Source organism: Oncorhynchus mykiss, chromosome 15, assembly GCF_057628025.1.
Source record: "Oncorhynchus mykiss isolate SJ-2025 chromosome 15, ASM5762802v1, whole genome shotgun sequence".
Lineage (NCBI taxonomy): Eukaryota > Metazoa > Chordata > Actinopteri > Salmoniformes > Salmonidae > Oncorhynchus > Oncorhynchus mykiss.
In genome coordinates this window covers 14,174,277-14,292,500 of record NC_143036.1, presented here as the reverse complement: position 1 = coordinate 14,292,500, position 118,224 = coordinate 14,174,277, and the positions used below count along the sequence as shown (strand labels likewise).

General features: G+C 46.0%; 2 protein-coding genes and 1 long non-coding RNA gene across 48 annotated transcripts in view; 2 read left to right on the top strand and 1 right to left on the bottom strand.

The window, feature by feature from the left end:
• LOC110489618 (tumor necrosis factor ligand superfamily member 10) overlaps positions 1 to 4,794 on the bottom strand; it is a 10,605-nt gene extending 5,811 nt beyond the window's left edge. Inside the window, exons 1-2 of one of the 2 annotated variants that reach the window (XM_036943758.2) lie at positions 4,220 to 4,794; positions 98 to 238 (exon numbers count right to left, since the gene is read on the bottom strand). In XM_036943758.2, the coding sequence (XP_036799653.2) occupies positions 98 to 238; positions 4,220 to 4,486 (408 nt within the window). In that variant the 5' untranslated portion in view covers positions 4,487 to 4,794. The remainder of the gene's footprint in view (positions 1 to 97; positions 239 to 4,219) is intronic. The other variant, XM_090199312.1, reaches the window with a different exon arrangement.
• LOC149977392 (uncharacterized) lies at positions 3,882 to 14,449 on the top strand. 2 transcript variants are annotated; one of them, XR_016486546.1, is made up of 2 exons: positions 3,882 to 4,037; positions 12,633 to 14,449. It is a non-coding gene; the product is annotated as an uncharacterized LOC149977392 (long non-coding RNA). The 2 variants fall into 2 exon arrangements; XR_016486547.1 differs by having other exon boundaries at positions 3,993 to 4,176.
• A 13,325-nt stretch (positions 14,450 to 27,774) lies between these two features.
• Positions 27,775 to 113,163, top strand: tnikb (TRAF2 and NCK interacting kinase b). Of its 44 annotated transcripts, XM_090199311.1 has the most exons (35): positions 50,539 to 51,010; positions 61,901 to 61,966; positions 69,533 to 69,589; positions 69,700 to 69,825; positions 69,905 to 70,015; positions 75,360 to 75,450; positions 75,560 to 75,690; positions 75,795 to 75,849; positions 75,985 to 76,063; positions 76,183 to 76,358; positions 76,590 to 76,656; positions 76,781 to 76,979; positions 77,134 to 77,262; positions 78,232 to 78,318; positions 81,080 to 81,271; positions 81,619 to 81,690; positions 81,900 to 82,148; positions 83,169 to 83,333; positions 83,677 to 83,922; positions 84,119 to 84,228; positions 84,318 to 84,421; positions 91,437 to 91,519; positions 91,682 to 91,705; positions 92,365 to 92,549; positions 92,635 to 92,737; positions 93,116 to 93,256; positions 97,781 to 97,892; positions 100,060 to 100,230; positions 100,309 to 100,452; positions 101,065 to 101,199; positions 101,367 to 101,467; positions 101,624 to 101,773; positions 102,238 to 102,397; positions 110,786 to 110,925; positions 111,057 to 113,163. In XM_090199311.1, the coding sequence occupies exons 1-35, from the start codon at positions 50,954 to 50,956 to the stop codon at positions 111,138 to 111,140; spliced, it is 4,302 nt and encodes a 1,433-aa protein (XP_090055437.1). In that variant the 5' UTR covers positions 50,539 to 50,953; the 3' UTR covers positions 111,141 to 113,163. The 44 variants fall into 44 exon arrangements, with proteins under 44 accessions (XP_090055401.1, XP_090055400.1, XP_090055409.1 ...); XM_090199275.1 differs by lacking the exons at positions 50,539 to 51,010; positions 81,619 to 81,690; positions 81,900 to 82,148 and adding an exon at positions 27,775 to 27,885 and having other exon boundaries at positions 77,134 to 77,250; XM_090199274.1 differs by lacking the exons at positions 50,539 to 51,010; positions 81,619 to 81,690; positions 81,900 to 82,148 and adding an exon at positions 27,775 to 27,885.
• The last annotated feature ends 5,061 nt before the right edge of the window (positions 113,164 to 118,224 follow it).

The window sequence follows — 118,224 nt, the reverse complement described above, 5'->3', positions numbered from 1 at the left end:
CCTTCTCTATGAGGGTGTGTGTTACCTTCTCTATGAGGGTGTGTGTTACCTTCTCTATGAGGATGTGTGTTACCTTCTCTATGAGGATGTGTGTTACCTTCTCTATGAGGGTGTGTAGTTGCTGTGTGACCTGCCAGCAGGGGTCTCCTCTCCCCTCGGTGGAGGAGTGTACGTGTCCCCCTCTGAGGTCGGCCCGTGTCAGACACGACACACTGCTCCTTGCAAACATCTCCTTCATCTGAACAACACACACAATTAAATACTACACACCTCCTTCCACTGAACAACAAAGAGTGTAGGCTAACGTTGTTAGGGATTCTTGGGGGACCAGAATTGAGAACACTGCATCATAAACAGTTGTTTACTTCACTTCCTCAAGTTACACTGTAATCAAAGGAATATTGCCATGTTCAAATGGAGTGTCTGTCTGTACACGTCTTCATAACATCTCTCTGTCGCTGTTCTTTAGGTTTCAGTTTCCTGTTGTATACAGGTTGGTAATGATTAACAGCCATAACCACTGATCCCACTCACTCACTCACTCACACAGACAGACAGACAGAAATAGAAGAGAGGAGGAGTATAGGGAAGCGGAGAGAGGAGGAGTATAGGGAAGCGGAGAGAGGAGGAGTATAGGGAAGCAGAGAGAGGGGGAGTATAGGGAAGCAGAGAGAGGGGGAGTATAGGGAAGCGGAGAGAGGAGGAGTATAGGGAAGCAGAGAGAGGGGGAGTATAGGGAAGCGGAGAGAGGAGGAGTATAGGGAAGCAGAGATAGGGGGAGTATAGGGAAGCGGAGAGAGGAGGAGTATAGGGAAGCGGAGAGAGGAGGAGTATAGGGAAGCAGAGAGAGGGGGAGTATAGGGATGCAGAGAGAGGGGGAGTATAGGGAAGCAGAGAGAGGGGGAGTATAGGGAAGCAGAGAGAGGGGGGGAGTATAGGGAAGCGGAGAGAGGAGGAGTATAGGGAAGCAGAGATAGGGGGAGTATAGGGAAGCAGAGATAGGGGGAGTATAGGGAAGCAGAGAGAGGGGGAGTATAGGGAAGCAGAGAGAGGGGGGGAGTATAGGGAAGCAGAGAGAGGGGGGGAGTATAGGGAAGCAGAGAGAGGGGGGAGTATAGGGAAGCAGAGAGAGGGGGGGAGTATAGGGAAGCAGAGAGAGGGGGGGAGTATAGGGAAGCAGAGATAGGGGGAGTATAGGGAAGCAGAGAGAGGGGGGGAGTATAGGGAAGCGGAGAGAGGAGGAGTATAGGGAAGCAGAGATAGGGGGAGTATAGGGAAGCAGAGAGAGGGGGAGTATAGGGAAGCAGAGAGAGGGGGGGAGTATAGGGAAGCAGAGAGAGGGGGGGAGTATAGGGAAGCAGAGAGAGGGGGGGAGTATAGGGAAGCAGAGAGAGGGGGGGAGTATAGGGAAGCAGAGAGAGGGGGGGAGTATAGGGAAGCAGAGAGAGGGGGGGAGTATAGGGAAGCAGAGATAGGGGGAGTACAGGGAAGCAGAGAGAGGGGGAGTATAGGGAAGCAGAGATAGGGGGAGTATAGGGAAGCAGAGAGAGGGGGGGAGTATAGGGAAGCGGAGAGAGGAGGAGTATAGGGAAGCAGAGATAGGGGGAGTATAGGGAAGCAGAGATAGGGGGAGTATAGGGAAGCAGAGAGAGGGGGAGTATAGGGAAGCAGAGAGAGGGGGGGAGTATAGGGAAGCAGAGAGAGGGGGGGAGTATAGGGAAGCAGAGAGAGGGGGGGAGTATAGGGAAGCAGAGAGAGGGGGGGAGTATAGGGAAGCAGAGATAGGGGGAGTACAGGGAAGCAGAGAGAGGGGGAGTATAGGGAAGCAGAGATAGGGGGAGTATAGGGAAGCAGAGAGAGGGGGAGTATAGGGAAGCAGAGAGAGGAGGAGTATAGGGAAGCAGAGAGAGGGGGAGTATAGGGAAGCAGAGAGAGGGGGAGTATAGGGAAGCAGAGAGAGGGTGGGTGTATAGGGAAGCAGAGAGAGGGGGAGTATAGGGAAGCAGAGAGAGGGGGGGAGTATAGGGAAGCGGAGAGAGGAGGAGTATAGGGAAGCAGAGATAGGGGGAGTATAGGGAAGCAGAGATAGGGGGTGTATAGGGAAGCAGAGAGAGGGGGAGTATAGGGAAGCAGAGAGAGGGGGGGAGTATAGGGAAGCAGAGAGAGGGGGGGAGTATAGGGAAGCAAAGAGAGGAGGGGAGTATAGGGAAGCAGAGAGGGGGGGAGTATAGGGAAGCAGAGAGAGGGGGAGTATAGGGAAGCAGAGAGAGGGGGGGAGTATAGGGAAGCAGAGATAGGGGGAGTATAGGGAAGCAGAGAGAGGGGGAGTATAGGGAAGCAGAGAGGGGGGGAGTATAGGGAAGCAGAGATAGGGGGAGTATAGGGAAGCAGAGAGAGGGGGAGTATAGGGAAGCAGAGAGAGGGGGGGGGTATAGGGAAGCAGAGATAGGGGGAGTATTGGGAAGCAGAGAGAGGGGGAGTATAGGGAAGCAGAGAGGGGGAGTATAGGGAAGCAGAGAGAGGGGGGGTATAGGGAAGCAGAGAGAGGGGGAGTATAGGGAAACAGGGAGAGGGAGAGTATAGGGAAGCAGAGAGATGGAGAGTATAGGGAAGCAGAGAGGGGGGGAGTATAGGGAAGCAGAGAGAGGGGGGGAGTATAGGGAAGCAGGGAGAGGGGGAGTATAAGGAAGCAGCGAGAGGGGGAGTATAGGGAAGCGGAGAGGGGGTGAGTATAGGGAAGCGGAGAGGGGGGGTGAGTATAGGGAAGCAGAGAGAGGGGGAGTATAGGGAAGCAGAGAGAGGGGGAATATAGGGAAGCAGAGAGAGGGAGTATAGGGAAGTGGAGAGAGGGGGAGTATATGGAAGCAGAGAGAGGGGGGGAGTATAGGGAAGCAGAGAGAGGGGGAGTATAGGGAAGCGGAGAGGGGGGGAGTATAGGGAAGCAGAGAGAGGGAGTATAGGGAAGCAGAGAGAGGGGGTGAGTATAGGGAAGCAGAGAGAGGGGGAGTATAGGGAAGCAGAGAGAGGGGGAATATAGGGAAGCAGAGAGAGGGAGTATAGGGAAGTGGAGAGAGGGGGAGTATAGGGAAGCAGAGAGAGGGGGGGAGTATAGGGAAGCAGAGCGAGGGGGAGTATAGGGAAGCGGAGAGGGGGGGAGTATAGGGAAGCAGAGAGAGGGAGTATAGGGAAGCAGAGAGAGGGGGAGTATAGGGAAGCAGAGAGAGGGAGTATAGGGAAGCGGAGAGGGGGGGAGTATAGGGAAGCAGAGAGAGGGAGTATAGGGAAGCAGAGAGAGGGAGTATAGGGAAGCAGAGAGAGGGGGAGTATAGGGAAGCAGAGAGAGGGGGAGTATAGGGAAGCCGAGAGGGGGGGAGTATAGGGAAGCAGAGAGAGGGAGTATAGGGAAGTGGAGAGAGGGAGAGTCAGCATTGTTGCTCAATCATTATGGAAATAATCCAGGTTACACAGCTGCATGAGAGAACACAAAGAGCCTAACAAAACATTTACAATTTCAACACCACTTGGACAATGCACTAAGAATACACTTAATGTTCCCTGCTAAAACAAGGTTAAACAATTAGAAAACAATACAATTTGATAATTGGCATATCAACAACGTTTTCTTGCAGTCAATCTTTTGCTCTCCGGGATCCGTGGGATGTCCTAACTAATGTTACCCCATTGAAGTTTAACTTTAAAATGTTTATATTTAGAGTAAGTTGAGGTGTAATGTAGGGGTTAGGGTTTAGGCTAGGGACATCCCAAGGATTCCAGACAGCACTAACCTTCTGCAGTTCTCTGCATAGAACTTCCTTATTCCCAGGGCACATCACTACAATACAAAACACTCCTTATTTTACCGAATGCACTGAGCGTTCGCTGCACACGTAGGCAATGTTTATTACAATCAACAAACAAGTCAGGGAAATAATTTGCAGAGCAACAAGTTTTCATGCAAAAGCTTTATTGGAACAGAACTACTTTCTCCGACTGTGTGCGATTTGGCACAGCACAGCACAACATCGCATAATCACAAGGTAAACAACCCGTATCAAGCCTGGATCAAATTAATTTTAAATACTTTCAACATACGTCATTTAGTTTGCCCGAAACAATGGAGCCAATGGAATAGTCACAAAAGTGCAATATCCAAGCTCCATCAAGCGACCTTGTATGGTAAGTGTATTTTTGCTACCCCTATTTTTCACCCGGTTCTTACCGTGTTGAGGACATTAGTGAAGTATAGCACGGTGACAGTAACGGCCACGGTCTGCACCAGAATCGCAGCGAGCAGCAGAACCCCGAGAAATGAGACGCCGCTTGAGCCTCCCGCCATACCGAACACCGCCTCACGCCCTTCTCTGTTCCGCTCCGGTTCCAGAACAAAAACGGAGTAGAGGGTAGCTAACTTCTGTCCCCCCTCCCTCCAGCAAAGAGTGAGAGGCAGAGGGAGGAGAGGGGAAGTCATTGTCAGGACAGCATGCATAGCCACGGTGAAGAAAAAGTATTGGAGGAACTTTCGGTTCTGGCTAAAAAATAAACCAAACCTGAAATGCAATTATTATTACGCTAGGAAGTCAGTTTTCTACATAGATATAGGCAACATATCTATGTTCGGCCTACCAACATCTGCACTTCTTTCTTTGTAGGCATAGACGTACCAATACGTGTCAATAAGTTACGTTTTTATTATTCCATTGTTCTATTCTAAAAGAGAAACAGGATTTTTGTGTCTGGTTAATAAATGGACCTTGTTTCTCAGTTCTGTATCTTAAACATCTGGCCTCAATATGTGCTCGGGCGTTTTTTTTGTTGGTCGGGGCCCCCATTTTTAGGAACTCCGTTGGGGTCTCAACTTACTGTTGAGAGTTAAAATAGTAGAATGCACAATGTGCAATTTCGACATTTGGTAGCGCATCAGCAGTTTTTTCTTGTTATGTCAGTCACTCAGTTATCCCATGTCAGATTTCTTCTTTAGATTGCTAGGTAAGCTAGTCTAGCTATAAACCTTGTAGTAGGCCTAATCAGCACTAATTGACCAACCGGGCACGCAGGGAATGTGCCCTGGGGCCCTGACCTCCAGGGGGGCCTTATTGATTTAGTTAGTCACTCTCACTCAGATATCATATGAACATGGAATAAGTCATGGCAAAATGTGAATAGCAGGAAATTAGCTATAAAACTGCTGCAGTTTCTCTCACCCCAAAATGAGTAGGATTGCATGAAATTATAGAAAAAAGCTAGAGGCACTGGTGTGTGTGTGTCTGAGTCTGTCTCATCCAGGGGGCTTGGGGAGGTCTGGGTCTGTCTCATCCAGGGGGCTTGGGGAGGTCTGGGTCTGTCTCATCCAGGGGGCTTGGGGAGGTCTGGGTCTGTCGCATCCAGGGGGACATGGGGAGGTGTGGGTCTGTCTCATCCAGGGGGACTTGGGGAGGTCTGGGTCTGTCTCATTCAGGGGGCTTGGGGGGGTCTGGGTCTGTCTCATCCAGGGGGACTTGGGGAGGTCTGGGTCTGTCTCATCCAGGGGGACTTGGGGAGGTCTGAGTCATAGCGTCATCATCACTATTATATGGGGCCCTCGAGTGGCGTAGTGGAGTCTCATAGGGCGGTGCACAATTGGCCCAGCATCGTCCGGGTTAGGGTTTGGCCCGGGGGAGGCCGTCATTGTCAATAATAATTTGTTCTTAACTGACTTGCCTAGTTAATCATTTTAAAAATTGCTATCCCTGCTGAGAGTGGCTAGTCTCAGTTTATCTATGATGTTACGTACACACACATACCACACACAATGTCCACCCCAAAATCACTTTTTTAAAGGAACTTGACTACTTGCTCTCTTCCCCTCTCTCCCACTTCACTCCCCCCTCTCTTCCCCTCTCTCTCTTCCCTTCCCACACCCCCTCTCTGCCTCTGTTCCTCTGCCTTTCTTCCCTTCCCATCTCTTCCCCTCTCTCTCTTCCCCTCTCTCTCTTCCCCTCTCGCTCTTCCCCTCCCATCTCTTCCCTTCCCATCTCTTCCCCTCCTTCTCTCCCCCTTCCTCTCTCCCCTCCTATCTCTTCCTCTCCCTCTCTTCACCTCCCCTCTCTTCCTCTCCCTCTCTTCCCTTCCCATCTCTCCCCCTGCCTCTCTCCACCTGCCTCTCTTCCCCTGCCTCTCTTCCCCTCCCCCTCTACCCGTCCCCTCTCTCAAACCTCTCATACTCCACCTCTTTCTTACCTCAGTCCTCTCTCCATCCATCCTACCTCTCTCCATCCATCCTACCTCTCTCCATCCATTCTACCCCTCTCCATCCATCCTACCCCTCTCCATCCATTCTGCCTCTCTCCATCCATCCTACTTCTCTCCATCCATCCTACCTCTCTCTATCCATCCTACCCCTCTCCATCCATTCTGCCTCTCTTCATCCATCCTACCCCTCTCCATCCATCCTACCCCTCTCCATCCATCCTACCCCTCTCCGTCCATCCTACCTCTCTCCATCCATCCTACCTCTCTCCATCCTACCTCTCTCCATCCTACCTCTCTCCATCCATCCTACCTCTCTCCATCTATTCTATCTCTCTCCATCTATTCTACCTCCATCCATCCATCCTCTCTCTCTCTCTCCCTTTCCCCTCTCTCCCTCTACACCTTGGTGTTGACATGACCTCCTCACAATTCAGCCAATCAAATGGCTCTATAACACACACACACACACACACTGACCATGACCATGGCAGTTTATCTGGCACATGCACACCCCAGGGGGGTGGGACGAGGGAGACAATATAATGGGCCAATTGAACGATTTGGAAAGCAGAGAACTGACCAATGGCCGAAGAGAAAATTTGGGGTTTTCCAGAGTTCTGTTTTTGGCATCGTTTATTGTCGCTGACGCCAGGAAAAGCCCCAACTGAGACACAATGTGCTCCTAAAGATGATCTACAGACTGTGTGTGTGTGCACAGTAAAAACCTATACTGAACAAAAATATAAACGCAACATACAACCATTTCTAAGATTTTGCTGGGTTAACAGTTCATGTAAGAAAATCTGTCAATTGAAATGAATTCATTAGTCCCTAATTTATGGATTTCACATGGGCAGGGGCGCAGCCATGGGTGGGTCTGGGAGGGCATAGGCTCAACCACTTGGCAGCCAGGTTCAGCCAATCAAAATTTGTTTTTCTCCACAAAATGGCTTTATTACAGACAGGAACGCTCCTCAACCACCCCCCCCCCCCCCTTCTCTAGAACGACATTGGAGGCAGCTTATGTTAGTGAATTGAACATAAAATTATCTGACAACAGCTCTGGTGGATCTTCCTGCAGTCAGCATGCCAATTGCACACTCCCTCAAAACTTGAGACATCTGTGCCATTGTGTTGTGTGACAAAACTGCCTTTTATTGTCCACAGCACAAGGTGCACCTATGTAATGATCATGCTGTTTAGTTAGCTTCTTGATATGCCACACCTGTCAGGTGAATGGATTATCTTATCTTATCTAAACAAATATGTCCACAACATTTGAGAGAAATTAGCTTTTTGTGTGTTTGGAACATTTCTGAGATCTTTTTTATTTCAGCTCATGAAAATGTACATGTTGTGTTTAGATTTTGCCAGTGTAGTTGTTTCATCTGATTATTATAAAGTAACTGGTACCACAGCTTTTTGTTGTTGTTTACTCTTCGTTCCAAGTATTGAATGAACATATGATCAAAAACATCATTTAAAATTGACTGAATTCTTCTAAAGATTTGGGACAATTTTTTTTTTGTTCAGTTAACGTTTGGACCGAAAAGTTGAGTAAACAAAACAATAATGTAATATAACAATAATAACAATAATACAACTAGATTTGTGTTACCGTGTGTGTGTGTGTGTGTGTGTGTGTGTGTGTGTGTGTGTGTGTGTGTGTGTGTGTGTGTGTTAACTAGCACTATTGTAATAGGAGCTGCTAACTCAATGCCTCATTTCACTTCAGGAATCAAGGAGAGAGGGGTAGAGAGGGGCGAGCTCTATGAGATACAATTACATACCATATGTGGGGGATGTCAGAGTGTGTGTGTGTCTGGGGGGGTCTGACTCAGTGTCTGAGCCCTTAGATACAGACTGTCTTTATGTTGATCCAGATCTTTTACTCACCCGAAGCCTTCGCTCTTTCTACCCCTTTTCCTCCCATTCTCTCCCTCAATCTCCCCCTCCCTCCCTCCCTCCTTCCATCTGTCAGAAAGCAGTGAACAATGTAACCTTTACTCAGAGATAATGTTCTCCTATCACATTCCCACACCATGCTCTCCCACACTTCTCTTTCCACATTCTCTCCGTTTTCTCTTTGTTTTCTTTTGAAATAAATCGTCCAGCAGCAAGTGATTAACGGGTTACTCCCCGGGGCACGGAGACTGACTCCCAACGCGAGGTCAGGGACACACACACACACACACACAAACTACACACTCAGATGTGTTGAGAGAGCATGTACCTCCTCATCCTCTACTGTCATGTGATGGGTCATGTGATGGTCTGGTTCCACTGTTCCTCAGGTCTTGAGAAAGAAAGGAGAGGAAGAGAGAGGAAAGGAGAGGTAGAAAGAGGAAAATAGAGGAAAGGAGAGGTAGAAAGAGGAAGAGACAGGAAAGGAGAGGTAGAAAGAGGAAGAGACAGGAAAGGAGAGGTAGAAAGAGGAAGAGACAGGAAAGGAGAGGTAGAAAGAGGAAGAGACAGGAAAGGAGAGGTAGAAAGAGGAAGAGAGAGGTAGAAAGAGGAAAGGAGAGGTAGAAAGAGGAAGAGACAGGAAAGGAGAGGTAGAAAGAGGAAGAGACAGGAAAGGAGAGGTAGAAAGAGGAAGAGAGAGGAACGGAGAGGTAGAAAGAGGAAAGGAGAGGTAGAAAGAGGAAGAGAGAGGAAAGGAGAGGTAGGAAGAGACAGGAAAGGAGAGGTAGAAAGAGGAAGTGAGAGGAAAGGAGAGCGTGAGAGACAGAAAATGAGAACAGGTTCCCCAAGAATCAACCTGAGAGGCCATCTCCTGCCTGAAGGCTTCAGCTACGATTCAACACACACATTCACATAGCTGACATGTCTGAGTGTAAGTGTGTGTGTGTGTGTGTGATTTTACTCTCTATCAATAGAGAGGTGTGTCACTCTCAGTTCAGCTACAAATATCCTGGAGATTCAAACTGCATTCTTTAAAACAGAACAGCCCACACGCACGTACGTGTGCACACACACATTTTTCCTTTAAAACCGGAAGAACTCTTTTCACCTTGAAATACAGAACTATTACTAAGACAAAGTCCTATCTGAACCAACACAGACCACTGAAACTTTATCTAAGTCCAAGAGAAAAATTTGAAACAAGCACAGACACAGTCAGGCTAAATAACATATAAATCTACATTTTATAGTCAGGCTAAATAACATATAAATCTAAATTTTATAGTCAGGCTCAACAGATAAATCTATCTTTTATAGTCAGGCTCAACAGATAAATCTACATTTTATAGTCAGGCTCAACAGATAAATCTACATTTTATAGTCAGGCTCAACATATAAATCTACATTTTATAGTCAGGCTCAACAGATAAATCTATATTTTATAGTCAGGCTCAACAGATAAATCTATCTTTTATAGTCAGGCTCAACAGATAAATCTATATTTTATAGTCAGGCTCAACAGATAAATCTATCTTTTATAGTCAGGCTCAACAGATAAATCTATATTTTAGAGTCAGGCTCAACAGATAAATCTATCTTTTATAGTCAGGCTCAACAGATAAATATATCTTTTATAGTCAGGCTCAACAGATAAATCTACATTTTATAGTCAGGCTCAACAGATAAATCTATATTTTATAGTCAGGCTCAACAGATAAATCTACATTTTATAGTCAGGCTCAACAGATAAATCTACATTTTATAGTCAGGCTCAACAGATACATCTATCTTTTATAGTCAGGCTCAACAGATAAATCTACATTTTATAGTCAGGCTCAACAGATAAATCTACATTTCATAGTCAGGCTCAACAGATAAATCTACATTTTATAGTCAGGCTCAACAGATAAATCTACATTTTATAGTCAGGCTCAACAGATAAATCTATATTTTATAGTCAGGCTCAACAGATTAATATATATTTTATAGTCAGGCTCAATAACAGATAAATACATATTTTATAGTCAGACTCAATAACAGATAAATACATATTTTATAGTCAGGCTCAACAGATTAATATATATTTTATAGTCAGGCTCAACAGATAAATCTATATTTTATAGTCAGGCTCAACAGATAAATCTATATTTTATAGTCAGGCTCAACAGATAAATCTACATTTTATAGTCAGGCTCAACAGATAAATCTACATTTCATAGTCAGGCTCAACAGATAAATCTACATTTTATAGTCAGGCTCAACAGATAAATCTACATTTTATAGTCAGGCTCAACAGATAAATCTATATTTTATAGTCAGGCTCAACAGATTAATATATATTTTATAGTCAGACTCAATAACAGATAAATACATATTTTATAGTCAGACTCAATAACAGATAAATACATATTTTATAGTCAGGCTCAACAGATTAATATATATTTTATAGTCAGACTCAATAACAGATAAATACATATTTTATAGTCAGACTCAATAACAGATAAATACATATTTTATAGTCAGACTCAATAACAGATTAATACATATTTTATAGTCAGGCTCAACAGATTAATATATATTTTATAGTCAGACTCAATAACAGATAAATACATATTTTATAGTCAGACTCAATAACAGATTAATACATATTTTATAGTCAGGCTCAACAGATTAATATATATTTTATAGTCAGACTCAATAACAGATAAATACATATTTTATAGTCAGGCTCAACAGATAAATCTATATTTTATAGTCAGACTCAATAACAGATAAATACATATTTTATAGTCAGGCTCAACAGATAAATCTATATTTTATAGTCAGACTCAATAACAGATAAATACATATTTTATAGTCAGACTCAATAACAGATTAATACATATTTTATAGTCAGACTCAATAACAGATAAATACATATTTTATAGTCAGACTCAATAACAGATAAATACATATTTTATAGTCAGGCTCAACAGATAAATCTATATTTTATAGTCAGACTCAATAACAGATAAATACATATTTTATAGTCAGACTCAATAACAGATTAATACATATTTTATAGTCAGACTCAATAACAGATTAATACATATTTTATAGTCAGACTCAATAACAGATAAATACATATTTTATAGTCAGACTCAATAACAGATTAATATATATTTTATAGTCAGACTCAATAACAGATAAATACATATTTTTTAGTCAGACTCAACAGATTAATACATATTTTATAGTCAGACTCAATAACAGATAAATACATATTTTATAGTCAGGCTCAACAGATACATATATATTTCATAGTCAGGCTTAATAACAGATACATACATATATATATATATATATAATAGTCGGACTCAAAAGATAAATATAGATTTTATAGTCAGGTTTAATAACAGATACATATATATTTTATAGTCAGGCTCAATAATAGATAAATATATATCCGGCTACCCGGATAAAGAACTAAATAAACTTCAGTTAGTGCTAAACACGGCTGCTAGAATCCTGACTAGAACCAATAAATGTGATCATATTACTCCAGTGCTAGCCTCCCTACACTGGCTTCCTGTTAAGGCAAGGGCTGATTTCAAGGTTTTTCTGCAAACCTACAAAGCATTACATGGGCTTGCTCCTATCCATCTTTCTGATTTGGTCTCCTGCCGTACATACCTACACGTACGCTACGGTCACAAGACGCAGGCCTCCTAATTGTCCCTAGAATTTCTAAGCAAACAGCTGGAGGCAGGGCTTTCTCCTATAGAGCACAATTTTTATGGAATGGTCTGCCTATCCATGTGAAAGACGCAGACTCAGTCTCAACCTTTAAGTCTTTATTGAAGACTCATCTCTTCAGTAGGTCCTATGATTGAGTGTAGTCTGGCCCAGGAGTGTGAAGGTGAATGGAAAGGCACTGGAGCAACGAACTGCCTTTGCTGTCTCTGCCTGGCCGGTTCCCCTCTCTCCACTGGGATTCTCTGCCTCTAATCCTATTGCAGGGGCTGAGTCACTGGCTTACTGGTGCTCTTCCATGCCGTCCCTAGGAGGGGTGCGTCACTTGAGTGGGTTGAGTCACTGACGTGATCTTCCTGTCTGGGTTGGCGCCCCCCTTGGGTTGTGCCGTGGCGGAGATCTTTGTGGGCTATACTCGGCCTTGTCTCAGGATGGTAAGTTGGTGGTTGAAGATATCCCTCTAGTGGTGTGGGGGCTGTGCATTGGCAATGTGGGTGGGGTTATATCCTGCCTGTTTGGCCCTGTCCGGGGGGTGGGGCCACAGTGTCTCCTCACCCCTCCTGTCTCAGCCTCCAGTATTTATGCTGCAGTAGTTTATGTGTCGGGGGCTAGGTTCAGTCTGTTATCTGGAGAATTTCCCCTGTCTTATCCGCTGTCCTGTGTGAATTTAAGTATGTTCTCTCTAATTCTCTCTCTCATTCTCTCTTTCTTTCTGTCTTTCTCTCTTTCTTTCTCTCTTTCTCTCTTTCTTTCTCTCTCTCTCTCAGAGGACCTGAGCCCTAGGACCATGCCCCAGGACTACCTGGCCTGATGACTCCTTGCTGTTCCCAGTCCACCTGGCCATGCTCCTGCTCCAGTTTCAACTGTTCTGCCTGCAGCTATGGAACCCTGACCTGTTCACCGGAAGTGCTACCTGTCCCAGACCTGCTGTTTTCAACTCTCTAGAGACAGCAGTAGCGGTAGAGATACTCTGAATGATTGGCTATGAAAAGCCAACTGACATTTACTCCTGAGGTGCTGACTAGCTGCACCCTCGACAACCACTGTGATTATTATTATTTGACCCTGCTGGTCATTTACAGTGCCTTGCGAAAGTATTCGGCCCCCTTGAACTTTGCGACCTTTTGCCACATTGCAGGCTCCAAACATAAAGATATCAAACTGTATTTTTTTGTGAAGAATCAACAACAAGTGGGACACAATCATGAACTGGAACGACATTTATTGGATATGTCAAACTTTTTTAACATATCAAAAACTGAAAAATTGGGCGTGCAAAATTATTCAGCCCGCTTAAGTTAATACTTTGTAGCGCCACCTTTTGTTGCGATTACAGCTGTAAGTCACTTGGGGTATGTCTCTATCAGTTTTGCACATCGAGAGACTGACATTTTTTCCCATTCCTCCTTGCAAAACAGCTCGAGCTCAGTGAGGTTGGATGGAGAGCATTTGTGAACAGCAGTTTTCAGTTCTTTCCAAAGATTCTCGATTAGATTCAGGTCTGGACTTTGACTTGGCCATTCTAACACCTGGATATGTTTATTTTTGAACCATTCCATTGTAGATTTTGCTTTATGTTTTGGATCATTGTCTTGTTGGAAGACAAATCTCCGTCCCAGTCTCAGGTCTTTTGCAGACTACATCAGGTTTTCTTCCAGAATGGTCCTGTATTTGGCTCCATCCATCTTCCCATCAATTTTAACCATCTTCCCTGTCCCTGCTGAAGAAAAGCAGGCCCAAACCATGATGCTGCCACCACCATGTTTGACAGTGGGGATGGTGTGTTCATGGTGATGAGCTGTGTTGCTTTTACGCCAAACATGACGTTTTGCATTGTTGCCAAAAAGTTCAATTTTGGTTTCATCTGACCAGAGCACCTTCTTCCACATGTTTGGTGTATCTCCCAGGTGGCTTGTGGCAAACTTTAAACAACACTTTTTATGGATATCTTTAAGAAATGGCTTTCTTCTTGCCACTCTTCCATAAAGGCCAGATTTGTGCAACATACGACTGACTGATTGTTGTCCTATGGACAGAGTCTCCCACCTCAGCTGTTGATCTCTGCAGTTCATCCAGAGTGATCATGGGCCTCTTGGCTGCATCTCTGATCAGTCTTCTCCTTGTATGAGCTGAAAGTTTAGAGGGACAGCCAGGTCTTGGTAGATTTGCAGTGGTCTGATACTCCTTCCATTTCAATATTATCGCTTGCACAGTGCTCCTTGGGATGTTTAAAGCTTGGGAAATCTTTTTGTATCCAAATCCGGCTTTAAACTTCTTCACAACAGTATCTCGGACCTGCCTGGTGTGTTCCTTGTTCTTCATGATGCTCTCTGCGCTTTTGACGGAACTCTGAGACTATCACAGTGCAGGTGCATTTATACGGAGACTTGATTACACACAGGTGGATTGTATTTATCATCATTAGTCATTTAGGTCAACATTGGATCATTCAGAGATCCTCACTGAACTTCTGGAGAGAGTTTGCTGCACTGAAAGTAAAGGGGCTGAATAATTTTGCACGCCCAATTTTTCCGTTTTTGATTTGTTAAAAAAGTTTGAAATATCCAATAAATGTCGTTCCACTTCATGATTGTGTCCCACTTGTTGTTGATGCTTCACAAAAAAATACAGTTTTATATCTTTATGTTTGAAGCCTGAAATGTGGCAAAAGGTCGCAAAGTTCAATGGGGCCGAATACTTTCGCAAGGCACTGTATGTTCATTTGAACATATTGGCCATGTTCTGTTATAGTCTCCACCTGGCACAGTCAGAAGAGGACTGGCCACCCCTCAGCCTGGTTCCTCTCTAGGTTTCTTCCTGGGTTCTGGCTTTGAGATATCAGCTGATGTAAGAAGGGCTTTATAAATAATACATTTGATATATATTTTATTGTCAGACTCAACAGATAAATATATATTTTATAGTCACACTCAAATAAATATATATTTCATAGTCAGGCTCAATAACAGATACATATATATATTATAGTCAGACTCAACAGAAAAATATATATTTTATAGTCAGACTCAAAAGATAAGTATATATTTTATAATCAGGCTCAATAACAGATACATGCATATTTTATAGTCAGGCTTAATAACAGATAAATATATATTTTATGTACATATATTCATAAGTTTACATTCTCAGTGATATTCTGACCGTTGTGAGGTGAAACTCAAACTGAGGCCTTTGCTCCCTACAAGTTTACTCCGTTCATTTTTTTTGGAAGAGTTTTATAATCCTGTGTAGAGTGCAACAGTGCCACCCTCTGTCTAAAAGTGGTATTACACCCAGGGTCATTAGCCAGGCCCAAAGCCATAGACCTAAATATGACTCTGGCCAAGCCTAATGCACATTCAACTGTCCCAGTAGCCAACAAACATCTGTCAAAAATATTTTTAAAAAACTGCATAATACATCAAACCATGAACAGCGTGTGAGTGTGAGAAAGTGTTTATATATTCTTAATTCGAGTCCTTTTATTTAGATTTGTATGTATAGAGTATTGTATTGTGTAATTGTTAGATATAACTTGTTAGATATTACTGCACTGTTGGGAACTAGAAACACAATAATTTTGCTACACCCGCAATAACATCTGCTAAACACATGTATGTGGCCAATAAAACTTGATTTGAAAGGAGGATAGACGTTTTAAAAAGAAAATAAGAGAATTTGGCCCTATATGGCTTTACTCTTTTTACACACCTGTTCCTGAATGAATCCTTTGATTACTTTATATCACACAAATATTCCTTATAATAAAAACACATGTTCGTTCTTTGGTCAATGTTTTCTGTCTCTCTGCACGTAGATCCTTTATATATACAATACTTTTTCTAAAAAAGCTTAAAGCTCAGAGGTCCTTTCAGCCTGTCTGGTCTCCTACTGTATCAGAATCTGTTCCACTGGTCCTATACCCTGGTAAAACCCTGTTTTAATGGTCCTATACCCTGGTAAAACCCTGTTTTAATGGTCCTATACCCTGGTAAAACCCTGTTTTAATGGTCCTATACTCTGGTAAAACCCTGTTCCAATAGCCCTATACCCTGGTAAAACCCTGTTCCAATAGCCCTATACCCTGGTAAAACCCTGTTCCAATAGCCCTGTACCCTGGTAAAACCCTGTTCCAATAGCCCTATACCCTGGTAAAACCCTGTTCCAATAGCCCTATACCCTGGTAAAACCCTGTTCCAATAGCCCTATACCCTGGTAAAACCCTGTTCCAATAGCCCTATACCCTGGTAAAACCCTGTTCCAATAGCCATATACCCTGGTAAAACCCTGTTCCAATAGCCCTATACCCTGGTAAAACCCTGTTCCAATAGCCCTATACCCTGGTAAAACCCTGTTCCAATAGCCCTATACCCTGGTAAAACCCTGTTCCAATAGCCCTATACCCTGGTAAAACCCTGTTCCAATAGCCCTATACCCTGGTAAAACCCTGTTCCTCGGGGGCTGTAGTTGGAACATGTAGTGAAGTCTGTTTTTTCTGCTGCCTGCTTCCCTAAACTTGGAATGATCCAATAAATAAATACAACATATTGCACAAGCCAGAGTCCACACATCTGTGCCTTGTTGGTCAGTCTTTCAGTGTATCATACTTATCACAGCTTTTAAAACCCTTTCCATTCACAGCTGTCAGTTCACTGTCTTTGCATTTAACAACCACAGGATCAGGTAGGTAGAAGGAAAGTGGAATGGGAGGTGTGGTTGCCTAGACTTTTTTGACCTAGAGGTGCTACAGGATCTGCTCTTATAGAGTTATAGATTGTTGTTTCTCAACATAACCAGGGTTCTATAGCGTTCTGTGGTGTTCTACAGGTTGAGGTCCAGTCAGTAGATGTAGTTGTCCAACAGAGGACCAAAACGGCCCAAAGGAGAACACCATGCAGCCGTGGAAACCGTCGTCATAGTGATCACTGGTAACCATGATGCCCTCCTCCTGTAGTCTCCTGTCGCACGTCAACCCATTGTCCCCCAGAATGTTGAAATCACACGTCACTACGTAATGCTCGTAGCGTTGTACCCAGAACCCCCGGGGTTCTGCGAGCAATGTCGCCGATCAGACGTCCACCAACCCGACACTTCCCCCGTGACCTCCCAGACGTCCACCAACCCCGACACTTCCCCCGTGACCTCCCAGACGTCCACCAACCCCGACACTTCCCCCGTGACCTCCCAGACGTCCACCAACCCCGACACTTCCCCCGTGACCTCCCAGACGTCCACCAACCCCGACACTTCCCCGTGACCTCCCAGACGTCCACCAACCCCGACACTTCCCCGTGACCTCCCAGACGTCCACCAACCCCGACACTTCCCCCGTGACCTCCCAGACGTCCACCAACCCCAACACTTCCCCCGTGACCTCCCAGACGTCCACCAACCCCGGCACTTCCCCCGTGACCTCCCAGACGTCCACCAACCCCGACACTTCCCCCGTGACCTCCCAGACGTCCACCAACCCCGACACTTCCCCCGTGACCTCCCAGACGTCCACCAACCCCGACACTTCCCCCGTGACCTCCCAGACGTCCACCAACCCGACACTTCCCCGTGACCTCCCAGACGTCCACCAACCCCGGCACTTCCCCCGTGACCTCCCAGACGTCCACCAACCCCGACACTTCCCCCGTGACCTCCCAGACGTCCACCAACCCCGACACTTCCCCCGTGACCTCCCAGACGTGCACCAACCCCGGCACTTCCCCCGTGACCTCCCAGACGTCCACCAACCCCGGCACTTCCCCCGTGACCTCCCAGACGTCCACCAACCCCGACACTTCCCCCGTGACCTCCCAGACGACCACCAACCCCGGCACTTCCCCCGTGACCTCCCAGACGTCCACCAACCCCGGCACTTCCCCCGTGACCTCCCAGACGTCCACCAACCCCGGCACTTCCCCCGTGACCTCCCAGACGTCCACCAACCCCGGCACTTCCCCCGTGACCTCCCAGACGTCCACCAACCCCGACACTTCCCCCGTGACCTCCCAGACGTCCACCAACCCCGACACTTCCCCCGTGACCTCCCAGACGTCCACCAACCCCGACACTTCCCCCGTGACCTCCCAGACGTCCACCAACCCCGACACTTCCCCCGTGACCTCCCAGACGTCCACCAACCCCGACACTTCCCCCGTGACCTCCCAGACGTCCACCAACCCCGACACTTCCCCCGTGACCTCCCAGACGTCCACCAACCCCGACACTTCCCCCGTGACCTCCCAGACGTCCACCAACCCCGACACTTCCCCCGTGACCTCCCAGACGTCCACCAACCCCGACACTTCCCCCGTGACCTCCCAGACGTCCACCAACCCCGGCACTTCCCCCGTGACCTCCCAGACGTCCACCAACCCCGACACTTCCCCCGTGACCTCCCAGACGTCCACCAACCCCGACACTTCCCCCGTGACCTCCCAGATGTCCACCAACCCCGACACTTCCCCCGTGACCTACCAGACGTCCACCAACCCCGACACTTCCCCCGTGACCTTCCAGACGTCCACCAACCCCGACACTTCCCCCGTGACCTCCCAGACGTCCACCAACCCCGACACTTCCCCCGTGACCTCTCATGATCCAGTCCACATGCCAAAGGGTCGATAGTGCAGTTGGAGTTTGGCCAGGAGCTGAGTGGTCCAAGTGAGATGGGAACGGACGGAGGGAGGAATGGAGGGATGAAATAGGGAGGAGGGGGAGGAGAGGAGATGAGTGTGAGTGTTCACACTCATACTGTTCACACTCAGACTGTTCACACTCACACTCATACTGTTCGTACTTAAACTGTTCACACACATACTGTTCACACTCATACTGTTCACACTCACACTCATACTGCTCACACTCACACTCATACTGTTCACACTCATACTGTTCACACACACACTCATACTGTTCACATTCATACTGTTCACATTCACACTGTTCACACTCATACTCACACTGTTCACACTCATACTGTTCACACTCACACTCATACTGTTCACACTCATACTGTTCACACTCACACTGTTCACACTCATACTGTTCACACTCACACTCATACTGTTCACACTCATACTGTTCACACTCATACTATTCACACTCACACTCATACTGTTCATACTCATACTGTTCACACTCATACTGTTCACACTCACACTCATACTGTTCACACTCATACTGTTCACACTCATACTGTTCACACTCATACTATTCACACTCACACTCATACTGTTCACACTCATACTGTTCACACTCATACTGTTCACACTCACAGTAATACTGTTCACACTCACACTGTTCACACTCATACTGTTCACACTCACACTCATACTGTTCACACTCATACTGTTCACACTCATACTATTCACACTCACACTCATACTGTTCACACTCATACTGTTCACACTCACACTCATACTGTTCACACTCATACTGTTCACACTCATACTATTCACACTCACACTCATACTGTTCACACGCATATTGTTCACACTCATACTGTTCACACTCACACTCATACTGTTCACACGCATATTGTTCACACTCATACTGTTCACACTCAGACTCATACTGTTCACACTCACATTGTTCACACTCATACTGTTCACACTCACACTCATACTGTTCACACTCATACTGTTCACACTCATACTGCTCTTTCCATGGCAGACTGACCAGGTGAATCCAGGTGAAAGCTATGATCCCTTATTGATGTCACTTGTTAAATCCACTACAATCCGTGTAGATGAAGGGGAGGAGACAGGCTAAATAAGGATTTTCAAGCCTGGAGACAATTGAGACATGGAAGACCTTACCTTTCACTACACCTGTTGTATTCGGCGAATGTGACAAATCAAATTTGATTTGTTTTTATGTGCCATTCAGAGGATGAATGGGCAAGACAAAATATTTCAATGTCTTTGAACAGGGTATGTTAGTAGGTGCCAGGCGCACCGGTTTGTGTCAAGAACTGTAACACTGCTGGGTTTTTCACCATCAACAGTTTCCCTTGTGTATCAAGAATGGTCCACCACCCAAAAGACATCCAGCCAACTTGACACAACTGTGGGAAGCATTGGGGTCAACATGTGCCAGCACCTTGTGGATCGCTTTCGATACCTTGTCGAGCAGATTGCTGTTGGAAAACCAAATCAGTGTCTGACTTTTGGCTGTTGCAGAGGCACCTCTCCCGACTTCACTCCTCGTTTCGTCAGCTGTTGGTTGGATCACTCTCACACTCCATCTTCATAGAAAATATGATATATATGTTGTATTTTAACAGGAACAGGAGACAGGGGAAAGGCAGTATTTTGATCAGAAATCTGTTGATCAAGAAAGATGTTCACTTTTCTCCTTCCTCCCACTCCGGTGGTCTAAACCAATGACTGTATATATCAGTGGACAAAGTCGTTGATCACCTGACACCATTCATTCCTATGGGAAGTCTCAATAGCGCATTAAAGTCAAATGAAGCCGGTTCAGATGGTGTCTCATTGGCGACATTCAGTGCCTTCTGAAAGTATTCATACCCCTTGACTTAGTTGTTTGTTCAAAATACCCCATAATGACAAAATGAAAACATGTTTTTAAACATTTTAGCAAATGTATTGAAATTAAATACAGAAATGTCTCATTTACATAAGTATTCACACCCAGAGTTAATACTTTGTAGAAGCACCTTTGGCGGTGACTACAGCTGTGAGTCTTTTTGGGTAAGTCTCTAAGAGTTTTGCACAACTGAATTGTACAATATTTTCCCATTACAATTTTTTGAGTTCTTCAAGCTCTGTCAAGATGATTGTTGATCATTGCTAGACAGCCATTTTCAAGTCTTGCCATGGATTATTAAGCAGATTTAAGACAAAATTGTAACTCGGCCATGCAGGAACATTCAATGTCATCTTGTCAAGCAACTCCAGTGTAGATTTGGCCTTGTGTTTTAAGTTATTGTCCTGCTGAAAGGTAAATCCATCTCCCAGTGTCTGTTGGAAAGCAGACTGAACCAGGTTTTCCTCTAGGATTTTGCCTGTGCTTATAGCTGTATTCCGTTTATTTTAATTCAGTTTCTTTCTCTAAAATAAATCTCCCTAGCCCTTGCCAATGAAAAGCATACCCATAACATGATGCAGCCACCACCATGCTTGAAAATATGAAGAGTGGTACTCAGTCAGTGGTACTGTAACGCTCGTCTGATGAAGAAGGATCGGACCAAAGCGCAGCATCGTAAGTGTTCATGATATTTATTAACACTGAACACTAGAACAAAATAACAAAGTGAGAAACAAAACCGAAACAGTCCTGTCAGGTGCCGAACACTAAACAGAAAATAACTACCCACCAAGCACAGGTGGGAAAAGGCTACCTAAGTATGGTTCCCAATCAGAGACAACGATAGACAGCTGTCCCTGATTGAGAACCATACCCGGCCAAAACAAAGAAATACCAAAACATAGAAAAATTAACATAGAATGCCCACCCAAATCACACCCTGACCAAACCAAAATAGAGACATAAAACGCTTTAAGTTCAGGGCGTGACAGGTTCATTTCTTTGCCACATTTTTTGCAGTATTACTTAAGTGCCTTATTGCAAACAGGATGCATGTTTTGAAATGTTTTTATTCTGCAGAAGCTTCCTTCTTTTCACTCTTTCAATTAGGTTAGTATTGTGGAGTAACTACAATGCTGTTGATCCTTCCTCAGTTTTCTCATATCACAGCCACACAACTCTGTAACTGTTTTCGACATCGGCCTCATGGTGAAATCCATGAACAGCTTCCTTCCTCTCCAGCAACTGAGTTAGGAAGGACGCCTGTATCTTTGTAGTGACTGGGTGCATTGATACACCATCCAAAGTGTAATTAATAACTTTACCACGCTCAAAGGGATATTCAATGTATGCTTTTTTATTTGTACACATCTACCAATCAGTGCCCTTCTGTGGCGCTGGAGGAGGCAAGCCCGCTTGCTACACCCTTTCCGGCACCCATGCCAATAAAACCCTTTGAATTGAGAGAGACAGAGAGAGCGAGCGAGAGAGAGACAGAGTTAGAGAGAGAGACAGTGAGAGACAGAGAGACAGAGTTAGAGAGACAGAGAGAGAGACAGAGAGAGAGAGAGAGAGAGAGAGAGAGATGCAGTCGGGGGGAGACTAAAGCCACCTCTGTGTGGGAGGTTAATGATTGTCATATATCAGTGATGCTTCAACACAACTGCTTTCTGATTACCAGGGAGAGAGAGAGAGGGAGGGAGTGAGAGAAACAGAGTTAGAGAGACAGAGAGAGAGACAGAGAGAGAGAAAGAGAGAGACAGAGAGAGAGATGGGGAGAGTAGGAGAGAAAGATGGGAGAGAGGGAGGGAGAGATGGGGAGAGAGGGAGGGAGAGAGGGAGGGCGAGATGGAGGGAGAGATGGGAAGAAAGGGAGGCAGAGATGGAGGGAGAGAGGGAGGGAGAGATGAGGAGAGAGGGAGGGAGAGAGGGAGGGCGAGATGGAGGGAGAGATGGGAAGAAAGGGAGGGAGAGATGGGGAGAGAGGGAGGGAGAGAAGGGAAGAACGGGAGGGAGAGATGGGGAGGGAGGGAGGGAGGGAGAGAATGGAAGAAAGGGGGGGGGTGAGGAGAGAGGGAGGGAGAGATGGGAAGAAAGGGAGGGAGAGAAGGGGAGGGAGAGAAGAGAAGAAAGGGAGGGAGAGATGAGGAGAGAGGGAGGGAGAGATGGAGGGAGAGATGGGAAGAAAGGGAGGCAGAGATGGAGGGAGAGAGGGAGGGAGAGATGAGGAGAGAGGGAGGGAGAGAGGGAGGGCGAGATGGAGGGAGAGATGGGAAGAAAGGGAGGGAGAGATGGGGAGAGAGGGAGGGAGAGAAGGGAAGAACGGGAGGGAGAGATGGGGAGGGAGGGAGGGAGGGAGGGAGGGAGGGAGGGAGGGAGGGAGGGAGGGAGGGAGGGAGGGAGGGAGGGAGGGAGGGAATGGAAGAAAGGGGGGGAGAGATGAGGAGAGAGGGAGGGAGAGATGGGAAGAAAGGGAGGGAGAGAAGGGGAGGGAGAGAAGAGAAGAAAGGGAGGGAGAGATGAGGAGAGAGGGAGGGAGAGATGGGAAGAAAGGGAGGGAGAGATGGAGGGAGAGAGGGAGGGAGAGAAGGGAAGAAAGGGAGGGAGAGATGGGGAGAGAGGGAGGGAGAGATGGGGAGAGAGGGAGGGAGAGAATGGAAGAAAGTGAGGGAGAGATGAGGAGAGAGGGAGGGAGAGAATGGAAGAAAGGGGGGGAGAGATGAGGAGAGAGGGAGGGAGAGATGTAGGGAGAGATGGGAAGAAAGGGAGGGAGAGATGGAGGGAGAGATGGGAAGAAAGGGAGGGAGAGATGGAGGGAGAGAGGGAGGGAGAGATGGAGGGAGAGATGGGAAGAAAGGGAGGTAGAGATGGAGGGAGGGATGGGAAGAAAGGGAGGGAGAGATGGAGGGAGAGAGGGAGGGAGGGAGAGATGGGGAGGGGGGAGACTAAAGCCACCTCTGTGTGGGAGGTTAATGATTGTCATATATCAGTGATGCTTCAACACAACTGCTTTCTGATTACCAGGGGGAGAGAGAGAGGGAGGGAGTGAGAGAAACAGAGTTAGAGAGACAGAGAGAGAGACAGAGAGAGAGAAAGAGAGAGACAGAGAGAGAGATGGGGAGAGTAGGAGAGAAAGATGGGAGAGAGGGAGGGAGAGATGGGGAGAGAGGGAGGGAGAGAGGGAGGGCGAGATGGAGGGAGAGATGGGAAGAAAGGGAGGCAGAGATGGGAAGAAAGGGAGGCAGAGATGGAGGGAGAGAGGGAGGGAGCGATGAGGAGAGAGGGAGGGAGAGAGGGAGGGCGAGATGGAGGGAGAGATGGGAAGAAAGGGAGGGAGAGATGGGGAGAGAGGGAGGGAGAGAAGGGAAGAACGGGAGGGAGAGATGGGGAGGGAGGGAGGGAGGGAGGGAGAGAATGGAAGAAAGGGGGGGGGTGAGGAGAGAGGGAGGGAGAGATGGGAAGAAAGGGAGGGAGAGAAGGGGAGGGAGAGAAGAGAAGAAAGGGAGGGAGAGATGAGGAGAGAGGGAGGGAGAGATGGGAAGAAAGGGAGGGAGAGATGGAGGGAGAGAGGGAGGGAGAGAAGGGAAGAAAGGGAGGGAGAGATGGGGAGAGAGGGAGGGAGAGATGGGGAGAGAGGGAGGGAGAGAATGGAAGAAAGTGAGGGAGAGATAAGGAGAGAGGGAGGGAGAGAATGGAAGAAAGGGGGGGAGAGATGAGGAGAGAGGGAGGGAGAGATGTAGGGAGAGATGGGAAGAAAGGGAGGGAGAGATGGAGGGAGAGATGGGAAGAAAGGGAGGGAGAGATGTAGGGAGAGAGGGAGGGAGGGAGAGATGGAGGGAGAGATGGGAAGAAAGGGAGGTAGAGATGGAGGGAGGGATGGGAAGAAAGGGAGGGAGAGATGGAGGGAGTGAGGGAGGGAGAGATGGGGAGGGAGGGAGGGAGAGAATGGAAGAAAGGGAGGGAGGGATGGAGGGAGAGATGGAGGGAGAGAGGGAGGGAGAGAAGGGAAGAAAGGGAGGGAGAGATGAGGAGAGAGGGAGGGAGAGATGGGAAGAAAGGGAGGGAGAGATGGGGAGGGAGAGAAGAGAAGAAAGAGAAGAAAGGGAGGGATAGATGGGAAGAAAGGGAGGGAGAGATGGAGGGAGAGAGGGAGGGAGAGAAGGGAAGAAAGGGAGGGAGAGATGAGGAGAGAGGGAGGGAGTGAAGAGAAGAAAGGTAGGGAGAGATGGGGAGGGAGGGAGTGAGAGAGGGAGGGAGAGAAGGGAAGAAAGGGAGGGAGAGATGGGGAGAGAGGGAGGGATAGATGGGGAGAGAGGGAGGGATAGATGGGGAGAGAGGGAGGGATAGATGGGGAGAGAGGGAGGGAGAGATGGGGAGAGAGGGAGGGAGAGATGGGGAGAGAGGGAGGGAGAGATGGGGAGAAAGAGAGGAAGAGATGGGAAGAACGAGAGTGTGTGTGTGTGTGTGTGTGTGTGTGTGTGTGTGTGTGTGTGTGTGTGTGTGTGTGTGTTGAGGAAACAGTGCTTATAGTGCTGAAACTCAACATACACACACCGGCTGAAACTCAACACACACACACCGGCTGAAACTCAACACACACACACCGAGTCACACCCAAAATTAAAGTGGAAAACCACACTACAGGCTGATCCAACTTTGATGTAATGTCCTTTAAAACAAGTCAAAATGAGGCTCAGTAGTGTGTGTGGCCTCCACGTGCCTGTATGACCTCCCTACAACGCCTGGGCATGCTCCTGATGAGGTGGCGGATGGTCTCCTGATGGATCTCCTCCCAGACCTGGACTAAAGCATCCGCCAACTCCTGGACAGTCTGTGGTGCAGATAGGCGTTTGTGGATGGAGCGAGACATGATGTCCCAGATGTGCTCAATTGGATTCAGGTCTGGGGAACGGGTGGGCCAGTCCATAGCATCAATGCCTTCCTCTTGCAGGAACTGCTGACACACTCCAGCCACATGAGGTCTAGCATTGTCTTGCATTAGGAGGAACCCAGGGCCAACCGCACCAGCATATGGTCTCACAAGGGGTCTGAGGATCTCATCTCGGTACCTAATGGCAGTCAGGCTACCTCTGGCGAGCACATGGAGGGCTGTGCGACCCCCCAAAGAAATGCCACCCCACACCATGACTGACCCACCGCCAAACCGGTAATGCTGGAGGATGTTGCAGGCAGTAGAACGTTCTCCACGGCGTCTCCAGACTATCACGTCTGTCACATGTGCTCAGTGTGAACCTGCTTTCATCTGTGAAGAGCACAGGGCGCCAGTGGCGAATTTGCCAATCTTGGTGTTCTCTGGCAAATGCCAAACGTCCTGCACGGTGTTGGGCTATAAGCACAACCCCCACCTGTGGACATTGGGCCCTCATACCACCCTCATGGAGTCTGACCGTTTGACCGTTTGAGCAGACACATGCACATTTGTGGCCTGCTGGAGGTCATTTTGCAGGGCTCTGGCAGTGCTCCTCCTGCTCCTCCTTGCACAAAGGCGGAGGTAGCGGTCCTGCTGCTGGGTTGTTGCCCTCCTACGGCCTCCTCCACGTCTCCTGATGTACTGGCCTGTCTCCTGGTAGCGCCTCCATGCTCTGGACACTACGCTGACAGACACAGCAAACCTTCTTGCCACAGCTCGCATTGATGTGCCATCCTGGATGAACTGCACTACCTGAGCCACTTGTGTGGGTTGCAGACTCCGTCTCATGCTACCACTAGAGTGAAAGCACCGCCAGCATTCAAAAGTGACCAAAACATCAGCCAGGAAGCATAGGAACTGAGAGGTGGTCTGTGGTCACCACCTGCAAGAACCACTCCTTTATTGGGGGTGTCTTGCTAATTGCCTATAATTTCCACCTGTTGTCTATTCCATTTGCACAGCAGCATGTGAAATTTATTGTCAATCAGTGTTGCTTCCTAAGTGGACAGTTTGATTTCACAGAAGTGTGATTGACTTGGAGTTACATTGTGTTGTTTAAGTGTTCCCTTTATTTTTTTGAGCAGTGTATATATACAAATGACCATGTGTGCTGTAGAGACCGATAAGAAACCAGCCTGCTGTACAGATTATTACCAAGCCACTGATGTCCGTTATAAGGTGTTGGCTATCTCTACCGTTTGAAGTGGCTTCCTCTCCTCCTCCTCCCCTTAAGCTGACCTGATATGAAAGGACTCTATAGGAGATAGCAGATTTCCATTAGGCACCATCCACTATATGACCTTTCACCCCCCCAGTCTATGGGCAAGTTATGATAGCAACCTATGTTTGGGTTTTGTTTACCTGTCCAATGTTTCAAATGAATTTTTTTAGCATTTGTGGCATAAATCCAATACAAGTTAATAATACCTATATTAACACTTTCTGGCTTCATATTCAAATCATCTATAAGTAACATCATTAAAATACGCAATAAATGTTTAGGTACTTCAGGATGGAGCGAGACAATGCTAATATAGATGCCAATGACTTGCATTGGATTTGTTCCATAAATGCTAAGAGTTTGAAACAGTGGATAACAAATTATTTCCAAATAAATCACCCGGAACAGCACCATCTAGTGGTCAGAACCTGGTAATAACAGGAAGGGACATAAACCTAACAACTTCAATTACTATATTGTCTGAACAGGGGAAAAACATCCCCAAATTCACTGGGAATACATTATACAGGATGAAGAAACAATATGCTCTGAGACACAGCTCCATACTACTGGTCAGACAGGACTGATGTTATATACGTGTTGTCGGGGTGGGACTGGCCTGGGGACTGGAGGGTTCATGGGTTGCTTTTGACAGTTTCTTTGGATTCCTCATTGGTCCAAATCGGATATTAGGTACTATATTTATTGACTATTATACAAATCCTATGAATTAAAATTGCCAATTTGGGTGCAATCAATTAAGTTAATGTCTCAGATCAAAAAAAAATTCAACAAAGTATTGTTGCAGAAATGCTCATCTTATCTGTTTCTAACAACATAAATGATTTCAGAACAAGCTGAGATGGTGTTTTTTGAGGTGGAACGACCCATGGGTGCGTGAGGCAGAATGTCAGGTCCAGACGTCACTGGAATGTCATCAATGTGTCACACGACCTTGTAAGCTAAGGCTAAGATGGATTCTATTGTCATAACCACACAGGCAAGGACACATGCACACACACTTACACAGCATGGGTGGAGTGTATGAGTTTGATTGAGACAGACAGGTGCCAGTAACGGGAGATTCTGGCCATGAATCTCACCCCCAGCTCCCCATTGTCTGTCTGCCAGTGATTGACATGTCTTTATCCAATGGTCCTACCCTAGTCTCTCCTTCCCACTCTTCGTCTCTCCCTCCCTTTGTCATTCTCTCACACTCACTCCAACTCGCAACTAGAGTACAGTTAGATCTGCCGTCTTCTGACAGAGAGAGAGAGAGAGACGCTCCGACATGATGGGGTTCTCACACCCTGAGTGGGTACAGGTCAGTGAAACACTGTCACCGTGTCTCTCACTCTTTCTCTCCCTGTCACTGTTTGTTTGTCTTTTAGCTCAGGAAAGGGTGTGTCTTGTTGCTGTTGCCATTATTTTATAATTGCAGATGGTGCGTGTCTGTGTGTGTGTCTTCTTGCATGAGTTTGTCTGTGTGTGTGTATTTGTGTGTGTGTGAGACACAACTCCACACGCTGCCACCTGGCTGGTAAGAGATCCAGAGTGGTGGTTGGTGGGTGGTCATTGTCCCTGGCCTCCCCAATGAAGGTGGGTGCTGGCTGGGCTGGGCTGGCACAGAGCCCCCCTGGGGACCTGACCTCCAGAGCAGAATGTACATCTGGTGTTGTCACTTAGACTAAAGCAGGCATCACTATTTCATAAGGAACTGTATCAGTCTACTCCTATTTTTTATTAGCCAGCCTCCTTCTCTCCTCATCAGGGGCTACTCCCTGCAGCAGCGGTCCTCTCTCTCAATTCGAAGGGCTTTATTGGCCTGGGAAACATGTTGACATTGCACATTGACAAAGCAAGTGGAATAAATCATAAACAAAAGTGAAATAAACAATACAAAATGAACAGTAAACATTACAGTCAAAATGTTACAAGGGAATAGAGACATTACAAATGTCATATTATGTATATATACAGTGTTGTAACGATGTGCAAATAGCTGAAGCACAAAAGGGGAAATAAATAAACATAAATCTGGGTTGTATTTACAATGGTGTTTGTTCTTCACTGGTTGCCCTTTTCTTGTGGCAACAGGTCACAAATCTTGCTGCTGTGGTGGCACACTGTGGTACAGTGCCTTGCGAAAGTATTCGGCCCCCTTGAACTTTGCGACCTTTTGCCACATTTCAGGCTTCAAACATAAAGATATAAAACTGTATTTTTTTGTGAAGAATCAACAACAAGTGGGACACAATCATTCAGTGAGGATCTCTGAATGATCCAATGTTGATCTAAATGACTAATGATGATAAATACAATCCACCTGTGTGTAATCAAGTCTCCGTATAAATGCACCTGCACTGTGATAGTCTCAGAGGTCCGTTAAAAGCGCAGAGAGCATCATGAAGAACAAGGAACACACCAGGCAGGTCCGAGATACTGTTGTGAAGAAGTTTAAAGCCGGATTTGGATACAAAAATATTTCCCAAGCTTTAAACATCCCAAGGAGCACTGTGCATGCGATAATATTGAAATGGAAGGAGTATCAGACCACTGCAAATCTACCAAGACCTGGCCGTCCCTCTAAACTTTCAGCTCATACAAGGAGAAGACTGATCAGAGATGCAGCCAAGAGGCCCATGATCACTCTGGATGAACTGCAGAGATCTACAGCTGAGGTGGGAGACTCTGTCCATAGGACAACAATCATTGTATATTGCACAAATCTGGCCTTTATGGAAGAGTGGCAAGAAGAAAGCCATTTATTAAAGATATCCATAAAAAGTGTTGTTTAAAGTTTGCCACAAGCCACCTGGGAGACACACCAAACATGTGGAAGAAGGTGCTCTGGTCAGATGAAACCAAAATTGAACTTTTTGGCAACAATGCAAAACGTTATGTTTGGCGTAAAAGCAACACAGCTGAACACACCATCCCCACTGTCAAACATGGGGGTGGCAGCATCATGGTTTGGGCCTGCTTTTCTTCAGCAGGGACAGGGAAGATGGTTAAAATTGATGGGAAGATGGATGGAGCCAAATACAGGACCATTCTGGAAGAAAACCTGATGTAGTCTGCAAAAGACCTGAGACTGGGACGGAGATTTGTCTTCCAACAAGACAATGATCCAAAACAAAATCTACAATGGAATGGTTCAAAAATAAACATATCCAGGTGTTAGAATGGCCAAGTCAAAGTCCAGACCTGAATCCAATCGAGAATCTGTGGAAAGAACTGAAAACTGCTGTTCACAAATGCTCTCCATCCAACCTCACTGAGCTCGAGCTGTTTTGCACCTCACTGAGCTCGAGCTGTTTTGCAGAGACATACCCCAAGCGACTTACAGCTGTAATCGCAGCAAAAGGTGGCGCTACAAAGTATTAACTTAAGGGGGCTGAATAATTTTGCACGCCCAATTTTTTAGTTTTTGATTTGTTAAAAAAGTTTGAAATATCCAATAAATGTCGTTCCACTTCATGATTGTGTCCCACTTGTTGTTGATTCTTCACAAAAAAATACAGTTTTATATCTTTATGTTTGAAGCCTGAAATGTGGCAAAAGGTCGCAAAGTTCAAGGGGGCCGAATACTTTCGCAAGGCACTGTATTTCACCCAGTAGATATGGGAGTTTATCAAAATTAGATTTGTTTTCTAATTATTTGTGGGTCTGTCTAATCTGAGGGAAATATGTGTCTCTAATATGGTCATACATTGGGCAGGAGGTTAGGAAGCGCATCTCAGTTTCCACCTCATTTTGTGGGCAGTGAGCACATAGCCTGTCTTCTCTTGAGGGCCAGGTCTGCCTACGGCTGCCTTTCTCAATAGCAAGGCTATGCTCACTGAGTCTGTACATAGTCAAAGCTTTCCTTAATTTTGGGTCAGTCACAGTGGTCAGGTATTCTGCCACTGTGTACTCTCTGTTTAGGGTCAAATAGCATTCTAGTTTGATTAATTTTTTCGTAAATTCTTTCCAATGTGTCAAGTAATTCTCTTTTGGTTTTCTCGTGATTTGGTTGGGTCAAACCATAGGTCCCAGAGTGGTCAGACTGGTGGCACCATAGGTCCCAGAGCGGTCAGACTGGTGGCACCATAGGTCCCAGAGCGGTGGGGCAATTTTTACCCCTTGGGGCCTGGAGTTTTTCCTTATATGTTAACCTAACTAGGAGAACTCTGGACCCAATAAGGTATGACAGTGATTAATCAGTTGTAAAAAGGTTTTATATGGTCTCTGATGGGACCAGGTTTTCCTAATCAGGTCACATGTTTGTTTTTTTTAATCCTGAAAGAAACTCCTAGCCCCAGGGGGATGAAAATCCTGTCAAACTGCAGCTACCATGTATTTATTCATATATATTTAGACTAGATTAGGAGGTGGGGTTTCCTCTACAACAACAGATAGACAGTAGAACGCACAGGGCTGAGCTGGCTTTATGCATGTTTACATCATGCAGGCCAATGCAACTGTAGGCTTTATAAAACATTTACTCACATCTGTCATCACTATTATGTTGATTGATTGATTCCAGTGAATCATTTTGGATTAAAAACATATAGGCAGCCTAGCCAGCCCAATGCTGAATATAAACCACATTTGATCAGGCACATTTTATCCTGACAAATAAATGGACTATAAATACATAACGTTACCAATGAGTTACCCTGACCAGATGGACTAGCCCATAGGCTGTAACTAGCCCATAGGATGTAACTAGCCCATAGGATGTAACTAGCCCATAGGATGTAACTAGCCCATAGGATGTAACATTATTAGTTTACCCTGACCAGATGGACTAGCCCATAGGATGTAACTAGCCCATAGGATGTAACTAGCCCATAGGATGTAACTAGCCCATAGGATGTAACATTATTAGTTTACCCTGACCAGATGGACTAGCCCATAGGATGTAACTAGCCCATAGGATGTAACTAGCCCATAGGATGCAACTAGCCCATAGGATGTAACTAGCCCATAGGATGTAACTAGCCCATAGGATGTAACATTATTAGTTTACCCTGACCAGATGGACTAGCCCATAGGATGTAACTAGCCCATAGGATGTAACTAGCCCATAGGATGTAACTAGCCCTTAGGATGTAACATTATTAGTTTACCCTGACCAGATGGACTAGCCCATAGGATGTAACTTGCCCATAGGATGTAACTAGCCCATAGGATGTAACTAGCCCATAGGATGCAACTAGCCCATAGGATGCAACTAGCCCATAGGATGCAACTAGCCCATATGATGCAACTAGCCCATAGGATGCAACTAGCCCATAGGATGCAACTAGCCCATAGGATGCAACTAGCCCATAGGATGCAACTAGCCCATATGATGCAACTAGCCCATAGGATGTAACTAGCCCATAGGATGTAACTAGCCCATAGGATGTAACTAGCCCATAGGATGTAACGTTATACAGCTGCTCTTATTAGTAGCCTACAGTTGATCGGACAGAAAAAATAGTACTGTTTTCATCCCATACAGCATGTCAGATTTCTAATGTTCAGGTGTAGCCTGCAACATTTATGTCATGAGTTTTTGCTTGTGTCTGTCCGGAGTGATTGTGTTATCATCTTTATTAAATAACTACCGGGGGGAATTGGAAAGCCTGGTTGAGCGCACGTTAAAAAAAAATGTGCCTCGTCAACCTCTTTCTTTAATCTATCTTGTAATGGATGAAAGATGGAAGCTATCAAATCGCTCAGAATTGTTTTCGACATCCCAGAAAAGACAGTCGAAAGTTCGATATGTTCAGCAAGTGAAACATCATAGCGTGTAGTGACCTCTGCAAGCTTCTTGTAGTTGCCCTTGTTGGCAGAATGTTCCCTCTCGTCGTGTCCTCTAAAAAGCTAATTCTTGCATGCCCAAAAATGTGGTGGTGTTGATATGCTTTTTCCCATGAAAGGGGTTCTTCAACAAAAATGTCACACAATTTTTGGCAGCGTTGGCCATTTTGGCAGAGAAAACTGCACAATTGCGCTGGTAGCTAGCTAGCTACTGAAGTTAGCAAGGCAAATTTAAATAAATTACACTAACTGAACACAAAAAAAAGTTCTAAAACCAAGAAAACAATTTATAATATACCTCCTCCGTCCACCTTCTCCTGTAATTAAAAAAAAAACTAACTTGAATTGAATAATATATAAAAAATGCTCAACTATCACTCTTTACTCTTAATCTCCATCCAACAATTTCACCAAGGTTCTCAACACATAGAACCCCCATAATGCTCTGTGGCACAATCCCAATACAACTCACTAGGTTCATTCTCTGATCCTAATTCTATGATTGGATGGATAACATGTCAGTTCATTCTGCAGAAGCTTTGATTGGTTGGAGGACGTCCTCCGTAAGTGTTCATAATTACCATGTATGTCTGTGGAAGGGGTTGAGGCCTACGAGCTTCGTAGGTTTTGTATTGAAGTCAATGTAGACAGAGGAGGACGGAAGTTGGCTGTCCTCCGGCAACACCATGGTGCTAGCCCAGACAGTGCTGTTGAAGTTACTGTAGACCTTCATTGCAAAACAGTGTATTTTAATCAATTATTTGGTGACATATAAATATATTTAGTATAGTTTTATCTAAAAAGGATAACTTTTTTAACGTTTCACTTATTTTTTGGGGCATTTCACTGATGAGGATGGTGCTCCCCTTCCTCCCCTGAGGAGCCTCCACTGATAGACATGCATACCACATATGCCATATCTACATACAAACATACCTGCAAAAACATAACAGAACACACACACACACACACACACACACACACACACACATACACACACACACTGGTGGAAGGTGAGTGTTCTTGGAGAGAAGAATTGAGATCAAACTCCAGGGTCAAGCTGAGGTTTTGCTTCCTGTATAAACCTGCAGAAACACTGGAGCAGGAAGTGATCTCACAGCGGTGCGGAAATTGTGGTGTCCACAGAATTACATATATAATAATTGAATAGTGTCTCTGTGGTGGTGCCTTGGTTCCCCATAAGAGGGGGTGCTGCTTCTTAATTCCAAATTCCCTCAGACCATATACAGTAGACCCTGAGCCCGTACCCCCTCCCTAGCCCCGGCCTGGCCTCAAGCCCTTAACCCTTAGGTATTTTGTGTAGATCTTTACACTCCCCCTCGCTAGCTCAGTGACTCCTGACCACAGTATTACCAGAGATGGAAGAGGAAGTGAGACGTCCAACTCCCTAATTTTTTCTGGTTCATATACAGTTGATGAACTAAGCAGACCAGACCCAGCTGCTATCAAATTGGTGTCTATGGGAGACCCACCCCCCAAGCAAACCCACCCCCCAAGACACATTTTTTTCAATACTAAACAGCCTGAGTATGACGTCATCTTTTGTCCACCATCTTTGGTGTTACTAAACACCACCAGATTCAAGGGTTAAAGGTCAGAGTCTCCTATTCTTTCCACTTTAACTATCCCCTGTTTCCTCTCCTACATGTTCCTCCCTCTTTTCGCCCAGCAAAGAAAGCTCTGCCAATGGTGTGTTGCAGTGGAGGCTGCTGAGGGGAGGAGGGCTCATAATAATGGCTGGAACGGATCTGTTGTGGTAGTGTTGATGTGGTAGTGTTGACGTGGTAGTGTTGATGTGGTAGTGTTGTTGTGATAGTGTTGTTGTGGTAGTGTTGACGTGGTAGTGTTGACGTGATAGTGTTGACGTGGTAGTGTTGACGTGGTAGTGTTGACGTGGTAGTGTTGATGTGGTAGTGTTGTTGTGGTAGTGTTGATGTGGTAGTGTTGTTGTGGTAGCGTTGTTGTGGTAGTCGAGCTGCTTACAATTATTCTATTCTCTGCTTGCTATTCAGTGAGTCAGTACATTTTCCCAGTACTCTCAGAACATGATCTTATTGAAAACAAGAGAGCGTTAAAAAAGAGAGAGGGACAGAGATGGGGTGTGAGGTAAGAAAGAGAGAGGAGAGGGACAGAGATGGGGTGTGAGGTAAGAAAGAGAGAGGATAGGGACAGAGATGGGGTGTGAGGTAAGAAAGAGAGAGGATAGGGACAGAGATGGGGTGTGAGGTAAGAAAGAGAGAGGATAGGGACAGAGAGGGGGTGTGAGGTAAGAAAGAGAGAGGATAGGGACAGAGAGGGGGTGTGAGGTAAGAAAGAGAGAGGATAGGGACAGAGAGGGGGTGTGAGGTAAGAAAGAGAGAAGATAGGGACAGAGAGGGGGTGTGATGTAAGAAAGAGAGAGGATAGGGACAGAGATGGGGTGTGAGGTAAGAAAGAGAGAGGAGAGGGACAGAGATGGGGTGTGAGGTAAGAAAGAGAGAGGATAGGGACAGAGATGGGGTGTGAGGTAAGAAAGAGAGAGGATAGGGACAGAGATGGGGTGTGAGGTAAGAAAGAGAGAGGAGAGGGACAGAGAGGGGGTGAGAGGTAAGAAAAAGAGAGAGGGACAGAGATGGGGTGTGAGGTAAGAAAGAGAGAGGAGAGGGACAGAGAGGGGGTGTGAGGTAAGAAAGAGAGAGGAGAGGGACAGAGATGGGGTGTGAGGTAAGAAAGAGAGAGGAGAGGGACAGAGAGGGGGTGAGAGGTAAGAAAAAGAGAGGATAGGGACAGAGAGGGGGTGTGAGGTAAGAAAGAGAGAGGATAGGGACAGAGAGGGGGTGTGAGGTAAGAAAGAGAGAGGAGAGGGACAGAGAGGGGGTGAGAGGTAAGAAAAAGAGAGGATAGGGACAGAGAGGGGGTGTGAGGTAAGAAAGAGAGAGGATAGGGACAGAGAGGGGGTGTGAGGTAAGAAAGAGAGAAGATAGGGACAGAGAGGGGGTGTGATGTAAGAAAGAGAGAGGATAGGGACAGAGAGGGGGTGTGAGGTAAGAAAGAGAGAGGATAGGGACAGAGAGGGGGTGTGAGGTAAGAAAGAGAGAGGATAGGGACAGAGAGGGGGTGAGAGGTAAGAAAGAGAGAGGAGAGGGACAGAGAGGGGGGAGAGAGGTAAGAAAGAGAGAGGAGAGGGACAGAGAGGGCGTGAGAGGTAAGAAAGAGAGAGGAGAGGGACAGAGAGGGGGTGAGAGGTAAGAAAGAGAGAGGATTGGGACAGAGAGGGGGGTGAGAGGTAAGAAAGAGAGAGGATAGGGACAGAGAGGGGGGAGAGAGGTAAGAAAGAGAGAGGAGAGGGAGAGATAGGGGGTGAGAGGTAAGAAAGAGGGAGGATAGGGACAGAGGGGGTGAGAGGTAAGAAAGAGAGAGGAGAGGGACAGAGAGGTAAGAAAGAGAGAGGAGAGAATGAGAGGAAGTCAGAAAGTGTGCTGTGTTAGCGAGGTAGTGAGGAGAGTGGTCTGTTTGTTGGAAGACAACTTTTCAGAAAAAGAGAGACCAGCTCTGCTGATGACATTGCAGAGCACATGCGCACACCTGTTACCATGGTGAAACCCCTTTCCCAAAACTGGGAGTAAGCTAGGAAACGCACATGCTCTCTCTCTCTAATCCCATCTTTCTCTCTATATATAGCACATATGGAATTATGTAGTAAAAAAAGTGTTAAACAAATCAAAATATATTCTATATTTGAGATTCTTCAAAGTAGCCACCCTTTGCCTTGATGACAGCTTTGCATTTCAGTTAACAGGTGGGCCTTGTTAAAAGTTCATTTGTGGAATTTATTTCCTTCTTAATGCGTTTGAGCCAAACAGTTGTGTTGTGACAAGGTAGGGTTGGTATACAGAAGATAGCCCTATTTGGTAAAAGACCAAGTCCATATTATGGCAAGAAAACCTCAAATAAGCAAAGAGAAACAACACTCCATCATTACTTTAAGACATGAAGGTCAGTCAATCCGGAAAATTTGAAGAACTTTGAAGGTTTCTTCATGTGCAGTCGCAAAAACCATCAAGCGCTACTGCAGCGCCAGCTGTGCCATCAGAGTCCCTGGGTTCGCGCCCAGGCTCTGTCGTAACCGGCCGCGACCGGGAGGTCCGTGGGGCGACGCACAATTGGCCTAGCGTCGCCCGGGTTAGGGAGGGCTTGGTCGGTAGGGGTGTCCTTGTCTCATCGCGCACCAGCGACTCCTGTGGCGGGCTGGGCGCAGTGTGCGCTAACTAAGGTGGCCAGGTGCACGGTGTTTCCTCCGGCGCATTGGTGCGGCTGGCTTCCGGGTTGGATGCGTGCTGTGTTAAAGAAGCAGCGGCTTGGTTGGTTGTGTATCGGAGGACGCATGACTTTCAACCTTCGTCTCTCCCGAGCCCGTACGGGAGTTGTAGCGATGAGACAAGATAGTAGCTACTACAACAATTGGATACCACGAAATTGGGGAGAAAAAGGGGTAAAATTCTAAAAAATAAAAAATAAAAACACCAAGCGCTATGATGAAACTGTCTCTCATGAGGACCACCACAGGAAAGGAAGACCCAGAGTTACCTCTGCTGCAGAGGATAAATTCATTAGAGTTTACTGGCTCTCATGAGGACCACCACAGGAAAGGAAGACCCAGAGTTACCTCTGCTGCAGAGGATAAGTTCATTAGAGTTAACTGGCTCTCATGAGGAACACCACAGGAAAGGAAGACCCAGAGTTACCTCTGCTGCAGAGGATAAGTTCATTAGAGGTAACTGGCTCTCATGAGGACCACCACAGGAAAGGAAGACCCAGAGTTACCTCTGCTGCAGAGGATAAGTTCATTAGAGTTAACTGGCTCTCATGAGGACCACCACAGGAAAGGAAGACCCAGAGTTACCTCTGCTGCAGAGGATAAGTTCATTAGAGGTAACTGGCTCTCATGAGGACCACCACAGGAAAGGAAGACCCAGAGTTACCTCTGCTGCAGAGGATAAGTTCATTAGAGTTAACTGGCTCTCATGAGGACCACCACAGGAAAGGAAGCCCCAGAGTTACCTCTGCTGCAGAGGATAAGTTCATTAGAGTTTACTGGCTCTCATGAGGACCACCACAGGAAAGGAAGCCCCAGAGTTACCTCTGCTGCAGAGGATAAGTTCATTAGAGTTAACTGGCTCTCATGAGGACCACCACAGGAAAGGAAGCCCCAGAGTTACCTCTGCTGCAGAGGATAAGTTCATTAGAGTTTACTGGCTCTCATGAGGACCGCCACAGGAAAGGAAGCCCCAGAGTTACCTCTGCTGCAGAGGATAAGTTCATTAGAGTTAACTGTCTCTCATGAGGACCACCACAGGAAAGGATGACCCAGAGTTACCTCTGCTGCAGAGGATAAGTTCATTAGAGTTAACTGTCTCTCATGAGGACCACCACAGGAAAGGATGACCCAGAGTTACCTCTGCTGCAGAGGATAAGTCTATTAGAGTTAACTGGCTCTCATGAGGACCGCCACAGGAAAGGAAGCCCCAGAGTTACCTCTGCTGCAGAGGATAAGTTCATTAGAGGTAACTGGCTCTCATGAGGACCACCACAGGAAAGGATGACCCAGAGTTACCTCTGCTGCAGAGGATAAGTCTATTAGAGTTAACTGGCTCTCATGAGGACCGCCACAGGAAAGGAAGCCCCAGAGTTACCTCTGCTGCAGAGGATAAGTTCATTAGAGTTTACTGCACCTCAGATTGCAGCCCAAATAATTGTTTCACAGAGTTCAAGTAACAGACACATCTCAACATCAACTGGGCAGAGGAGACTTTGTGAATCAGGCCTTCATGGTCAAATTGCTGCAAAGAAACCACTACTAAAGGACACCAATAAGAAGAAGAGACTTGCTTGGGCCAAGAAACACGAGCAATGGACATTAGACCAGTGGAAATCTGTCCTTTGGTCTGATGAGTCCTAATTTGAGATTTTTGGTTCCAACCACCGTGTCTTTGTGAGAACCAGAGTACTGTAGGTGAATGGATGATTTCTACATGTGTGGTTCCCACTGTGAAGCATGGAGGAGGAGGTGTGATGGTGTGGGGGTGCTTTGCAGGTGACACTGTCAGTGATTTATTTAGAATTCAAGACACACTTAACCAGCATGACTACCACAGCATTCTGCAGCGATACACCATCTAATCTGGTTCGCGCTTATTGGGACTATCATTTTGTTTTTCAACAGCAGAATGACCCAACACACCTCCAGGCTGTGTAAGGGCTATTTGACCAAGAAGGAGAGTGATGGAGTGCTGCATCAGATGACCTGGCCCCCACAATCACTCGACCTCAACCCAATTGAGATGGTTTGGGATGAGTTGGACCACAGAGTGAAGAAAAAGCAGCCAAGAAGTGCTCAGCATATGTGGGAACTCCTTCAAGACTGTTGGAAAGACACCCTAGGTGAAGCTTTTTGCGAGAATGCCAAGCGTGTGACCTAAACTTTTGACTGGTACTGTAATTCTGTAACATGCTCTGTTCTGTAACGGTTCTATACTGTATTCTACCACTATGCAACACTGCAAGGGCTGGAGAACTCAAACTCAGACTCAGACTACTTTGTGAGAGGTTTCAATGAAGACCGACTAAGGCCTGAGAACACTGTCAAACAGAAAAAGAGAGGGAGAAAAAGAGAAAGAGATATTGTTGGAACGGGGGAGGGTGAGAGGGAGTTCTGTGAGCTTGTAGTCACTTTGGTAAAGTTGATTTTAACACTCTGCCATTTATCTAACCTCTAACCCCTTACCTTAATGTCGATATGAAACTACATGAACTCAACACCATTATTGACACAGTAATGTTAATGCAGTATTCCTTATCTTCACATTCCTCATCCTCATTCTGTGGATTCCAGACTATTACCTTAATGAGCTGTTTCTATTAGTGGCCTCCAGAGGCCTGGACACCCTGGACAACAGCCAAACACAAAGGGCTTTTGTCTTCCATGTTGGTGTGTTCTGTATGATGGGGCGGCATGTAGCCTCGTGGTAAGAGCATTGGGCCAGTAACCGAAAGGTTGCTAGAACGAATCCCCGAGCTGACAAGGTATTAATATGTCATTCTGCCTCTAAACAAGGCAGTTAACCCACTGTTCCTAGGCTGTCATTAAAAATACAAATTTGTTTTTAACTGGCTTGCCTAGGTACATTTTCAAATGAAGCTGCTAGCATGCTAGCTAGTCACTGCATGTATCCACTAGCAAGTCAGTCTGCCGTGTGTGGATGGTAATGTTTCATGTTAGCAGTTGTGCAAAAAGTACCCAATGATCATACTTGAGTAAAAGTAAAGATACCTTAATAGAAAATGTCACGCCCTGTCCATAGAGAGCCCTTAGTTCTCTATGGTGTAGTAGGTCAGGGTGTGACTAGGGGGTGTTCTAGGTGATATAGTTCTATGTTGTTGCTCTTGGTATGGTTCCCAATTAGAGGCAGCTGATGTTCGTTGTCTCTAATTGGGGATCATACTTAAGGGTTCCCTTTTCCAACCTGCTTTGTGGGAGATTGTTTTTGAGAGAGTGCATGTAGCACCTCAGTACCGCACGGTCGTGCTTTGTGTCTTGGTTTGTTTTAAGTTTCACTAAAATAAAGATGTGGAACTCCATTCACGCTGCGCCTTGGTCCGTCTCTCCACACGATCGTGACAGAAAATGACTCAAGTTGAGGTGAAAGTCACCCAGTAAAATACTACTTGAGTAAAAGTCTTAAAGTATTTGGTTTTAAATATACTCAAGTATCAAAAGTAAAAGTACAAATAATTTAAAATGTCTTATATTAAGCAAACCAGACGGCACAATGTGTTTATTTTATATACGGATAGCCAGGATAGCCAAGCACTTGCGTTTAGTGGGTCTACCAGATCAGAGGCAGTAGAGATGACTATGGATGTTCTCTTGATAAGGGTGTGAATTTGACCATTTTCCTGTCTAAATGTAACGAGTACTTTTGGGTGTCAGGGAAAATGTATGGGGTAAAAAGTACATTATTTTCTTTAAGAATGGAGTGGAGTAAAAGTTGCCAAAAATATAAATAGTAAAGTACAGATACCCCAAAAAACAAGTTAAAAAAATAAATAATACTTGAGTAGTACTTCAAAGTATTCATACTTAGGCACTTTACACCACTGGTAGCAATTACAGCTGTGAGTCTTTCTGGGTAAGTCTCTAAGAGCTTTCCACACCTGGATTGTACAACATTTGCCCATTATTATTTTCAGAATAACTTCACCCTGCTCAAGGGGATAATCACATGTTTACCCATCTACCAATAGGGGCCCTTCTTTACGAGGCGTTGGAAAACCTCCCTGGTCTTTGTGGTTGAATCTGTGTTTGAAATTCACTGCTTAACTGAGGGACATTACAGATAACTGTATGTGTGGGGTACAGAGATGGGGTAGTCATTCAAAACTCATGTTAAACACTATTATTGCACACAGAGTGAGTCCATGCAACTTATGTGACTTGTTAAGCACATGTGTACTCCTGAACTTATGTAGGCTTGCCATAACAAAAGGGTTGAATACTTATTGACTCAAGACATTTCACCTTTTCACACACACAAACACACACACACACACACACACTCACTAACACCCATACACACTCACTAACACACACACACACACACACACACACTCACTAACACACACACTCACTAACACCCATACACACTCACTAACACCCACTCACACTCACTAACACACACACTCACTAACACACACACTCACTAACACCCACACACACTCACTAACACCCACACACACTCACTAACACCCACTCACACTCACTAACACACACACTCACTAACACACACACTCACTAACACCCACACACACTCACTAACACCCACACACACTCACTAACACCCACTCACACTCACTAACACCCACACACACTCACTAACACCCACTCACACTCACTAACACACACACTCACTAACACACACACTCACTAACACCCACACACACTCACTAACACCCACACACACTCACTAACACCCACACACACTCACTAACACCCACTCACACTCACTAACACCCACACACACTCACTAACACCCACTCACACTCACTAACACACACACTCACTAACACACACACTCACTAACACCCACACACACTCACTAACACCCACACACACTCACTAACACCCACTCACACTCACTAACACCCACACACACTCACTAACACACACTCACACTCACTAACACACACACTCACTAACACACACACTCACTAACACCCACACACACTCACTAACACCCACTCACACTCACTAACACACACACTCACTAACACCCACTCACACTCACTAACACACACACTCACTAACACACACACTCACTAACACCCACTCACACTCACTAACACCCACACACACTCACTAACACCCACTCACACTCACTAACACACACACTCACTAACACACACACTCACTAACACACACACTCACTAACACCCACTCACACTCACTAACACCCACACACACTCACTAACACCCACTCACACTCACTAACACCCACACACACTCACTAACACCCACTCACACTCACTAACACCCACTCACACTCACTAACACACACACTCACTAACACACACACTCACTAACACCCACACTCACATCCACCCACCACTTATGCTGCTGCCATACTGTTTATTATTATTATTATTGTTATTAATCCTGCTACCAGTCACTTTCTCCTAATCCCTGGCTACAGGTACATATCTACCTCTATACTCCAGTATCCCTGGCTACAGGTACATATCTACCTCTATACTCCAGTATCCCTGGCTACATGTACATATATACCTCTATACTCCAGTATCCCTGGCTACAGGTACATATATACCTCTATACTCCAGTATCCCTGGCTACAGGTACATATATACCTCTATACTCCAGTATCCCTGGCTACAGGTACATATCTACCTCTATACTCCAGTATCCCTGGCTACAGGTACATATATACCTCTATACTCCAGTATCCCTGGCTACAGGTACATATATACCTCTATACTCCAGTATCCCTGGCTACAGGTACATATCTACCTCTATACTCCAGTATCCCTGGCTACATGTACATATCTACCTCTATACTCCAGTATCCCTGGCTACAGGTACATATATACCTCTATACTCCAGTATCCCTGGCTACAGGTACATATATACCTCTATACTCCAGTATCCCTGGCTACATGTACATATCTACCTCTATACTCCAGTATCCCTGGCTACAGGTACATATCTACCTCTATACTCCAGTATCCCTGGCTACAGGTACATATCTACCTCTATACTCCAGTATCCCTGGCTACAGGTACATATCTACCTCTATACTCCAGTATCCCTGGCTACAGGTACATATCTACCTCTATACTCCAGTATCCCTGGCTACATGTACATATCTACCTCTATACTCCAGTATCCCTGGCTACAGGTACATATCTACCTCTATACTCCAGTATCCCTGGCTACAGGTACATATCTACCTCTATACTCCAGTATCCCTGGCTACAGGTACATATCTACCTCTATACTCCAGTATCCCTGGCTACAGGTACATATCTACCTCTATACTCCAGTATCCCTGGCTACAGGTACATATCTACCTCTATACTCCAGTATCCCTGGCTACAGGTACATATCTACCTCTATACTCCAGTATCCCTGGCTACAGGTACATATATACCTCTATACTCCAGTATCCCTGGCTACATGTACATATCTACCTCTATACTCCAGTATCCCTGGCTACAGGTACATATCTACCTCTATACTCCAGTATCCCTGGCTACAGGTACATATATACCTCTATACTCCAGTATCCCTGGCTACATGTACATATCTACCTCTATACTCCAGTATCCCTGGCAACATGTACATATCTACCTCTATACTCCAGTATCCCTGGCAACATGTACATATCTACCTCTATACTCCAGTATCCCTGGCTACAGGTACATATATACCTCTATACTCCAGTATCCCTGGCTACATGTACATATCTACCTCTATACTCCAGTATCCCTGGCTACAGGTACATATCTACCTCTATACTCCAGTATCCCTGGCAACATGTACATATCTACCTCTATACTCCAGTATCCCTGGCTACATGTACATATCTACCTCTATACTCCAGTATCCCTGGCAACATGTACATATCTACCTCTATACTCCAGTATCCCTGGCTACAGGTACATATCTACCTCTATACTCCAGTATCCCTGGCTACAGGTACATATCTACCTCTATACTCCAGTATCCCTGGCTACATGTACATATCTACCTCTATACTCCAGTATCCCTGGCAACATGTACATATCTACCTCTATACTCCAGTATCCCTGGCTACAGGTACATATCTACCTCTATACTCCAGTATCCCTGGCTACATGTACATATCTACCTCTATACTCCAGTATCCCTGGCTACAGGTACATATCTACCTCTATACTCCAGTATCCCTGGCTACAGGTACATATCTACCTCTATACTCCAGTATCCCTGGCTACAGGTACATATATACCTCTATACTCCAGTATCCCTGGCTACAGGTACATATCTACCTCTATACTCCAGTATCCCTGGCTACAGGTACATATATACCTCTATACTCCAGTATCCCTGGCTACAGGTACATATCTACCTCTATACTCCAGTATCCCTGGCTACATGTACATATCTACCTCTATACTCCAGTATCCCTGGCTACAGGTACATATCTACCTCTATACTCCAGTATCCCTGGCTACAGGTACATATCTACCTCTATACTCCAGTATCCCTGGCTACATGTACATATCTACCTCTATACTCCAGTATCCCTGGCTACAGGTACATATCTACCTCTATACTCCAGTATCCCTGGCTACATGTACATATCTACCTCTATACTCCAGTATCCCTGGCTACAGGTACATATCTACCTCTATACTCCAGTATCCCTGGCTACAGGTACATATCTACCTCTATACTCCAGTATCCATGGCTACAGGTACATATCTACCTCTATACTCCAGTATCCATGGCTACAGGTACATATCTACCTCTATACTCCAGTATCCCTGGCTACAGGTACATATCTACCTCTATACTCCAGTATCCCTGGCTACATGTACATATCTACCTCTATACTCCAGTATCCCTGGCTACATGTACATATCTACCTCTATACTCCAGTATCTCTGGCAACATGTACATATCTACCTCTATACTCCAGTATCCCTGGCTACAGGTACATATCTACCTCTATACTCCAGTATCCCTGGCTACATGTACATATCTACCTCTATACTCCAGTATCCCTGGCTACAGGTACATATCTACCTCTATACTCCAGTATCCCTGGCTACAGGTACATATATACCTCTATACTCCAGTATCCCTGGCTACAGGTACATATATACCTCTATACTCCAGTATCCCTGGCTACAGGTACATATATACCTCTATACTCCAGTATCCCTGGCAACATGTACATATCTACCTCTATACTCCAGTATCCCTGGCTACATGTACATATCTACCTCTATACTCCAGTATCCCTGGCTACATGTACATATCTACCTCTATAGTCCAGTATCCCTGCACATTGTACATTTGGTACTGGCACAGACCCTACTGTAGTGTCCTCTTTTATTTCTTATTTCTTGTGGTTTTAATTTTTATTAATTATACTATTTTGATATTGAGTACTGCATTGTTGGGTAGGGCAAGTTAAGCTTTTCACTGTACCTGTGCATGTAACAAATAAAACTCTGTCCCTTTCTCCTCACTGTTCCTTTCTCTCTGTCCCCCTCTCTCCTCATTGTTCCTTTCTCTCTGTCCCCCTCTCTCCTCATTGTTCCTTTCTCTCTGTGTCCCTCTCTCCTCATTGTTCCTTTCTCTCTGTGTCCCTCTCTCCTCATTATTCCTTTCTCTCTGTGTCCCTCTCTCCTCATTGTTCCTTTCTCTCTGTCTCCCTCTCTCCTCATTGTTCCTTTCTCTCTGTGTCCCTCTCTCCTCATTGTTCCTTTCTCTCTGTGTCCCTCTCTCCTCATTGTCTTTTTCTCTCTGTGTCCCTCTCTCTCACTGTTTTGCACAGACTGTTCATGCCTTATAAGAAATCCTGTCACGCCCTGACCATAGAAAGCCATTGTTTCTCTATGGTGTAGTAGGTCAGGGCATGACTAGGGGGTGATCTAGTATATCTATGTCTATGTTGTGTTCTAGTTTCTTTTTCTATGTTGGTGTTTTGTATGATTCCCAATTAGAGGCAGCTGGTAATCGTTGTCTCTAATTGGGGATCATATTTAAGTAGTTATTTCCCCACCTGTGTTTGTGGGATCTTGTTTATGTGTAGTTGCCTGTGAGCAGTCCATTGTCTTCACGTTTCGTTCATTCTTTATTGTTTTGTGCGTTTCCGTTAATAAACTGGTGGAAACCTTATCACTCTGCACCTAGGTCCGATAATTGGTACGATGAACGTGACAAATCCCAAATAAGGAACTATCATACACTTAATTGTATGTGCGTTGATGAGATGTTAACTATTAAACAGATTTGATTTACCTGTCTATTATTGATCTATTTCTTCTTTATTGAACCAAGTGAGTCAGTTGATGACCTGGCCAGTTATTCTTCCCAGAGGTGAACAGTTCAACAAGTATCCCCTCAAGACCTGTATAATCAGCCCTGATCTCTTTCCCTCTCCGCCTCTTGTCTGCCTGCCCAGTTCGACAGATGAATCATTACTATCTGAATGAATGCTCCAGATTACATAACTCTGACTGGGGACAAAACATTTTGAACACCTGCTCTTTCCATGGCAGACTGACCAGGTGAATCCAGGTGAAAGCTATGATCCCTCAATGATGTCACCTGTTAAATCTATTTCAATCAGTGTAGATGAAGGATGGGAGACAGGTTAATGAAGGATTTTTAAGCCTTGAGACATGGATTGTGTATGTGTGCCATTCAGAGGGTGAATAGGCAAGACAGAATATTTAAGTGCCTTTGAACGGGGTATGGTAGTAGGTGCCAGGCGCACCGGTTTGAGTGTGTCAAGAACCGCTGTGCTGCTGGGTTTTTCAACATGGGCCAGCATCCGTGTGGAACGCTTCCGACACCTTGTAGAGTCCATGTCCCGACGAATTGAGACTGTTCTGAGGGCAAAAGGGGGTGCAAGTCAATATTAGGAGGGTGTTCCTAATGTTTTGTACACTCAGTGTAAATGCATGACACACAGACGCATATGCCCAACCAGTGTGGACTGCAGATATTCACAGTGAACTAACACCAGTACTTCCTACCAGCTCTCACAGTCATATCAGAATCAGACATTCGCCCATGTTTCTCAAATGTCAAATTTCGGTGTGTTTAAGGTTAGGTTTAAGTTCAGGCATTAAGTCTAATTCTTAAGGTGAGGCATTAACTCTGCATGGTTATTTTAAGGGTTAAGGTTTGGGATCGGCTTAAAACCAAAATATCAAAAGCAACTTTCTATTACTGAATTCGAACTTGCAAACTTTGAAATCAGAGACCGATGTTTACGCCCATCCAAAACACCGAAACCTACGTGAAGATAAGAGCGCTCACTGTTGCTCCTAGTGGCCGGTTTCCACGTTATCTCGCGATGTCCTCAGACATGGATGGATGTGGAATACTGACTTGTATCACAGGTGACTTAGCTGAAATGGATGGATGTGGAATACTGACTTGTATCACAGGTGACCTAGCTGACATGGATGGATGTGGAATACTGACTTGTATCACAGGTGACCTAGCTGACATGGATGGATGTGGAATACTGACTTGTACCACAGGTGACCTAGCTGACATGGATGGATGTGGAATACTGACTTGTATCACAGGTGACCTAGCTGACATGGATGGATGTGGAATACTGACTTGTATCACAGGTGACCTAGCTGACATGGATGGATGTGGAATACTGACTTGTATCACAGGTGACCTAGCTGACATGGATGTGGAATACTGACTTGTATCACAGGTGACCTAGCTGACATGGATGGATGTGGAATACTGACTTGTATCACAGGTGACCTAGCTGACATGGATGTGGAATACTGACTTGTATCACAGGTGACCTAGCTGACATGGATGTGGAATACTGACTTGTACCACAGGTGACCTAGCAGCGTACTAGACTCTCCCCCCTACTAGCTCTGACTTTGCTGATAGCTACTTTACTGAAGAAAAATGTACTTACTGTGATATGTGGTTATGACTAAAATGTCAAATGTAAAAATGTAGTAGTTGACTTATTCACACACACTCCTGTTACAGTCACTCTTCCAGAATGCTGGAAATGTCCATCTCCTTGTGTGTGTGTATGACTAAAAACAGACTTTAAGTGTTCCTCCCTCTTTAACCCATAACATTCTAAGCCGTTGGGGAGGAGGGGGGCAGTTTCCTGATCTTTCCTGTGTCTCTCAGATATAGGGCAGACACTTCAGAACAAACATCTTTTTGATTCTTTTTTTTGGGGGGGGGCGGGACTATCTGTTGTTCCATGGTGTTTATCTGTTAGTCAGTGAGTTCGTCTGGGCTATTAGCAGTCAGGCCAGATTCATTGTTTCATCAAATAATATTTGTTATCTTATAAAAAAGCTATATCTAAATCAAATAGGTACATGGTCCTTGGTCTGACCTTGTTAAAACAATTCTATATGTCAGCAGGTTAATGCTGCTTCAATGATGCACAACAGTGAACACCAGTTTGTCATGTGCATATCACACACTCAAATCTTCACTAGAATTAGTTTTGCAGTCAGGAATACTCTTCAGCATACAAGACACACAGTTTTAAAAAGTTGAGCGATGATGATGGTGGTGATGTTGTTACTGCTGAGGATGATATTAATGATGACGAGGAGGATCTTGGTGGTGATGTTGTTGTTATTGCTGAGGATGATATTAATAATGAAGAGGAGGATCTTGGTGGTGATGTTACTGCTGAGGATGATATTAATGATGACGAGGAGGATCTTGGTGGTGATGTTGTTGTTACTGCTGAGGATGATATTAATGATGACGAGGAGGATCTTGGTGGTGATGTTGTTGTTATTGCTGAGGATGATATTAATGATGATGAGGAGGATCTTGGTGGTGATGTTGTTGTTATTGCTGAGGATGATATTAATGATGAGGAGGAGGATCTTGGTGGAGATGTTGTTGTTACTGCTGAGGATGATATTAATGATGATGATGAGGAGGATCTTGGTGGTGATGTTGTTACTGCTGAGGATGATATTAATGATGACGAGGAGGATCTTGGTGGTGATGTTGTTATTGCTGAGGATGATATTAATGATGACGAGGAGGATCTTGGTGGTGATGTTGTTGTTATTGCTGAGGATGATATTAATGATGAGCAGGAGGATCTTGGTGGTGATGTTGTTACTGCTGAGGATGATATTAATGATGAGCAGGAGGATCTTGGTGGTGATGTTGTTGTTACTGCTGAGGATGATATTAATGATGATGAGGAGGATCTTGGGGGTGATGTTGTTACTGCTGAGGATGATATTAATGATGACGAGGAGGATCTTGGTGGTGATGTTACTGCTTAGGATGATATTAATGATGACGAGGAGGATCTTGGTGGTGATGTTGTTACTGCTGAGGATGATATTAATGATGACGAGGAGGATCTTGGTGGTGATGTTGTTACTGCTGAGGATGATATTAATGATGACAAGGAGGATCTTGGTGGTGATGTTGTTGTTATTGCTGAGGATGATATTAATGATGATGAGGAGGATCTTGGTGGTGATGTTGTTACTGCTGAGGATGATATTAATGATGAGCAGGAGGATCTTGGTGGTGATGTTGTTGTTACTGCTGAGGATGATATTAATGATGAAGAGGAGGATCTTGGTGGTGATGTTGTTACTGCTGAGGATGATATTAATGATGACGAGGAGGATCTTGGTGGTGATGTTGTTGTTATTGCTGAGGATGATATTAATGATGAGCAGGAGGATCTTGGTGGTGATGTTGTTACTGCTGAGGATGATATTAATGATGATGAGGAGGATCTTGGTGGTGATGTTGTTACTGCTGAGGATGATATTAATGATGACGAGGAGGATCTTGGTGGTGATGTTGTTGTTATTGCTGAGGATGATATTAATGATGACGAGGAGGATCTTGGTGGTGATGTTGTTGTTATTGCTGAGGATGATATTAATGATGATGAGGAGGATCTTGGTGGTGATGTTGTTACTGCTGAGGATGATATTAATGATGGCGAGGAGGATCTTGATGGTGATGTTGTTACTGCTGAGGATGATATTAATGATGACGAGGAGGATCTTGGTGGTGATGTTGTTATTGCTGAGGATGATATTAATGATGACGAGGAGGATCTTGGTGGTGATGTTGTTACTGCTGAGGATGATATTAATGATGACGAGGAGGATCTTGGTGGTGATGTTGTTATTGCTGAGGATGATATTAATGATGACGAGGAGGATCTTGGTGGTGATGTTGTTACTGCTGAGGATGATATTAATGATGACGAGGAGGATCTTGGTGGTGATGTTGTTACTGCTGAGGATGATATTAATGATGACGAGGAGGATCTTGGTGGTGATGTTGTTGTTATTGCTGAGGATGATATTAATGATGATGAGGAGGATCTTGGTGGTGATGTTGTTACTGCTGAGGATGATATTAATGATGAGCAGGAGGATCTTGGTGGTGATGTTGTTGTTATTGCTGAGGATGATATTAATGATGATGAGGAGGATCTTAGTGGTGATGTTGTTGTTACTGCTGAGGATGATATTAATGATGAGCAGGAGGATCTTGGTGGTGATGTTGTTACTGCTGAGGATGATATTAATGATGACGAGGAGGATCTTGGTGGTGATGTTGTTACTGCTGAGGATGATATTAATGATGACGAGGAGGATCTTGGTGGTGATGTTGTTGTTACTGCTGAGGATGATATTAATGATGATGAGGAGGATCTTGATGATGAAATATATAAGCTACATGTGTGGAGATGCAGCAGGAGACACAAAGAGATAAGAAGACTAAGGAAATGATCCGTTTTATGGAACTTTAGACTGAAGATACAATAAACCTTTCATGTGGAGGAGGGGGCTTTTTCATAACTGTCCCACACACGCGTGCATGTGACATTGTGGGCGTCCCTGTTTTCAGGAGACCCGCCCGCTGCTCGTGCAGCCAGGCCACTCCCGTGAGCGCGAGACTAACCCTTTTCCGGGGCGCTTTGCATTCTCTCACTGTGTGTGGGTATACAGCGTGTACGCAGCTGTGCTCTCTTGCGGAGTGTGTTTTTTTCACCATCCTCCGGTGGAGGGGGCCCGTGCCACCGAATACAGCATGTAGGACCTGGATCACCTCGGTGTCTCGAGACGCGTTCCCCCGGGATCAAACGGAAAAACGGAATATATTACCCATTGTTTATGGACTATTATTAACGGACGCCAACAGGGATATAACGTGGGATTTTAACAGCTGGATAAGGGAGGGGAGAGGGGGTTTGTCCTCGGTAAATGAGCGGAGAGGAAGCTTCCATTTTGAGAGAATCATGGCGAGCGACTCCCCGGCCCGGAGTCTGGATGAGATAGACCTGTCAGCACTACGGGTAAAGCGCGTGTGTGTGTGTCTGATAAAACGGGCACTGTATGAATGAGACGTTTTCTCGAACACTTGCCCCATCCCCCGTTAACGACTGCCTCTTTGCACCGACTGTGTGGTTGTGGTTGGCGTCTTCGATCCGTCGTTACCTGCCATGCATCCGCTGATCAGATCATTGATTTAGATCAACCGATGTATGCTGGGGTTTCAGCTCCCTCCCACGCGCGTTACAACCTCAGAAAGCCTTTTTCTCGCAACAACTGGAACGTGATGTAATGGAACCCTGGGCCTGTGTTTGTCTAATATGTCCCTCTGTCTGTGTTGGTGTCTAATAGGCCCCTCTGTCTGTCTGTGTTTCTGTCTAATAGGCCCCTCTGTCTGTCTGTGTTTGTGTCTAATAGGCCCCTCTGTCCGTCTGTGTTTCTGTCTAATAGGCCCCTCTGTCTGTCTGTGTTTCTGTCTAATAGACCCCTCTGTCTGTCTGTGTTTCTGTCTAATAGGCCCCTCTGTCTGTCTGTGTTTCTGTCTAATAGGCCCCTCTGTCTGTCTGTGTTTGTCTAATAGGCCCCTCTGTCTGTATTTGTGTCTAATAGGCCCCTCTGTCTGTGTTTGTGTCTAATAGGCCCCTCTGTCTGTCTGTGTTTCTGTCTAATAGGCCCCTCTGTCTGTATTTGTGTCTAATAGGCCCCTCTGTCTGTCTGTGTTTCTGTCTAATAGGCCCCTCTGTCTGTCTGTATTTGTGTCTAATAGGCCCCTCTGTCTGTCTGTGTTTGTGTCTAATAGGCCCCTCTGTCTGTCTGTGTTTCTGTCTAATAGGCCCCTCTGTCTGTGTTTGTGGCAGATGTTAAGCTGTCTGTCGCGCAGCATCACACACAGTTGAATTATATTAGAGAACAGCAGAAACTGGTTATGTGATTTTTGTGAGGTCACTGACCTCACAGAACTCTGATGTGTGTGCGTCCTCTAGGACAGGTATACCCAACGAGGTCCGGAGCCTACTGCTTTTCTGTTCCACCTGATCATTAATTGCACCCATCTGGTGTCCCAGGTCTAAATCGGTCCCTGTTTAGACGGGAGCAACGAAAAGCAGTGGGATTGGCTTCGAGATCGAGTTCAGTTTGAGGGCTCTAAGACAGTTGTCACCCCCCCACAAGCAAAGGAAATGTAAGACCACTGTTCTTTGTGCTGTGTGTTTTGACAGCCTCTGTAGTCTTACATAGTCATTACAGGCAGGTCGTTATGCAACAGGATCTTACCAGCAGCAGCAGGCTCAAGCCCCAACATGACAGGCAGGAGCGGCTGTGTGTGTGTGTGTCTGTATGTATGTATGTATATATGTATGTGTGTTAGATTACATTCTTGTCACATGGCTGTGAATGATGCACGTGCTATGCAAACATACATACACATTTGCGGTATCTGGATTGTAGAAATCTGGCACGTCCATTCATCCTCTCAATGGAGTTAAACAATTTGCAGCTTCTCAGCTCTTCTCTCTCTCTCTAATAGATGTATGACAGTTATTACCTCCACTGCTGGCCTCTTGAGCTTTCGTCCAGATCTGTGGTGCGACTGGAAATTAGGTCACCTAGATGCAGAGAGCTGGGGAGCAGCACACTGCCCATGGGGGAGGATTTCGTTTTCCTGTCTCCCCTCACTTCCCCTAATCAAATCACATTTTATTGGTCACATACACATGGCTAGCAGATGTTAATGTGAGTGTATCGAAATGCTTGTGCTTCTAGTTCCGACCATGCGGTAATATCTAACAAGTAATCTAACCTAACAATTTCACAATAACTACCTTATACACACAAGTGTAAAGGAATGAATGAGAATATGTACATAGAAATATATGGATGAGCGATGGCCGAACGGCATAGGCAAGATGCAGTAGATGGTATAGAGTACAGTATATGAGATGAGTAATGTAGGGTATGTAAACATTATATAAAGTTGCATTGTTTAAAGTGGCTAGTGATACATTTATTACATAAATTTTTTCATTATTAAAGTGGCTGGAGTTGAGTCAGTATGTTGGCAGCAGCCATTCAATGTTAGTGGTGGCTGTTTAACAGTCTGATGGCCTTGAGATACAAGCTATTTTTCAGTCACTCGGTCCCAGCTTTGATGCACCTGTACTGACCTCGCCTTCTGGATGATAGCGTGGTGAACAAGCAGTGGCTCGGCTGGTTGTTGTCCTTGATGATCTTTTTGGCCTTCCTGTGACATCGGGTGGTGTAGGTGTCCTGGAGGGCAGGTAGTTTGCCCCCAGTGATGCCTTGTGCAGACCTCACTACCCTCTGGAGAGCCTTACGGTTGTGACCAGGGATGCTCAACTAGATCCAGCTGCGGGACCATTTAAAAAAAAAAAATCTTGAGCGGATGTTTGGGCTGGCGGGACATAATTACAAATAATTTTGTAGACTACAAATTGACCGCAAGAAGCCCAAACAGATATTTGACTAAAACATCATTTCAAACCTTACTTACATTTGTATACGATTAGGTCTCTCTATTATAGGTGGGAATACTTGTGAAAATATGACAAATAAAAATCACTTGGAGTTGATTTCCTGTTTTTTTTTATGTCCGACATTGAAATTCAACAAAAAACTTGGTGGCCAAATAAAAACATAACCACCCATGGCCCAAATTCACCCCGTGGTCCACCAGGTCTGGAACCCAGCTAGGGCTATACCGGTATTAATGCACGGACCAGTTTGAGTTTTACTTTACCTTCTATAAAGTTATTTGAATGTTTGGTTTGTTAAATGTGATAAGTTGTGTATAACGTACATTTTTAGAGTTTACTTGAGTCATCTCTCGCTCCATGCTGCTTTCCACACATAACTAGCCCCGCCCCTGTCACTCAAGGAGCTCACTTGTTTTTCCTCGACCAAGAGACACTTGCGGGGATGCACTGATATGACATTTTTGGCCGATATCCGATATTTTTCTTGCCAAAAAAAAGGATTCAGATAACCAATATTTAAAAAATGTAATTAACTATTTTAACTTAATATAAAACATAAATAAAATCAATTTAGCCTCAAATAAATAATGAAACATGTTCAATTTGGTTTAAATAATGCAATAACAAAGTGTTGGAGAAGAAAGTAAAAGTGCAATATGTGCCATGTAAAAAAGCTAACGTTTAAGTTTCTTGCTCAGAAAATGAGAACATATTAAAGCTGGTGGTTCATTTTAACATGAGACTTCAATATTCTAGGGTAAGATGTTTTAGGTTGTAGTTATTATAGGAATTATAGGACAATTTTTCTCTATACCATTTGTATTTCATATACCTTTGACTATTGGATGTTCTTATAGGCACTATAGTATTGCCAGTGTAACAGTATAGCTTCCGTCCCCCTCCTCGCCCCTACCTGGGCTCGAACCAGGAACACGTCGACAACAGCCACCATCGAAGCAGCGTTACCCATCGCTCCACAAAAGCCGCGGCCCTTGCGGCGCAAGGGGAATAACTACCAAATCTAAAAGCGAGTGATGTTTGAAACAATATTAGCGCACACCCAGCTAACTAGCTAGCCATTTCACATTGGTTACACCAGCCAATAGGCTGGTAGGCTTGAAGTCATAAACAGCGCTGTGCTTGCGAAGAGCTGCTGGCAAAATGCACTAAAGTGCTGTTTGAATGAATGATTACAGGCCTGCTGCTGCTCAGTCAGACTGCTCTATCAAATCAGACTTAATTATAACATAATAACACACAGAAATACGAGCCTTAGGTCATTAATATGGTCGAATCCGGAAACTATCATTTCGAAAACAAAACGTTTATTATTTCAGTGAAATACGGAACCATTCGGTATTTCATCTAACGGGTGGCATTTTCACCTTGGGTTCCAATCTTGCAACCGCACAGTTAACTAGTCCAATGCTCTAACCATTGCACTCCACGAGGAGACTGCCTGTTACGCGAATGCAGTAGAAGACAAGGTAAATTGCTAGCTAGCATTAAACTTATCTTATAAAAAACTATCATAATCACTAGTTATAACTACTAATCCAGTTTAGCAGGCAATATTAACCATCCCTAAGTCTAAATATTCTTGTTACATTGCACAACTTTCAATGTTATGTCATAATTACATAAAATTCTGGCAAATTAGTTCGCAATGAGCCAGGCAACCCAAACTTGCATATACCCTGATTCTGCGTGCAATGAACGCAAGAGAAATGACACAATTTCACCTGCTGACAAGGTGAAAATGTGTTGTTCTGCCCCTGAACAAGGCAGTTAACCCACAGTTCCTAGGCAGTCATTGAAAATAAGAATGTGTTCTTAACTGACTTGCCTAGTTAAATAAAAGGTATACATTATTATTATTTAAAAAAATGTAAAAAAAAGAATCGGAAATCGGCGCCCAAAAATACCGATTTCCGATTGTTATGAAAACTTGAAATCGGCCCTAATTAATCGGCCATTCCGATTAATCGGTCGACCTCTAGTAACGATGCTTCGTGGGAGGCAGTCATTGATGTGTGCAGAGGGTCCCTGGTTCGAGCGCGGAGAGGGACGGAAGCTATACTGTTACACTAACATTTCACGTAAACTCTGTTTCTTGTCTGCATCGAAGTAGCGGTCCTTGCACCTAGAATCGAGCATGTTGGCCACACAGTAAAGAGGCTCAGAGAGAATGCCACCAAATCTCTTGTACTAGAGAACTTTTCCAAGTTTACCACACTGTGTGGGCAGTTCTGTTGAGCTGGCGTTTCAATGCCATGACAGAGGGTATCATGTCTGCTGTTTTGTTGAGCAGGAGTTTCAATGCCATGACAGAGGGTATCATGTCTGCTGTTTTGTTGAGCAGGAGTGTCAATGCCATGACAGAGGGTATCATGTCTGCTGTTTTGTTGAGCAGGAGTTTCAATGCCATGACAGAGGGTATCATGTCTGCTGTTTTGTTGAGCAGGAGTTTTAATGCCATGACAGAGGGTATCACATCTGCTGTTTTGTTGAGCAGGAGTTTCAATGCCTTGACAGAGGGTATCACGTCTGCTGTTTTGTTGAGCAGGAGTTTCAATGCCATGACAGAGGGTATCACGTCTGCTGTTTTGTTGAGCAGGAGTTTCAATGCCATGACAGAGGGTATCACGTCTGCTGTTTTGTTGAGCAGGAGTGTCAATGCCATGACAGAGGGTATCACGTCTGCTGTTTTGTTGAGCAGGAGTTTCAATGCCATGACAGAGGGTATCACGTCTGCTGTTTTGTTGAGCAGGAGTGTCAATGCCATGACAGAGGGTATCACGTCTGCTGTTTTGTTGAGCAGGAGTGTCAATGCCATGACAGAGGGTATCACGTCTGCTGTTTTGTTGAGCAGGAGTTTCAATGCCATGACAGAGGGTATCACGTCTGCTGTTTTGTTGAGCAGGAGTGTCAATGCCATGACAGAGGGTATCATGTCTGCTGTTTTGTTGAGCAGGAGTTTCAATGCCATGACAGAGGGTATCATGTCTGCTGTTTTGTTGAGCAGGAGTGTCAATGCCATGACAGAGGGTATCATGTCTGCTGTTTTGTTGAGCAGGAGTTTCAATGCCATGACAGAGGGTATCATGTCTGCTGTTTTGTTGAGCAGGAGTTTCAATGCCATGACAGAGGGTATCATGTCTGCTGTTTTGTTGAGCAGGAGTGTCAATGCCATGACAGAGGGTATCACGTCTGCTGCAGACACAGTTGTCGAGCTTATTTCTCCAGTCAGTTGTTCGAATGGAGCTAGGAGTGTGTTCATGGTTTCAATGAGTCCACTGGTTTGTACTGATTGTTACAGGTAACTCATAGTCGGCTGCGTACACACCAAGCACTCGTTTTTGTTCCAGCAGGCTCTCCATCATATAAAAAGTACTGTTCCATCTGGTGGAAACGTCTTTTCGTTTTCACTCCAAGCTGCTCCTCTGTTGCTTGCAAGCGGCTGTATGCTAGCTGTGTGTTTTAAAATGACCCACTAACTTCCTACCTGTTGCCACTGTGTCAGATATGCATGGCAAACTGGTGACCCCGCATTCTTCCAAAGCCTTTGTCATGCTACGTGATAATGCACGTAACACAGCGTGTACTTTGTTCTTGGGGATTTTCCAAGTTTCAAACATTGAAATGGCAGCAGCGGTATGAGAACCAGCACATTCTTTTTATTTTATTTAAAAAAAATTGTACCCCCTTTTTCTCCCCAATTTCGCAGTATCCAATTGTTAGTAATTACGATCTTGCCTCATCGCTACAACTCCCATATGGGCTCGGGAGAGACGAAGGTCGAAAGCCATGCGTCCTCTGAAACACAACCCAACCAAGCCGCACTGCTTCTTAACACAGCACGCATCCAACCCGGAAGCCAGCCGCACCAATGTGTCGGAGGAAACACTGCGCACCTGGCAACCTTAGTTAGCGTGCACTGCGCCCGGCCCGCCACAGGAGTCGCTGGTGCGCGATGAGACAAGGATATCCCTACCGGCCAAACCCTCCCTAACCCGGACGACGCTGGGCCAATTGTGCGTCGCCCCACGGACCTCCCGGTCGGCTGCGACAGAGCCTGGGAGCGAACCCAGAGTCTCTGGTGGCACAGCTAGCGCTGCAGTGCCCTAGACCACTGCGCCACCCGTGAGGCCAAGAACCAGCACATTCTTGAGCATGCAATACGGCTTACCGAGATATTGTGCATCCCTAATGACAACGATGCTGTTTTCACTTTGCTTCTTAATATAAATCCATTTAGTGTTCTATAGTTACACAATTAGTTGGTTTCTTACATCTGCAAACAGCTAGGTTGTCTTTTCTAAGCAAGTTGGGCAGCAGCGGTATGAGTCAGATGAAATGTAATTAGCTATACAGCCTGATAATATCAGTGATGGTGTAGAACTAAATCAGCATGTTGTTTGTGCAACAGTACCTTCTAAATCAAAGAGGATTATGCAAAGCATGAATATGTTACCTACATGAAGTACACTAAAAAGTATGTGGACACCCCTTCAAATTAGTGGATTCTGCTATTTCGGCCACAAACGTTGCTGACAGGTGTATAAAATTGAGCACACAGCCATGCAAACTCCAAAGACAGTTGAATGGACTTACTGAAGAGCTCAGTGATTTTAAACGCGGCACCGTCATAGGATGCCACTTTTCCAACAAGTCAGTTCGTCAAATTTCTTCCCTGCTGGAGCTGCATGGTCTACTGCAAGTGCTGTAATTGTGAAGTGGAAACATCTAACAGCTCAGCCGCGAATGGGTAGCCCACACAAGCTCACAGAACAGAACCACCGAGTGCTGAAGCGCATACCTCACTACCGAGTACCAAACTGCCCCTGGAAGCAACGCCAACACAAGAACTGTTCGTCTGGAGCTTCATGAAATGGTCTGGGGTTGTTTTTCATGGTTTGGGCCCCAATTTTAACACTACCGCATCCAATTACTTTTTAGACAATTCTGTGCTTCTAAATTTGTGGGAACAGTTTGGGGAAGGCCCTTTCCTGTTTCAGCATGACAATGCCCCCATGCACAAAGCCAGGTCCATGCAGAAATTATTTGTTGAGATCGTTGTGGAAGAACTTAACTGGCCTGCACAGAGCCCTGACCTCAACCCCATTGAACACCTTTGGGATGAATTGGAATGCAGACTGCTAGCCTAAAGGCCTTTTCGCCCAACATCAGTGCCTGACCTCACTAATGCTCTTGTGGCTGAATGGAAGCAATGTTCCAACATCTAGTGGAAAGCCTTCCCAGGAGAGTGGAGGCTGTTATAGCAGCAAAAAGGGGACCAACTCCATATTAATGCCTATGGTTTTTGAAATGACATGTTCAATGAGCAGGTGTCCACATACGTTTAGTCATGGAGTGTAGCTAAGAGAAAACATTCAATGTAGGTAAAGTTTATAGGGTCACCTAGGAAACATTTATCAACACTTTGGTTCCTACCCTGTCACAATAACTTCTCTCTGGCATTTTAATGAATGCAACACTGTATTCAAAGTGCCCACTTATATATATTTTTAACCTATATTTAACTAGGCAAGTCAGTTAAGAACAAATTCTTATTTACAATGACGGCCTAGGAGCAGTGGGTTAACTGCCTTGTTCAGGGGCAGAACAACAGGTTTTTACCTTGTCAGCTTTGGGATTCGACCTAGCAACCTTTCGGTTACTGGCCCAACACTAGCCACTAGGCTACCTGCTGCCCCTAACTACAGAATTAGAATAATCATTCTATTTCCATGATTCCAACAGTTTTGCTGTCAAAATCAGAATTGCAACATTTGGTTAAATATAAGGCCTAGATTGTTTATCCATATCGTGCAGCCCTATGTGGCAGGGTGAAAATCATCTCAATGAGTGCAGGAAATGCAGAAATTGATGAAAATGCGGAAAATTGTTTTGGGTTGAAGTCTAATTAAACAGTATAAAACAATCAGAATGGAGAAAGACTCATTGAAATCACTTAGAATGGATGTGTTGCCACCCAGGGATCACTCACTACTCATAAAGTACCTTAGGATCACTCACTACTCATAAAGTACCTTAGGATCACTCACTACTCATAAAGTACCTTAGGATCACTCACTACTCAAAGTTCCTTAGGATCACTCAGTACTCATAAAGTACCTTAGTGGGAGTCCACACAAACTCACTACTCATAAAGTACCTTAGGGTCACTCACTACTCATAAAGTACCTTAGGGTCACTCACTACTCATAAAGTACCTTGGGATCACTCACTACTCATAAAGTACCTTAGGATCACTCACTACTCATAAAGTACCTTAGGATCACTCACTACTCATAAAGTACCTTAGGATCACTCACTACCCATAAAGTACCTTAGGATCACTCACTACTCATAAAGTACCTTAGGATCACTCACTACTCATAAAGTACCTTAGGATCACTCACTACTCATAAAGTACCTTAGGATCACTCACTACTCATAAAGTACCTTAGGATCACTCACTACTCATAAAGTACCTTAGGATCACTCACTACTCATAAAGTACCTTAGTGGGAGTCCACACAAACTCACTACTCATAAAGTACCTTAGGATCACTCACTACTCATAAAGTACCTTAGGGTCACTCACTACTCATAAAGTACCTTAGTGGGAGTCCACACAAACTCACTACTCAAAGTACCTTAGGATCACTCACTACCCATAAAGTACCTTAGGATCACTCACTACTCATAAAGTACCTTAGGATCACTCACTACTCATAAAGTACCTTAGGATCACTCACTACCCATAAAGTACCTTAGGATCACTCACTACTCATAAAGTACCTTAGGATCACTCACTACTCATAAAGTACCTTAGGGTCACTCACTACTCATAAAGTACCTTAGGGTCACTCACTACTCATAAAGTACCTTAGGATCACTCACTACTCATAAAGTACCTTAGGATCACTCACTACTCATACAGTACCTTAGTGGGAGTCCACACAAACTCACTACTCATGAAGTACCTTAGGATCACTCACTACTCATAAAGTACCTTAGGATCACTCACTACCCATAAAGTACCTTAGGATCACTCACTACTCATAAAGTACCTTAGGATCACTCACTACTCATAAAGTACCTTAGTGGGAGTCCACACAAACTCACTACTCATAAAGTACCTTAGGATCACTCACTACTCATAAAGTACCTTAGGATCACTCACTACTCATAAAGTACCTTAGGATCACTCACTACCCATAAAGTACCTTAGGATCACTCACTACTCATAAAGTACCTTAGGATCACTCACTACTCATAAAGTACCTTAGGATCACTCACTACTCATAAAGTACCTTAGGATCACTCACTACTCATAAAGTACCTTAGGATCACTCACTACTCATAAAGTACCTTAGGATCACTCACTACTCATAAAGTACCTTAGGATCACTCACTACTCATAAAGTACCTTAGGATCACTCACTACCCATAAAGTACCTTAGGATCACTCACTACCCATAAAGTACCTTAGGATCACTCACTACTCATAAAGTACCTTAGGATCACTCACTACTCATAAAGTACCTTAGGATCAGTCACTACCCATAAATGTAGAACCTTTATTATTCAAAAACATTAAATACAGTCAAATAACGTCACACTGTCCAATAAAACATTTAAAAAAGCTGATATGATATTTTGGCCATATTGCCCTGCCTACACACACACACACACACACACACACAGAGCGCTGAAGGGATCAATAAATGAGGGGGTCTATACATTCATCAACTTCGAGACACCATAACTTGAGTGGTATAGGACATGAAAATTAGCACAATATTCATATTGATATTTGCACAGACATACGCACACAAACCATGACTAATGCTTCCCCCTTTCTTTCTCACTCTCACACACACACACACACACGTTAAAAGATATGGATGTGCGTGGTGGTGCTAGTTGAAGGGGAGAGTGTGTGGTGGGTCTCCGCCTGTCTCTAGAGCAGTGTTCTAGGTTTAAAAGTGCTTCTGGTCGACCTTGAATAAAAAATAACTTAGATTTTTTTGCAATTACCCTATGGAAGCATGTGGCTTATTTCAACTCCAGTATTCCCTACTCACTCACTCACTCACTCACTCACTCACACATTCTATGGAGTCACAGTGTACCGCTATAGATCTCTGTCCTACTGTGCTGCTACTGTTTGCTCGTATACACTTGTGTGTGTAGAGGGGGATCAGATTCCAGAGGGTCTGAATTCTTGAGAAAATACTTTCAATGCTTGACTAACTGCTCTCTCTTTCTCCCCTCTCTCTATTTCTCTCCCTCTCTCCATTTCTTTCTTGCTCTCTCTCCCTTTCTCTCTCTCTATTGCTGTCTCCCTATTTGTATTTCTCTCTCTCCCTCTCTCTATTTCTCTCTCCCTATTTCTATTTCTCTCTCCAGGACCCAGCTGGTATATTTGAACTAGTGGAGTTGGTGGGAAATGGAACCTACGGTCAGGTCTACAAGGTAAGACACACCCCTCACCACACACTCAACCTATCAGACAGGAGTGTGCCTGATGACTCCTCCCACATGAAAACAGGCAGGTCAGCTCTGTCACCTTCCCTTGAACTGTAACGAGTTGCCAATGAGAGGAGAGAGTTGATTACTTTTTGACATGTATTTTTTAAACTTCAGGGCACAGCCCAGAAACAACCCCTAGCCCCTAAACCCAGGCACTTGTCAGCTAGTATTTCATACCTATTCAATATACATTAAGGGTAAGGCAATTCCACAGTAACAGAATGACGCTGAGACTTCTATTCCTCACATTAAAATGTATGCCAAACAAAACACATTGATTTCAAAGTTAAACAAGCCATATGAAGAAAGACTACTTTGAACAATTTCCACAAAGTTTTACAAAAAAAACGAATGTACTCGAAGAGCAGTGCAGATGTAAAGTTTGGTAACAGAATGATTGTAAAATCACCCTGAGCTTTTAATGTGACCAAGTTTTCCAAAAACGGTTAAATATCTACTCAGAATTAAGATCACAAGATTTTCGCAGAAAGAATGGGGTGTCGGCTACGACATGACACCTTGAGTTAGAAAAACATATATTCAGTAAGGGAAGTGGATTAACACTCTGTAAAATAATGACGCAGCGAATAACATCATGGCTCCCTGAACTGTACAGAAATGCATCATTATGTATGTCATCCTGTCTATCCTGACTAGCAAAGGTAGAAAAATGTAATATCCTTTTTTGCATGTTTGGGTATTATTCACACACAAATAATTATTCTAATGAGCTTCACTGCAAAACATAGAAGTAAGTCTATGTTTCACAAGTGTGGGCATCACAGTATAGTTTAGTAAAGTACAGTAGAGTTCATTACAATACAGTACATTGTACTGTAGTGTACTGAACTATACTCTACTGACCTATACTGTACTCAAATCAAATCAAATCAAATTTATTTATATAGCCCTTCGTACATCAGCTGATATCTCAAAGTGCTGTACAGAAACCCAGCTTAAAACCCCAAACAGCAAGCAATGCAGGTGTAGAAGCACGGTGGCTAGGAAGAACTCCCTAGAAAGGCCAAAACCTAGGAAGAAACCTAGAGAGGAACCAGGCTATGTGGGGTGGCCAGTCCTCTTCTGGCTGTGCCGGGTGGAGATTATAACAAAACATGGTCAAGATGTTCAAATGTTCATAAATGACCAGCATGGTCGAATAATAATAAGGCAGAATAGTTGAAACTGGAGCAGCAGCACAGTCAGGTGGACTGGGGACAGCAAGGAGTCATCATGTCAGGTATTCCTGGGGCATGGTCCTAGGGCTCAGGTCCTCCGAGAGAGAGAAAGAAAGAGAGAATTAGAGAGAGCATATGTGGGATGGCCAGTCCTCTTCTGGCTGTGCCGGGTGGAGATTATAACAGAACATGGCCAAGATGTTCAAATGTTCATAAATGACCAGCATGGTCGAATAATAATAAGGCAGAACAGTTGAAACTGGAGCAGCAGCACAGCCAGGTGGACTGGGGACAGCAAGGAGTCATCATGTCAGGTAGTCCTGGGGCATGGTCCTGTACTCCTACTTTCTGTACTGTAAATCTACTGTACTCTTCTGTACTGGGGAGTGTGCTTTCCAAACTTGTGAAACAGACGTCTATGATTGGTTCAGATTTGAACTGACGAAATTCTATGGACGTCCGGTGTTGTTCGGTGCTCAGTGGGTGATTGGGCGGCAGTGCTTAATTTGAGCCAGATACTGCCGGAACAGGATCCGGTAACTTTGTTTTCGAACTGTTTAGTTACGGAATCTATTTGGCCAGATCCGGTATCTGTCATGAACATTTTATTTTAACTTTTTGCAATGTAAAACTTCAAATGAAAGAGATCAAAGTTCATTCGAGTTGTCTCTAAATTGTTAATTATTCTCTCCCCGTAATGTGAAAAAAGTTGATTTCTAGCTTATGATTTGAGCAACATTGCAACCTATGTTTGAGACCAACGTGTGGCCATGTGAGAAGCGCGTGTCTCTCAAAGAACGAGAATGACATTCACTTTCTATGATCTCTCTCTGCTCTGATAGACATCAGCTTGCAAGGCAAAGGGGGGCTATTTGAAGAATCTCAAATATAAAATATAGTTTGATTTCTTTAACACTTTTTTGGGTTACTACACGATTCCATAGGTGTTATTTCATAGTGTGATGTTTTCACTATTATTCTACAATGTAGAAAATAGTAAAAATAAAGAAAACATTGAATGAGTAGGTGTTCTAAAACTTTAGACCGGTAGTGTATATCATTTATCCAGGATTCTGGAGTCTTACGTCAGAATTAGATGTTCAATATTTCATAAACTGACTGAGGGCAAATCAATTCTGAAAAACTAAATATGTTGTTATTAGTTGGCAGCCCCCCCCCCCCCCCCCTCCCGCTGCTATCACAGCCTCCACTCGTCAGGGAAATCTTTCCACTAGATGTTGGAACATTGCTGCCAGGACTTGCTTCCATTCAACCATGAGCATTAGTGAGTTCGGGCACTAATGATGGGTGATTCCAATTCATCCCAAAGGTGTTCGATGGGGTTGAGGTCAGGCCTCTGTGCAGGCCAGTCAAGTTCTTCCACACCGATGTCGACATATCATTGCTGTATGGACCTTGCTTTGTGCATGGGGGCATTGTCATGCTGAAACAGGAAAGGGCCTTCCCCAAACTTTTGCCACAAAGTTGGAAACACAGAATTATCTAGAATGTCATTGTATGCTGTAGTGTTAACATTTATCTTCACTGGAACTAAGGGGCCTGAACCATAAAAAATAGCCCCAGACCATTATTCCTCCTCCACCAAACTTTACAGTTGGCACTATGCATTGGGCAGGTAGCATTCTCCTGGCGTCTGCCAAACCCAGATTCATCAGTTGGACTGCCAGATGGTGAAGTGAAAACGGCATTTCCACTGCTCCAATGGCGGTGAGCTTTACACCACTCCAACCGACGCTTGCCATTGCACATGGTGATCTTAGGCTTGTGTGCGACTGCTCGGCCATGGAAACCCATTTCATGAATCTCCTACGAACAGTTATTGTGCTAATGTTCCTTCCAGGGGCAGTTTGGAACTCGGTAGTGAGTGTTGCAACCAAGGACAGAAGATTTTTACGCGCTGTGAGCTTGTGTGGCCTACCACTTTGTGGCTGAGCCATTGTTGCTCCTAGACATTTTCCCTTCTCAACAGCACTTACAGTTGACCGGGGCAGCTCTAACAGGACAGAAATTTGACGAACTGACTTGTTGGAAAGGTGGTATTGAAGGTATGAAGGTGCCACGTTGAAAGTCACTGAGCTCTTCAGTAAGCCCGTTCTACTGCCAATGTTTGTCTATGGAAATTGCATGGCTGTGTGCTCGATTGTCAGCAACCAGTGTGACTGAAATAGCCATATCCCCTCATTTGAAGGCGTGTCCACATACTTTTGTATATATAGTGTAGCTAGGTATGTAAGTTAGGCTAACCAACTAACAAGCCTATTGAAAACACCAGGGGTTGGAGTTAGGGGTTGTTTTTGGATAAGGCTCAGGTTCATGTGTTTGCAGTGAACTCTCTCTGCCAGTGACTTGACAGGGGACTGTACAGGGAGTCAGGCAGCGATAGGTGGTTAGTGTGAAGATGTTGGCTTGTTTGTTTCCATGTTATCTAGCTTTTCACTAGAAGAGTGTTGTTTTGTAGGCCTCATAGCCCCTTCTATCTCTCTCTCTCTCTGACTGGCGTGTGGGTTCTTGTCAGTAAGGGAAGCAGGTAACCGTACTCAGGGGGGTCACGCACGCACGCACACACACACACACACACACACACACACACAGTAGGAAGGATGTTTGTATCTGTTTACCACTTCATTGTCATTCTATCAGATTCATTCTCTTATCTATTTCTATATCTATGTTTCTATTGTTTTATCTGTTCTACGCTGAGTGGACAAAACATTAGGAACACCCGCTCTTTCCATGACATGACATATACTGACCAGGTGAAAGCTATGATCCCTCACTTGTTAAAAACACTTCAATAAGTGTAGAGGAAGTGGAGGAAACGGATTAAAGAAAGATTTTAAAGCCTTGAGACGTAGATTGTGTATGTGTTCCATTGAAGGTGAATGAGCAAGACGAAAGCTAAGTGGCGTTGAACGGGGTAGGGTAGTAGGTGCCAGGCGCACCGGTTTGTGTGTCAAACTGAAACGCTGCTGTTTTTTTCACGCTCAACAGTTTCCTGTGTGTATCAAGAATGGCCCACCATCCAAAGGACACCCAGCCAACTTGACACAACTGTGGGAAGCATTGGGGTCAACATGGGCCACACTTTAGACACCTTGTAGAATCAATGTCCCGACAAATTGAGGCTGTTCTGAGGGCAAAAGGAGGTGCAACTAAATATTAGGAAGGTGTTCTTAATGTTTTGTAGACTCAGTGTATATTTCCATATCTATTGTTTTAACCACTTACATTTGTGGGATGTAGCCTATATGGATAGGGTTAAATTTAAATGTTTCTTACAGAATCCAAACATCACACTGTTGGATTTACTGTACTTTTCACCGCATTTGTTGATAACAAAATCTGAAAATACCCAGAATACATTACATAAGACCCCAAAAATGTACAAGGGTTTGAGTGAGAGGTCTAACTGGGGTCTTCAAGTGGCCTCACACCTCTCCAACGTTTGGAAAGTTCCTGAGTCATTTCAATGCACTTTTATGACTCAAAGAAGAGTCTTCAACTATAAGGTTCTCTTGGAGTTCTCCTAACTGTGCCGTTGAGGAACTAGAGCGAGCATACTTTTTAGTTGTTTTGTGTGGAACACAGTCCTGCATCTCCGGCCATCACACAATTACTGTTGTGTTAAAAACGGTCCATTTTTAAAATCACAATCTGGGTCAGGTGGGCATCATTCTATTGCCAAAATGGCTAATAGCTAAATGATAACATACAATCTTAGTGTTAGGCTTTCACTAAGCAGTTCAGAGACGCCAGATGGTCATTTTGGTGCACATGGGATGGAGTGATGAGGGCATTCAGATGGGTGGTCCACACCAAATGTTCTTCCCAATACAACAAACAGGCTCCTTGTGTTCAGGACAACCCAGGGTATAATGCCAGGTCATCCGTTACTGTTCCATATCAAGCATAGCGATCAATAGCGTTGACACTGTATTTTACACCAGTTTTATGATATGGACCTTTGGCTTGTATGACATCAAAACAGTCATCATCTTTCAATCTACATCGAGTCCTCTTAATTTAAAGCTCTCCCTCACTCGGACGTTATTATTTTTTGCAAAAACATTGCCCTATTAGCAGGAGGAATGGGGGCAACTTCTTGTCACGTGTGGTGCTCAAGTTCAGAGCAGCTGTCAGTCGAAACCCATACAGAGCTGTGAAGGGGAGACAGAGAGCTCTGATGTCACGTACAGCTTGTTACTGTACAGCCACTACGTTCCAATTTAGGAGCTTATCAGTGTCCAAATCTGCACATTTTTCACCCCGTATACGGTTACGAGTGTGAAGGGCTTCTCAGGATGTAGAGTTGTCATCCATCTGCTCCCACTGAACCATAAGCTACAAGCTTCCCAGGAAATTACACCTGATCTTGTGTTGTCTTCCTGTGTGTAATAGGCTTTCCGCATATCTGCCATTCCATTTCCGTTTCAGAGTGTGTTGTTTTCTGGCGTGCGTGTGCATGCTCGCGACCTCGCTTCACTGGTGTTGTGTAAGGGAGAGTGAGTCTGTATGCCCAGAGCATTTAGAACAGTCAGCTACAGAACTGGACCAAGCAGAGTCCTGTCTGTCTGTCTGTCTGTCTGTGTCTGTATGTCTGTGTCTGTGTCTGTCTGTCTGTCTCTGTGTTTGTCTGTGTCTGTGTCTGTGTGTCTGTGTCGGCCTGGTAGGGGAGAATGGAGTTGTGGGTCGTCAGCTGTCTCACAGCATGTCTGAACGAGATGAGAGAGAGCGAGAGAGGAGGGGGCAGAGAGGGGAAAGGATAGAACAGTCTGGTTCAGCTTCTCTGCCTGTCAAATACAGTCAGTGTGTCTGATGCAATACTGAGAAACATACTGTATTATCTGTGTGTGTTACAGCAGTGATGTGTGAGTTCTTCCACTCTACACAGACACATGCTGACTCAATCCTCATCTTATGTTACATCTTGCTGTTTTGGGTATTATTTAACTTCCCTACTGGAGCTACCTCTGCTACATTATGTGTACAAAACATTAAGAACACCTTCCTAATATTGACTTGCACTTCCTTTTGCCCTCAGAACAGCCTCAATTCGTTGGGGCATGGACTCTACAAGGTGTTGAAAGCATTCCACAGGGACTCTGGCCCATGTTGACTCTAATGCTTCCCACAGATGTGTCAATTCGGCTGGATGTCCTTTGGGTGGTGGACAGTTCTTGATACACACAGGAAACTGTTGAGTGTGAAAAACCCAGCACATTGCAGTTCTTTACACACTCAAACCGGGTGCACCTGGCACCTACTACCATACCCCATTCAAAGGCACTTAAATATTTTGTCTTGCCCATTCAACCTCAGATTGTGTATGCATTCAATGTCTCAATTGTCTCAAGGTTTAAAGATCCTTGTTTAACCAGTCTTCTCCCCTTCATCTACACTGATGTCACTTGTTAAATCAACAACACATCAAAAAGAGATCATAGACTGACCAGGTGAATCCAGGGGAAAGCTATGTCATGGAAATAGGTGTTCCTAATGATTTGTCCACTCTGTGTACAGATGGAGCCTTGTCAGTGGGCATCAGCAGCAGTCCTGTGTGTGCTGGCCTGCTGTCAATCAGCCATCTTGTTCAGGCTGAGAGCTGGGTGACAGTCTGTGGCTTTGGGACTAAAACACAAACCGGTTACATGATGGAACTGTTGGTAAAACTGCTTTATTTTAGATACTCATCTCTCTCTCTCTCTCTCTCTCTCTCTCTCCGTCTCTCTCTCTCTATGTCTCTCTATGTCTCTCTCTCTCCGTCTCTCTCTCTCCGTCTCTCTCTCTCCCTCTCTCTCTATGTCTCTCTCTCTCTCCGTCTCTCTCTCTCCCTCTCTCTCTCTCTATGTCTCTCTCTCTATGTCTCTCTCTCCCCCTCTCTCTCTCTCTCTCTCTCTCTCTCTCTCTCTCTCTCTCTCTCCCTCTCTATGTCTCTCTCTCTGTCTCTCTCTCCCCCTCTCTCTCTCTCTCTCTCTCTCTCTCTCTCTCCGTCTCTCTCTCTCCGTCTCTCTCTCTCCGTCTCTCTCTCTCCGTCTCTCTCTCTCCCTCTCTCTCTCTCTCTCTCTCTCTCTCTCTCTCCCTCTCTCTCCCCCTCTGTCTCTCTCTCCCCCTCTGTCTCTCTCTCCCCCTCTGTCTCTCTCTCCCCCTCTGTCTCTCTCTCCCCCTCTGTCTCTCTCTCCCCCTCTCTCTCTCTCTCTCTCCCCCTCTCTCTCTCTCTCTCTCTCCCCCTCTCTCTCTCTCTCTCTCTCCCCCTCTCTCTCTCTCTCCCCCCCTCTCTCTCTCTGTCTCTCTCTATGTCTCTGACTCTCAGGGTCGCCATGTCAAAACTGGCCAGCTTGCCGCTATCAAAGTTATGGACGTCACTGGCGTAAGTCACAGACGCACACAAAACCGGAAAAACACAAAACTCATTTGAGAAATCCCAAATCTTGTCGACTGTGTTTGTGTACCACTCTAAGGTGTGTGTGTGTGTTCCAGGATGAGGAGGAGGAGATTAAAGCAGAGATCAACATGTTGAAGAAGTACAGCCATCATCGGAACATTGCTACCTATTACGGTGCCTTCGTCAAGAAGAATCCTCCTGGCATCGACGACCAGCTATGGGTACGTATGCCTGTGTGAGTGAGTGCTGTTCAGTTTGGTGTGTGTTAATCTCTCTCTGTATGTCTCTCTGTCTCTGTAGTTGGTGATGGAGTTCTGTGGGGCAGGCTCGGTGACAGATCTGATTAAGAACACCAAGGGGAACTCTCTGAAGGAGGAGTGGACTGCCTACATCTGCCGAGAGATCCTCAGGGTAGAATTCAGTTCAATTCAAAGGGCTTTATTGGCATGGGAAACATGTTTTACGTTGCCAAAAGCAAGCACTAAAAAATGAACGGTAAACATTACACTCATGTTTCAAAGGAATAGAGACATTTCAAATGTCATATTATGTATATATACAGTGTTGTAACGATGTACAAAAGGGAAAATAAATCAACATAAATATTTCACCCAGTAGATATGGGAGTTTATCAAAATTGGATTTGTATTCTAATTATTTGTAGGTCTGTGTAATCTGAGGGAAATATGTGTCTCTAATATGGTCATACATTGGACAGGAGGTTAGGAAGTGCAGCTCAGTTTCCACCTCATTTTGTGGGCAGTGTGCACATAGCCTGTCTTCTCTCGAGAGCCAAGTCTGCCTACGGCGGCCTTTTTCAATAGCAAGGCTATGCTCACTGAGTCTATATGTAACGGATGTGAAACGGCTAGCTAGTTAGCGGTGGTGCCGTCGGTGACGTCACTTGCTCTGAGACCTTGAAGTAGTGGTTCCCCTTGCTCTGCAAGGGCCGCGGCTTTTGTGGAGCAATGTGTAACGATGCTTTGTGGGTGACTGTTGTTGATGTGTGCAGAGGGTCCCTGGTTCGCGCCCGGGTATGGGCGAGGGGACTGTCTAAAGTTATACTGTTACATGTACATAATCTAAGCTTTCCTTAATTTTTGTCACGGTGGTCAGGTATTCTGCCACTGTGTACTCTCTGTTAAGGGCCAAAAAGCATTCTAGTTTGCTTAGTTTTTTGTTAATTCTTGTGCCAACTAATTCTCTTTTGGTTTTCTCATGATTTGGTTGGGTGTAATTGTGTTGCTGTCCTGGGGCTCTGTGGGGTCTGTTTGTGTTTGTGAACAGAGCCCCGGGGCCAACTTTCTTAAGGGACTCTTCTCCATGTTCATCCCTCTATAGGTGATGGCTTTATCAAATCAAGTTTTTTGGTCACATACACATATTTAGCAGGTGTTTATTGCAGGTATAGCGAAATGCTTGTGTCCTAGCTCAACCAGTGCAGCAGTATCTAACAATTCACAACATTACACACTAATCTAAAATAATGGGATTATATATAAATATTAGATTGAGCAATGTCAGAGTGGCATTGACTGAAATACAGTAGAATATAATACATAATATATAATACATAATATAATATACTTATGAGATGAGTAAAGCAGCATGTAAACATTGTGTTCCATTATTAAAGTGGCCAGTGTTCCATTATTAAAGTGACTAGTGTTCCATTATTAAAGTGGCCAGTGTTCCATTATTAAAGTGGCCAGTGTTCCATTATTAAAGTGGCCAGTGTTCCATTATTAAAGTGGCCAGTGTTCCATTATTAAAGTGGCCAGTGTTCCATTATTAAAGTGGCCAGTGTTCCATTATTAAAGTGGCCAGTGTTCCATTATTAAAGTGGCCAGTGTTCCATTATTAAAGTGGCCAGTGTTCCATTATTAAAGTGGCCAGTGTTCCATTATTAAAGTGGCCAGTGTTCCATTATTAAAGTGGCCAGTGTTCCAATATTAAAGTGGCCAGTGTTCCATTATTAAAGTGACTAGTGTTCCATTATTAAAGTGACTAGTGTTCCATTATTAAAGTGACTAGTGTTCCATTATTAAAGTGGCTAGTGTTCCATTATTAAAGTGGCTAGTGTTCCATTATTAAAGTGGCCAGTGTTCCATTATTAAAGTGGCCAGTGTTCCATTATTAAAGTGACTAGTGTTCCATTATTAAAGTGGCTAGTGTTCCATTATTAAAGTGGCCAGTGTTCCATTATTAAAGTGGCCAGTGATTCCAAGTCTATAGCAGCCTCTAAGGTGCAGGGTTACATAACTGGGTGGAAGCCGGCTAGTGATGGCTATTTAACAGTCTGATGGCCTTGAGATAGAAGCTGTTTTTCAGTCTCTCAGTCCCAGCTTTGATGCACCTGTACTGACCTCGCCTTCTGGATGATAGCATGGTGAACAGGCAGTGGCTCGGGTGGTTAATGTCCTTGATAATCTTTTTGACCTTCCTGTGACATTGGGTGCTGTAGGTGTCTTGGAGGGCATGCAGTGTGCTCCCGATGGTGCGTTGGGCAGACAGCACCACCCTCTGGAGAGCCCTGAGGTTGCGGGTTGTGCAGTTGCCGTACCAGGCGGCATACATCCTGACAGGATGCTCTCAATTGTGCATCTGTAAAAGTTTGAGTGTTTTAGGTGACAGGCCAAATTTCTTCAGCCTCCTGAGGTTGAAGAGAAGCTTTTGCGCCTTCTTCACTACACTGTCTGTGTGGATGGACCAATTCAGTTTGTCCGTCTACGCCAAGGAACTCAAAGCTTTCCACCTTCTCCACTGCGGTCCTGTCGATGTGGATAGGGGTGTGCTACCTCTGCTGTTTTGGTAATCAGACCTACTACTGTTGTGTCGTCTGCAAACTTGATGATTGAGTTGGAGGCGTGCGTGGCCACACAGTCATGGGTGAACAGGGAGTACAGGAGGGGGCTGAGCACGCATCCCTTGTGGTGCTCCAGTGTTGAGGATCAGCAGAGTGAAGGTGATGTTTCTTACCTTCACCACCTGGGGGCGGCCCATCAGGAAGTCCAGGACCCAGTTGCAAAGGGCGGGGTTCAGACCCAGGGCCCCGAGCTTAATGATGAGCTTGGAGGGTACTATGGTGTTGAATGCCGAGCTGTAGTCAATGAACAGCATTCAGCATTCAAGAGGTATTCCTCTTGTCCCGATTGGGGCTCCCGAGTGGGGCAGCGGGCATCTCAGTGCAAGAGGCGACACTACAGTCCCTGGTTCAAATCCAGGCTAAATCACATCCGGCCGTGATTGTGAGCCCCATCGGGCGGTGCACAATTGGCTCAGCGTCGTCCGGATTTGGCTGTGGTAGGCTGTCATTGTAAGGGGATACGATCTTTAACTAGCCTATCAAAGCACTTCATGATGACAGAAGTGAGTGCTACGGGGCGATAGTCATTTAGTTCAGTTACCTTTGCTTTCTTGGGTACAGGAACAATGATGGACATCTTGAAGTGGGGACAGCAGGCTGGGATAGGGAGAGATTGAATATGTCCGTAAACACTCCAGCCAGCTTGTGGAAGGTTTGGGAGGTTATGGTAGGTTTGGGAATCACTTCCTTTTAGGTGGTTGTAGAATTTAACAGCTCTTTTCTGGATTTTGATAATTAGAGGGTATTGTCGTGGAGGATCGTTACAAAATATAACACTTACAAGAACTTGTGAATTCAATATAGGCTTTTAATACAAACATATCAGAAGCCTAGATGGTTCGTGGAACACACCCTTTTCCAGAGCATTGGCTCTGATTTATACACATACAACATATGAGTCCATCCCACATGCAAATGAAGTTACTTCCCTCAGTCCATCTGCCACCATTATCTTTCAATCTGTGCTTCCTGCTTGTACACGCCCAATAACGCCCATATCTGCTTTCAGTCAAGTTATAATGGTGACAGGACCTCTACATGTCCCAAAAATAATACATGCCCATCTTATCCTATGGGCCCCTTATGTTTTAGCTTGGTGTGTTCTTTGGTATGTATGTCCTTATTAGGACTAGTAGACTGTGTCTCTTCTCTTCATGTCCTAAAAATATATGCCCTATGTCTATAGTCCATCCGTTGGTCATTTGGCTGACCCCCTCCTTTGTATGTCCCTCTGACCTTGGTTTGTCCAGCTGTCCTATGCTCTCATGGCCTTACTCTGGCCTCCTGTCCTATACAATAGACAATGCATTTTACCAGAATGGCAAATGCACTCTAAGTGTATCTTCCTCTTGTGGTACAGTATTATGTTTGTCCCTATATGTACAGCTTGCTCCCACAGTATCGGCCTAATTCTGCTCTACATGCATTATTTGGTGTTTTACGTTGTACACAGAGGATATTTTTGCAGAAATCTGCATGCAGAGTCTCAATTTGGTGTTTGTCCCATTTAGTGAATTCTTGGTTGGTGAGCGTACCCCAGACCTCACAACCATAAAGGCCAATGGGTTCTATAACGGATTCAAGTATTTTTAGCCAGATCCTAATTGGGATGTCAAATTTCATGTTCCCTTTGATGGCATAGACTAAAAGTTCCTTCTTGCCTTGTCACCCTCTCACCTCTCATTCTCTAACTCCCGCACATCTAAAACTAATGCAATCAACATATTTGGAATGAAACCTGCTGACATTGAATAGTGATGACCTTTGAGGGCACTTTGGTGTTGAACGCTGATCTGTAGTCAAGGAATAGCCTTCTTGCATAGGTGTTCCTTTTGTCCAGGTGGGAAAGGGCAGTGTGGAGTAGAAATTGCATCATCTGTTGGGGTGGTATGCAAATTGGAGTGGGTCTAGGGTTTCTGGGATAATGGTGTTGATGTGAGCCATGAGTGCTACGGGTCGGTAGTCATTTAGGCAGGTTACCTTAGTGTTCTTGGGCACAGGGACCATGGTGGTCTGCTTGAAACGTGTTGGTATTACAGACTCAGCTAGGAACAGGTTGAAAATGGCAGTGAAGACACTTGTTGGTCAGCGCATGCTCGGAGTACACATCCTGGTAATCCGTCTGGCCCTGCGGCCTTGTGAATGTTGACCTGTTTAAAAGGTCTTACTCACATCGGCTACGGAGAGCGTGATCACATTGTCGTCCAGACAGCTGATCATGTATGTTTCAGTGTTACTTGCCTCGAAGCGAGCATAGAAGTTATTTAGCTCGCCTGGTAGGCTCGTGTCACTGGGCAGCTCGCGGCTGTGCTTTCCTTTGTAGTCTGTAATAGTTTGCAAGCCCTGCCACATCCAACAAGCGTCAGATCCGGTGTAGTACGATTCGATCTTAGTCCTGTATTGATGCTTTGCCTGTTTGATGGTTCGTCGGAGGGCATTGCGGGATTTCTTATAAGCTTACGGGTTAGAGTCCTGCTCCTTGAAAGCGGCAACTCTACTCTTTAGCTCAGTGCGGATGTTGCCTGTAATCCATGGCTTCTGGTTGGGGTATGTACGTACAGTCACTGTGGGGACGACGTCATCAATGCACTTTTTGATGAAGCCAGTGACTGAAGTGGTGTACCATGGGAAGAATCCCAGAACATGTTCCAGTCTGTGCTGCAAAACTGTCATGTAGCTTAGCATCTGCTTCATCTGACCACTTTTTTATTGACTGAGTCACTGGTGCTCCCTGCTTTAGTTTTTGCTTGTGAGTAGGAATCAGGATGATAGAATTATGGTCAGATTTGCCAAATGGAGGGAGAGCCTTGTACGCGTTTCTGTGTGTGGAGTGTGCCTTCAAATAACCAACAGTAATCTCTCTCTCTCTCTCTCTCTCTCTCTCTCTAGGGTCTGACCCATCTCCACCAACACAAGGTCATCCACAGAGACATCAAGGGTCAGAACGTCCTGCTGACAGAGAACGCAGAGGTCAAACTGGGTGAGACACACAGACAAACAGGAAAACAGACAGACTGGTGGACGGACAGATCAAAATGTTTCACGTGTGTGTGTGTGTGTGTGTGTGTGTGTGTGTGTGTGTGTTCCAGTGGACTTTGGAGTGAGTGCCCAGTTGGACCGTACGGTGGGGAGGAGGAACACGTTTATAGGGACGCCATATTGGATGGCTCCTGAAGTCATCGCCTGCGACGAGAACCCTGAGGCCACCTACGACTTCAAGGTACCACAGTAGGCTGTGTGTATGTCTGTTTGTGGGTTTAGTGTATTTTCCCTGGTCATCTCAATCCCTCCTAACTCCTCTCTGTCTCTCTCTGTGTCTTTCAGAGTGACCTGTGGTCTCTGGGTATTACGGCTATAGAGATGGCAGAAGGAGCACCGCGTAAGTACCAGTGCCTACCACAACACAACGTAGGCTGGCACAACAGTGAATACTGTGGCATAACACACTATCAGACGTCGTATGCAATGGTTGGAGGTATCATGGTTTGTTAACCCTTTCTCTCCCTCTCTGCAGCACTGTGTGACATGCACCCAATGAGAGCTCTCTTCCTCATCCCCAGAAACCCCGCCCCCAGACTCAAGTCTAAGAAGTGGTGAGTTATCACACGCACATGCACATACACACACACACACACACACACACACACACACACACACACACACACCAGTTACACACACACACACACACTGTGTTGTCTCTGTGTGTGTTCAGGTCTAAGAAGTTTCAGTCGTTCATTGAGAGTTGCTTGGTGAAGAGTCATGGTCAGAGACCCAGCACAGAACAGCTGTTGAAGCACCCCTTCATCAGAGAGCTGCCTAACGAACGACAAGTCCGCATCCAACTGAAGGACCATATCGACAGAACCAAGAAGAAACGTGGAGAGAGGGGTGAGACTGACCGCAACAGACACACACAAACACATATGTGCACACACACACACACACACACACACACACACACACACACACACACACTGGTTGATGTGTGTGTGTGTAACTGGTTGGTGTGGTTGGTTTGTGTGTGTGTGTAACTGGTTGGTGTGTGTGTATGTGTGTGTGTGTGTGTGTGTGTGTAACTGGTTGATGTGTGTGTAACTGGTTGATGTGTGTGTGCTGCAGATGAAACAGAGTATGAGTACAGTGGCAGTGAGGAAGAGGAGGAGGAACGGGACATGGGGGAGCCAAGGTAGGGTGCTCGTGCGTACATACACTAGTGTTTGCGTGTGTATTTGCCTCCAAATGTGTAGGAGAGAGATTTCCACTCATAAACCCTCCCTCTCCTATCTCTCCTCTGATTGGTCCTTGTCCAGCTCCATCATCAATGTCCCTGGAGAGTCGACGTTAAGGCGGGACTTCCTGCGGCTGCAGCTGGCCAATAAGGAGCGTTCTGAGGCTCTGCGGAGGCAGCAGTTGGAGCAACAGCAGAACGAGGAACACAAACGTCTCCTGTTGGCAGAGCGACAGAAACGCATAGAGGAGCAGAAAGAGCAGAGGAGGAGACTGGAGGAGGTAGACTGCATGCTTTTCACTCCATCATGCCCACCTGAACACAACTTTTCTGCTTCAGATGGTTTCTGTTCACATTGCATTTTCCAGCTCGGCTCAATGACATATCTGGTGACAGCTATGACGCTCTCTCTCCCTCACACTCTTTGTCTAACAGCAACAGCGTAGGGAGCGTGAGATGAGGAAGCAACAGGAGAGAGAACAGAGGAGACGCTATGAAGAGATGGAACAACTACGGAGAGATGAGGAGAGGAGGCACGCAGAGAGAGAACAGGTACACACACAGGTAACTCTCACTTATCTCTCTCGCTCTTTTACACACACTAACTCATTGACCAGGAATCACCCCAGTCTGCCACAGCTCTGTTGCAGACCAGACATAGACTGACATTTAGGTTTTATGTCCCAGTGCAGGAATAGTTAGGGTCTGGGGCCTGGATGACTCTGCTTCATGAATGCTTCCCTTTCACTCTGATGTTTAACACTCACTCTCTAATAAAACATGTTTTTTCCTCTTACCCACTTGATTCAATATTAAGTACCTTGGGGTGGTTCTATACATCAAGTCTCTTTTCTTGGTTATGCCTTTTTCTTCGACTGAATCTGTTTATCACTGCGCTCTTTCTTTCCTCCCTTATCCCTTCCTCTCTCCACCTCCTGTCATGTCACTCCATCTCGCTTCTATTTTGGTTTTAATCCGTACTTTGGTTTCTTTCTCAAAACATATTTCCCTTAATCTGTCCTTGTACTCTCTCTCTCACTCCCTCTCACCCCCTTATCACCCCCTTTCTCCTCCTCCTCATCACCCCCTTTCTCCTCCTCCTTATCACCCCCTTTATTCTCCTCACCCCCTTTCTCCTCCTTCTCCTCACCCCCTTTCTTCTCCTCCTCACCCCCTTTCTTCTCCTCCTCAACCCTGTCTCCTCCTCAACCCCTTTCTTCTCCTCCTCCTCCTCCTCCTCAACCCCTTTCTCCTTCTCCTCCTCACCCCCTTTCTCCTCCTCCTCCTCACCCCCTTTCTCCTCCTCCTCCTTACCCCCTTTCTCCTCCTCCTCCTCACCCCCTTTCTTCTCCTCATCACCCCCTTTCTCATCACCTCCTTCTCATCACCCCCTTTCACCTCCTCAACTCCTTTCACCCCCTTTCTCCTCCTCGTCACCTCCTTTCTGTCTCCGTTGACTGCTCTGATCACTCACCTGGCTGCTCTGGGCTCTGATTGGCTGATCTCCTGGCTGTCTGGCCTGTGATTGGGTAGGAGTATATCCGTAGGCAGTTGGAGGAGGAGCAAAGACAGCTGGAGATTCTACAGCAACAACTACTCCAGGAGCAGGCTCTATTGATGGTAACCTCTCACCCTTGACCTCTCACCCCCGAGTCCTCAGCCTATCACCTATCCACAACAACCCCTTATCTCTCTTGTTGCACAAGCATATACACTATATATACAAAAGTATGTGGACACGCCTTCAAATGAGTGGATTCGTCTATTTCAGACACATCCATTGCTGACAGGTGTAAATACAGTTGAAGTCGGAAGTTTACATACACCTTAGCCAAATACATTTAAACTCAGTTTTTCACTATTCCTGATATTTAATCCTAGTCAAAATTCCCTGTCTTTGGTCAGTTAAGATCACCACTTTATTTTAAGAATGTAAAATGTCGGATTAATAGTAGAGAGAATGATTTATTTAAGCTTTTATTTATTTCATCACATTCCCAGTGGGTCAGAAGTTTACATACTCAATTAGTATTTGGTAGCATTGACTTTAAATTGTTTAACTTGGGTCAAGCGTTTCGGGTAGCCTTCCACGAGATTCTGGGTGAATGTTGGCCCATTCCTCCTGACAGAGCTGGTGTAACTGAGTCAGGTTTGTAGGCCTCCTTGCTCGCTCACGCTTTTCAGTTCTGCCCACACATTTTCTATAGGATTGAGGTCAGGGCTTTGTGATGGCCACTCCAATACCTTGACTTTGTTGTCCTTAAGCCATTTTGCCACAACTTTGGAAGTGTGCTTTGGGTCATTGTCCATTTGGAAGACCCATTTGCGACCAAGCTTTAACTTCCTGACTGATGTCTTGAGATGTTGCTTCAATATATCCACATAATTTTCCTCCCTCATGATACCACCTATTTTGTGAAGTGCACCAGTCCCTCCTGCAGCAAAGCACCCCCACAACATGATGCTGCCACCCCTGTGCTTCACAGTTGGGTGGCAGTGTTCTTCAGCTTGCAACCATCCTCCTTTTTCCTCCAAACATAACGATGGTCATTATGGCCAACCAGTTCTATTTTTGTTTCATCAAACCAGAGGACATTTCTCCAAAAAGTACGATCTTTGTCCCCATGTGCAGTTGCAAACCGTAGTCAGGCTTTTTTTTATGGCGGTTTTGGAGCAGTGGCTTCTTCCTTGCTGAGCGGCCTTTCAGGTATGTCGATATAGGACTGGTTTTACTGTGGATATAGATACTTTTGTACCTGTTTCCTCCAGCATCTTCACAAGGTCCTTTGCTGTTGTTCTGGGACTCATTTGCACTTTTCGCACCAAAGTATGTTCATCTCTAGGAGACAGAACGCGTCTCCTTCTTGAGCGGAATGACGGCTGCGTGGTCCCATGGTGTTTATACTTGCGTACTATTGTTTGTACAGATGAACGTGGTACCTTCAGGTGTTTGGAAATTGCTCCCAAGGACGAACCAGACTTGTGGAGGTCTCCAGTTCTTTTCTGAAGGCTTGGCTGATTTCTTTTGATTTTCCCATGATATCAAGCAAAGAGGCACAGAGTTTGAAGGTAGGCCTTGAAATACATCCACAGGTATACCTCCAATTGACTCATATTATGTCAATTAGCCTATCTTCTAAAGCCATGACATAATTTTCTGGAATTTTCCAAGCTGTTTAAAGGCACAGTCAACTTAGTGTATGGAAACTCCTGGCCCACTGGAATTGTGATACAGTGAATTGTAAGTGAAATAATCTGTCTGTAAACAATTCTTGGAAAAATGACTTGTGTCATGCACAAAGTAGGTTTCCTAACCGACTTGCCAAAACTATAGTTTGTTAACAAGAAATTTGTGGAGTGGTTGAAAAATGAGTTTTAATGACTCTAAGTGTATGTAAACTTCCGACTTCAACTGTAATTGAGCACACCACCATGCAATCTCCATAAACAAACATTGGCAGTAGAATGGCCTTACTGAAGACTTCATCGTAGCACCGTCATAGGATGCCACCTTTCCAACAGGTCAGTTTGTTACATTTCTGACCTGCTAGAGTTGCCCCGGTCAACTGTAAGTGCTGTTATTGTGAAGATCACCATACATAGTACCAACTGCAAAGTTTGGTGGAGGAGGAATAATGGTCTGGGGCTAGGCCCCTTAGTTCCAGTGATTTTAACGCTACAGCATACAAAGACATTCTGGATGATTCTGTGCTTCCAACTTTGTGGTAACAGTTTGGGGAAGGCCCTTTCCTGTTTCAGCATGACAATGCCCCTGTGCACAAAGCGAGGTCCATACAGTAATGGTTTGTAGAAGAACTTGACTGGCCTACGCAGAGCCCTGACTTCAACCCCATCGAACACCTTTGGGATGAATTGGAACGCTGACTGCAAGTTAGACCTAATCACCCAACATCAGTGCCCGACCTCACTGATGCTCTTGTAGCTGAATGGAAGCAATGTTCCAACATCTAGTGGAAAGCCTTCCCAGGAGAGTAGAGGCTGTTATAGCAGCAATGTTCCAACATCTAGTGGAAAGCCTTCCCAGGAGAGTGGAGGCTGTTATAGCAGCAATGTTCCACCATCTAGTGGAAAGCCTTCCCAGGAGAGTGGAGGCTGTTATAGCAGCAATGTTCCAACATCTAGTGGAAAGCCTTCCCAGGAGAGTGGAGGCTGTTATAGCAGCAATGTTCCAACATCTAGTGGAAAGCCTTCCCAGGAGAGTGGAGGCTGTTATAGCAGCAAAGTGGGGACCAACTCCATATTAATGCCCATGATTTTGGAATGAGATGTTCGACACGCAGGTGTCCATACTTTTGACCATGGAGTGTACTTTGTGTTTGTGCATTTGTTTCCTGTGTAAACCATCTGCGTGCATCTACAGGAGTACAAGCGTAAGCAGATGGAGGAGCAGCATCAGGCTGAGCGTCTCCAGAGACAGCTGCAGCAGGAGAGAGCCTACCTGGTGTCCTTACAGCAGCAGCAGCAGCAGGAGCCACGGCCACAAGACAAGAAACAGCTGTATCACTACAAAGACACAGCCCCTAATAACGACAAACCTGCCTGGGCCAAGGAGGTACTGTTCGCACGCACACACACACCACACACACAACGCTTATAGATGTGTTCAGTATATTTGGTTATACACCAACAGTATATTATGTTTCCTACAATGATCTCTCTCCTCTCAGGCGTGAAGTTTTCTGAAGAGTGGGAGCCCTGTATCATTGCTATGTCTGGACTATAAGATATATAAAAATGTCTCTCTCTTTTTCCAAAACACAGTGTCTCCATCATGGACAGATCTTCTGTTGCTGTGTTTGTTTTTTTCAGGTTCTTCAACAGTAATATATGTGTGTGTGTGTCCCCACATAGCTATATGTGTTTGATGTGTTCAGTGACATTGTGATGTTCTGTCTCTAGGTACTGCGTCAAACCCAGAGTAGCTCACCTCATATTCCTCCCATTAAGCACCAGTCCTTTAACCAGCCTCGAGTAGCCAGCCTCGAGTAGCCAGCCTCGAGTTGCCAGCCTCGAGTTGCCAGCCTCGAGTTGCCAGCCTCGAGTTGCCAGCCTCGAGTTGCCAGCCTCGAGTAGCCAGCCTCCAGTAGCCAGCCTCGAGTTGCCAGCCTCGAGTAGCCAGCCTCGAGTAGCCAGCCTCGAGTTGCCAGCCTCGAGTAGCCAGCCTCGAGATGCCAGCCTAGCACTCCTCCTGCTCCCTGGTTTACACCCCCTGCTCCCGTCCCCCCTCCTACCCTGCCCAATCAAGTCCCTCCAGGGAGAGGCTTCTCCAATCTGAAGGCAATAGTGTGACCTTTCCGTGTATACGTGTGTCCTTCGCCCCTGATCCCGCCCTTGACTCCTTTCATCCAATCATGCGTCGCCCTGAGGCCAGAAGGAAGAGCCCTGAGGGAGAAGTTCAGGAGTTGAGGGGGAGGTGTCCAGGTCGATGGGTCAGTGAGGGAGACACCAACTTCCAGTGTTTCTGAGACACTTCCTCCCTCTCTCTCTTCAGAGGTGGACTAACCCTAACCTTTAACCCTTGGCTGGTGTGTCTGTGGAGCTCTCTTTCTCTCTCCCATCCCTCCTTTCTTCTGAACGGGACTCTCCTTTCCTTATTAACAATTTTCTCTTCCCTTACACCAGGGAACGGACTCCTGAAAGAACCCTTGCTGGAATGTTCTAAAGTAGTTGCTAGAGAGTTCTAGAATGGTGGCTGGGTGTTTCTAGAATGGTGGCTGGATAGATCTAGAATGGTGGCTGGATGGTTCTAGAATGGTGGCTGGATGGTTCTAGAATGGTGGCTGGATGGTTCTAGAATGGTGGCTGGATGGTTCTAGAATGGTGGCTGGATGGTTCTAGAATGGTGGCTGGATGGTTCTAGAATGGTGGTTGGATGGTTCTAGAATGGTGGCTGGATGGTTCTATGTTACTGGTGTTTTTTTAGAATGGTGTCTGGAAAGTTCGAGAACAGCTTTCTTTTCTCTCTACATTCTAGATGGTGCCTTGGTTTTTTTAGAATGGTTATACATCTCTCTCTTCCTTTAGAAGTCAGACTCTGTCAGTCAAACTGTTTTAGTCTGCTTTATACATAGGCTCCATGTTCTTAGGGACACACTCCAGCTCCTGATTTAGCCTATATCCAAGCCACACACACATATCCTGCTTGCCCCACAGTGGCCACTGTGAGCTGATGTAGGACAGCTATATCTGTCTAAACCCACATGGGGGGGGGGGGGTCCAGAGGACCCCCCCCCACACACACACACACACACACACACACACACACACACACATGCAAAAAAAGGCACACTGTAGCCAGGTCTGTCTCTGTGGTCTCTGCTGTACATGGCTTCTCCTCCATGGTAATAAGGGAAACTGGCGGTTTGACACACGTCACACATACATGCATTGATAATCTGTCACTGACTGCCAGTATAAATGAGTGTGCTCTAACTGTGTCTGTGTGTCAGGTGGAGGAGCGTTCCAAGCTGAACAGACAGAGTTCTCCAGGTCTGCATCATAAAGTGTCCAACCGTATTTCCGACCCATCCCTGCCTCCCCGATCCGAGTCCTTCAGCAGCGGGGGCATTCAGCAGGCCCGAACACCACCCATGCACCGCTCTACAGAACCACAGGTGTGTGTGAGAGACTGGAAAAGTGGATGTGCATGCTTACCCTTTTTGATGCTTGTTTTTTCACTCTGAGTAACTTCTCCCTTCCACCCTCCTCCTCATCCTGTTCCCCCACCTTCCCTTCCTCCTTTCCCCTCCTCCTCTCCTTTCCTCACCTTCCTCTCTTCCACCTCTACACCTGCTCCTCTACCTGCCTGGTCCTGATGTAAACCTCATCCTCTGGTCCTGATCTGATCTGGTCCTGATGTAAACCTCATCCTCTGGTCCTGATCTGATCTGGTCCTGATGTAAACCTCATCCTCTGGTCCTGATCTGATCTGGTCCTGATCTGTTCTGGTATTGTCAGATGGCCCACCTGGTACAGGTGAAGTCCCATGGTCTGTCTGGGTCCCAGTCTCTCCATGACCCTGCAGGGGTCACAGGCTTGTCGCCCTCCCCGTCCCCCTCCCCCGGCCGCCCCCCCATGCCCCGCCAGAACTCTGACCCAACCTCAGACACCCCTTCTCCTATTCCTCTCTCCCGCCTCGCTCCCCCACTCGACAAACTGGACCGCAACTCCTGGCTACGAACGGACCTAGACCTACCTCCTAAGGTCTGCATGACAATGTTTGTGTTTCTGTCTGGAATGCAATGTGTCTGAACTTTTGGTGCCCTTTACGATTCTTAATCTCAAATCTCTACGTACATATTTTGGCAAATTTAGTTTGAGATTAAGAATACAGTATATGATCCCACATTTACACCTGTTCTAACAGGTTTTTAATGCGTGTGTGTGTGTGTGTGTGTAGGTGCCCCAGAGGACTACGTCCATCTCTCCAGCCCTGGTCAGGAAGCACTCTCCTGGGAGTGGACCTGGGGGCCTTGCTCCTAGAGCTGGATCACACCTGATACGGGCCAGGTACACGCACACACACACACACACACACACACACTCCAGACCTCCGTTGTGAATCAGGCACTTGATGTTGTTTGTGTGTGTTGCCAAAGTAACCCAGACCTGCGGAGGACTGATGTCTCCATGGAAACACCCCTGAAGAGGACAAGCAGCAGCAGCTCATCCAGCTCCTCCCAGGGTGGAAGCAACGAGAGAGGTACACATACCACCACACGAAGGGGGTTTCTCAAAATGCATACCATGCTTCTACACCTGCATTGCTTGCTGTTTGGGGTTTTAGGCTGGGTTTCTGTACAGCACTTTGAGATATCAGCTGATGTACGAACGGCTATATAAATACATTTGATTTGATTTGATACCACTGTGCTCCACACGCTCATGCTCCGAGTGCATTCTCCAAGGACGTTCCCCTGGGTACTCTGGAGAACGCATTAAACATTCCATTTGAGAAGCACTCACACTCCCCCCACTGTATTACCTCACGCTGCACCTCCCTCCACTGTATTACCTCACGCTGCACCTCCCCCTACTGTATTACCTCACGCTGCACCTCCCCCTACTGTATTACCTCACGCTGCACCTTCCCCCCACTGTATTACCTCACATTACACCTCCCCCTACTGTATTTCCTCACGCAGCACCTCCCCCCACTGTATTACCTCACGCTGCACCTCCCCCACTGTATTACCTCACGCTGCACCTCCCCCTACTGTATTACCTCACGCTGCACCTCCCCCCACTGTATTACCTCACGCTGCACCTCCCCCCACTGTATTACCTCATGCTGCACCTCCCCCCACTGTATTACCTCACGCTGCACCTCCCCCCACTGTATTACCTCATGCTGCACCTCCCCCCACTGTATTACCTCACGCTGCACCTCCCCCTACTGTATTACCTCACGCTGCACCTCCCCCCACTGTATTACCTCACGCTGCACCTCCCCCCCACTGTATTACCTCACGCTGCACCTCCCCCCACTGTATTACCTCACGCTGCACCTCCCCCCACTGTATTACCTCACGCTGCACACTCCCCCAACTGTATTACCTCACGCTGCACACTCCTCCTACTGTTTTACCTCACGCTGCACCTCCCCCCACTGTATTACCTCATGCTGCACCTCCCCCTACTGTATTACCTCACGCTGCACACTCCCCCCACTGTATTACCTCACGCTGCACACTCCCCTCACTGTATTACCTCACGCTGCACCTCCCCCTACTGTATTTCCTCCCCCCACTGTATTACCTCACGCTGAACCTCCCCCCACTGTATTACCTCACGCTGCACCTCCCCCCACTGTATTACCTCACGCTGCACCTCCCCCCGCTGTATTACCTCACGCTGCACCTCCCCCCACTGTATTAACTCACGCTGCACCTCCCCCTACTGTATTACCTCACGCTGCACACTCTCCCCACTGTATTACCTCACGCTGCACCTCCCCCCACTGTATTACCTCACGCTGCACCTCCCCCCCACTGTATTCCCTCACGCTGCACCTCCCCCCCACTGTATTCCCTCACGCTGCACCTCCCCCCACTGTATTACCTCACGCTGCACCTCCCCCCACTGTGTTACCTCACGCTGCACCTCCCCCCACTGTATTACCTCACATTACACCTCCCCCTACTGTATTTCCTCACGCAGCACCTCCCCCCACTGTATTACCTCACGCTGCACACTCTCCCCACTGTATTACCTCACGCTGCACCTCCCCCCACTGTATTACCTCACGCTGCACCTCCCCCCCACTGTATTCCCTCACGCTGCACCTCCCCCCCACTGTATTCCCTCACGCTGCACCTCCCCCCACTGTATTACCTCACGCTGCACCTCCCCCCACTGTGTTACCTCACGCTGCACCTCCCCCCACTGTATTACCTCACATTACACCTCCCCCTACTGTATTTCCTCACGCAGCACCTCCCCCCACTGTATTACCTCACGCTGCACCTCCCCCCACTGTATTACCTCACGCTGCACCTCCCTCTACTGTATTACCTCACGCTGCACCTCCCCCCACTGTATTACCTCACGCTGCACCTCCCCCTACTGTATTACCTCACGCTGCACCTCCCCCTACTGTATTACCTCACGCTGCACCTCCCCCCACTGTATTACCTCACGCTGCACCTCCCCCCACTGTATTACCTCACGCTGCACCTCCCCCCACTGTATTACCTCACGCTGCACCTCCCCCCAACTGTATTACCTCACGCTGCACCTCCCCCCACTGTATTACCTCACGCTGCACCTCCCCCCCACTGTATTACCTCACGCTGCACCTCCCCCCACTGTATTACCTCACGCTGCACCTCCCCCCACTGTATTACCTCACGCTGCACACTCCCCCCACTGTATTACCTCACGCTGCACCTCCCCCCACTGTATTACCTCACGCTGCACCTCCCCCCCACTGTATTCCCTCACGCTGCACCTCCCCCCCACTGTATTCCCTCACGCTGCACCTCCCCCCACTGTATTACCTCACGCTGCACCTCCCCCCACTGTATTACCTCACGCTGCACCTCCCCCCACTGTATTACCTCACGCTGCACCTCCCCCTACTGTATTTCCTCACGCAGCACCTCCCCCCACTGTATTACCTCACGCTGCACCTCCCCCCACTGTATTACCTCACGCTGCACCTCCCTCTACTGTATTACCTCACGCTGCACCTCCCCCCACTGTATTACCTCACGCTGCACCTCCCCCTACTGTATTACCTCATGCTGCACCTCCCCCCACTGTATTACCTCACGCTGCACCTCCCCCTACTGTATTACCTCACGCTGCACCTCCCCCCCACTGTATTACCTCACGCTGCACCTCCCCCCCACTGTATTACCTCACGCTGCACCTCCCCCCACTGTATTACCTCACGCTGCACCTCCCCCCAACTGTATTACCTCACGCTGCACCTCCCCCCCACTGTATTACCTCACGCTGCACCTCCCCCCCACTGTATTACCTCACGCTGCACCTCCCCCCCACTGTATTACCTCACGCTGCACCTCCCCCCACTGTATTACCTCACGCTGCACCTCCCCCCCACTGTATTACCTCACGCTGCACCTCCCCCCACTGTATTACCTCACGCTGCACACTCCCCCCACTGTATTACCTCACGCTGCACACTCCCCCCACTGTATTACCTCACGCTGCACCTCCCCCTACTGTATTTCCTCCCCCCCACTGTATTACCTCATGCTGAACCTCCCCCCACTGTATTACCTCACGCTGCACCTCCCCCCACTGTATTACCTCACGCTGCACCTCCCCCTACTGTATTACCTCACGCTGCACCTCCCCCCACTGTATTACCTCATGCTGCACCTCCCCCCACTGTATTACCTCACGCTGCACCTCCCCCCACTGTATTACCTCACGCTGCACCTCCCCCCCACTGTATTACCTCACGCTGCACCTCCCCCCACTGTATTACCTCACGCTGCACCTCCCCCTACTGTATTACCTCACGCTGCACACTCCCCCCACTGTATTACCTCACGCTGCACACTCCCCCCACTGTATTACCTCACGCTGCACACTCCCCCCACTGTATTACCTCACGCTGCACCTCCCCCTACTGTATTTCCTCCCCCCCACTGTATTGCCTCACGCTGCACCTCCCCCCACTGTATTACCTCACGCTGCACCTCCCCCCACTGTATTACCTGACGCTGCACCTCCCCCCACTGTATTACCTCACGCTGCACCTCCCCCCACTGTATTACCTCACGCTGCACCTCCCCCTACTGTATTACCTCACGCTGCACCTCCCCCCACTGTATTACCTCACGCTGCACCTCCCCCCACTGTATTAACTCACGCTGCACCTCCCCCCACTGTTTTTCCTCACGCTGCACCTCCCCCCATTGTATTACCTCACGCTGCACCTCCCCCCACTGTATTTCCTCACGCTGCACACTCCCCCCACTGTATCACCTCACGCTGTACATCCCCCTACTGTATTACCTCACGCTGCACACTCCCCCCACTGTATTACCTCACGCTGCACCTCCCCCCCACTGTATTACCTCACGCTGCACCTCCCCCCCACTGTATTACCTCACGCTGCACCTCCCCCCCACTGTATTACCTCACGCTGCACCTCCCCCCCACTGTATTACCTCACGCTGCACCTCCCCCCCACTGTATTACCTCACGCTGCACCTCCCCCCCACTGTATTACCTCACGCTGCACCTCCCCCCACTGTATTACCTCACGCTGCACACTCCCCCCACTGTATTACCTCACGCTGCACCTCCCCCCACTGTATTACCTCACGCTGCACCTCCCCCTACTGTTTTACCTCACGCTGCACACTCCCCCCACTGTATTACCTCACGCTGCACCTCCCCCTACTGTATTACCTCACGCTGCACCTCCCCCCACTGTTTTACCTCACGCTGCACACTCCCCCCACTGTATTACCTCACGCTGCACCTCCCCCCCACTGTATTACCTCACGCTGCACCTCCCCCCCACTGTATTACCTCACGCTGCACCTCCCCCCACTGTATTACCTCACGCTGCACCTCCCCCTACTGTATTACCTCACGCTGCACACTCCCCCCACTGTATTACCTCACGCTGCACACTCCCCCCACTGTATTACCTCACGCTGCACACTCCCCCCACTGTATTACCTCACGCTGCTCCTCCCCTACTGTATTTCCTCCCCCCCACTGTATTACCTCACGCTGCACCTCCCCCCACTGTATTACCTCACGCTGCACCTCCCCCCATTGTATTACCTGACGCTGCACCTCCCCCCACTGTATTACCTCACGCTGCACCTCCCGCCACTGTATTACCTCACGCTGCACCTCCCCCCACTGTATTACCTCACGCTGCACCTCCCCCTACTGTATTACCTCACGCTACACCTCCCCCTACTGTATTACCTCACGCTGCACCTCCCCCCATTGTATTACCTCACACTGCACCTCCCCCCACTGTATTACCTCACGCTTCACCTCCCCCCACTGTATTACCTCACGCTGCACCTCCCCCCACTGTATTACCTCACGCTGCACCTCCCCCCATTGTATTACCTCACGCTGCACCTCCCCCCACTGTATTTCCTCACGCTGCACACTCCCCCCACTGTATTACCTCACGCTGCACCTCCCCCTACTGTATTACCTCACGCTGCACACTCCCCCCACTGTATTACCTCACGCTGCACACTCCCCCTACTGTATTACCTCACGCTGCACCTCCCTCCACTGTATTACCTCACGCTGCACCTCCCCCCCACTTTATTACCTCACGCTGCACCTCCCCCTACTGTATTACCTCATGCTGCACCTCCCCCCCACTGTATTACCTCACGCTGCACCTCCCCCTACTGTATTACCTCACGCTGCACCTCCCCCCCACTGTATTACCTCACGCTTCACCTCCCCCCACTGTATTACCTCACGCTGCACCTCCCCCCACTGTATTACCTCACGCTGCACCTCCCCCCATTGTATTACCTCACGCTGCACCTCCCCCCACTGTATTACCTCACGCTGCACCTCCCCCTACTGTATTACCTCACGCTGCACACTCCCCCCACTGTATTACCTCACGCTGCACCTCCCCCTACTGTATTACCTCACGCTGCACCTCCCCCTACTGTATTACCTCACGCTGCACCTCCCTCCACTGTATTACCTCACGCTGCACCTCCCCCCCACTTTATTACCTCACGCTGCACCTCCCCCTACTGTATTACCTCATGCTGCACCTCCCGCCCACTGTATTACCTCACGCTGCACCTCCCCCTACTGTATTACCTCACGCTGCACCTCCCCCCCCCACTGTATTACCTCACGCTGCACCTCCCCCCACTGTATTACCTCACGCTGCACCTCCCCCCACTGTATTACCTCACGCTGCACCTCCCCCCACTGTATTTCCTCACGCTGCACACTCCCCCCACTGTATTACCTCACGCTGCACCTCCCCCTACTGTATTACCTCACGCTGCACACTCCCCCCACTGTATTACCTCACGCTGCACCTTCCCCTACTGTATTACCTCACACTGCACCTCCCTCCACTGTATTACCTCACGCTGCACCTCCCCCTACTGTATTACCTCACGCTGCACCTCCCCCCACTGTATTAACTCACGCTGCACCTCCTCCCCACTGTATTACCTCACGCTGCACACTCCCCCCACTGTATTACCTCACGCTGCACCTCCCCCCACTGTATTTCTTTACGCTGCATCTCCCCCCACTGTATTTCCTCACGCTGCACCTCCCCCTACTGTATTACCTCACACTGCACCTCCCCCCCACTGTATTTCCTCACGCTGCATTTCCCCCCACTGTATTACCTCACGCTGCATCTCCCCCCACTGTATTTCCTCACGCTGCATCTCCCCCCACTGTATTACCTCACACTGCACCTCCCCATTCACTGAACCTTCTTCCAGCCAGGACAATGGCAATAGAGACGAAACAATATATACACAAAGAAAACATTTTACTTCATAACTATCAGCTATATGTGAATTGTAAGAATGTAGCAAACCAGATAGTTTAACAAGAAAAAATTACAGAAAACTAATGGGAAGATGTCAATTATTTGTGGATGGGTAGCTAGTTAGCTAACAATTCTTCATGGCTATCTGGCTAGCTAACAATAGTAGCTAGCCATTCAGCCGTATTGACTTACTATAGGTTTGCGATTTACACACTCTACAGTGGGTATTGTAGGCAGGTAAATATGGCAAAATGAACACAGCATGTATTTATTAAGATAAAATATTGTAGTCATGCAACATATGAGATGTCAATAGGCAACATTTCATTCTGAAGTCTGAGTGGATTTTCTCTCGCTTCAGCTCAAATAATGGCTGCCATTTATTTCAAGAAATGTTGCGTTGTTTTTTTTACGTGGTTGCGTCATATTCCTGTGTATACTTTCCATTGAAGCTTGCATCGATGCATGCTTAAAAATATGTACAAACGGAGTACACATTCGAAGTGCCCTACATGGTTCTGTTTCCCATACTTTGATTTGGACTCATACTCCAACCCTCCTGTTCTCCAATTTGCGTGCTCGGAGCACGGTAGTATGCATTTTGAGAAACCCACAGATTCCCATGTGTGCTACTATAAAGGTTTCAGCTTTTAAGACTATACAGACAGATATGTGATTAGTTGACTATTTACTGAGCAGTGATGTGATTGGTTGACAGGGGCGGAGGGGTCTATGGCGCCGCCCCAGGAGACCAAAGAAGAGAACAGAGATGTGACACTGACACGACCTAGCAGGCCCGCAGTGAGTGTGTACACACACACAGAGAGAAACACACAACTCATTTTCTTCTCTGAACACACCAATCCATGTCTTATCTCTTTCATCTTCTCTTTTTTCCTCCCACATTCCTGTTTTATTCTCTACCTCCTCTTTCCTCTCTGCGTTTCTCTCCATCCTGTTTAGAGCTATAAGAGAGCTGTAGATGAGGTTAGTGGCATTTCTCTTCACCCTTTCTCCATATCTCTCTCAATCATTCACTCTCTGGCTCTTTCACTCATTCACCCATCCAGGTATTCACTCACTCGTTCACACTCACTCACCCTCCCACTCTCTCCCTCCCACTCTCAATCTCTCTGATGAGTACAAAAGGTTTGTCTCTCCCTGCAATAGTGATAGTTTCACCTCTCTCCCTCTTTCTCTCTTATTGACCCTCTTTTTCTCCACCTCTCTGGATCAACCAGGAGGAGTTGGTAAGATATCTATTGACCTCCACGTACACGCTCATGTACACACAGTCCCCTCTTTTCACGTGCACGCCCCTTTCTCCTTTAGCTCACCTGTCCTGCTCTACCTGTGCCGTTTGAAAGAGGCAGACTGGGGAGCATTGGAGCTGTGTGATGACCTCTAACCCCTGACCTCTAACCCCTGACCTCTAACCCCTCTATTAGTGACCTTTCCTGACCTTTCCTGACTGAAGCCTCATTGTTCCTCACTCACGCTCTGGGGAATTAGTTAACGGCTGAAACATGTATGTGTAAAACATTGTGCCAATAAAATATTGCCCATGAATCAATGCAACTGCTACCGCATCCACCGCGTGAGTACTGACCTTTTTATAATACCCTCTCCTGACCTCTGACCTCCAGGACCTGACGGCTCTGGCCAAGGAGCTGAGGGAGCTGCGCCAGGGGGAGGAACCTAACCGCCCGCCCGTCAAGGTGACGGACTACTCCTCGTCCAGTGATGAGTCACAGAGCGACGAGGACGGAGAGGAGGGAGGGGGAAGAAGTAACGACGGCTCTGTGTCTGTCAGCGACATCCCACGCATCATGTGAGTGTGTGTTAGAAAGTGTGTGTATTACAAAGTGAGTGTGTGTCAGCATTTTAGCTATATATTTTAAACTTGTGTGTGTCAGGCCGGCTGCAGGGCAGAGTGGAGGTGAGTCGTACGGTGTGATGGGAGGACATGATGATTCCCACGGCAACAGTTCCCAAGACAGCTCCCTGATGATGAGAGAGGTCAGTCACCTTCAATCCCTGACCCCAGGGCTCCACACTGCCCGCTTCATACACAACTCAACACCCAGCATCCAGGCATGCACTCAGCTCGTGGGTGTGCTGTGTGTGCGTGTTCGTCTCTGCATTGTCACCAGTTGTTACTCTGCTTCTTCAGTCCTCTGGGTTCACCCACCTTCCATATCAGGGGCAGAATGTACCCCTTAACCACAGATCCAGATGAACCCCTTAAACCTAACCTTAACCATTAGATTCCAACCTTACCTCAACCTCAAATCTAGAATCCGCTTACCCTTCCCAAATCCTACCCATCACAAGGAAATACATTAATCTGACCTTAGATCAGTGCCTAGAGTGCCCCTCACTCTCTCTCTGTTCCAGACCTATGGGGACAGGAGGCGGAGCTCCGCTCTCGCTGACAGCAACGGTTTCTTCGGCAACGCCAATCTGCCCGATCTGGTGCAGCAAAGCCCTTCCCCCCTGGTCTCCCCTGGCAATGGCTCTGGGCGCAGCCACTCCGAAGTAGGTTCACTAGACCCCTACACCCCAACTGCTTGCGACCTTGCACCCTATACCCTTACATGCTAGTCATCTACACACAACCCCCCTACATGCTAGTCATCTACACACAACCCCCTTACATGCTAGTCATCTACACACAACCCCCCTACATGCTAGTCATCTACACACAACCCCCCTACATGCTAGTCATCTACACACAACCCCCCTACATGCTAGTCATCTACACACAACCCCCCTACATGCTAGTCATCTACACACAACCCCCCTACATGCTAGTCATCTACACACAACCTCACTGCACACAGAACCCTACACCTGAGCCCATTGCCTCTGTTCCCTTGTGTTCTCTCTGCATCCTAAAACTGAAGAAGAAGAAACACTCACCCTTCCCTCTAGTTTGACTTGAAAACCTAGTCTGTTTGGTTCTTGAGACTAAACCCACCCTAATCCATATCAATTTCTCCCATCCATTCTCTTCCTTTGCTGCTGATGGTCACATGCTCTCCTCTCTCCTGCATGTTGTGTGCGCATGGCAAACCAAGTCTAATGTTGCTCAACACACTTTCCACTCTGGCAACCCGTTAGAGCAATGATCACCAACCTTTTCTGAGTCAAGATTAGTGCAATGGCGGTCATGAAATTTTGTCAGCCGGTGATTGTCAAGCAAATAACTGCCGGTCTCACTAGTTGACCGTTAATTAACATAAACATGTTTAGCATCTACTGGCTTCCACGAATAACTTTTGAGAAAAAAAGTTTTTAAATCATTTTAGTATTGTCACCATCACAATATATCCATTATTTATTTTAGGCAGGTCTAAAGAAACATTATATGAAGAAAATGTAGTCTATTTCAGAAAAATAGCATACTCTGAGTCGTCCTTATGTTAGGCCCTGATCTGGCTATGCCAGTTATTTATGCAACTTTAGTTGTGATATGCAAATGTTGGGCTATATGTTTTTTAATCCATTCTAAGGCTGCATGATGCGACTCTAATGATGATTTGAAAAAAGTCACATGAAAGGCATGAGCTCAGCTTTTTTTTTGGTGCAGGCTGCACACACTTCATCAGTCTCTCATTCACAATTTGAGAAGCACTTGATAATAACTTGAATTTCCCAGTAATGAGCCCGTAATGCTCCCTATAAAAATCCATGCCTTTAGCGGCCAGTGGCCATTGTGCCCTTGGGCTGAAAATAATAATACAAATTCTCTTCTCCCAGCTGCGTGCTCCGTAGCACCTTTCACTCACATGGCTCTCTCAGATATCTCAATTCAGTTTAGCCAATGCCCGTCATGTAATCGGTCCTTCTCACAGGATACAAGTGAAGACAGACACGTCGGGGACACAAGTGCGTATGTCCTTATCGATTTCCAAGGCGCTCATTGAAGATGTTGGAAGAACTGTCCACATTTACTTTTCGTCACCCAACAAGGTGAGTAGGCCTAACGAACAGCAAAAGCACTAGTCTATGTCAATCTACTATTGACTACTACTATCCCACATAGTACAAAAGTTGACCTGTTCTATTGGTCAACTTGTCCTTCTGTGCGAGAGAAAAATATTCCAAGCATAGTCTGGGACAGTTGTGGGATGCGATAGATCCCAAATGAATACAACCACTAGAATCTAAAAAACGTTTAATAGCAATGAGGCTGATGCAACAGATCAGAACGTATTTTCTATTTCTTTACATTCTAAGTACAGCAATGTGCACACGGTAGAAGGCTAGAAGCGCAAAGGTTCCAAAATGCAATCACTTAGCGGGAAAACACCATTCTCAAAAGTGATCGCAAATGTGATTATGCATGTAATGCTTTATTATAAAGGTGCATTTTTTCCCCCTAACTTCCGCGATGCATACAAGGCCCTCCCTCGCCCTCCCTTTGGCAAATTCGACCACGACTCCATCTTGCTCCTACCGTCTTATAGGCAGAAACTCAAACAGGATATACCCGTGACTAGGATCATTCAACGTCGGTCTGAGAGAGCCTCAGAGAATAACATCGATCTATACGCTGACTCGGTGAGTGAGTTTATAAGGAAGTGCATTGGAGATGTACCCACTGTGACTATTAACCTACCCTAACCAGAAACTGTGGATGGAGACAAAACTGAAAGCGCGATCCACCAAATTTAACCATGGAAAGATGACTGGGAATATGGCAGAATATAAACAGTGTAGTTATTCCTTCAGCAAGGCAAACAAATAAGCAAAATGTCGGTATAGGGACAAAGTACAGTCCCAATTCAACTGCTCAGACACGAGACCTATGTGGCGGGGTCTACAGGAAATCACAGACTACAAAAAGAAAACCAGCCACGTCACGGACACCGACGTCTCGCTTCTAGACAAACTAAACACCTTCTTTGCCCGCTTTGAGGATAATACAACGCCACCATCGCGGCCCGCTAACAAGAACTGTGCCACCCCCTCTCCTTCTCCATGGCTGATGTGAGTAAGACATTTAAACGTGTTAACTCTCGCAAAGCTGCTGTGCTGGCCCAGACGCAATCCCTAGCCGCGCCCTCAGAGCATGTGCAGACCAGCTGGCTGGTGTGTTTACGGACATATTCAATCGCTCCCCATCGCAGTCTGCTGTCCCCACATGCTTCAAGACGGCCACCATTGTTCCTGTACCCAAGAAGGCAAAGATAACTGAACTAAATTACTATCGCCCGTAGCACTCACTTCTGTCACCACAAAGTGCTTTGAGAGACTAGTCAAGGATGATATCGCCTCCACCTTACCGGCCACCCTAGACCCACTTCAGTTTGCATACCGCCCCAACAATCGCCATCACACTGCCCACTGCCCTATCCCATCTGGACAAGAGGAATACCTATGTAAGAATGCTGTTCATTGACTACAGCTCAGCATTCAACACCATAGTACCCTCCAAGCTCATTATTAAGCTGGAGGCCCTGGGTCTCAACCTCGTCCTGTGCAATTGGGTCCTGGACTTTCTGATGGGCCGCCCCCAGGTGGTGAAGGTAGGTAACAACATCTCCACTAAAAGTGACCATCAACACTTGGGCCCCACAAGGGTGCGTGCTCAGCTCCCTCCTGTACTCCCTGTTGACCCATGACTGCGTGGCCACGCACACCTCCAACTCAATCATCAAGTTTGCATATGACACAACAGTAGTGGGCTTGATTTCCAACAATGACGAGACAGCCTCTAGGGAGGAGGTGAGGCCACTCGGAGTGTGGTGTCAGGAAAACAACCTCTCACTCAACATCAACAAAACCAAGGAGATGATCGTGGACTTCAGGAAACAGCTGAGGGAGCACCCCCTATCCACATCGAAGGGACAGCAGTGGAGAAGGTGCAAAGTTTTAAGTTCCTCGGCATACACATCACAGACAAACTGAACTGGTCCACCCACACAGACAGTGTGGTGAAGAAGAAGCAACAGCGCCTCTTCAACCTCAGGAGGCTGAAGAAATTTGGCTTGTCACCTAAAACCCTGACAAACTTTTTCAGATGCACAATCGAGAGCATCCTGTCAGTCTGCTCTCCAGAGGGTGGTGCGGTCTGCACAACGAATCACCGTGGGCAAACTACCTGCCTTCCAAGACACCTACATTACCCGATGTCACAGGAAGGCCAAAATGATCATCAAGGACAACAACCACCCGAGTCACTGCCTGTTCACCCCGCTATCATCCAGAAGGCGAGGTCAGTACAGGTGCATCAAAGCTGGGACAGAGAGATAGAAGATGTTTTTCAATCTCAAGGCCATCAGACTGCTTAACAGCAATCACTAACTCAGAGAGGCTGCTGCCTTAATAGAGATTCAAATAACTGGCCACTTTAATAAGTAGATCACTCGTCACTTTAAATAATGCCACTTTAATAATGTTAACATATCTTACATTACTCATCTCACATGTATATACTGTACCTTATACCGTCTATGGCACCTTGCCTATGCCGCTCGGTCATCGCTCATCCATATGTGGTTTTGTACATATTCTTATTCCATCCCTTTAGATGTGTGTATAAGGTAGTTGTTGGAAATTGTTAGATTACTTGTTATATATTACTGCACTGTCGGGAACTAGAAGCACAAGAATCCGCTACACTCACATTAACATCTGCTAACCATGTGTATGTGTCCATAACATCTGCTAACCATGTGTATGTGTCCATAACATCTTATTTGATACAAAGGTTAAATTAATCAAGTGCACCTACTGAATCAAGTGCACCTACTGAATCAAGTGCATCTACCGCCAACAGCGCAATACGGATTTAAAAAAATTTGTGCAAGCCTTTATCGTTGGCTTTTCCACAGAAATGCTTGGTGATCGACTAGGAATGCTATGAAGATACCAATCAACTGGTTGGTGACCACTGTGTTAGATTATGCTGAAAACCCTCCCACCTGGTTACCTGTTAACTCAAAGGACAGAAATTGGGGCCTGTAGTTTTTCCTGGTCAGATCACGTGGTCTGGGATACCTCTGAGACCTGATGCTCTGAGGCACTGATCCCAACCCTCTCTCTGATTGGCAGTACGGCATGGGCAGTGGCTCCAAGTCCTCCTCCTTCACGCCATTCGTTGATCCACGAGTCTACGGAACCTCCCCCACTGAGGATGATGATGATGATGAAAACTCTGCGTCCGGTGAGTCTGTTATCTTTACATTTGAGTCATTTAGCAGACGCTCTTATCCAGAGTGACTTACAGTTAGTTAGTTCCTTCATCCTAAAGCTAGAATCCTTGGTTGTTACATCCATATTTCTTTAAACTTAGAAATGAATGATACAATATAGATTCTTGAAGAATATAACTTATGCCTCATGAGCTTAGTTCAACTGTCGTACCTCATCAGAACCCAAAATATACAGTGCATTCGTAAAGTATTCAGACCCCTTCACTTTTTCCACATTTTGTTACGTTACAGCCTTATTCTAAAATGGATTCAATTGTTTTTTTCCCTCATCAATCTACACACAATACCCTATAAAGACAAAACAAAAACATTTTTTTAGAAATGTTCGCATTTATTACAAATGTATTAAAAATTAAAAACTATTCAGACCCTTTACTCAGTACTTTGTTGAAACACCTTTGGCAGCGATTACAAGTCTTCTTGGGTATGATGCTACAAGCTTGGCACACCTGTATTTGGGGAGTTTCTCCCATTCTTATCTGCAGATCCTCTCAAGCTCTATCAGGTTGGATGGGGAGCGACGCAGCACAGCTATTTTCAGGTCTCTCCAGAGATGTTCGATCGAGTTCAGGTCCGGGCTCTGGCCAATCCTGCAATGTCTTGGTTGTGTGCTTAGGGTTGTTGTGCAGTTGGAAGGTGAACCTTCTCCCCAGATTGAGGTCCTGAGCTCTCTGCAGCAGGTTTTTATCAAGAAACTCTGTACTTTGCTCCGTTCATCTTTCCCTCGATCCTGACTAGTCTCAAAGTCCCTGCCGCTGAAAAACATCCCCACAGCATGATGCTGCCACCACCATGCTTCACCGTAGGGATGGTGCCAGGTTTCCTCCAGACATTACGCTTGGCATTCAGGCCAAAGAGTTCAATCTTGCTTTCATCAGACCAGAGAATCTTGTTTCTCATGGTCTGAAAGTCCTTTAGTTGCCTTTAGGCAAACTCCAAGCGGCTGTCATGTGCCTTTTACTGAGGAGTGGCTTCCGTCTGGCCACTCTACCAGCTGCAGGGATGGTTGTCCTTCTGGAACGTTCTCTCATCTCCACAGAGGACCTATGGAACTCTATCAGAGTGACAATCGGGTTCTTTTTTCACCTCCCTGACCAAGGCCCTTCTCCCCCGATTGCTCAGTTTGGCCGGGCGGACAGCTCTAGGAAGAGGTGATTCCAAACTTCCTCCATTTAAGAATGATTGAGGCCACTATGTTCTTGGGGACCTTCAATGCTGCAAACATATTTTTGATACCCCTTCTACAGATCTGTGCCTTGACACAATCCTGTCTCAGAGTTCTACAGACAATTCCTTCGACCTCATGTCTTGGTTTTTGCTCTGACATGCACTGTCAACTGTGGGACCTTTTATATAGGCAGGTGTGTGCCTTTCCAAATCATGTCCAATCAACTGAATTTACCACAGGTGGAATCCAATCAAGTTGTAGAAACATCAAGGGTGAAAAATGGAAACGGGATGCACCAGAGGTCAATTTCGAGTCTCACAGCAAAGGGTCCGATTTCATTTTTAATAAATGTGCAAACATTTAAAAAAAATCTGTTTTCGCTTTGTCCTTATAGGGTATTGTGTGTAGAATGAGGAGAATGTTTTATTTTATTTTATTCATTTTAGAATAAGGCTGTGACGTAACAATGTGGAAAAGGTGAAGGGGTCTGAATACTTGCACTGTAAGCTTGTTTTACTCCAATGTTACTAAACAATGTAAATGTAATCAAACACTGTATAGCCTCAAAACATGGTTAGAACTGTAATGTTGATATCACAGATGGTCAGTCTTTGCATCCATAGCTCTGTCTATGAATTTGAGATTGGTTACATTTCTCCAGGCCCATCACGCAGCTTTTTACCGAAACAGAGGCCACTGTGTTAATGTTTAAATTAAGGACTCTAGCTTTAAGATAGCTAGGTGAGACAACCACATATCACAGTCATAGTAAGTCAAATGTTCCTTTATAGAAGTAGCTATCACCAATGGCTTCTTGCTCAAGCTCCTCTTGCCAGTGAATTGCTTAGGAATCAGTGGGTTGTACAAATGTTTCTTTATGTTTTAAGGTTGTTCTGTGGTTGTAAGTTTGGTTATGTGAACGTTAGTGTAATGTTACCTTGTGGTTGCAGCCCACTTTGTGAACGAGCTGCTGCTTCAGGAGCAGGCTAGACTGAACGAGGCCAGAAAGATCAGCGTGGTCAACGTGAACCCGACCAACATACGACCTCACAGCGACACGCCTGAGATACGCAAATACAAGAAGCGCTTCAACTCTGAGATACTGTGTGCTGCTCTCTGGGGTAAGAGACTTAAACTATAGAGTACATATACACACACATTGTGCTATTGTGTGTGTTTTATTATTTGTGTGTGTCTAGGTGTGAACCTGCTGGTGGGGACAGAGAACGGTCTGATGTTGCTGGACCGTAGTGGTCAGGGGAAGGTCTATAACCTGATCAACCGCCGACGCTTCCAACAGATGGATGTTCTGGAGGGCCTCAACGTCCTAGTCACCATATCAGGTAGGACTGACTGCTACTTAAACACAATCGGACCTTACCAAACGGTTCTGGAGCTCCATCGGAGCCGAGTGTTGTGGTTTTGACTGTCCGGGCTCAAAAGGCAGACTTGTGTTTTCTGAACAACTCGAGGCCTGTAGCAATGCTTTGTTCAGATTGGAAGATCACTCTCAAAGAGCTAACAGGCTGAAGACTTTTCCCTCTCTCCTCCCTCTTCTCCTTTCCCCTCTCTCTTCTACTCCCTCCCCTCTCTCTTCTCCCCTCTCTCCTCCCTCTTCTCCTTTCCCCTCTCTCTTCTACTCCCTCTCTCTCTTCTCCCCTCTCTCCTCCCTCTTCTCCTTTCCCTCCTCCCTCTTCTCCTTTCCCCTCTCTCTTCTAATCCCTCCCCTCTCTCCTCTCTCCTCCCTCCCCTCTCTCTCCCCTGGCCACTCTCTCCTCTCCCCTCTCCCCTCTCCTCTCCCTCTCCCCTCTCCCCTCCATCTCCCCTCTCTCCTCCCTCTCCCCTCTCTCCTCCCTCTCTCCTCCCTCTCCCCTCTCTCCTCCCTCTCCCCTCTCTCTCCCCTGGCCTCTCTCTCCTCTCCCCTCCCCCTCTCCCCCTCTCTCTCTCTCCTCCAGGGAAGAAGAATAAGTTGCGTGTGTACTACCTGTCCTGGCTGAGGAACAGGATATTACACAACGACCCCGAGGTGGAGAAGAAGCAGGGCTGGGTCACTGTAGGAGAGCTGGAGGGCTGTGTGCACTACAAAGTTGGTACGTGTGTGTGTGCGCGCGCGTGCGTCCCGGAGGTGGTGGTGGCTGGGTGAAGTTTAAACCTGTGTGTTGCATTAGCCCATTGAGCTAAAGCCTAGGCATTATCACAGGTTACTAACACAAGTCTCAGTGAGTGATTGACTCTCCTGTGTGTGTGCTGTTTCCAGTGAAGTATGAGAGGATCAAGTTTCTGGTCATCGCTCTGAAGAACTCAGTGGAGATCTTTGCCTGGGCACCCAAACCCTACCACAAGTTCATGGCTTTCAAGGTAACACACACACACACACCAGTATGATCTCATTTCCTCTACGATCACCTGGGTGATGCCAAGCAGCCATTTTCAAGCAAAATGCTCCCCACACATCAGTGATCACAGTATCTCTTTCTCTATTCCCTGCTGTCTCTCGTTCTGTCTGTCTGTCAGTCGTTCACTGACCTGCAGCACCACCCCCAGCTGGTTGACCTGACGGTGGAGGAGGGTCAGAGGTTAAAGGTTATCTATGGCTCCAGCGTCGGGTTCCATGTCATTGATGTCGACTCTGGCAACCCTTATGACATCTACATTCCCTCCCACGTAAGAGTGTGAGTGTGAGTGTGTGTGCGCTCAGAGAAGGAAACCTGAACCAGGTAACATCTGATTTCTCCACTCTGGTGGTGAGCCGTTGGTTCCCCTTTGAACTGTGACCTCTTAAATGGTAACCGTACCTACTGTGTGGCAGTTCTGGTTTCAGGGCTCAAATACCATGACGTTTACCATTTATGTTGTTCAAACCATGACGATGCTATTTTGTTTACATTCTGTGTTACCATGGTGATTGTGTGAATGTTGGAGTGGGAGATTCCATTGTTGCAGCAGTTTCTCCTCACACAGGGGGGTGGGGAGCTGGCCACAAGACAAGGAGGGGGGGAAAGAAGAGAGAGACATTTAGAGAAATACGTGAAAGAAAGAGGTAGAGGAGTTGTGGGGGTCGTGCTCTGTGCCCGCCAGGCTGATGCCACCCCACCCCTCCACTGTGTGGTATCTATCGCCCCCGGCAGATTCAGAGTCAGGTGACGCCCCATGCCATCGTGGTGCTGCCGCGGACCGACGGGATGGAGATGCTGCTGTGTTACGAGGACGAGGGCGTCTATGTCAACACCTACGGACGCATCACTAAAGACGTGGTGCTGCAGTGGGGAGAGATGCCTACATCTGTTGGTAGGTCACACACACACTATATACACAACTCTCACTGCCCCCCTCACACACACTATATACACAACTCTCACTGCCCCCTCACACACACTATATACACAACTCTCACTGCCACCCTCACACACACTATATACACAACTCTCACTGCCCCCTCACACACACTATATACACAACTCTCACTGCCCCCCTCACACACACTATATACACAACTCTCACTGCCACCCTCACACACACTATAAACACAACTCTCACTGCCCCCCTCACACACACTATATACACAACTCTCACTGCCCCCCTCACACACACTATATACACAACTCTCACTGCCACCCTCACACACACTATATACACAACTCTCACTGCCCCCCTCACACACACTATATACACAACTCTCACGGCCCCCCTCACACACACTATATACACAACTCTCACTGCCCCCCCCCACACACACTATATAGACAACTCTCACTGCCCCCCTCACACACACTATATACACAACTCTCACTGCCACCCTCACACACACTATATACACCTCACTGCCCCCCTCACACACACTATATACACAACTCTCACTGCCACCCTCACACACACTATATACACAACTCTCACTGCCACCCTCACACACACTATATACACAACTCTCACTGCCCCCCTCACACACACTATATACACAACTCTCACTGCCACCCTCACACACACTATATACACAACTCTCACTGCCCCCCTCACACACACTATATACACAACTCTCACTGCCCCCCTCACACACACTATATACACAACTCTCACTGCCAACCTCACACACACTATATACACAACTCTCACTGCCACCCTCACACACACTATATACACCTCACTGCCCCCCTCACACACACTATATACACAACTCTCACTGCCCCCCCCACACACACTATATACACAACTCTCACTGCCACCCTCACACACACTATATACACAACTCTCACTGCCCCCTCACACACACTATATACACAACTCTCACTGCCACCCTCACACACACTATATACACAACTCTCACTGCCCCCCTCACACACACTATATACACAACTCTCACTGCCCCCCTCACACACACTATATACACAACTCTCACTGCCCCCCTCACACACACTATATACACAACTCTCACTGCCCCCCTCACACACACTATATACACACAACTCTCACTGCCCCCTCACACACACTATATACACAACTCACTGCTCCCCTCACACACACTATATACACAACTCTCACTGCCCCCCTCACACACACTATATACACAACTCTCACTGCCACCCTCACACACACTTCTATACCTCTCACATTCTCACACGCACTACCCCTCACTATTCCACACTATCCCTCACTGTTCCACACTATCCCTCACTGTTCCACACTACTACTCACAACCCCCCCCACCCCCCAAACTTCTCGATAAGAAAATAAATAAATACAATTCTCTAAATAAGCTTTTATGCACAAAGGTCAAAACACTGCATGTAAAATTAGACCTGGACTAAACCATGAGACCTGGACTAAACCATGAGACCTGGACTAAACCATGAGACCTGGACTAAACCATGAGACCTGGACTAAACCATGAGACCTGGACTAAACCATGAGACCTGGACTAAACCATGAGACCTGGACTAAACCATGAGACCTGGACTAAACCATGAGACTTGGACTAAACCATGAGACCTGGACTAAACCATAAGCCCCACAAATTATGAAAATATCAAAATAGTTCACCCTGCTTTTTTCTGTCTATGAAAATGCAAATTCATGCACAACCACTAATAATGAACATTTTGTAGCAGGCCTTTTAGAAAATCTAACACAGGTCTCGTGAACAATCTCTCAAGCACAAACCCACGTGGTAGTGAGTAGCCAGCTAATCGTTTATATGCTAACAAGGTAGAACAGTTGAACTATTAAATATACACCCCCCTGTCCATCTCCTGTCTGAACAGCCGCATGTTCACTTTAACATACTGAAATCAATTATTTCTCAGAACAAGTTGCCAATTCCTGTTATAAATGTGACTTTTTGTGTTCATTTCACATTTATAAAACACAGACTACACAGCTAGCCCATGACAGTCTGTGGCTATAATGCAGCTAGCTGTACCGCAATGCCGCCCGTGACAAACAGAGCATTAACTTCCCACAATCATGTTTATTGACACTCAATTTAGCAGGGTCTGCTCTGTTCCACATTTTGGGAGTTGAGACTTTAAAAGGGTATTGTAAGAGAGTTTAAGTTCTCGTCTATTACAGTAAAATAATGTCTCTAAGCGTTTGTGTCCAAATGAACAATTTCCGTTGGACCAAACCTCAAATGCAAGTAGTGAGTTTAAACGGCTTGTTCTCAGAGAGGAAGAAGTTATCTTTCATTGTTATTTTTGTGAGTGGCAGGGGGAGGGGCTTGGTGTGTGAGTGGCAGGGGGAGGGGCTTGGTGTGTGAGTGGCAGGGGGAGGGCCTTGGTGTGTGAGTTGCAGGGGGAGGGGCTTGGTGTGTGAGTTGCAGGGGGAGGGGCTTGGTGTGTGAGTGGGAAGGAGCACAGTGCACAGAAGGAGCGAAGGAGACGATACCAAAAATACATAGAACGGTCATAAAAACTAAGAACAATAAAAACTTGATTCTTGCGTCCTCGACCCCTGCTCCTCCCACCCGACTCCGAACCCTGCTCCTCCCACCCGACTCCGACCCCTGCTCCTCCCACCCGACTCCGACCCTTGCTCCTCCCACCCGACCCCTGCTCCTCCCACCCGACCCCTGCTCCTCCCACCCGACTCCGACCCCCCCCTTCCATATGTTATACAGTTGAAGTCGGAAGTTAACATACACTTAGGTTGGAGTCATTAAAACTCATTTTTCAACCACTTCAGAAATGTCTTGTTTACAAACTATAGTTTTGGCAAGTCGGTTAGGACATCTACTTTGTGCATGACACAAGTACATTTTTCCAGCAATTGTTTATAGACAGATTATTTCACTTATTTTACTGTTTCACAATTCCAGTGGGTCAGAAGTTTACATACACTAAGTTGACTGTGCCTTTTAAACAGCTTGGAAAATTCCAGAAATGATGTCATAGCTTTAGAAGTTTCTGATAGGCTAGTTGACATCATTTGAGTCAATTGGCGCTGTACCTGGCTGTATTTCAAGGCCTACCTTCAAACTCAGTGCCTCTTTGCTTGACATCATGGGAAAATCAAAAGAAATCAGCCAAGAAAAATAACTGTAGACCTCCACAAGTCTGGTTCATCCTTGGGAGCAATTTCAAAATGCCTGAAGGTACCACTATCACCTGTACAAACAATAGTACGCAAGTATAAACACCATGGGACCACGCAGCCATCATACCGCTCAGGAAGGAGACTCGTTCTGTCTCCTAGAGATGAACATACTTTTTTGTGCGGAAAGGGCAAATCAATCCCAGAACAACAGCAAAGGACCTTGTGAAGATGCTGGAGGAAACAGGTACAAAAGTATCTATATCCACAGTAAAATAAGTCCTATATCGACATAACCTGAAAGGCCGCTCAGCAAGGAAGAAGACACTGCTCCAAAACCACCATTAAAAAGCCAGACTACGGTTTGCAACTGAACATGGGGACAAAGATCGTACTTTTTGGAGAAATGTCCTCTGGTCTGATGAAACAAAAATAGAACAGTTTGGCCAATAATGACCATCGTTATGTTTGGAGAAAAAAGGGGGAGGCTTGCAAGCCGAAGAACACCATCCCAACAGTGAAGCATGGGGGTGGCAGCATCATGTTGTGGGGGTGCTTTGCTGCAGGAGGGACTGGTGCACTTCACAAAATAGATGGAATCATAAGGTAGGAAAATTATGTGGATATATTGAAGCAACATCTCAAGACATCGGTCAGTAAGTTAAAGCTTGGTTGCAAATGGGTCTTCCAAATGGACAATGGCCCCAAGCATACTTCCAAAGTTGTGACAAAATGGCTCAAGGACAACAAAGTCAAGGTATTGGAGTGGCCATCACAAAGCCCTGACCTCAATCCTATAGAACATTTGTGGGCAGAACTGAAAACGCGTGAGCGAGCAAGGAGGGCTACAAACCTGACTCAGTTACACCAGCTATGTCAGGAGGAATGGGCCAAAATTCATCCAACTTGTTGTGGGAAGCTTGTGGAAGGCTACCCAAAATGTTTGACCCAAGTTAAACAATTTAAAGGCAATGCTACCAAATACTAATTGAGTGTATGTAAACGTCTGACCCATGAGGAATGTGATGAAATAAATAAAAGCTGAAATAAATAATTCTCTCTACTATTATTCTGACATTTCACATTATTAAAATAAAGTGGTGATCCTAACTGACCTAAAACAGGGAATTTTTACAAGGATTAAATATCAGGAATTGTGAAAAACTGAGTTTAAATGTATTTGGCTAAGGTGTATGTAAACTTTCGACTTCAACTGTATATAATAACACACCCGTAGAACTCGGACACTTACACCACTCTGCATGCTCCTACACACTTCCTACCCCTAGAGTGGTGCCCCTGTCCCCAGCACAAGGATACATGTTTGTGTGTCTGTTTGTCTGCTACTTTGTTACAATGTTATTTTGTGTTGCTGTTTGGTTGGCAAACAGATGATACTGAAATATTGTGGATATCTACCTGTACATGATCTATCTACCCATCTCTCTAGGTCTAGGATATCTCTATCTACCTGTCTCTCTAGGTCTAGGATATCTCTATCTACCTGTCTCTCTAGGTCTAGGATATCTCTAGGTCTAGGATATCTCTATCTACCTGTCTCTCTAGGTCTAGGATCTCTCTAGGTCTAGGATCTCTCTATCTACCCGTCTCTCTAGGTCTAGGATCTCTCTATCTACCCTTCTCTCTAGGTCTAGGATCTCTCTATCTACCCGTCTCTCTAGGTCTAGGATCTCTCTATCTACCCGTCTCTCTAGGTCTAGGATCTCTCTATCTACCTATCTCTCTAGGTCTAGGATATCTCTATCTACCCATCTCTCTAGGTATAGGATCTCTATCTACCTGTCTCTCTAGGTCTATGATCTCTCTATCTACCCGTTTCTCTAGGTCTAGGATATCTCTATCTACCTGTCTCTCTAGGTCTAGGATATCTATATCTACCTGTCTCTCTAAGTCTAGGATCTCTCTATCTACTTGTCTCTCTAGGTCTAGGATCTCTCTATCTACCGGTCTCTCTAGGTCTAGGATCTCTCTATCTACCTGTCTCTCTAGGTCTAGGATATCTATATCTACCGGTCTCTCTAAGTCTAGGATCTCTCTATCTACTTGTCTCTCTAGGTCTAGGATCTCTCTATCTACCGGTCTCTCTAGGTCTAGGATCTCTATATCTACCTGTCTCTCTAGGTCTAGGATCTCTCTATCTACTTGTCTCTCTAGGTCTAGGATCTCTCTATCTACCGGTCTCTCTAGGTCTAGGATCTCTCTATCTACTTGTCTCTCTAGGTCTAGGATCTCTCTATCTACCTGTCTCTCTAGGTCTAGGATCTCTCTATCTACCGGTCTCTCTAGGTCTAGGATCTCTCTATCTACTTGTCTCTCTAGGTCTAGGATATCTCTAGGTCTAGGATATACAGTGCATTCGGAAAGTAGTCAGACCCCTTCCTTTTCCCCCCACATTTTGTTCATTTACAGCCTTATTCTAAAATGGATTAAATTAATTTTATTTGCCATCAATCTATACACACTACCTCATAATCACGAAGCGAAAATTTGAAAAAATGTTCCAAACTGCCCCTGGAAGCAACGTCAGCACAAGAACTGTTCTTCGAGAGCTTCATGAAATGGGTTTCCATGGCCGAGCATCCACACACAAGCCTAAGATCACCATGCGCAATGCCAAGCGTCGGCTGGAGTTGTGTAAAGCTCACCACCATTTGACTCTGGAGCAGTGGAAACGTGTTTTCAGGAGTGAAAAATCACACTTCACTACCTTGCAGTCCGACAGACGAATCTGGGTTTGGCGGATGCCAGGAGACGCTACCTGCCCCAATGCATAGTGCCAACTGTAAAGTTTGGTGGAGGAGGAATAATGGTCTGGGGCTGTTTTTCATGGTTCTGGCTAGGCAGTGAAGGGAAATGTTAACACTACAGCATACAATGACATTCTAGACAATTCTGTGCTTCCAACTTTGTGGCAACAGTTTGGGGAAGGCCCTTTCCTTTTTCTGCATGACAATGCCCCCGTGCACAAAGCCAGGTCCATATAGAAATGCTTTGTTAAGATTGGTGTAGAAGAACTTGACTGGCCTGCACAGAGCCCTAACCTCAACCCCATTGAATACCTTTGGGATAAATTGGAATGCCGACTGCTAGCCAGGCCTAATCACCCAACATCAGTGTCCGACCTCACTGATGCTCTTGTAGCTGAATGGAAGCAATGTTCCAACATCTAGTGGAAAGCCTTCCCAGAAGAGTGGAGGCTGTTATAGCAGCAATGTTCCAACATCTAGTGGAAAGCCTTCCCAGAAGAGTGGAGGCTGTTATAGCAGCAATGTTCCAACATCTAGTGGAAAGCCTTCCCAGGAGAGTCGAGGCTGTTATAGCAGCAAAGTGGGGACCAACTCCATATTAATGCCCATGATTTTGGAATGAGATGTTCAATGAGAAGGTGTCCACAAACAGTAAATGACCAAAAGTATGTCTAGATGTCTCTATAGGTCTACGATATACAGTGGCAAGAAAAAGTATGTGAACCCATGGAATTACCTGGATTTTTGCATAAATTGGTCATAAAATTTGATCTGATCTAAGTCACAACAATAGACAAACAGTGTGCTTAAACTAATAACACACAAATTATTGTATTTTTCGTGTCTATATTGATTACAACATTTACAGTGTAGGTTGGAAAAAGTATGACTTCTCCAAAAGCTAATTTGAGTCAGGAGTCAGTTAACCTGGAGTTAAATCAATGAGATGAGATTGGAGATGTTGGTTAGAGCTGCCTTGCTCTATAAAAAACACACAATTTGAGTTTGCTATTCACAAGAAGCATTGCCTGATGTGAACCATGCCTCGAACAAAAGAGATCTCAGAAGACCTAAGATTAAGAATTGTTGACTTGCATAAAGCTGGAAAGGGTTACAAAAGTATCTCTAAAAGCCTTGATGTTCATCAGTACAAATGGTCTATAAATGGAGAAAGTTCAGCACTGTTGCTCCTCTCCCTAGGAGTGGCCGTCCTGTAACGATGACTGCAAGAGCACAGTGCAGAATGCTCAATGAGGTAAAGAAGAATCCTAGAGTGTCAGCTAAAGACTTACAGAAATCTCTGGAACATGCCAACATCTCTGTTGACGGGTCTATGATTCGTAAAACACTAAACAAGAATGGTGCTCATGGGAAGACACCACGGAAGAAGCAACTGCTGTCCAAAAAAAAACATTTCTGCACATCTGAAGTTTGCAAAAGTGCACTTTGATGTTGGCAAAATATATTCTGCAGAATATTCTTGCTTTAATCCCAGTAGATCTCAAATGGATCTTGATAGATCCCTGTGTCTTTAGATCAGCTCTGCCCTTCTCTGCTTCTCTTTTGTCTCTCCACTCTAACACCAAGCTTCAGTTTGTCTTGTCAGTCTGATTGACTGTTTTCAGTTGGCTCATTCTGTCTCTGTCTGAAACACTGTGGGTTTGTGTTGTGTTTTGAGACTGTACTCAGTCCTAGGAGCTTCTACCCCTGAGTTGATATTGCCTTCCTTTAAAAGGCCTCTCAACCCCGGCCCCAACACACAAATACTATATCAACATATACAGCCCCAAGCCACCATGACCAATACAAACCAGTACATACAAACACATACAGAGACAGGCCCACACCGACACACACACACTCACTCCAGTCCGTTGGCCAGCCCACTTCCTGAGTACACAGGAGCTGGATGACAGAACTGGGAGGTAAAATCACCCAACTATCCTTATGCTGCTACTGCTGTAACCATCCTCATAGTCATCAATCACCTGCACAATCCCTGCTACAGTATTACCACCCAGGGGCAGGGTTACCATCCTGTAGAACCACCATACAAGAGTCATCACAGTCAGTAGACGCTCAGATGGCCGTTTCTCCTAGTAGCTCTCTGCGGTTCACTTTGACTCTCCCCCCCATAACTCTGGGGATCTCTCCTACTAGCGTTGCCCCCTGGGTCCATATGAAACTGCCCCTCCCCATCCCCCCTCAGGCTGGATAGCTCAGGTGTTTGAGTTTTTATCCGCCATTCAGATTTAGAAACAGAAACTGCTGCAATGATATCCTCCCAGAGGCGTGGCCTAGGGGTGTGATCTGTGATTGGGTGACTGGTTTGAGTGAGTGCTCTCCTGTCCAATCCCCTGTCTGTATGTCCCTGTCCCTCCCCCAGCCTACATCCACTCCAACCAGATCATGGGCTGGGGAGAGAAGGCCATTGAGATCCGCTCCGTGGAGACGGGACACCTCGACGGAGTTTTCATGCACAAGCGAGCTCAGCGACTGAAGTTCCTGTCGGAGAGGAACGACAAGGTGTGTGTAAGCACAAACACATGTATACAAGCTAAGAGCACACACACACACATACAATCTGCAAGAAATCCTCAAAATATAAGCCAGCACACATGCTAACCCTCCTCATGATGCTGTGTGCTTGTCTGCAGGTGTTTTTCGCCTCTGTGCGTTCCGGCGGCAGCAGCCAAGTCTTCTTCATGACCCTGAACCGGAGCTCTATGATGAACTGGTAACCCTGGCAAACCCTCCTCCTTACTTCTTCCCTCCATACTGTACATACCTAACCAGAGGTCAGGGTGGAGGGATGAAGAGAGAGAACTGAGACAGACGAGTGAACACAGAGCGGCTGGCGGCTCAGCAGCGACGGGAGGAGAGAAACAGTCTCCCATCCAGGCAGACATCTGCAGTAGCAACCTACAACCACAAGAGGAACCAGATCACGCTCAGACAACACTCTTTCTCTCTGTTGTCTTAGTTTCTCTCAGGCTCTGTGTGAGATGGCCCCCTATTTCCTACATAGTGCAATACTTTTGGTCAGAGTAGGCATTTTGGACGTAGCCTCAGTGTTTATCCCAGGTGTTTTTGTTTTTGGGAGGTAGTGACAGGATGTGCTAGTGTAGTCTCCCTAATGGGGTCAGGGGTCAGCGACTAAGGGTATTGTCATGACCCCTGACCTTTGTGTATATATGGTGGGGGTGAGTGTAGATTCCTGACTGCTGGAGCAGTTTAAAAAATATAAATATTGTCACCAATGGTCACCAAAAAAATGATACTCTTGGCATAGATGCCATTCTTGTTCTAGTTCACTTGTGCTCCCCACTTTCTCTGCGAATGTTCTATTTGACAGTCAATCTATTTGCCGTATTTCTATCGTTACGCATTTGTAAATGCCACATTCTATGATATGAAACAGACCTGCTTTCCTATCGGACACTCTTCCACTGAGACAGAACAACAGAGGACAGACAAAAGGAAGACAGAAGATGATGAGAGACCGAGAGCAGTCTGAGTTTTAGTTTATCTTCCTCCTGAATTTCAGCCTGTTTTGGTGGGAGTTTTGGCCTTCCATGGTGACATCACTATTTTTGTAAATTAGTTAGACCAATAAGAAAGAGTTCCAATCCTTTCTGCCAATAGCAGCTCATTTTGTTTCCCCCTTACCACTCCCAGACAGTACTAGCAAAATTCTTCTTTAAGAAATGTTTATTTTTACCATTTTAATAGAAAACAATCACAGGTACTTAATTGTTACCCAGAAATGATTTGATATGGAGATAAAAATGGCTGCATGGAACAGACGTATGGCTTGGTTAATGGTCAGACTTCTTCCTACACACCACCTCTTTTCTCCAGCTCTTCCCCTGTCTCCTTTGGTTCACCTGCTTCTGTACATGGTGCGTAGTGACACATCTGTCTCTGTTGGTTCACCTGCTTCTGTACATGTGCATAGTGACACCTATACTGCTCGTCATCATCAATCCTGACTTCTAAACTAAGGCAATACACAGGTCTAACTGGAGAGATGCGAGGTTGGGACGATTAACTTTCCAAAATGAGACCCACCATGTTAGCGTCAGTCAGCAGGACCTTACACTGGGGTCGTTTAAATGTACTCAAACTAGCTTTAGACGTCCAGGTAGAATGACCACACTATGAATCTCCACCATTAAGTTGAATCACGTGTAGTCTTCTAGGATACAGTGTCTGACTCTGTAACATAAGATCTGCCAAGGTAGTTGGTGAAAGTGGACGAGGGTGTCTGTGTGTACTGAACCAATGATGATGATTGACTACTGATGTGGCGTTGTATGTAACACAGGGTAATAGGCATGAGCCTACTCCATCCACTAATCGCTTACCTCTTCAGTCGTCATAGATCTGGATAAATATGTGTGACCGACCGGTGTATGAACCTGGGTCGGCAGACCTCTTGCTTTTTCCTATCTAGTCCTGTCAGATCTGTGAATACTGCAGGAGTATAGGTTAGAGAGAAGGGGTTGATTCCAAGAAACCGTAGGAGAAATATGATTAAGCATTTCATTATATCTGACTGATCATTTAGAAAAAGACAGCCATCATGTTCATACTATAAGGCTTTCTACAGAATAGAGAAAATGGTTTAAGGGATTTCTAAAAATGTTTTTATCGTGGTATAATTTGTATTTAAATATTTTGTAAGTATCAGAGTATGTGTGTGCATATGAGACTTGTCTTCCCTGCTAACAGTACAGGATTAAACTCTGCCACTGTTAAGACCGTCTGTGCGTTGAGTGACTGTGTGCTTTCATCTCATCTGAATCACTGGGACAATAACCCCGCCCCCAGACTGGTACTCCACTCCACTATGTGATGTTGAAACGTAACTGTCCTTCCTTGTACAGACATGATTACAGAGATGTCCTCTACTGCTTTACTTTACTGTCTGGATGTCTTCTGAAATCTAAAATGCACAGCAGCACCATCACACACTGTCGGCCAAGTAATTCCCTCCCTGACAACTTTGTCTCCCATCTTGAGCTCCCTAACACACACATTATTCTATCAGAGGTGCCGGTACTCAAGCTGTAGCAAATGAGAAGAGCCTGATCTCTGTACCAGTACCGGTCAGCACCAGCCCACTTCAACCACTGGTCTGAGAGCAGTTCTCCAGTGTTCTGTTCTGGTTGTCTGCATGTAAAAGTGTGGGGAGAGCAGATCAGGACTGACTGCAGTAAGGCCTTCTCATAGCTTCTTTAGACTTTTTTGGGCCTCAAAGCTCACATCACAAATATTTGTTTTTCAATTAGTGAAAACATTGATAAGGGAACACAATGTTAGGCTGGTATGTGGACACTGGATCCTAGTGTCCTTACAGTTTAGTAATAAAGAGAACTAACTACTGACTTAATGTTCTGACACCGAGACACAGAGGGAGGTAGTGTGTATGGCTGATGAGCTTGGATACATGTGATTACTGATGGTGATTAATGTGATTCTGGATGCTTTTTGTTTGGACTTTTCAATGTAACCTACTGACACACACACTTCACGTTTCCAAATGACAACATGCATTAAAGATGTGCTGTGTGAATGACTCATTTCTCCTAATTAAATTATTGGGTTGTGAGACTATATTCCCTCTCATCCAGTATGCTCTCTTCGGCAAACATAGGCTCCTTTAGTTCAATATTGGGCTAACGACCTAACGTTACTTGTAGTAGTCCAAGGACCTTACATGTTCTGTTTAGAGGTGAATTGGCTCTGGCAGCCAAAACAGCTCAAATACTCCATCTAAATATGAATGGATTCTCAATTGCGGTACAGTTCATATCACATGGAAATTTCACAAATTCTAAAATATACATTTACTGTACACCAGTGGAGGCTGGTGGGAGGAGCTATAGGAGGATGGGCTCATTGTAATGGCTGGAATGGAATAAATGGAACGGTATCAAACATAGAAACCACGTTTGACTCCATTGCAGAGCTCACTTGTTCATTTAAGGGATGGCCTTAAATGAACAAACTCAGCCCACCTGGGGCACCGGGCTATGAAAGACGAACTCAACCAATCACAAAGAAATACAGAATTATAGCCAAATTGGTAAAAGGCTTCAGTGGGGTTAATGTGTGAATTCTGTGATGGCCCAGTATCTACTCATCTTTTTAAACCCCCAGTTCCAGCTGTGTGTGTGCAAGTTGCTGCCTCTATCACTACATTTACAATCCTAAAACATAGCTGTCCCACTACATGGAATTCTATGGCTAAGCTTCCAACATTCTAATGTCAATGGCAAGATAAAGGTGATTTTGTAAATAATAGTTGTAGCCTACGCCATCAAAGTTGGTTATATTATATATTTTTTATTTATTTATTTATTTTACCTTTATTTAACCAGGTAGGCAAGTTGAGAACAAGTTCTCATTTACAATTGCGACCTGGCCAAGATAAAGCAAAGCAGTTCGACAGATACAACAACACAGAGTTACACATGGAGTAAAACAAACATACAGTCAATAATAAAGTATAAACAAGTCTATATACAATGTGAGCAAATGAGGTGAGAAGGGAGGTAAAGGCAAAAAAAGGCCTTGGTGGCAAGGTAAATACAATATAGCAAGTAAAACACTGGAATGGTAGTTTTGCAATGGAAGAATGTGCAAAGTAGAAATAAAAATAATGGGGTGCAAAGGAGCAAAATAAATAAATAAATTAAATACAGTTGGGAAAGAGGTAGTTGATAGGGCTAAATTATATGTGGGCTATGTACAGGTGCAGTAATCTGTGAGCTGCTCTGACAGTTGGTGCTTAAAGCTAGTGAGGGAGATAAGTGTTTCCAGTTTCAGAGATTTTTGTAGTTCGTTCCAGTCATTGGCAGCAGAGAACTGGAAAGAGAGGCGGCCAAAGAAAGAATTGGTTTTGGGGGTGACTAGAGAGATATACCTGCTGGAGCGTGTGCTACAGGTGGGAGATGCTATGGTGACCAGCGAGCTGAGATAAGGGGGGACTTTACCTAGCAGGGTCTTGTAGATGACATGGAGCCAGTGGGTTTGGCGACGAGTATGAAGCGAGGGCCAGCCAACGAGAGCGTACAGGTCGCAATGGTGGGTAGTGTATGGGGCTTTGGTGACAAAACGGATTGCACTGTGATAGACTGCATCCAGTTTGTTGAGTAGGGTATTGGAGGCTATTTTGTAAATTACATCGCCAAAGTCGAGGATTGGTAGGATGGTCAGTTTTACAAGGGTATGTTTGGCAGCATGAGTGAAGGATGCTTTGTTGCGAAATAGGAAGCCAATTCTAGATTTAACTTTGGATTGGAGATGTTTGATATGGGTCTGGAAGGAGAGTTTACAGTCTAACCAGACACCTAAGTATTTGTAGTTGTCCACGTATTCTAAGTCAGAGCCGTCCAGAGTAGTGATGTTGGACAGGCGGGTAGGTGCAGGTAGTGATCGGTTGAAGAGCATGCATTTAGTTTTACTTGTATTTAAGAGCAGTTGGAGGCCACGGAAGGAGAGTTGTATGGCATTGAAGCTTGCCTGGAGGGTTGTTAACACAGTGTCCAAAGAAGGGCCGGAAGTATACAGAATGGTGTCGTCTGCGTAGAGGTGGATCAGAGACTCACCAGCAGCAAGAGCGACCTCATTGATGTATACAGAGAAGAGAGTTGGTCCAAGAATTGAACCCTGTGGCACCCCCATAGAGACTGCCAGAGGTCCGGACAACAGACCCTCAGATTTGACACACTGAACTCTATCAGAGAAGTAGTTGGTGAACCAGGCGAGGCAATCATTTGAGAAACCAAGGCTGTTGAGTCTGCCGATGAGGATGTGGTGATTGACAGAGTCGAAAGCCTTGGCCAGATCAATGAATACGGCTGCACAGTAATGTTTCTTATCGATGGCGGTTAAGATATCGTTTAGGACCTTGAGCGTGGCTGAGGTGCACCCATGACCAGCTCTGAAACCAGATTGCATAGCAGAGAAGGTATGGTGAGATTCAAAATGGTCGGTAATCTGTTTGTTGACTTGGCTTTCGAAGACCTTAGAAAGGCATGGTAGGATAGATATAGGTCTGTAGCAGTTTGGGTCAAGAGTGTCCCCCCCTTTGAAGAGGGGGATGACCGCAGCTGCTTTCCAATCTTTGGGAATCTCAGACGACACGAAAGAGAGGTTGAACAGGCTAGTAATAGGGGTGGCAACAATTTCGGCAGATAATTTTAGAAAGAAAGGGTCCAGATTGTCTAGCCCGGCTGATTTGTAGGGGTCCAGATTTTGCAGCTCTTTCAGAACATCAGCTGAATGGATTTGGGAGAAGGAGAAATGGGGAAGGCTTGGGCGAGTTGCTGTTGGGGGTGCAGTGCTGTTGACAGGGGTAGGAGTAGCCAGGTGGAAAGCATGGCCAGCAGTAGAAAAATGCTTATTGAAATTTTCAATTATGGTGGATTTATCAGTGGTGACAGTGTTTCCTATCTTCAGTGCAGTGGGCAGCTGGGAGGAGGTGTTCTTATTCTCCATGGACTTTACAGTGTCCCAGAACTTTTTTGAGTTAGTGTTGCAAGAAGCAAATTTCTGCTTGAAAAAGCTAGCCTTGGCTTTTCTAACTGCCTGTGTATAATGGTTTCTAGCTTCCCTGAACAGCTGCATATCACGGGGGCTGTTCGATGCTAATGCAGAACGCCATAGGACGTTTTTGTGTTGATTAAGGGCAGTCAGGTCTGGGGAGAACCAAGGGCTATATCTGTTCCTGGTTCTAAATTTCTTGAATGGGGCATGTTTATTTAAGATGGTTAGGAAGGCATTTTTAAAAAATATCCAGGCATCCTCTACTGACGGGATGAGGTCAATATCCTTCCAGGATACCCCGGCCAGGTCGATTAGAAAGGCCTGCTCGCTGAAGTGTTTCAGGGAGCGTTTTACAGTGATGAGAGGAGGTCGTTTGACCGCTGACCCATTACGGATGCAGGCAATGAGGCAGTGATCGCTGAGATCTTGGTTGAAGACAGCAGAGGTGTATTTAGAGGGGAAGTTGGTTAGGATGATATCTATGAGGGTGCCCGTGTTTAAGGCTTTGGGGAGGTACCTGGTAGGTTCATTGATAATTTGTGTGAGATTGAGGGCATCAAGTTTAGATTGTAGGATGGCTGGGGTGTTAAGCATGTTCCAGTTTAGGTCGCCTAGCAGCACGAGCTCTGAAGATAGATGGGGGGCAATCAGTTCACATATGGTGTCCAGAGCACAGCTGGGGGCAGAGGGTGGTCTATAGCAGGCGGCAACGGTGAGAGACTTGTTTTTAGAAAGGTGGATTTTTAAAAGTAGAAGTTCAAATTGTTTGGGTACAGACCTGGATAGTAGGACAGAACTCTGCAGGCTATCTTTGCAGTAGATTGCAACACCGCCCCCTTTGGCAGTTCTATCTTGTCTGAAAATGTTGTAGTTTGGAATTAAAATGTCTGAATTTTTGGTGGTCTTCCTAAGCCAGGATTCAGACACAGCTAGAACATCTGGGTTGGCAGAGTGTGCTAAAGCAGTGAATAGAACAAACTTAGGGAGGAGGCTTCTAATGTTAACATGCATGAAACCAAGGCTATTACGGTTACAGAAGTCGTCAAAAGAGAGCGCCTGGGGAATAGGAGTGGAGCTAGGCACTGCAGGGCCTGGATTCACCTCTACATCGCCAGAGGAACATAGGAGGAGTAGAATAAGGGTGCGACTGAAAGCAATAAGAATTGGTCGTCTAGAACGTCTGGAACAGAGAGTAAAAGGAGGTTTCTGGGGGCGATAAAATAGCATCAAGGTATAATGTACAGACAAAGGTAAGGTAGGATGTGAATA

Bases quoted from the DNA above. Each gene is read 5' to 3' on its own strand.
- tnikb (XM_090199311.1), top strand. From the start codon at position 50,954: ATGGCGAGCGACTCCCCGGCCCGGAGTCTGGATGAGATAGACCTGTCA. The intron at 69,590-69,699 runs GTAAGTCACAGA...TGTGTGTTCCAG, and splicing joins AAGTTATGGACGTCACTGGC to GATGAGGAGGAGGAGATTAA. The intron at 69,826-69,904 runs GTACGTATGCCT...CTGTCTCTGTAG, and splicing joins GCATCGACGACCAGCTATGG to TTGGTGATGGAGTTCTGTGG.